This window comes from Rosa chinensis, chromosome 6 (genome assembly GCF_002994745.2).
Source record: "Rosa chinensis cultivar Old Blush chromosome 6, RchiOBHm-V2, whole genome shotgun sequence".
In the NCBI taxonomy this organism is placed as follows: Eukaryota; Viridiplantae; Streptophyta; class Magnoliopsida; order Rosales; family Rosaceae; genus Rosa; species Rosa chinensis.
The window spans coordinates 46,447,601-46,556,772 of NC_037093.1; the positions used below are offsets into that span (position 1 = coordinate 46,447,601).

A 109,172-nucleotide genomic window follows, 5' to 3' on the forward strand; every position below is an offset into this window, starting at 1 on the left:
GCTTGTTGTTGAATTTGTTTCATATTATTAGTTAAAAGTAGGGAAACAGTAGTGAGCCAACAGTATTATCAATGCTTATGTAACAGTACGAATAATAATTGGCACTTCTCCCTTAATTAATTGTGAATTGGAGAAACTTATTGTGTTTGTTTCACTTCAAGAGATTAGAGGAACATTGGTCTTGTTATTTTTTTGATAAGAAAATAAAACTATTTAAAGAAGGAAGCCTCTTGTTATTGTTGAAAGGGATTTTGCATGGTTATAGGTGGTGAAAGACTCCAAGTCAAGTCTATTTGTGTTTATGTTTTGTCAGAAGACAAACTATTTGCAAAATTGGATTCTCCTGAGGCACCCCAATGTTATAACCTTCTATATATTGAATTGGCTAATTGAAGTTCTCGACCTTTTGTGTCTTATTTACTGCACAGTTTTCACCTTTGCATCTTTTATGCTTTCGAATTGCATTTGTTGGTTTTTTAATTGATACTTTAATCACTGTACTTCGTAGCATTGTAATTTTACTGTTGGTTCATAGCATCTTGCACATGTTGCTTACTGGTCTACTGTGCATCGTTTCAGTAAATGCCACCGTGACAAATACTCAAATCATGTTCCGTGTAGTCTTGGTTCATAGCATCTTGCACATGCTGCTTGTTCATGGGTTTTTGTGGTACTTGTTATAGTTATGCAGTTTCTTTAGTCAAGTTCAAGTCGAATGTAGCAGAAAATTTTAGGAATTGTGGGTTTTGTAGATGTTGAGTTCCAATGATGACCAGACTATTCGTATATGGAACAGGCAGTCGCGCACTTGTATTTCAGTTTTGACAGGCCACAATCATTATGTATCTGTGCCTCATTCCATCCTAAAGAAGACCTTGTTGTATCTACCTCCTTGGATCAAACTGTCCGTGTTTGGGATATTGGTTCTCTGAAAAAGAAGTCTGTGTCTCCTACGGATGATGTACTGTGACTAAGTCAGATGAACATAGATCTTCTTGGTGGTGTTGTTGCTGTTGTTAAGTATGTCTTGGAAGGGCATGACCGAGGTGTCAATTGGGCTTCATTCCACCACAACCTGCCTCTCATTGTCTCAGGAGCAGATGATTGCTAAGTTAAATTGTGGCCATCTAGGCAAGATCACCTGTTCTGGTGTAAGGTTCTTTTCAAATTTTGGATGGTTACTCTTTGGACAGTGTGGATATATTTTGAATTTCTCAACCAGATTCTTTTTTTTCCCCTTACTTTTTGTTTCTCAACCAGATTGTTAGAAGTTACCTCTTTGGTACATGAATATTTATATAATTTTTAATCTTAGATTTTTAATTGTATATATCTTCTAATGTACTTACCTAGCCAAATAATGTTTTACCTTAGCTATCTTTTTTTTTTAAATATTTTACCTTAGCTATCTTATTTGTATATGTTTCCTTCACAAGTCACTGTTATATCCGTGTAATTGGCCAGGTCACATTGCATTTCACTAATCATGTCACTATTATACACATTTTACTGACCAAATTACTTGCCAAGTCATATTGCATGTCACTAATCATGTCACTGACCAAGGCACTGGGCAGTGAAGCCATTGGTCAGGCCAGATCCATAGTCAGTGACATCACTGGCCATATCACTGATCATGTAACTGAAGTCATTGACCAAGTCACTATCAATCACATGTTATATCCATGTCACTGGTCATGTCATATTGCATGTCACTGACCATGTCATTGTTATACACATCACTGGCTAGTGAAGCCATTGGCCAGCCCAGGTCCCTAGTTAGTGAGGTCATTGGACAAGTCACTGTCAACCTCAAGTCACTGACCAAGTCACAGTCATTTCCATGTCATTGATCATTAACTGAACTCATTGTCATCACATGTCACTTGCCATGTCACTGGCCAGCCAGGTAGTTAGTGAGGTCACTGACCAAGTCACTGTTAACCTCAAGTCACTTTTTTTTTTCAACCACCTCAAGGCCAATATGGGTGAGGAGTAATCTCCTCGAGGTGAATCTAGGTGAGTAGAAATCTCTTCAAGAGGAATCTAGGTGAGGAGCAATCTCCCTCCCTAAGGGAAATCTGGGTGAGGAGATATCCCCTCAAAGAAGATTTGGGTGAGGAGTAAAGTAATTTCCTAAAGGCTAATATGTGTGAGAAGAAATCCTCTCAAGGCTAATATGGGTGAGGAGTAATCTCCTCAAGGAAAATCTGGGTAAGGAGTAAAGTAATTCCCTAAAGACGAATCTATGTGAAGAGAAATCACCTCAAGGCCAATATGGGTGAGGAGTAATCTCCTCGAGGTAAATCTAGGTGAGTAGAAATCTCCTCAAGAGGAATCTAGGTGAGGAGCAAGAATTAAACCAATGTATGTAACTGACCATGTAACTTACAATGTATGTAACTAATCATGTAATTGACATTGTCATTGACATGGCATGTGACTCACTAGAAATATCCAGACAAAAAGAAATGTTGAAGAGAGACAATTTATTATCTTCAAGCTCTATCCCTAAAGAACTACTCAACTCATATCCTATATACTATGACATGTCCACAACATCCTATATACTATATACGACTCAACCCATATCCTATGTACTATGACATAGTCAGTGACTTTACCGATGACTTGAGATTAACAGTGACTTAGCGAGATACATGATCATGTAACTTTACCGATGACATGTGTTTGTCAACATGGTCATGACTGTGACATGGCCAATAACATAACCAGTGACATAGAAATTTGAAATTTGAGTGTGCCAGTGACATGCAGTTTGACTTGATCAAGGACTTGACCAGTGACATTTCAGTCTGACAGTAACTTACCAGTATTATTAGAACGCAACCCCCTGTATTACCATATGAGCTGTTTGACTTCTTCTTTTTTAAAGTCTTTATAGACTTTTTAAAGAAGTTTCCAACTTCCTTTGCCCAGTCATAAGATCCAATCTTATCCAAATTTTCGTATGCTTTGACGTAGTCCCATGAAATTGTTCCCCCTGCTTTTGAACAAAAACTTGATTGACAAGTCCAACAAGATTAAGCTTGCCACATAACCAGTAACTTGGCCAGCTAGTGATCTGACCAGTGAAGTCACAGGCCATGTCAATGACAACGTCAGTGACATGATCAGTTACATGTTCAATTTCTTGGTCAGGTACATACATTGTAAGTGACATGGTCAGTTACATTATCAGTTACATACATTGTAAGTGACATGGTCAGTAACATGATCAATTACATAATCTCTGGCCATGTCATTGTTAACCACAAGTCATCGGCAAAGTCACTGCCAAGTTACTAGCCATGTCACTGTCAGTTCCTTGCCAAGTCACTGTTAACCTTAAGTCACCAGTAAAGTCACTAGCTAGTGAAGTCATTGGCCAAGCCAAGTCCCTAGTTAATGAGGTCATTGGCCAAGACAAGTCCCTAGTTAATGTTCAATTACTTGGTCATTTACATATATGGTAAGTTACATGGTCAGTTACATACATTGTAAGTTACATAATATGTGACATCAGGTTAACACACATTGCTAAGGAGTTGGCATTTTCCAGTGACTTCTCTGGCCAATGACTCGAGCTTATTGTATCAATTAGTTTTTATATCTCTTTATTGTGTCACTGTTATGACTTGTCTAGTGATCTGGCCAGTGACCTTACTGACCAGTTACATGATCAGTTACATGTTCAGTTACATGCATTGTAAGTTACATGGTTAGTTACATAATCTGTGACATGAGGTTAACACACATTGCCAAGGAGTTGGCCTTTTTAGTGACTTCTCTAGCCAATGACTCGAGCTTATTGTATCAATTAGTTTTTATATCTCTTTATTGTGTCACTGTTATGACTTTTCTAGCGACCTGGCTAGTGACCTTACTGACCAGTTACATACATGGTTAGTTACATGGTTAATTACATGATCAGTTATATGGTCAGTTACATGATCAATTACATAATCAGTGACTTTTTAAAGAAGTTTCGAACTTCCTTTGCCCAGTCATAAGATCCAATCTTATCCAAATTTTCGCTTGCTTTGACGTATTCCCATGAAATTGTTCCCCCTGCTTTTGGGAACAAAAACTTGATTGACAAGTCCAACAAGATTAACCTTGCCACATAACCAGTAACTTTGCCAGCTAGTGATCTGGCCAGTTAAGTCACAAGCCATGTCAATGACAACGTCAGTGACATGATTAGTTACATGTTCAATTACTTGGTCAGTTACATATATTGTTAGTGACATGGTCAGTTACATTATCAGTTACATGATTAGCTACATGATCAGTTATATAATCTTTGGCCATGTCATTGTTAACCACAAGTCACTGCAAGTTACTAGCCATGTCACTGTCAGTTCCTTGCCAAGTCACTGTTAACCTTAAGTCACCAGTAAAGTCACTGGCCAATGAAGTCATTGGCCAAGCCAAGTCTCTAGTTAATGAGGCCACTGGCCAAGTCATTGTTAAACGCAAGTCATTGGCCAAGTTATTAGCCATGTAACAGTTATGAACATGTCAATCCCTAGCCAAGTCACTGACAAAGTCATATCTATGTCACTGCCATGTCATAGTCATGAACATGTCACTGATCATGTTAATAGTAACCTAGCCAGTGATTTTGATTCTATCCTTGAAGACAATGACTTGAGATTAACAGTGACCTAGCTAGTGACTTGATATTTTTTTGTCCCAATTCTACCATTCAAACCACTGACTTAGCCAATGACTTTTTACTGACTTGTGATCAACATTGGACATGGGCTCAACATAGTAAATTAAACAGCATGAAATATACAGAAGCATAGATTAATCAGACATAAATAAATCGTTCCTAGATCGACACACAGACTTGAGTGATAAATGAGATTTATGAAGAAATTGGAAGAAGCTAGAAGAATAAAAAAAAAAAAAAAGGGTGAAATTCTCAGTCTTACAAAAACCATGTAAAAAATGTTTCACAATGCTGATGGATAACAAAGGTAAAAAAAACGAGAGTGGTTTTCAGCATTGAAAAGCATGGAGAGCTGGAGGAACTTTGCGGTGAAAGTGGGGATGTACTACCAGCCTGAAACATGGAAGGTAGTGAGTTGATCCCAGCGGCATTTAAGAGAGTTCCCTTGGGCACCGATAGAAATGTCTGACGATGCATCATCAATCAGAGACTTGACCTGTCAAATCAAACAGTGACCGATCATAAGCTAAAACAAACTTGTATGATGACATGAATAAAAAATATAAATTAACTGTGAACATATAGGAGTATTATGAGGGTCTTGACTCTACAAGTAACAGAGCTGCATCTGTTATTGAACAAAGGGAATACAACAAGAGGCAGAAGGACTGCAAATGATATAAATATTGCACGTATGCAGCTAGGTTGGAGTAAACATCTTTTCATTCTCCAGCTTAGTCAGCCACAGTAGCAAAACTATGAAGAACCAGCAAGAGCTACAAAGCTGGGGTATAATGCCCTTCCTAAAACTACAGTGTCTATTAGAGCAAGTTCACTAGGCAACCTTATGCCCGAGCACCACGTCAAAAAGAGGCTTGGGGGCAAGGATTTTCCACTATTCATCCTTCCAGCGGATCTGGGGCAAGACCACAGTGGGAGGCCCAGGGCACCATGGTGACTGAGGCCGTGACCCAGGTTGCCACGCTGGCCCAAGAAGAAGAGGAGAGGGGAGACGCGCGTAGCTGAAGAACTGAAGGCCAACCGCGTGTCTTCTAGCAGCGACAAGACAGCAGGCGCGTAGCCGCCAGGGTTTTGTCGTGTAGTGGCGTGGGGGTGCGACGTGGCGTGTAGCCGTTGGGCTACTTTGCAGTTTGAATGCAACGGTCCACAGATCTGGACGTTGATTTTGATAATTAAAGGGATCTGACGGCTATAAATCTTGTACAAGAGGTTAAAAACAAAAAATAACCGTTAGATTACAACAGTAACAAAAAAAATATAACCACAATTTCTTATAAATACCTCACCTCCTATTTTTTCACACTTTTCAAAAACTTTGTCGGTGGTGTACATGTGCTAAAAGTGTCGGTGGAGTTAAAAAAAAAAAAAAGTGTGTCGGTGGACATATAATTTGTCTACCAATGAAATTTTCTTTGGTTGCATTTTCAAATTGTTTATCAATACTATTTATTTACATTATACATTTCTCATTTTCCAAAAAAAAATAATAAAATATTCGATGAACAGTAACTGACTGATGACCCTGACCCAACAGGTGAAAGCAAAGATCCAGTGGCAGTGAATAATTTCTTGCCTGGCAACGGGTGAACTTGCTCTTATGATTATCAGCTTTTAATTTTCCAGACCTTGACCAACTTGTTTCTACGATGATTACAGCAGACTTTAGCCACAATAGCAAAGAAGGTGTATCAGATTAGGACAATATTACTTGACTTGATCAAGCACAAGGCTGGTCCGTACAAATTTACATTTCTATCACATAAATGTGGTAAAAGAGTCCCAGACCTTGATTTGAAACAAACAATTATTTGCATGTGTGTGACGGTCAATGAAACAAATTATACATTATACATATATAAAAGATGTATATATGGAACAAATTATACATTACTGTTCATTCATGGAAGAAAAGACTATTTTGCCCTCATTTGACATTTTTTTACGGCTCTGCCACTGACCTATTTTTTCCCCTCTTCCAGACTGAGGCTTTTTGCTCTCCTTTCTTCTTTCTGCATCCTAAACTGCCTTCTTTCACTCCCTCAGATAGTCACCTCCTCAGCACCCTCTTCAACCGCGTCTTCATCGGAGATTCCAATTCCGGGTCGGGTTTTGTCTCCACAGGCCGGTCTATTTCAGTCACCAACAACAAAAGCCCACCTCCAAACTCACCCTCTCCTTACAACACAGCAAGAGTTTTCACCACTGCTTCAAGGTATAGCTTCAGCATCAAGAAAATGGGAACTCACTTGGTACGTTTTCATTTCTCACCGTTTTCAGCTCAGGGTTTTGATTTGATTGAAAACCCTTTGTTTTCTTTGGAGAATAACGTTGTGGGTTTTAGTTTTCTTGGCTATTGCTTATGTATGTGTGTGAAAGTTTGAATCTTTGGTGGGTTTTGATAGAGATGAGCTCGAATTTTTATTGAGATTGAAAATGGGAAACTAATTCAAAAGAATCAATGATGATTGAAGTAGAAGACAGGATAAAGAGGAACATAAAGGTTTAGAACATTGTTATGTATCATTTTTATAGCAATGAATTTGAAACAATCCACATTCGAAGTTGATATGTCAATGTTTCTTGGTTTGAATGGCAAATATAATAAACTGAATTGATGAAATGAAAACAGAAAGCTAAAATGTTCAGATTCATTCATTAAATTGAAGGAAGAAGCACAAAAAGGGATGAGCTTTGTGATAACAGGAGAGAGAGAAAGAAGCAGAGGAAGAGGAGTAAGTTGGAGAGGTTCAAAGGTTATTCTAATATGCGCTGTAGTTCTTACAATGCAATAGGCTTCCCAAGAAAATTTACCAGACCGTCCAGCCAATTTTAAGACTTAAGAACCACTCAAACAAAAAAAATATGTTTGGTCCACAAGACTTTTCGATTATTATATAGAGATATCTGGACCTTCAGAAAGTTTTTCTGCGTTCTCCTATACATTTGAATTCTCTTTAGCTAAGACATATATAGAACAAGGTATTAGGTTCTCAATCTCAAGTGGAGTTCGGCTATTTCTAGGTAGTTCGCCCCACAAGTGGAAGTTTCCCCCATGTATAGAAAAATATGTTCTCGACTTCTCGCCTACCCATCTGAATGTACAAAATTTTGAGTTATTGAGATTTGGTCATTACAAAACATTTACAGAATATATCTTTTCTTTTGCAAAATAATTTTTTATGATTATTAGGCCAATTGTTCTGCCTTCTGTTTTTGTATCAGTCTGACCTCAAGAGTTTCATTTAAATTCTTCTTTTCCATTTGAGGCTGTACCCGAAAATGTGAAGACCAATCCTAACAGCTGGTTGTATTTTCAATTGCAGTCATCAAACATGATGACCACTTAGTCTATGCTTTCTTTCTAAAGACAAAAGACTGTTTAATATGAGTGCTAAACTGCTAATGTAAAGAAATGGCCAAATAGACACACTCACTTTTGTGCATAAAGAACTTATTGCTGAGTTACTCATTGTTTTGCCTGTATTTCGAGTTAGTGTGGCTGTGGAAAAGTGCAAACTTGAAGATTATAGGATGACATTATGTAATAATTTGTTTCTATTGATATTGCATGTCGGTGTCAAAGCCTCAGCATTGTGACATTTTTGGTATTTTACAATTGTTGTGATACTCTGTTTTTTTCGTCATTGTTTTATATAGTTGAAATAATTATAATACTGGATTAACAGTGGAGGCTTTATTGGGAAATGAAGGAAACAGTATTAGACATGGGTTTTTGCTTTTTAAGCTTCTTTTGCTTTGTTTTCTTGAGTTTTGGTTATGGGGGCTTAAATGTTGTTCTTTTCTTGGGCGGTTAAGAGAGAATTAAATTATCAATGAATATTTGTTTAGATTGACATGCTTAATTAGCACGTAGTATTGTGTAAACAAGAGTGATTAATTAATTTAGAAGCCTGCAGGCAAAGAAGTGGGTCTTCTCTTGCTGAAATGTTAAAAGCTTGAAGGTGTGGTGGGTCATGTGCTATCTCTCTAATCTTTCTTGCATCTTTTTGCAGTTTTTGTGCGCGTGAGGCATAAGCTCCTCCGCCGGTTGCTGCTTCGGATTGTGAGAGAGAATAATTACTCTGCTTTTTGTTTAGGTAAAGATGGTTGAGCCTAATTGTGTTAGAGAAAAGAACAAGAGCTACTAGGAATTCCTTGCCAAACTATTGGCATCAATTGGCAATAGCTCCAGAAGAGAACGTAGAGAACAATTAAGGAGATGTAATGCAGGCTAGGTCCAAGTCATGGTTTGGGTTAGCTAAGAGGTCCAATGCAAATTCATGTTTAATTCCGGCTTTGCAGGAAAAAAAAAAAAAAAAAAAAAAGGCTCCTTGCAATCACATGTCGGACTAGAAAATGGATGGTCATAGCTATATTACCAATCTCAACTTGCCTTTGAAGCTATTAATATGAAATCACCATAAAATTGAATTGAAAATAGATGATAGTCTCTGTTATAAATTTTTATTCAATCTTTTTCTATGGTTGCGTGTGGTATAAATTTTTTATCCAATCTTTATCCTATGGTTGTGGATGGTATAAAGTTAAAAGTTATGACCAACTGAATCTCAGCCTTATTCTGCTTTACATGTCTTTACAGTACCCTATGAGGTCTATACCTGTCTTTAAAGTACCCTTTGTGGTCAGCTGTAGCTTTTGAATTTTTTAGCTACATGATCGTGTTAATTGAATTTCTCCACCAGTAAATCGAACTATATTTGTACTTTTCAACGAAAACAATTTGTATTCAATATTTTTCTTAGTTGGTTTACGAAGAGATTCTACTATGTAAGGTTATAAGATCCATCGTCTTATCATCTATAAAAACGATTACTCTCTTGAACAACCTCTACCAATAATTTTATCAGAATAAACTTCAATTATCTAAATAACATATAACAATAATTTTCGCAGCAAAGCGAGGGTAAACTTTCTAGTTATACTATATATAAAAGATGAGTTCACTGTTCATTCCGCGTTACTATTCATTCGGAGGAGAAAAGACTATTATGCCCTCAGTTGGATTTTTTTTACGCCTCTGCCACTGGCCTATTTTTTGCTCTCTTCCTCGGTTCCTCCAGAAGCCTCCAGATCGACTTTTTTGTTCTCTCTTTTCTTCCTCCTGCTTCCTAAACCGCCTCCTTCACTTATTCTCAAAAAAAAAAAAAAAAAAAAAAACCGCCTCCTTCACTCTCTCAGACGACTGGCTCCTCAACTGCGGCTCTTCCTCCAACGCCACCTTCTTCAGCCGTTTCTTCATCGGAGATTTCAATTTCAGGTCGGGTGTTGTCTCCACAGGCCGGCCTATTTCAGTCACGAACAACAAAATCCCACCTTCAAACTCACTCTTCTTACCACACAGCAAGAGTGTTCACAACTGCTTCAACCCTTCAAGCTATAGTTTAAGCATCAAGAAAATCGGAACTCACTTGGTAAGTTTTCATTCGTCACCGTTTTCGGTTAAGGGTTTTGATTCGGTTGAAAACCCTTTGTTTTCTTTGCTGAAAAGCGTTGTGGGTTTTAGTTTTCTTGGCTATTGCTTATGTATGTGTGTGAAAGTTTGAATCGTTGGGGGTCTTTGATTGAGATGAGCTCGAATTTTGATTGAGATTGGAGATGGATGGGGGTTTTAGTTGGTAAATCTGAAGTTTTTCTTTCAAGTAGGTGTTCTATTTGATTTACATATATGTGATTTTGTATGATTACATGCTTGACTTTGCGATTGATTTCAGAATTTCATTGTTGTTCTGTTTGCTTTTTGCAGGTTTGATGCGAATAAGTGTGCAACTGATTGTTTTGGCGCTGTTCCTTTGTCGGTTGAAGGTGGGTATTTTAATTAGCGGTTTCTGTTGTGGTTAGGTTTTAAGTTATCTAAGTTTCTATGTTTTAGAGGTGTTTGTGCTTAAAAGAAAGATCAAAGTCAGTAAATCTTGCGTTCTTGGTTAGTTGAATTGATGGTTTTTGATGTGGATAAGTTTTTATTTATTTGGGTTTCTATGTTTTACGTGTGTTTTTTCTGTGTTTTATGGTAAGAGGTATCTAGATTGTTCATCCATTGTGATGTAATAGTTTACGTTTCATAATCAAGTTGTTTGGGTTCTGTTTACTGAGTTTCTATTGTTTGTGTAAATAACTGTTTGTTTTTCTTTTCTATGAATAGTGGTATGCTCTTCCGGAATGGGTAGATTTTTCAATTTAAAATCATCAAATGCACCTTCTTTGGGAATAGAAGTACAAACAATTTAGGATATAGTAATGTTAAGGGAATTTTGTTTCAAACTTGGGGAAAGGTTTAGTATTATCAACGCAGTTGATAATAGTAATTGGGATGTAAGCTATCATATTGAATTTGGAGATTAAAGGTTTGTAGTGATCAACATGACTATTAAGGTTCTATCGTTTCAGATTAAAGGTTTTTAATGCTTTAAACATTTTGCGAAATTTTTTTTTTTAACACTTAATTAAATCATATGGTCTCTTTCTTTCTGAATACTCTCTATCCCTTTGTCATCTAATTGAACTACTTTGGTGCGAACAGAGGGTACCTTTTCAGTGATTGACAAAACACAGAAAAAAAGAACTTCCTTTCTTTGGTTGTCAATAAGGTAATTAAATTTGTCTTTTCCTAGAATTTAAATTCTCCCTCCTCAATTCATTTGAATTCCTTTTGTTGGGATATCAACATTACTGTTATATTCGAACTGCTAGATTCACCTACTCTTATTTAGTTTTTCTTCCAGTACTGATTAGTTGACTCCTATACAGTACTGATTAGTTGTTCCGTCTTTGCCCTCTACCTTTGTTGTATTTTATTCTAAAGTTTGAAGCCTAACGGTTTGGTTTTAAAGATTAAAAATTACTAATAAAAACTAATAAAAACCATATTAACGGTTTCAAGTCTAACAGTTTGGTTTTCGTTTTAGTAGTTTTCACACTTTAATAATATTGTATACCTTCAATATGAACTTTCAGACTCCCATGTTATGTTTTTCCCATCTTTGTAAAAAAGGCCTACTTACAGATCAACCAAAGGATTCATTTTCGAACATGAACTACTTTAAAAAGTACCTTAGATTTCATTAGAATAAAATTCGTAACAACATATTGTGCACTAATTTTATTCAATTAGCTATCACTTTTCAATTATGTCGCTAAGCTTTGCTTTTCATCAAATCTGCATTCCTGTCAACACCATTGTTTAGTTGTGCTGCTGTGTAAATTAACCAACTAACCTTATCATGGTATTCCCATTTATCCACTGCTGCAGGTGAACTGTGGGAAATCAGAACAAAATGGTAAATTCTTTTCAACCCCATATATCCCCTTTTGATTACACAACTAAATTCTTTTGAATATTCTCAACAATGTTGCCAACAGATTTATAATCTTTTCCTTCTTTATCACAACTTTGCTATGATTGACAGTGTCTTAACTTACTCCAAGTAAGATGTCTAAATTTTAAATACAATTTAATGTGTATTCCTTCTCATTTCCAGCTTGAAGAAAACGTTCAACCTACATTGGTTCGTGAGATAAAGGGTTATCAGGCCGTCGTCAAAGTGAGGGTTCGTGTATCCAGAATATGGAGGCCAAAGAGATTTAAAGTGAGATATATGATGGCCTTCACTACATCTTAATTGACGAGGAGGCAAGCTCTTTACAAATTATTTATGATTATTCTAAATAATTTCAAAACTCATATATAACTTTCTTCTTTCCTAAACATGTGCAGGGAGATGCAATTCATGCTGTAATTGAAGAATCTGATTATCTCTACGTCTGCAAAAAAATGCAAGGACAGATATATGAGATTACCGACTTCTATACGCGAAAACCACGGCTGGTGTCGAAATATAAAATAGTTGATCATAAGGCAGAACTCCGTTTTGATGAATCAACAAAATTTAAAGTTGTTAAGGTTACCTTCCCTCCGATACCAGAGCATTCGTTTCATGTTCTTGAATTCGATCAGTTGGGAGCACAAGTCCACTCAAGAAGTACTTATAGGTATCTTTATTAACTCTGAATAAACCAGTTCTGCATTCATACATTAAATTAAAAATTAAATCATATTAACAATGCTTTGTTTTTTTCCCTCCTTTTTTTTTTTTTTCCAATGCAAGATGTTTATGGCTGCATAAAATCAATTCTACCAGAGCATCAAGTTAATGTGAAGGATGGTACAAAACTGGAGTCAAAATGCGAAGTCTTCATAGAAAACTTGAGGTACCTTATCTCCAAATTATTTTATGCATTACATATATTGGAGTCTGTCAAAAAATTAAAAAACGAGTTTTTTCAAAAAATACAGGAGAGAGGATTTAAGAATCACCTTTTGGGGTCATGCTGCTAGACAGTTTGATATAGAAAGTGTGAAGAGAAAATCTCCACCAGTGCTCGCTGTATTCACAAGTTTAATAATAGGCAAGTATCTGGGTAAGCCTCAATTACAAAAAAAAAAAACATGATTCATCATTAAAATTAACACAATTATGTGTACCTAGCTACTTTTACAATTTACAGAGCGAGTCACAGCAACAGCAACAAATCATACTTGCATGATCATCGATCCACACAATTCAGCAGCAAGTGAATACATAGTTGAGTAAGTCATTTTATTATAATATTGCTGTATTCTTCTCTTCAAATTATTGATCTATACTTTTATTATCTTTTGTAATAGTTACTAATGATTTTGAAAAATATTAACACAACAACCTAAAAAAATTGCAGATTTTCGTGACCTGGCGATAAAGTCAAGATACTTCCTGTACCATTCAAACGACTAACAGCAGAAGAATTGAAGAACCAAACGACAAAATCGGTCTTTGATCTGAATAGACTGGACCCAGATTCATACGTGGTATCAAAAAAACCACCTTGCTTTACATTTTCATGTGATTGCATATATCTATTTCACTAAAAAAAATTTATTTCTAAATCTGCATTTTACATCACAGAATCATTCTGTGTATTGCACTACTTCCATTCTCCGGTTCCCAACATATGATGGCTGGTGGTACTGTTGGCTCCAATTTTGTTGTAGCTGGTCAACAGTCTCTTTTCTGAGCGGGCGTGCCAGCACCGTTCTGGTGCGGTCGTCGGGGGTGTCCCTTGACCTGACTTCTTTCAAGCAATTGTGGACGAGGAGAGCACCAACCTCGTCGTGGGATTCTTTGTGCCTCGTGGCGAGGACTTTTGCTGAGCTTCTTGAAAATCACAATCGATACTCGATGTTGTAGATCGAGCAGAGCGAGAACCACTGGGAAGTGAGGAGAACTTGCTAAAGCGTGACTTTAGCTTGGCTGGGTTGCTAGGGCGTTACCCTTGCTTGGCTGGTTCTGTAACCGTTGTGGTCGCGGCACTACGATCGGCTCCCGAGGAGACTAGGACCGAAGTATGTTGACAGAGGATTTGATGGCACTGAAAGTCGGCTTCTGGGAAGACTAGGACTAGGAGTGTGATCACTGGTAAGAGAAAGAGAAGGAGAGGAGTTGCTCTAGAGAGAACTTAGATCATCTTAGAGATGTTGTTGTTGTGAATGTGTGTTTTGGTGTTTCAATGTAATCTCTATTTATAGGCTACCATGCCAACTACTTTGGCATTAAACAAATGAAAGTGGAGCACTAATTGGAGATAAGGGAGGTGGAGATGGAGCATTAATGGAGATAGAAATGATGAATTTCGGAGATAAGGAGATAAGGAATGATGAATTTGGGAGATAAGGAGATAAGGAATGATGAATTTTGGAGATAAGGAAGCACTTTCGGCTCCTTTATTCCTTCATGTATATCTCCATCAGGAATTCATATTTTGGCCGTGACGTCTTCATAAAAAATGTTCCACTATGAGTGTAGATCATGTTGGTAAAATTTCAGAGCTTTTAGTATAGTGGTTGAGCCGGAAATGCTGTTGGACCCCTTACAGGTCCAGTTTTCCAATTTTGCTTCTGCAGAACATTGGACTGATCTTTTGAAGGCCTTCCACTTCTATCTGGATCTTGCACTCTTCATAAGAAATGTTTCTTAGGATTTCTAGAATGGATCTGCAGAGTTTCAGCCCATTTCGAGTTCATTTGGTCAGGCGGCCGCTCCTTCTGTTTAGCTCGGTTTCTCCTAGCCGAAGTAGGAAAATGTGCTAAAGTTGACTTTCCATTTCCATGCTTCCACAGTAGGCTTTATTTAGCCTCTAAATATATATTTTGAACTTGTCGACAATATATAGCTTGAGCCACTGACATTGGCTCAATTTCTCCAAGACGTGCCTTGTCAGGCCAAAATGCTCATTTTGGGTCCAAACATTGCCCCCCAGACCTCGAAGTCAAAGGTCTTCGTCTTGACTGAAGAGGTCTTGAATCAGCACTACTCTTATAATGTTGTTGCTCCAAAGCCACTTGTATTGGCTTGACTGTTTTCATGTAGGCCTCTAAATAGGCCATAAAGCTTGAATGCCGTAATCTGAATTGCCTTGGTTATGAACTGACGCTTTCTTTGCCAACTTTATTGCCCCCCCCCCATGGATCTGATGTCTGGTATGCAGTAAATTGATGAAACTTGGACAGGTTGTAGGAGATCAGAACTTTAGTGTGCCCCCCTATGCGAAGGAGACTGCTTTTGATCGCGAATGAGGATCCTTCTCTTCCTTGGTGGTTGCTTCGCCATGTGTATAGCAACAAGTATCTGCCTTGTTCGCTGGCTCTCTGTTGATTTTCTCAAATGTAGGGGTTGGAGCCGCTTTCCTGGCTTGATCAAGGCCTATAGTACTTGGCGAAATAAGATGCAGAATATCAAACTGTTTGCTATCATTTAATCCTTCGCGAGTCTTATGCTGAAGAGGATGATTGGATCATGGCTATCGACATCATGACATATGACCAAGCGAAATCACCATACTTGCTGCAACTTTAGCATCTAAAACCGCATCGGTTTTAATCATGTTTTAATTAAAAAACATCAGGCCACTATGCTGGCCCTGCGGTGGTAAGAAAAGGTGGAATATCTTCACTGTCGCCTTAGATGCGATCCTCAAGATGGAATAATGATTCATTAATTATCAACCAGGGCCACTCACTGGCCCAACTAATAAATTAATCTCCAAAATATCTGAGCTATAAATCGAGGTGTAATGGAGAAGTATCTTCACTATCGCCTTAGATGCGATTCTCAAGATGGAATAATGATTCATTAATTATCAACCAGGGCCACTCACTGGCCCAACTAATAATTAATCTCTAAAATATCTGAGCTATAAATCGAGGTGTAATGGAGAAGTAATCCTTGCGACCTAGAAATGGCATCCAAGAAACCATTCGTTATCGATCAGGCAGATGAAATCACTGAGAAAGCCGCATTCAACTGGCGGACTAACATGAGTATTCGATGTAGACGTCAGACCGGAGAGGAGAGAAGCCGACTGATGGGCTTTGGTGGCGGTGATAGTCAAGCGAGTCTGGGTCCCACACCTCGCGATCGTTTGCCAGATGATGTTATGGCCTATTATGGGCTTCCCATCCGCCGTCCCATAGCGGCTCTTCGGCAGGTGCCTGGTGATTTTAGCAGTTGGGGACCAAGGAGGAAAGTGGGCTTCTGGCCTACTGTCACTCCCGAGGAAAAGGTTTGGTATCAGGAGGTCCGAGCGAGAGATTTGGCCCGATGGGACGCGGTGGGTATCACCCAAACCATCGATCTATGCTTCTGTCTTCCCCATAATACTAGCCCTGCACCGCTAGCCGCCGCTCTTTGCTTCTGGAACACCTACAGCAATACATTCGATTTCCGGTTTGGGCAGATGAGCATAACTCTGCTGGATGTTCTTACCATCACGGGGTTGCCCATTGACTTTGACCCCTATGTGCATGGTCAATTTGATGGCATTCAATTTTCTTTGAGAATGGATATGGCTGGTCGAGGGCATCACAGCAAATCCTACCCATTCTGGCGCGACTATTACTGCACCCAACGAGACCATACAGGAGGTATCGCATTCCTGGAATTCTGGCTTTGCAAATTTATCTTTTGCACTTCTTCCAACAAACCTACTGGGCCCTGGAATTCTCTGGCCACTGCTCTCTACAATGGTATTTGAGTTGGCCTTGGGCAACCTGTATTGGGTGCATTATATCGCTCCCTTTATAGAGCCGTAATGCGCCTATTTGATACCGACATTAGTGGCCCCTTCTGGATCCTTGCCTTTTGGCTGCAGATTTATTTCACCCTCTTTCATCGCGGCGATATTCCAAAGGAACCTCCAGTTGATTCCCTTTTGGGGAACTGGCTTTGCCGCAACGTAAGGTATCGAGCTCCACCCTACTCCGAGTGTTTTATTTACTTGTACTTGCTGGGAGAGATGCCAGTCCCAAAAATAGTCCTTTCTAGGCGATTCCCTCCTCCCCTTGATGATGGATTTCTGCCCAGTGGACGGGATCATAGTGAAAGAGCCCTCATGGCCTTTTGTCGCACCATCTCCTGCTTGGATATTCGTCTTGCCACTGATCGTGTAAGTTACGAGCTCTACGCCCCTAACCACTTTGCCCGCCAATTTGGGTTGGCCCAGTTGGTACCCTGGCCTCTGGTTGATTCTGCCAATTACTACACCTCTTGGCGGAGATTAGCCCCGCTTGGGTCTGCCCCCTTTCAGAGTCAATTTACTTTGATAGTGATTCCCCCTTGGGTCAGAGCGCTATACCCCCTCAACGATGTCGATGATGACTATGCTGATTGGTGGAAAGAAGTGTCAGTGAACTGTTGGGACCTACCACATGACGAACTCTTCGTCCTGATCTTTCGTGGCATGAGTAGCCCTGGTCTGGAGGACCTCGAGATTCTTGAGCGCTTCTCCAAACCTGCAGAACAACCCCCTGCGGTCTATTCTACCTTCTCGCTCATTGCGTCCAGGGATACAAATCCACGAGCCTAGGGCAATAGTAAGTTTTTGTCTTTCTTCACCATTCCATTTCCTTGTGTTGATTTTCCCGCTCTTATTCCTGAGTGTGTTTTGCAGCAAACTACCAAGAGCAGGACAGCCTCTGTTCAGGCCGGGAAACAAAAGGCAATAGCAGAGGAGACTTCTGAGGGAGAGTCTTCGCATGATGAAGATCCTGCTGAGGTAATTTGGTTAAGAACGATCCCAAACTTGTATTTTTGGTGCTTCCCCCCTTTTTAAGTTATGACTCTTTTCTCGTACAGGCCACTGCTGTCTTTGCTTGCAAACGGGATCGAGCTCAATTAGTCGAAGAGAGTTTTGAAGATGATGAACCTCTGGGAATGCGACTGGTAAACTCCGACCCCGTCTTATCCTATTTAAATTTTAAAATCTGGGCAGGATTTTCACTATGTATCTTTTGACAGGTCCGTCAAAGGACCACTGATCCTTCTCGCCTGAGCGAGGCTGGACCCTCAGCCACTGCAGAAGAGCCAATTCTCTCGCTAGTTCAAGCATCAACTAACCCTGTGGCAACTCTCCCATCTCCCACTACAGAGCATCTGCAAGGTCCTCCCATTCTAATAACGATCTCTGATGACGACTCCTCGGAGGATGAAAGTGTGGAAAGCCACTCTGAGACTTCTGCCGCTTTTGAGGAACTGATGACGACAGAGATTCTCGCGACACTAGAGGTTCAAGAGGTGAATGAGGCGGGGCCTCTTCCTCTTGGTGACCACGTACCAGATATTGACCCGACAGCTCGAGAGGTAAGCCACTGTTTGGCCAATACTTTCCATTTCCCTTTAGATCTAACCCTGCTCTCTGACTTTCTAAATCTGATCAGGATTCTGTTTGTATCAAGGAGGTGGCAACAAACACTGAGGGTCCTATCGGCGGGACAGTCGCCCCAGAGATGGAAAATGATACTGACGGTGGTGGTTCCCCCCAAGTCTGGTGAATAAATGAGACAACCGTCGAAGCCGAGGGCCCTGTGCTTGAATCTGCTCCACATGCCCATGGTGAACCGTGAGTTGAGTTTCCAGATTCTCCTGTGAATGAAGGGATAGACCAACCTATTGAAGATGAAGAAACTGAAGAGGTTGTCCACCCTTTTGCATTGGTGGTTCGTGATCCTGTGGCGCATCCACCACCTCCTCCTCCTACCAGATTCGAGAGATTGATGAGGGTGTTGGAGGTAACTCCTCCTTCTGCTGTGGATGAGGCTAAGATGGTGCTTCACGAACATCTGGGTCCTCGGGTATTGGAGACTGACATCCTCCCGCGAGTCTTAGAAGCCCTAAGGTATCTTTGCCAGGAGAAGGTATTGACCCTGCAACAATTTAGTGCTATTGACGATCTGCTAAATGAACTTGGTAGGGCTCGCCGCCATCAATCAGCTGCGACACTCAGGCTTACGACGCTCGAGAGGCTTTGAATAACCTTTCCCGAGAAATGGACATCCCCCGCAGTATTTTAAATGAGCGAGCCATCCGCCTGCGGGAACTACAAATCCAAAGGTCCGACTTCAAACTTCGGATCGAGGATTTCCAAGCCCGTTTAGCCTTTGTTGAGAAGGCGATTGTTGCAGAAGAAGCTCAACTTGATGAACCTTTGGCTGCTTCTGAAGAAATGGGCCGCAACCTGGCCCGTATCAGAGATCGGGCCACTCAGGCCGAAGTTGGTGCCATTGCGGCGAAATGCCACGTGGAGGAACTTTGTTTGAAATTGAGCTTTGCGGGCCAATCTCTGTAGGCCCCCTTGAAAACCGTTCAGTCTCCTCACATGCTGTTAATCCCTTCTTTTCCGAGATTTAAGGCATTAATCACTCGTTGAAAAACAATGGTCGTGAAAAAATAATCTTGTGAAAAGAACAGTTACCTCCTCGAAAACAGTTCGGTCTCCTCACATGCTATTAGTCCCTTTTTTCCCGAGATTTGGAATCACTAATCTCGATTTACTGACATCAGTTTTGACTTTTTAACCATCCATCCAAGGGTGGGGATTTTCCTGAAGTCCCTTTAAATAGTTGTATTTTGGGCAAGGAATACTCACAACAAATTTTCTGAAACATTCAAGAAATGGCCTTTCAGTCCTTGCTTCTCTTTCTCCTTCTTCACAAATCTTCCCTTCATGAAATGACCTTTAGCCTCTAAATTTTAGGCTTTATGGCGTAATCTTAAGCCTGGGTTAGGCCTTATGGCGTAATCTTAGGCAACCCCTTGTTTCGCCTTTCTGGAATTTTGCAACAACAATGCCAGGCTTCAGATTGGTTTAGAAACACGAGGGGGCTCCGAGTGTGAGATCCACGATCATGCGAGATCATCTTTATTAGGATCCCCCACTTGGAGCAAATCGGGGAAAGGAGGGAAGCCAAATTGAGGTTCGTCTTTCCTCCTCTGTTTCCTTCCTTCTGGACCCTGCCCATGTTGTGCCCTCCAGATGGAAAGGGGCTTTCGTTCTCACCTCCTTCTCCCCCTTTCTCTTCTTGATAGAATCTTGGAGGGATGAGAAGGGATGGACTCTTTGAAGGAATGGGTTTAAGCTACAGAACGGTTGTTCCTATACTTCACGTCCAACTAATGGTGGTTACCAAGGCTAGAGGGGGTCCAGAGACTCAAGCTGATATTCAGTTCCTTCACTCTCTGCCTCTCCTTGAGATAATGGCGCGGCTCAACCCGGCGTTGGATTTCATACCTGCTTCCAATTTAGGGGGCTTGGAGGCTCTATTTTCTTTTACTGGAGTCTCCCCTTCTCATGGATACTGGCGTTGGCCAAGCCTATGTTGTATTCCTCTGCCATTTCCACGTAAAGGGGGCGCAGGGGGCTCCATTACTCCTCTTTTTCCTTCTCTGAAGTCTGCCCTTCCTTGAGATAATGGCGCGGCTCAACTCGACGTTGGATTCCATAGCTACTTCCACTTGAGAAAAGATTCAGAAGATACCCGAAGATTCCTGTTTTGTATTCTAGCCACTTTTGCTTTGTAATGAATGTACCGCTTTTGGCCGCAAAGCCACTTTATGAATATAATAATATTTTTTTATCCTGATATTCAAATATCCGTGAGAAGCCAATAATTGTGTCTCGCAAGGCCCCAAATATAGGCCCCCCTAGTTGCATATGAAAAATAATATGAACTTTTAAAATATGCTCCGCGTCAAAAAGAGCCTTGCGACGAGGGTTTTGAGAAAATCTTTATCTTTTGGAGCCACTTGCTGGTCCCAACTCAATTCGCATTAATTAGCTGTTGAAAACTCCACCGTGAGAAGATAATATTGAAAATGGAACAGTTACATCCTCGAAAACCTTTCGGTCTCCTCACATGCTATTAATCCTCTAATAATAGCTAACTCCTCAAAAAACAGCTCCTCACATGCTGCTAGTCCCTTTTTTCCCGAGATTTGGAATCACTAATCTCGATTTACTGACATCGGTTTTGAAATTGAGCTTCATCCAAGGGTGGATATTTGCATGCCTATATCTTCCTCCACATTATAAACCCAAATTTCCAATCCCAAAATCATTTCATCAACTCGAATATTTCTAACAGCAATCTTTCTTAAATACTCATCATCATCACTCTTCAATCCTCGCATTCTCTCAATCCATCACCAATGGAACCACAAAACCGGCATCCAACCGAGGATGGAGGAAGTAACAAAGCAGCCGGGAGTAGTGCTAACATGCTTCGCAGGGAGAGCCGTACTAGGTGGATTCCCACTACAGATCATATAAGAATCCTCAAGGAGCTTTTCTACAACAAGGGAGTTAGGTCCCCAACTACAGAGCAGACTCAGAGGATCTGTCTCCAGCTGAAATGGTACGGCAAGATCTAGTTCAAGAACGTCTATTTTTGGTTCGTGAACCAAAGGGCTCGGGAGAAGAAGAAGAAGAAGTCCACTTCGGATGTTCATGTTCCCATGCAAAGATCAGGGCTTGTTGGTGATGACAATGTTACCAATTGGAAACATGAGGATCAGTATATTAACTTTGGATCTTCTGCACCTGCTTCTGCTTCTTCCGCTGGTGTGATTATTGCTTTTAACGGGCAGATAGGGAACTATGGCGGTTATGGATCTATGAACATGGAGAATAGTGCTAGGGATTGTTCAATCTCAGCTAGAGGGGGAACTAGTTCTACTTTCTTTGACATGAATGTAGAACAAACTTTTATGGAACAAAGAGGAGAAGATCACCAGGAGATTGAAACCCTTTCACTGTTTCCCGTGCATGGTGAGGACATCTTTGGTAACATGAAGACTACTTCCGATGGAGGTGGCAGTCACGGTGGTGGCTCTCACACTTCCCTTGAGCTCAGCCTTTCCTGCGAGGGCAAAGCTGAAAAAAGTTTCCGGAGCCGCTGACTCGGCTTAGTAGCTTCGCGAGTATATGAACACTTAGAATTGCCCCTTAAGAGTTGTATTAATGATTTTTTTTTTTTTAGGCTAAATGGGCTTAGTATTGTATAGTGTTGCCCCCCTAGTGTTACTAGGCATAGCGAAGAAATGATTATGGGCCTCAAAAACAGGCCTTCATGAATGGGCTTTGCAAGTGTAGGAACACTAGAATTGTCTCCCACGTCTTATGCGAATAAAATGTCTACGACTCCTCCGAGTCCCAGACATTGAGAAAGTATTTCTTCAAGTATCTCCCATTGATAGGGTTATGATGGACATCTCCATCCAGGTCCTTGAGATGAAAAGCTCCTTTCCCTAAGATTTTATAAATGATGTATGGGCCTTCCCATCTTGGAGTCCATTTGCCGCAACCATCTAATTTTTCGCCAAGCGGGAGAACTGCTTTCCAAACCAACTCTCCTTCGCTGTAATTCCTTCCCCTTGTTCGCTTGTCATAGGCTCGAGCGACTCGTTGCTTTTCCATGACCAAATTATCTAAAGCCTCCAAGCGCTTTTCGCTAAGGTCTTCATGTTCCTGCCACATAGCCTGAACGTAGTCTTCTCTAATGAGATGGTGTTGTTCTTGGACTCGTAATGATTGGACGTTGACTTCTAAAGGCAGGACTGCGTCATGGCCAAACATTAAAGCATAAGGTGTAGTCGCGGTGGGATTTCGCTTTGATGTGCGGTAGGCCCAAAAAGTCTCATAAAGGGTCTCATGCCATTGTCGCGGATTAGCTTCCAACATTTTCTTCAGCAAAGTGATGATGATTTTGTTGCTGGCCTCCGCTTGACCGTTAGACTGAGCATAATAAGGACTGGAATGGACGAACTGTATTCCCCATTCCTTTGCCAGTTTATCAACTTCACCACCCATGAAAGCTGCCCCCCGGTCTGAAACAAAAACTTCTGGGATACCAAATCTGCATATGATGTTCCTAAATAGGAATTGTCGCAACGTACCACCAGATGCTTCTTTCAAAGGTTCTGCTTCGACCCATTTTGTAAAGAAATCGGTTGCGACGATGATGAACTTGTGCTGAAGTGATGAATGTGGGTGAATCATCCCAATTAAATCTAGCGCCCATCCTCTTGCGGGCCAAGGCTTAATAATGGGTTGCATTGGAACATTAGGGACATGCTGGACCGGCCCATGAGCTTGGCAGTCCAAACAACCTTTAGCGAATGCGATGCAATCCTTCAAGATACTGGGCCAAAAATATCCATGTCGTCTGAGAAACCATCGCATCTTTGGACCTGCTTGGTGAACACCGCAAATGCCGGAATGAACTTCGCGCATGAGTTGTTTCGCTTCGCAGCCATAAACACATCTGAAGTCTGTGCCATCTTGGCCGCGTTGTCGCAGCTCGTCACCTCTAAGAAAGTAATTTAGTGCAAGAAAACGAATCTTCCTTTCGGCAGTGGGATCTGGCTGCTTGAGATAAGCGATCAAAGGGATGCGCCAATCTACGTCAATGGGTTCCAGGGTCGCGACTGAGGTATCATCTGGAGGATCTCTTCTCGCCATCCATGAAGGAAGCGTGCGACGCTCGACTTTAAGGATTCTCTCCCGCACGCCATATCTCAATGTTACCCCTGTTGCCAGCTGGGCCAACTCGTTTGCTGCAAAATTTCGCTCACGAGGAATGTGCTCAAGATGCATGTTATCAAACTGGTCCAACAAGTCTAATGCCCTGTTCCAATAAGGAACCAAAGTGAAGCTATTGCATCTGAACTCGTTGCACAACTGATTGATAACCAAGAGAGAATCGCCAAGTATTTGTACATCTCTGATTCCCATTTCCAGTAGTACCTCTAGGCCTATAATGAGGGCCTCATACTCTGCTTGGTTATTGGTACACCGGAACTCCAACTGGAAAGAGTAGGAAAATTGATCGCCGGCCGGGTTTTCCAAGACAACCCCTGCTCCTGCTAGCGTATCTGTTCTTGACCCGTCAAAATATAACACCCAAGGCTGGAGTGAGACTGTGGCTTGATAAAGCGTGGCGTACTCTGGCAAGCACGCTAAATCCGGGCGATCTAAAGTTGTGGCAGCGACCTCTAAATCTCTAACTGCGGGGACATCCAGCATAGGGTGATGTGCCAGAAAGTCTGCGATGGCCTGCCCCTTTACTGCTTTCTGTGGCACATACTGTAGTGAGAATTCTGATAGGGCGAGCACCCACTTGCCAATACGGCCTCTCAAGATAGGTTGCGATAGCATATATTTGACTAGATCGGTTTGAGCAATGATGCAAGTAGTAAAGGACAACATGTAATGCCGCAACTTGCATGCTAAGAAGTATAATGTAAGACACAGCTTTTCCATTGGAGTGTACCTTGTTTCGCAATCTGTGAGTGTCCTACTGAGGTAAAAGATGGCATGTTTAACACCATTTTCATCATCCTGAGCGAGGAGGCTGCCAATGGAAGCCTCAGCTGCTGAAACATACAACTTTAATGGAAATCCTGCTCTAGGAGGAACAAGCACTGGCGGGCTTGCCAGATAGGCCTTGATTTTGTTGAAAGCCTCTTGGTGTTTAGGTTCCCACACAAACTCGTTCTGTCCTTGCAACTTCAACAGTGGGGAAAACGGATGGATTTTGCCTGAAGAGTTAGAAATGAATCGTCGCAAAAAGTTGATCCTACCCAATAGTCGCTGTAATTCTTTCTTCGTTCGCGGGGGAGATGCATTGATGACCGCATTTGCTTTATCCTCAGGGACCTCAATGCCTCTTTGATGGACAATGAATCCCAGGAAATCTCCTGCCTGAACTCCAAAAACGCACTTGGCAGGATTCATCTTAAGCTTGTGTAGCTGCATGCGCTCGAAAACTTTTCTGAGATCCGTGAAATGATCTCCACTCTTCTTAGACTTCACGACGACGTCATCAATGTAAACCTCTAAGATCTTCCTAAGTATGTCGTGGAAGATCAAGTTCATGGCTCTCTGATATGTTGCTCCGGCATTCTTCAGCCCAAAAGGCATGACCACATATTCGAAAACTCCTGCAAACCCAGGGCAGTGGAATGCGGTCTTGTGTCTATCTTCCTCCGCGACCGGAATCTGGTGATATCCCGCTGTGCCATCCATGAAAGACAACAATTCGTGCCCTGCAACTGCGTCTACCAACATGTCCGCAACCGGCATGGGGTAGACGTCTTTAGGTGTAGCCAAATTAAGGTCTCTGTAATCTACACAAACCCTCATCTTGCCATTCTTCTTGCGAACAGGCACTATATTGGATAGCCAATGATTGTACTTGGCTACTTTTATAATGCCTGACTTGTGCATCTTTTCAACTTCCTCTTTGATCAGAACTTGGGTTTCCGAGTTCATTCTTCGCGGTTCTTGCTTCACAGGCCTCTTATCATGAAACATTGGTAGTTGGTGGCATACCAAGTCTGATGATAGGCCTGGCATGTCCTCATATTTTTCCGCAAAGCAGTCCTTGAATTCCAACAATAATTCGACGAGCCTCTGTTTCTCTCTAGGCTCTAAGTAACTCTAAGTAAGTGCTGATAGCGACTTCATAGGCTCATCAGTTGTTCCCAGATTAACCTTTTCAGTAGGGTCCCTAACCTTCGGAGGTGTGTCATCCAATGCTGCTGGAGCAAGCTGAATCTCTTCTTCCTCCTCTTCTTGGTCCGTGAACTCTTCATTAACAATTTCTAAGGTCGCGACTCGATCATAGGCCTCTTTTTCCACCAAGTATGAGGATAGCCTCTCGTACAAGGAATGGATGGCCTCTACCTCTTCCTCCATGAGTTCGTGATCCATTAATTAGCACTTGGAGATGACACTGAATATCCAGGCCTTTCGAGGTCGTTTTTTGCGACCGCGAGCCCCCATTGTGCCAATTCAGAGGTCGTCACCCCTGTGGGGCGGCCCTAATCATCAATACCAACGACTTGTAAAGGAGAGATTGGTTCTAGGTAATACCTTGCGTCCAAGTAGTTGGCAGACACTGAAAAAGGTCGGGGATCTGCTTTAATAATTTCTGCCTTGTCCGCGACTCTGTCCCATATGATTAGCTCCTGATGAAGGGTGGATGGGACACAATAACTCCTGTGGATCCAGTCGCGGCCCATAATTGCACTATATGCCGCATAGCAAACTGTAACAAAGAAAGTGTAAACCCCTTCTGCCGGACCCACCTTGACTCATAAGAAAATCAAACCCAATGTTTTGGTCACAGTCCCCGCGAAGTTCTTTAGCGTAAGGGAAGTGGATTGGATCTTCTCTTTCTTGATCCCTAATAGATGCATGGTTCTGGTAGTAATGACATTCACAGCCGCGCCGGTATCAACCATTATCTTGTTGACCTTAGTCCTATTAATTTCTGCTGTGATATATAAAGGTCGCATGTGTTGCACCATGGCGGGTGTGGGTCTTGTGAAGCTCATGAAGAAACCCTTATTGTTAGCATCTTTAGTCTCAAGGAACACTGTTTCTTTCACCTGCGTTGTTGCGGCTGAAGTGATCTGTAACTGCTGTTCTCCAATCGCGTCAGTTTCTACACATTCCTGCGCAGCGACTGGTAAGGCATACTTAGTAGGGAGCACATAAACCATATTGCAAGAGGTATCCACCATTTCTGTTTCGTCCATGTCATCATCAAGATTGAGCTTGGGTTCATCTGCTTGGATATCGGCGTTGAACCGTTTAACCATGAAAGAAACCAATGATTCCTCTGCGGGGATCACCACCTTGGCTTGTTCGTGCTCCTGTACCATGGAAACCTGGTTCAGTGATTCAAAAATTTGTTTTGCCGCTGGCACTTCCTCTGGGAGAGCGACCACCAAGCTTTGAACTTTCTTCACAATTGCGGACCGATTGTCTTTGCCCCCCAGCCTGTCAAAGATGGAAGGCTCGCTATTTCTTTCTTCGCGAGATACTCTCCGCCAAATATTGACTTTACGAGCTGGCGGCGGTTCTGGCCTCTCGGGAACTAGGGACTTCTCCTGAGCGCTGCTCTTGGGGGCACGTGGCTTTTGCTCTTTGTGCCATACTTTAGGCTGCTGTTTCTGAAGTTGCGGGGAAACGAATCTCTTGGAAGCCAGTACCTCCAATTGTCTCTGATACTCTTCTGGAGATTTCAGTAATTGCGATGGTTTGATCAGTCCTTGATCTAGTGCTTCCAAGGTTCGCTTTGCTTCTCCAAACCTCCGCTGGAGTTTTCTCTTCCTTGAAGAGCTCATCTCCACCGCCTTGCCCTTCTTCTGTGTATACCATCTCCCTTCTTTGATGGAGGATGTTGACACTGGTGGAATGTAAGGTCTAGTCAAAACCCCTTGCTGCTTATCTACTTGCTCTTCTTCCCTCGCGGTCTTCAACTTTTTGAATAAGTTTGAGTCCCTTGGAGAAAGAGTTTCTGAACCACTGTATACTCTTGGGCTGCATGGTTGGAAGTTTCTAGAGGATGATGCTAACCGTATTGGCGGCAGAGATCCAAAGCGAACAGTTTGGTATGTTTCTTCATCTAGGGCTTGAGTGTCACACTCTTCCTTGCACCGCGAGCATAGGACGATGGGTAAACGAGTCTTGGATTTTAAATCCTTAGCCGCATGGTCTGGACTTTGATTCTGCTGATCTTTTTCACCCCATGCCACATCCACCATGTTGATGCCGGTATCTGGGAAGGGATCTAGGTCCACCAACGCTGTCGCTGTTGTCGGTGCCTCTACTTGCAAACTACCATTATTTAACCAGATTTGGATCTGATCCTTCAGCTTAACACAATCGGCTGTATTATGATTCCACATATTATGGAGTTTGCAGTATTTCTTCCCCCTTAGCTGCTCTGGTTTGGGAAATGGGCCGAAGTCGGTTTTCACCATCTTCGCGGCAATATTTCATCCAAGATTTCATGCGCTTTGTTCGCATCGTAAGTATAACTTGCGAATTCTGGTTTGGTGAAAACCACCGACTTGAGCTTCACCGGCTCTTTGCACAACTTCAGTTGCTTTAACGTTGAAGCCTTTTTCCCGGTGAGCTCCAGGGCAGCTATTTCATCTTCTTCAGACTCATCAGCCTCTGTTGTACTAGATTCCTCACTCTTGTAGTAAGGATCAAAGGAACTGGATTGATGGCTGAGTGCAGCCACTATTCGGCGTTTCCCTGGGATGTATGTCCCCTTCGAGGCATTTTTCAAAGCGTTCATCTCTCTGAGCAAGTGCTCGAAACTTCCTACTTCTGTGATCAGTTCCCCCATGGAATTGAACATGCTTCCATGCTGTTTTTTGAGTTGGCGTGGTTCTAAGCCTTTGATTGCCAATTTCACTAGTTCTTTCTCTGGCAGAATCACGTTCAACTTTCTTTTCTGGATCTGAAAGCGCTGAAGGTACATGACAGCGGATTCAGTTGGCTGTTGAGCCATCTGAGTGAGTGAAGCCAGATCTACTTCTGGCTCGATAGTCCCAAAGGTTTCCTTGAACAGCTTCTCCATCGCGGGCCAACTCGCAATTGATCCCGGTTGCAGCTTAGTGAACCAGGTGAAGGCAGACCCCGATAAAGAAGTAGCGAAGATGTTACACTTCAGATTGTCATCGTTCTGGTACTGGCCACACTGTACTCGAAACCTAACCAAATGGGCCGCGACATTTTCGACTTCCTCTCCCGAGAAAGTAGAGAACGTAATGTTCTTATATCCCCTAGGATAAGGTGTCTGTGTAATATGCGGTGGGAAGGGCCCTTGGTAGGCCTCCTCCAGGTTAGACCTCTGGTTCGCGGCCCTGATCATTGCTTCTACCTCCTCTCTTCTTATATATCTTGGATCAGGAGGAGGTGGGTGAACCACTGTATCATCAACTGGCCAGATCAGCGGTGGCGCCTATGAAGCCTGATTAACCAAAGATATGCCGTCTCCATGGGTCGTTTTGTGTCGGGTTGACGTCTGCGACGTAAAACCCACTGCTAGCTGACCCTTTGTGGCTGCGGTGACCTTTGCTGGACTTTCAACCCCGTCGATACCATAATGACTTGCTGGAGGTGGATCGTGGTGCACGTATTCATCTCCGTCGTTGTCATATTGGGGAAACAGGCTATGATCAACAGAGGCCCCTTCATTGATTTTCAAAGTCCTGGTCCCTTGCGTGACTGATGACGCGGCATTGTTCTTCCCACCCGTTGCCACAGTAGTCTCTTTATCTCTGACTGATACAGCAGGAACGGATGTGGCTGTATTACCGCCGCTTGCTTTTTCTCGAGCATTTGGTGGTATGTACTTGCCAAATATGGGGGACTGACCTAGAGAGCCTAGAATGGCACTAGGATCTCCCAGTGTTTTATGTAGAACCTCTCTAGCCTGATCAAGGTCAGCCTTCTGCATGGCCACATGGGTCACGACATTGGATCCTTCTTTGCGAATCGTCGCGACTTCTGAAGCGATGTGTTTGCTTGCAATCAACAGCTCTTCATGGTTCTTCTGCATTTTTTGGTTCATGCCATCCAATTGACCTTGTGTTTGTTGTGCCCCTATCTCAAGCCTCTTGACCGAGATCGTGAACTCATCAAGCCGTCGACGGTCCTCCGCAAGGGCTTTTTTCATCTTCTCATGGTATGCAGCAGAATTCTGTTGAAGGATATTAAGCCGCTCTTCTATGGTCACATTTTCTGGAACGAGAATAGGCACCAAGTCAATAGTTGTAACTGCGCTCGTGGCTACCTGGGTGATGCTAGATGTATCGCCAGCCTGATTAGGCTGGGCGGCAGGAACTTTCTCGCCTTTAGTAGTAGGATGTTGATTTCCTCCTCGTTCAGTTGACATCCCTGTCGATGGAGGGTGGGGAGAAAATCTTTGGATTACTTCTTCTTCAGAAAGACCACGACAATCTGCACGCAAGTGCAGTTTGTAACTGGAGGTCTTATGTTTTGGGCAGTTAACGTAAACCTTTTGATAAGGATTTGCGCTTGACTTCCCAATGGCTTCTGGAAGTCTGAATTAAAAGTAGCTAAATTCAATAAGACACTGTGAATCAAGGTTTAGACTTGCGGCCCAAGTATAGTCGCCTAGACACAAACTTTCTTTCAAATCCTTTGGGCAACCTTACTGAAATGGCCAGATGGGGGAGGGCGAACAAAAGAGGCAGAATCCATTTTGGCATGAACTACTTTCACATAGTGGTTTTAGGCCCATTTGCACGCACTTCTGGATTCAATAACCTGTTATGAACGTTGTCCCCTTTCTAGACACCATTTCACATAGGCTATACTTACTAAGATGAGAAAGATCATAAGTGTGAAGACAGTTCAACAAGTGTTAATAAAAACCGCCCTTAACCTTAAGGGACCTGAACTAGGCACCAATAAGGAGTTTAGGTCAATATTAACAAAAGAGACTTCTGATAGGAGCATTTTAATGCGACGTTTTAACTGTTATTTCCCTATATTTTCTGCGTTATTTCCTTAATAAAACTCTGTTTAGGAAAGTTTCCATTCTTCGAATGGGAAAGTTCCTAATTGTAGAAAGTTTCCGTTTTGTAGTTTCTCTTTTCCATTTTAGTTTAAGAAAGTTTCCATTTCTTATTTTAGAAAGCTTCTATTTTCAGGTTTTTGGAATAAATAAGCTGAATTGAGTTCATAAATGGAACGAGAAGCTTCATGAAGATGACATGGAAAAACAAGGTGACAATGTGGGAATTAAAGATGATTGATTGAGGATTTCAAGGAGAGATTTTCTTGGGAGACTTTTATGGAAAGAAATATTGTTGGAGGAATAATTTGGTGTGATTGCCAACATGAAAATCAGAAATAATCAAGGAGATGACGCCAAGAGAGATTCAAGGGAGATATTTATGGAAGGAAAATATGTGTGCACCAAGGAAAAGCTAAAAAGGCGTCTAGATTCATCCATAAATTCCCTAAAGGAATGTTAGCAGAAATTCATGAAGAAAATCAGAATAATTTCAAGGAAATTCGGCAATTAAATATTAGGGAGTTATTTTAGAGAATTTTGATTGGTTGGAACACATCACAAGGCTTACTTGGCATTCTATGATTGGTTGGACCACATGACAAGCTTACTTGGCGAATTATCATTGGTTGAAGCTATGTGGAAAATTCTGATTGCTTTGTGAACCCTAGCCGTGCTCCTATATATACCCATCTCTTTGACGTTGAGAAGGGGTCCTCTCCCCCATACAATTTACACTTTAGAAAAAAAATCAGAAAATCTTCTTAGCATAGCCGTGAGTTTCTCCATCCTCTAGTCATCTCCACGAGTTCAAGCAAGGCCAAGAGAGAAGAAGCATAGCCGTGAGCATCCATCATCCATCTCCAACCTTGAAGCTTGCTTTCGAGATTCAAGAGACCACCACATCAATCGTTCATCACCATCCCCATCTCACGGTGTAATCTGATTTTCCTTTGTAACCTTTGCTTTGAATTTCGTTGGTTATGAACTAGTTGACATATGTGTTTGAACAATATTAGGGTTTGAGTCAATTTTAATCATATGTTTCGGTTTTGATCTTTGTTCTCTCATTCCATTTGTTTTTTTATGTTTTTGCATTTTAATTGTTTTGTTAACTTAGTTTTATTTTCGAAAAACCAAAAACAAAATCCCCCCTTTTCGTAAATATGTATATATTTTGTTATATCTTTGTAAATATTATACTTTGTTTTAATTTTAATTTTTTAATTGTTTGATAATTACAGGTGTACCCTCAATCCCCGGAATAGAACGATCCCTATTTACTATATACTAACGATAACATTTCAGGGTTAAATTATGCGCTTGCTCAAAGCGTATCAATTTTTGGCGCCGTTGCCGGGGATTGAAAAATCACTTGTTTTTGTTTATAATTATTGTATATAAATTGTTGAAATTTAGTTTAAATTAATTAAGATGTTTTTTATATTGTTGAACACGAATTTTAATTGTAAGTTGTAAATTGAGAGGAATAGGTGAAGTCTCTTTTGTTAATATTGGCCTAAACCCCTTATTGGTACCTAGTTCAGGTCCCTTAAGGTTGAGGGCAGCCTTTATTAACACTTGTTGAACTGTCTTCACACTTAGGACCTTTTTCATCTTAGTAAGTATAGCCTATGTGGAATGGTGTCTTGGAAGGGGACAACGTTCATGATGGGTTTTTGAATCCAGAAGTGCTTACAAATGGGCCTAAACCACTATGTGGGAGTAGCTCATGCCAAAATGGATTTTTCCTCTCGTGTTCGCCCTCCCCCACCTGGCCATTTCAGTAAGGTTGCCCAAAGGATGTAAGAGGGACTTTGTGTCTAGACGACTATACTTGGGCCGCATGTCCAACTTGATTTACCGCTTGGAATTAGATTCGATATCAATAATATTTATAACAAAATAAAATGTTGTGATACACTAAGGTAAAAAAAAAAAAACATTTGTGTAAATATTTTTCGTGTTTTTTTTTTTTTTTTTCTCACTTGTGTACCTAACTTGTGTCGTATGTACAATGTACTTGTTAATTATTCTTGTATTTTGTAATTCATAGTTACTTGTTTATATATTTTGTAAATCTTTGTTAATTATAGTTACTAACTTTTTAATTTCTATTCCGTCTGGCTGAAAGACGTTAAATACAAGCGCTGCTTGGGAGGCAACCCAATTCAGAAGCAGCTGTGAATGAGTCAACAACACAGATTTGCTTTCACTTTCCCAATTTCTTTTTATTTTTATTTTTATTTTTCTTCTTTGTTTTTATTTTAGAATTTTTCTTCGTAAATATCTTCTATCTATGCTTATTTGTTTCATTGCATGTTTATAATTGATTACATTGAGGACAATGCAATATTTAAGTGTGGGGGAAGAGATTTATACTTTTGTTCTTTTATTTTGAGTCATATATATTGAAAAATACAAAAAAATCGAAAAATGTCAAAAATAAAAAAAAATTTCGTTGCTTTTATTTTTGTTTTTGAGTCATAGGATGCCCTTTCAACTATCTAGGATGATTCTATATCTCTGAAATTATACCTAAAAGAGGATCACAATATTGAGATGATTTTAAATGGTATTCTTTGGTTAATTGAGATATATGAAAAGCATGTGCATGTGTAGTTGATATGGATTTCGTGACCTTGGTACAGAATGTGAGCATGTTAAGATGAGTTTTGATTCATAAAAACCCATGTGAGATATTTGAGCCATGTCCCTTTTTCTTGGAGTGATAGATGAAAAAAATATATATATTCTTAATTTCTTGGCGATGTTTTGATGATCTCATTATTCTTTCATGTTGATTGACTGCTTGCCATAGATTAAGTTTGATGGACTAGAGAATGCTAGAATTCGCTCTTGTGCTTGTTGAGACTTTTATCAATACATGTCCCTGATTCTGGAAAGGATAGAGGCACCCTAGGAATTACCACCATTACCATATAAGCTTGTGTCCCCATTTGTGCCCGTCGTGGGACTCCCCTAGTTTAACCCCTTTGAGCCTACGTTAAGCCTTTTCTTTCATCACCCTTAAAATCCTTAACCCTGAACCTTAGTATAGCTACACTCCTACCCTTTGTTCTAAAAACTTAGTGGAGCTATCTTTTGGGACATTACTTAAGGATTTGGCATTGAGAATGAAGATTGAGAAGAGGTGAAAGTTCAAGTGTGGGGGTAGACTTGTCCATACAGAGAAAAATATGTGAAAGCCGTGAAAAAAAGAAATGAAAAAAAGAAAAAGAAAAAAAATGTGTACGGCTAGAAAAGAAAAAGAAAAATATATCTATGGATTTTAGTCCCCCATACTTGGTGAGTTTGGAGTTTGTTTTGAATTGAATGCCCACTACAGAAAAATTTGGCCTTTGTCCAATTCACTAGAGTTCAAAGGAAGTTTAGAGTGAAGTTAGGGCCCAACATGAAGACATTAGGCCCTCTTTACATTACCTCTATGGGATGGGACGTTTTGATATATCTTTGTGGATTTCTAGAAGTCTCTACAGTTACATGAGCTCTGCTAGGTTTTTAGGACACTTTGTTAAAATCCTTACCTTTCATTTCTTAAAACCTTGAGCCTTAGCTCCATTACAACCTTTGAGAAGACCTTCTTGATCCTTAAGATGGGACAGCCTTTGATGTGGAGATGAGTTACAAGAGTTGAACCTATGGCTTGGGTCCATCCGTGCAAGTAGTTGGTATCTTTCATGAGATCTTTTGAAAAAAAAAAAAATTATATTCACAAAGTGCTTTTCGTTTCTTATATATGTGAGCTATTTGATTGCCTCAAAATATTTTCTCTCACATATAATTGAGTGATTATAAGCTTTTAAGCATTGCCTTGAATTCTAAGAGAAGAAAGAGTGATATACCTTGTGAGGATTTGTATCATACTCTGAAACATGCTTAACATAACCCATCACCATTGTTACAACCAAGTCCTACTTGTGTATGTGAAGAATATGTGTTTCAATTAACTCTTGAATGCTTAAACATTGATTCTTGGTTGAGTGCTAATCTTGGTGTTATGAAAGTAAGAGATTGCTGAGACAAAAAGTTGAAAGGCAATAGAGTCATTGTTTGTGTAGTCTTTAAATTTTCGTTGAGTCTTTGTGTGATTTTGCTAAGGGACTAGCAAAAGCTAAGTGTGGGGGAATTTGATAGGAGCATTTTAATGCGACGTTTTAACTGTTATTTCCCTATATTTTCTGCGTTATTTCCTTAATAAAACTCTGTTTAGGAAAGTTTCCATTCTTCGAATGGGAAAGTTCCTAATTGTAGAAAGTTTCCGTTTTGTAGTTTCTATTTTCCATTTTTAGAAAGTTTCCATTTTAGTTTAAGAAAGTTTCCATTTCTTATTTTAGAAAGCTTCTATTTTCAGGTTTTTGGAATAAATAAGCTGAATTGAGTTCATAAATGGAACAAGAAGCTTCATGAAGATGACATGGAAAAACAAGGTGACAATGTGGGAATTAAAGATGATTGATTGAGGATTTCAAGGAGAGATTTTCTTGGGAGACTTTTATGGAAAGAAATATTGTTGGAGGAATAATTTGGTGTGATTGCCAACATGAAAATCAGAAATAATCAAGGAGATGACGCCAAGAGAGATTCAAGGGAGATATTTATGGAAGGAAAGTATGTGTGCACCAAGGAAAAGCTAAAAAGGCGTCTAGATTCATCCCTAAATTCCCTAAAGGAATGTTAGCAGAAATTCACGAAGAAAATCAGAATAATTTCAAGGAAATTCGGTAATTAAATATTAGGGAGTTATTTTAGAGAATTTTGATTGGTTGGAACACATCACAAGGCTTACTTGGCATTCTATGATTGGTTGGACCACATGACAAGCTTACTTGGCGAATTATCATTGGTTGAAGCTATGTGGAAAATTTTGATTGCTTTGTGAACCCTAGCCGTGCTCCTATATATACCCACCTCTTTGACGTTGAGAAGGGGTCCTCTCCCCCATACAATTTACACTTTAGAAAAAAAATCAGAAAATCTTCTTAGCATAGCCGTGAGTTTCTCCATCCTCTAGTCATCTCCACGAGTTCAAGCAAGGCCAAGTGAGAAGAAGCATAGCCGTGAGCATCCATCATCCATCTCCAACCTTGAAGCTTACTTTCGAGATTCAAGAGACCACCACATCAATCGTTCATCACCATCCCCATCTCACGGTGTAATCTGATTCTCCTTTGTAACCTTTGCTCTGAATTTCGTTGGTTATGAACTAGTTGACATATGTGTTTGAACAATATTAGGGTTTGAGTCAATTTTAATCATATGTTTCGGTTTTGATCTTTGTTCTCTCATTCCATTTGTATTTTTATGTTTTTGCATTTTAATTGTTTTGTTAACTTAGTTTTATTTTCGAAAAACCAAAAACAAAATCCCCCCTTTTCGTAAATATGTATATATTTTGTTATATCTTTGTAAATATTATACTTTGTTTTAATTTTAATTGTTTAATTGTTTGATAATTACAGGTGTACCCTCAATCCCCGGAATAGAACGATCCCTATTTACTATATACTAACGATGACATTTCAGGGTTAAATTATGCGCTTGCTCAAAGCGTATCAACTTCACCTATTCCGTTATGATTCACAACTCCTTACTAACCTCAATTTCTTAATAGTGGTGTGATTTACAGCTCACGGTATGTCCCACTGGGCGTGCCAAAATGTTTGGCTCCAATTTTGTTGTAGCTGGTCAACAGTCTCTTTTCTGAGCGGGCGTGCCAGCACCGTTCTGGTGCTGTCGTCGGGGGTGTCCCTTGACCTGACTTCTTTCAAGCAATTGTGGACAGAAGAGCACCAACCTCGTCGTGGGATTCTTTGTGCCTCGTGGCGAGGACTTTTGCTGAGCTTCTTGAAAATCACAATCGATACTCGATGTTGTAGATCAAGCAGAGCGAGAACCACTGGGAAGTGAGGAGAACTTGCTAAAGCGTGACTTTAGCTTGGCTGGGTTGCTAGGGCGTTGCCCTTACTTGGCTGGTTCTGTAACCGTTGTGGTCGCGGCACTACCGTCGGCTCCCGAGGAGACTAGGACCGAAGTACGTTGACAGAGGATTTGATGGCACTGAAAGTCGGCTTCTGGGAAGACTAGGACTAGGAGTGTGATCACTGGTAAGAGAAAGAGAAGGAGAGGAGTTGCTCTTAGAGAGGTTGCTCTAGAGAGAACTTAGATCATCTTAGAGATGTTGTTGTTGTGAATGTGTGTTTTGGTGTTTCAATGTAACCTCTATTTATAGGCTACCATGCCAACTACTTTGGCATTAAACAAATGAAAGTGGAGCACTAATTGGAGATAAGGGAGGTGGAGATGGAGCATTAATGGAGATAGAAATGATGAATTTCGGAGATAAGGAGATAAGGAATGATGAATTTGGGAGATAAGGAGATAAGGAATGATGAATTTTGGAGATAAGGAAGCACTTTCGGCTCCTTTATTCCTTCATATATATCTCCATCAGGAATTCATATTTTGGCCGTGACGTCTTCATAACAAATGTTCCACTATGAGTGTAGATCATGTTGGTAAAATTTCAGAGCTTTTAGTATAGTGGTTGGGCCGGAAATGCTGTTGGACCCCTTACAGGTCCAGTTTTCCAATTTTGCTTCTGCAGAACATTGGACTGATCTTTTGAAGGCCTTCCACTTCTATCTGGATCTTGCACTCTTCATAAGAAATGTTTCTTAGGATGTCTAGAATGGATCTACAGAGTTTCAGCCCATTTCGAGTTCATTTGGTCAGGCGGCCGCTCCTTCTGTTTAGCTCGGTTTCTCCTAGCCGAAGTAGGAAAATGTGCAAAAGTTGACTTTCCATTTCCATGCTTCCACAGTAGGCTTTATTTAGCCTCTAAATATATATTTTGAACTTGTCGACAATATATAGCTTGAGCCACTGACATTGGCTCAATTTCTCCAAGACGTGCCTTGTCAGGCCAAAATGCTCATTTTGGGTCCAAACAGGTACAGAGGCTGTCCGAGCTGTTCTAAAGTGCTCAAAGTAAAAGAAGACAGTGGGGAATTTTTTTGTCCTAAACACCATGCACAAATGGCTCTACCATGGTAAACCTACCACTGTATTCGTTAATATTAATTCTATAGCTAATGAAAATATTACAACTTTAGGCGAAATTAACTTCACTGCAAATTAACCCTTTTTTGTTTTTTAAATACAGTTACAAAGTTTATGTGACAATTCATGATGATCATTATCAAGCAACAGTGATTCTGATGGGGAAGCAAGGACAACAGTTGTTCGGCATCAGTTGTCAGGATTTGGTCAATAAAAGACTATATCCAACAGAGCAGACGTTACCAGAAGAGATTAAGAAAATGGTTGGCCAAACCTATCTATTTCAGATCCAAATCAATCAATATGGTGAACTAGTGGTTGAAAATGTTTTCCCAAGTCAACAATCATCTGCGTCAATGGTAGAACAAAACCCAAGCACTGCAAAACCAGAGCGCCTTTCATCTGAAAAAAAGAGAGGCATTGAAACAAGTGGAAAAACATTGTTCATCACAGAGACTGAGAAAAAAGCCAAGACGTAAATATCAATCAGAAGTTGAGGTACTTTCTTATTGTTCCTTATAAACAACTTTGTGACAAATTTTATAAATCTGTCGTAATTTATAGTTTAACTTATCTCGCTACTGTTGTAATAATATTTTTTTTCATTTGAAGTGACAAACAAATCAAACAAGGAGAAACAGTGTGACCATCGTCAGCATCATCATCAACAAGCAAGGAACTATCTCAGCAAGAGAAAGCCAACTGAATCCAACTCACTCTTTTGTATAGCTATGGTTCATTTTCTTCCATCATACCTGTGTTGACTACATTTTGTGTACAAGCACAGTCAGCGAAACAACTGGAGAACGCTGTACAGTTGGGACTGCTAGGATTTTGCTTTTTGAACAAAGTGTTTTGACAACCAACTCCAGTTGTTCCAACAGGATGTTAACTCATGTTTAATTTTCTTTTTGTAAGTTTGTAACTAAGACAATCAACCTGACTATGCAGCTGTCCCTTTTTTGTAGAGCTGCAATTAACACAGCTAGCAATACTGTGCAGCTAGCATTTTTGAACTGTGTCAAATAGAATGCAGTGCAGCTGAAATGTAAATGTAATGTAATAATTTTCTCTCCCTATATAATGTAACCTAATGTAATAGGTGGACTGTGATTCCAGCTGAGATATAATATAATGTAATAGCTAGACTGTTATTGTGCAGAATTTCAAATCGTATATTGTATTAATGTGTATCACTATATAAATGCAAACCATATACTCCTAAACTCTGCTAAACTAATCAGCAGCTTTGGATTTGGGTGAAAAAAAAAGAAAAAGAGGAATTCCCGCAGCAAAGCGCGGGTACATTTTACTAGTACATATATAAAAGATGAGTTAACTGTTCATTCGGGGGTTACTGTTCATTATGGGGTGAAAAGACGATTTTGCCCTCATTTGAAATTTTGTTACGGATCTGCCACTGACCAATTTTTTTTCCTGTATCTTCCTCCCTTCTGCCTCCCAGAGCACCCAGACCGAGTTTTTCCTCTCTTCCTTATATTGTTTGGGGAATCTTCAAGAAGCGAAGAGACTTAGTTTTGCAAATTTCAGGTCTTCCTTTCTCCTCATTGTTTTGAATTTTCTGTGCTTGTTCTATTTTGCTCAGATGTTGTGGGATTTTTATCTCTTCATTGGTTATTGTTGTGGTTAGTATTTATCTTTCTTTATCTGTCTTTAGGCTTTGAATGTCTGATATGTGGTTTTCTCTGTAATTTGTGCTTGGGGGTTGCTTAGATTCAAGAAGTTGGGAAAGCTAGGCTCTTTTGACACACTTACAGGGAGGTGTTTGGACAGGAAGCAAAGAGAAAAGGTTTGGTTTTGAATTTGATTCACCTTTTTTTGTTGTTCAGTAATTGGTAATGTGGTTGTTCATGGCTGTTTTTTTTCTTTTTGGTTTACTGAATTTTCGGGTTCATTTCATCAGCTTGAATGAAAGGAAGTTTGGTGTCAAAGTTTAATTTATGGAATTGGTTGAGGTTGATAAAATTTAATGCCTTTTATGATTTGTTTTTTGTTTTTGATTTTTTTTGCTGTCTTTTATGCTTTTGGGTTCGCAAATCTATTTTGTATCTAGCAGCACCATATGAGAAACAAAGAATTCTTTTGATTCTAGGATCCTTGGTGCTATTGTTTGTCTTCTAAAATACAATAAACTTTTGAACCTCTGAAAGCTGAGGGTAGATTTAGTAACAGAAAAGTCTAAGCCATGAATGTAAGTTCTTGATATGTTGCGAGCATATTGTTTTGTTTGCCTAAAACTGTAGGGGTATTCATTGTTGATCTAGCTGTTTAGAGTCAATATATATATATATATATATATATATATGCAATCTGTTTAGGGTCCAATAGACAGTTACTACTTATCTAGAAATGGCCTTGAAGTTGCAAAATTGGGTTAATAATTTGTCTCTAAAAACACCATTATGTGGTTTTAACCTTCAATGATTTTAACAACATTGGTCATGTGACAAACAAAGAATTCTTCGCTAAGTTGATATGTCGTGGTTGTTGATTTTTGGATAGGCAGAATCCTTAGTTCCTGATGCTACAGTTTATCTTATAAAAAATAATGAAGTTTTGAACTAGGTATTAGTAAAAGCTATGCCATGAATCTAAATTCATGCTATGTTCAATTGAAATTGTTAAAACTAATGATTGCCAAATTACTAATTTGCTTTCTGTAAAACCATCTGTAACAACAGTCCGATCATAGTAAAAACTAAAATAAAAACCAGAGAGATATCTCATGTTTACATTCAACAGATGAGGTTGAGGCATTTAAGATATTATGTCACAGTTCCAAATTCTCAAATGCTGCAAATGAGAACAAAAATATTGATGGCTGATGATAACATTATGGAGAAATTAGGAATCAATATGTTGTTAACTGTTTATGATACCATGATATCATCATATCTAGAATCAATGTTTAGTTATTTGGTAAAAAAGGTTGATATTGTGGTGGCTTTTGAAATTTAAAACGATCAAATTATTACACTGATCTAATGGCTACTTTAGCAATGTTGACATATTAATGTTGCTGCCCATTTATTATGATGTATATCTCTTCTAGCTCTTTCCTTTCTGTTTGATGATGTTTTCAATTTTACAATATCTAGGTTTCTAAAGACAATGTGAAGGAAGGGAAGCTGCTAGAAAAGTAACACTGTTTTCCTGTCCTTCCGGTTCGAGTTTTTGCTGCTTCTTCTTCTTCTTCAGAAGGAACATAAGTTATAACCTCCTCATTGGTTTTGATAATTGTTAATCTTTCTAATTCCAGGTCAGGAATTGAAACTTAGTCTCTGTCTTTGTGATTTTATTGCTTTAATTCTACATCTGTGCCTGTTACATATAATCATTGTGTTATCTTGCCATTTTTTAATCCCCCTACAGACTGCACATCTTTGCTGTACTTAGATTTTCTTGAAGGCATCAAACCAACTTTGGATTTTTATAGATCACTGCAGAAGAATCTTTGTTATGGATAGGAAATTTCTTTTTTTATTTTTTATTTTAGGATACATAGGAGGTTTCCATTTACACAAAGACTGATGGGCATCAATTAAAATTTCAGCCAGAAAATTCCTGTGAGCTTCATAGTTATTCCTTAACTTGCATGGTTGTTATCAGCTTTGTAGTTGTTGCTTAACCTTCATGGTTTTGCATTGGATTATCATCTGAACAGAAAATGCAGCTCCATTCAACTTTTTCTTATCTGACTACCTAATTTTTCAATGGCAGCCCACCGGAATCAGGAACAAATGAGCTTCTCATCAATACGGATGAAGCACTAACAACAGACAAATACCTCCAAAGAACTCATGTAAAGTAACTGGTTCGAAGTATAAATGTATATTATTTTGATGACAACTAACCACCTTTGCAATTTTTTTGAACAAATGTTGGTTAAAATACCCCAGCTTCTGCCCAAAACATCAATTTTTTTTGGAATATGTGAATGCAAGTCCAGCTTTTGTAATGTGTAAAATGATGACATTTTAAGTTAAGTTAGTGTTTCTTACCTTATGAATGCGACTGGACTATATACAAAATTTGGGGAAAAATGCAAACCCGCAGCATCGCGCGGGGGTGGTATCTAGTTATATATATATGTAAAGAATAGGTTTCTATATGTATTTCTAGTGCAGTGCAACTTAAAGAAATCTCTATGTCTGTTTGCATTCTTGCTTTTAAGGCTGGTAAATGTAATAGATATGAGACGTATGTTGTCAGTTAAGAAAACATGTCAACAGACATAATCCACAACAATCACCCCACCGACTGAAACTCTCTCTCTCCATAGAAAACCCCCGAAAGAAGGTTTCCTCTTTCCTCCCCTTCTCTTGCCAGATCTTGATCAATGTTTTGATCAGGATTCTTGGCTTGAGATTGGGGGAGGCTTTCCCTTCCGTTTTTCCTTTTGCTTCAGTTAGTTTCGGTTTTCTTTTTGGTTTTCCCTCTCTCGTTTTGTCCATGCCCACCGTGTTGGGTGGTTTTGCTCGGAGCACGTCTCCGTTTTGGATCTGTTCGATATTTCTTGGTTTCGATCTTCCACTTTTCAGTTTCATCGGTACTCACCCTTTTCATTCCACTGTTATTGTCTTCTGCTGTGGTTCGTTTAAGTGGGGTTTGCCCACTAGTGCTCTTGGTGAAGCAACAAGGGTTTGTGTATCTTCGGATGCCAATCTCTTAGATCTCATCTGTTCTTTTCATCCGGTTTACCCGGACTCCTTTCATCCGGTTTATCCGGTTGTTGTTCCTCTGGTTTCTTGGCGGAAGAATTTCGGTGTGGTGACGATGATGATTTCGGTGATTTCTGGATCTCTGGAGGCTGGTAACCCTGAATTCGATATGGGTCTTCCCCGATCTTTTGTGTTGGAAGATTTCTGCTGCTGTTTCCCTCGCCGTGGAGTAGTGGTGGTGCTTCTTGCCGATTTGATTGCTGCTGGTGGTGTGGTGGTCTGACTTTGGGCCGATCTCTATTCTTGTTTCTTTTATGTTGGGCTTTTGGGCCTGTGTATCCATGCTAGGAGGCCTGTTGGCCTCCTATGTACTCGTACTGTTTACTAAATGAAAGTTCTGTTGACCAAAAAAAAAAAAAAACACAACACCTGCAGTTTCTTGAAACTCCATGATACCATCATTTAACAAAAGCTCCAAACGATAAGTTACCATATGACAGCTAATATTTATTCTTACATCCACCAATTCCCTATCACAAGGCTACTCCAAGAATGATATTAATGAAAAATTTATCAAAACAACCTATCTAAAGTGATAACAAAATAAGCCTTCTTTTAAATGATAAAATCACCATTATGCATACTACCTTATTGCTTCCATGAATTTAGTACACACAAGACTAATCTTGAACAGACATAACATTACAACAATCTTTTTCACATTAACAGATGCAACTATTTTCTCCATTTATCATATAATACAGCTCTTCATATTCTGGCCTTTGGAACCTAGGAGTAACTAATTGCTCACTCTACCTGGAATATCAGTTAAGCGGTCTCATGATTTAAGCTCTTCCATAGCTTAGAACAATTGGTTTTCCAGAAACCAATCTTATTGTCTGCTCGATCGTAAGTCACAAGGGTATTACGTACAAGAATTCCTCTCCAATCCAACAAGCTACCACAGCACAGTTCCACAACTGGACAACAAGTACTTTTATAGTACTTCGAGAGGTAATTAACACAACTACTTAGCATATGATTTCAGTTAAATAATTCATGAACTAATTAATATCAAATTCACCATCAAAATTAAGCACAGATTGAAACGGTGGATAGATAAACCTAGAATGTATATTTGAGAAATTCATAAGGATTAAATTAATATTACTAACAATTCATTATGGACCTTTTTTTCAAGTGGTAAACTAGGTGACATTTTTATCATTTCACACTCTAATGTGACATTTTCCATAATTTCCCTTACTTATAATCTTAAATCGCCATTTTGAATGCCTTAACGATAATCAATTAGGCTGAAAATTTGCAGAAGTAATCTACACATTAGGACTTGAAAACTGAACGGTTGAGATGCAAAAATATAATCGAAAAGTTGGTCTAATGCCCTATCCCTAGAAAAGACCAAAAAAATGAATCTCTTATTAGAAGTGCCCTATATATAGTCAGGATCACAGAATGGAATTTCATACTTATTACCACAAATGGAGAAAAAGATACATGTGCATACTTATTAAAATAGATCGACCGTAATGGAGTAGCTTATTTTGAACAACCAGCACACTGATTACATATTCTATGGATTAACTAGAGTCATTTTAGTCTCATCAGCCACAACATTCATACTACTGTTGGAACCAACAGGGTAGAAAATTGGATAGAGCTCATATCTGACATAGCAACTACCATACAGAACTCGACATCCCCTTCGATTGCCACCAATGGTTTCATAGTTTCCCACTGCAATGGCCAAGCACTGAGAACAATCTAGCTTAGCTAAGTCCCTTGTGCATTGCCCAAAGGCGTAGAGCGTCGTCAATGGTGACAGCTTGGTCTCACCTTTCCCAAATCCCAGATTCTTTGGCACCACAGCTTGTGCTTTAATATTATCCACCAGAGCTCCTAGTTCTTTGACAAACTTCTCAGGGTCAGTCACATTCTGAACATTATAGAAGATTATACCATAAGACGTATCAACTTCTCCAATGAAACTCTTGTTGCTGTACCTCAAGAAGCAAAAGTCATACCAAATCGTTGCAGCTGCTTGGTCTGGACAACGCTGGCGGATTTCTTTTGCAGCATCTTGAATACAACTTGAGCAGTCTTTGCTTCCCACAACATCACCTCTGCATTGAGCCAAGCCATAGACTTGAGCTTGGCCTTTGCCATAGGAAGTAGCAAAATAGCCAGTTGAGTCAGTTTTGGAAACCAACTCAGCCAGGAGAGCATCAATATTTGCTGAGATTTGACTACTTTTACTTATATTCGTGTCTTTGTTGCAGAAATCTGCCATAGGATCTGCAGCTTCTATGCTGCAAATGCCTAGAACTAGTAGGATAAGAATACAAATCTGCCCCATAATCTTCATTCTAGGCTAGCTACTAAACTCACATGCATGAGTTGTGGAATGAGGCTTCCTTTTATTGGGTTTCTTTAGTGACCTGGTCCAAGTGGAAATGCAAGTGGTGGATGAGGGGAAGTGACCATTCCATATTAGCAGATATTGTTGACTTATTGTCTTATTGCTGGCTTCTAGAATGAGATGAAATGATTGATTCCTTACTTCCTATTTCTTTGTTACAGTCAATACCTACTACTGCAAATAAGTGAGAGCTTAATTTACCTTAATATGGTTTTCTTGCTTTCTGGGGCAATCATAACCAAGTTTCTTATCTTAATTCTTAAACTCGAGCATGCAGATATTTGATACTCTGCAATAGAAAAGTCGGGGGAATATGTTAATATGGTCACCTTTTTGGGCATGCATCCCTTCATTCTCGACATCGCAATTGATTTATGAGTCTGTTGACTCTTCTCCTTGGCTTTTTATTTGACTCCTGTTTCCAGAAACCGACATAGAGAACAGTCTACCTTGCAAAATCATTAGTCATTCCATTTCAGAGTTTTTAAAATACAAACATGTAATTCTCCTTGGCTTTTTTTGTTTGACTCTTGTTTCCAGAAACCGACAGAGAGAACCGTCTACTTTGCAAAATCATTAGTCATTCCATTTCAAAGTTTGTATAATACAACCAGGTAATTCACTGATCCGGCCCCCTTAGCTTTCTGATACATTAGTAGAAAATGTTGCCGAGTAGGAGTTTTTTTTTTTTTTTTGATTACATTGCTGAGTAGGAGCTTGATAAAACTGATTTGTGGAATTTGTGAAAGATCCTAGAGGGTGCTTATGTACTAATATATTCCTTGTACTGTAAGGAAACTATAAATCTTAATTACACAAGCGTTAATAAAGTTTACTTGACATCGTTATCCAAAATAAATAGAAGCAAATAAGAAATACAGTATCTGAATCATTATCTTGGCTTTCTGGGGAAATCATAACCAAGTCTCTTATCTGAATTATTAAACTCAAGCATAGATTTGCAGCTCTGCATATTAGGAAAATCAATGAAGCTGTAAAAATATATTGTCAACTTTTTGGGCATGCATGCTTCATTAATTATTGACATAATGACATCCCACGCCATATGCTTTTGATTCTTCTGACTCTGCTGCTTGGCATTTTATTGACTACTGTTGCTAGAAAGGTATAGAGACAAATAGAACGTCAACTTAAGCTTTGCAAAATCATTATTTTTTTATTTTTTGGATGAGAAAGAAAATACAAGGCTACAGAGTAGCCCCTCTATTACGTCCAACCTATGCCAGAAAGATGCAAGTAAAGAGCATGAGCAGCTGTGGTCGATAGTCTTCTTGGCCAGCTAGCATGTGTATAGAATACTGACCAAGATGAGCATTAATAGTCCGCCAAAAAATTAGCTTCTTTTCATATATGGTTGAATTTGATGTATTGAAAGAACCGGTTAGAGATGAAAAATCTCACTTTAGAAAAGTAATAAAAGATAATATAATTTATAAGTGGGTGACTCACGGCCAATTGTATCGAGGCTTTTTGAGTTAAAATCCAACAACTACCAAGTGATTAAGTTGGTATAATATCGGTACAATGATTGGGCACGGGCCACGCTTATCGCTGTTTAACATGGTATTAAAGCATGTCATTTTCCAATCACATCGTCATTATGAACAGGCACGGAACTAGGAATTAAATTTGAGGTGGGCTAAATTTTTAGGGATCAATAGATTTAATTACTTACATCAAGAAATCGATAAATACTCAAATTCTAACATGAATTACTCAAATTCTAACATACATTACATTCTAAATTCGTCAAAAATTTCATTATAAAATAGAAGTTAAAGTGTAATACCTTCGCAAGGTTGAGAGAATGAGTGCAGGAAAGAAGAGAGATTGACCCCTATAATAATGATGTGCAAAGAGAATTAGAGAGGTGAGAGTTGAGTATGAGAAATGCAAAACCGGGAAGAGAGGAGGAGGAGACAGAAAACTGAAAAAAAGGAGAGAAAGGGGAGAAAAGTTTTCTTTGTCTAGTTGTCTACTTGTTATTTGCAGACTACAACATATCTTAATCATACATGTATATAAGGATTAAATACTTGTTACTTCTCAAACTTTTGCCTGAAAAACAGTTTAGTCCCTCGCCTTTCAAATTAAACTGGATAGTCCTTATTCTCTCTAATTCTCATATAACAAGTCCAAAATGATTCGAAATGACTATTATGCCTCTCATTTTCTATTTTTATTATTTTTTTCCTCTATTTTTTTAATTTTTATCCCCTTTTTTTATACTCTCTCTCTCTCTCTCTCTCTCTCTCTCTCTCTCTCTCCCTCTCCCTCTCCCTCTCTTCTGGCCGCACGGTCTCTCTCTCTCCCTCGACCTCTTCTTCTTCTCTTCATCTGCCATCACCGGAGACCACCAATTCCGGCCACCATCTCACCAAAAACCTAAACTCTCCCTTTCTCTCTTCTCAGCCACGCGTCCTTCTCTCTCTCCCCTGACCTCTCGCTCCCTCTCTCTTCTTCTTCCCTTTGCAACCACCGGAGAACACCATCTCCGGCCACCATTTCATCACCCTCTCACAATCCAAAATTAAACAACACAATTAGGGATTCCATTTCTCGTCAACCCAGAAGCTCCAATCAAAGGAAAAACACGAAGATTACCTAATAGAGGCGGTCTGAAGCTCCAGCAGCCATGAGCGGCAGAGCTAGCTTCTCCCACGCACCAGTGAGGGCGCGTGAAGCGCGTGCGGCGGCTCTGGTCAGAATAAGAGGTCGGGAGTTTGGGGTTTCGAAAGATAGTGTAGCTCCGACTTCGTTTATGGAGGTGTTGAAGCTCGATTCGAGCTGGAGACTAGAAATCGAAGGCATACAGAGCCGAGAGCTCCGGTGATGCTCGAACGGCGTCGTCAAGCATCGGCGGGCAGAGGGGTTTCTGGGATTTGGGTGTTGGATCGATTGGAGGTGGCGGCGTGATGAAATGGTGGCCGGAGATGGTGTTCTCCGGTGGTTGCAGAGGGAAGAAGAAGAGAGAGGGAGTGAGAGGTCAAGGGAGAAAGAGAAGGACGCGCGGCTGAGAAGAGAGAAATGGAGAGTTTAGGTTTCTGGTGAGATGGTGGCCGGAAGTGGTGGTCTCCGGTGATGGCAGAGGAAGAGAAGAAGAAGAGAGGTCGAGGGAGAGAGAGACTGTGCGGCCAGGAGAGAGGGAGAGAGAGAGTAAAAAAAGGGGAGACAAATTAAAAAAAATAGAGAAAAAAATTAAAATAATAATAAAAATAGAAAATTGGGGGTAGAATAGTCATTTTGGACCTGTTGTGTGAGAATTAGAAAAAATAAGGACTATCCAGTTTAATTTGAAAGGCGAGGGACTAAACTGTTTTTTAGGCAAAAGTTTGAGGAGTAACAAGTATTTAATCCTATTAATTTCTCCCCCCCCCCCCCCCCCCCCAAAAATGTTGGGGTGTACTGTAGCACACCTCAGTCCACCCCTACATCTGTGCCTGATTATGGACTCAGATTTGGATTCTCATATTGTCATTGGAAAATTCTGATTGGATTATTACTTAATTTGACCAATCTCCAATAAGGAACTTATTTCCTATGTCGGAATTGAATCTGTTAAAAATTTATGAAGAAATATGTTCTAGATTCTTATGTTCTGAAATTTTCTCTTTTGAATGACTATTGTTAATAGAATTGAGCTAGTCTATATAAGAAAAAATTCAACGCAAAGGCTGCAGATGATCAACCAAGTCTCCAGTATGGCCCAATTTCCTATGTGGGAATTGAATTTGTTAAAAAATAAAGTTGTTTCTTGCTTACCAAAGATTATAATTTATGAAGAAAAATCTGTTCTAGATTGAATGAATATTGTTATTAGAATTAGCCAATATATGTAAGAAAGATTCTAATGTAAAGATTGCAGATGATCAGGGAGGAAAGACCATATTTCCTGAGAGTAAGGACAATGTAAAAATAGATGATACTTAGTTTCTAGTTGGCTATGGCAGTAGTTTCTAGTTGGCTATGGCAATAGGGACAAGCAGTGCCGGCCCTGAGCCTAGGCGAAGCAGGCCTAGGCCTAGGGCCTCAGATTTCAGGGGCCTAAAAAAAATTAATATGTATGTTGGCCTGCAATTAAAAAAAAAAAACTAAAGAAACAAAAGACACAGAGTGAGGACGCTTTATTTCAAGTTGGGTTGTTCTTCTCCTCTACTCGATTCCAAGAGGTCTCCTCCTCCCTCTTGACAGCCCTAAATCTCTCTCTCTTCTCTACTTCCCTCTCTCTCATCTCCTCCACCCATGACCCACCCCTGCTCACTGCTCTCGCCCAACACCTCCAAGCTCTGCTTTGCACGTCTCTCTCTTCTCCGCCTCCCTCTCTCTCATCTCTTCCCTCTTGTTTTGGTTTAAAGGAGGACAGAGAAACTAGATCTATGTTTCTCTCTCTCTCCTCCGACACCCACTTCCTGTCACCACCGTGACTCACCTTCACCACCACGGACGTCACCGACCTCCGACAAGTTCAACGCAGCCTCCTTGACATCCGGCAGCAACCCACTCGCCGACGCCTGGTAGGACAAGATCTGATTTGGGCACCCATAGCGCCCTCTCATCATCTCCGCCTCCCTCCCCGACCTCAAATCCACCGTCCATTTCCTCACATCCATGGGCTTCTCCGCCCCCAAGTTTCACCGCCCCGTTGGCCCAGAGTGCTCGCCTCCAGCGTCAAGCACCGCTTCCTCCCAACCCACACCGCCTTCCCTCTTCTCTGTGCCGCCGAGCTCTTCCTCCGCCTCTACAGCCGCCCTGGAAATTGGCCAACGACGACACGCTTCTTCTGTTCTTTTACTTTTTGTTTATCACATACTGTTTTGTTTTTGTTTAATTTTGCTTGTCAAGTTTGTGATACTGACTCTGTTTTGCAGGATCTCTTTCCTTTTGCTTTGTGTTTTACTTGTCTTCATTTATATAACTGTTGTGGGTTTTCATTTTGATGGCTGCAGGAGCTTTCAAATCTTTGCAAGCAATAAGATTTGCTATTTTACTTGTTCCAAAACATCGTATTAGCAGCACTCCTCCGGTCCTCCAAAACCGCCAACCGCCGTCGTCCACCACCCACATCACCACATTTTTAGGGATTCAATTGTTGAATTTGTTGGACCTCGAATTTTTTTTCGCCTTGAGCCTCCAAACTCACAGGGCCGGCCCTGGAGACAAGATACACCCGGTTAAAGAGCCCGAAATTAATTTGAGAACCATTACATACGATCCATCTCATTCCATTGCAAAATCATTAGTAATTCCATTTCAGAGCTTATAATGTTTGTGTGTGTTTATTTTTTCCTTCAAATTCCCACTTTCATGCAATAACACATGTTCAGTGCCCTTCACTTCTTGGTATGTATGCAAGTTAATTCAGCATAAAGGTGTGGCCAAAAAACGTATAGCATCAACATTGGTTACAGTCCACATATCTTCCTAGCAGCTGGATCTTAGAAATATAAGCTGATTGATTACTTAAGATTTGTCCTTGGGATACGTCTCAATATGCCTTTCTAAGCATCCTAAACCCTAAACCTCATACCTTTCCAACATGCGATATGAAGTAAACTTTTACATGTTATCTATAATATTGTTAAGAAAAGAGAATTTGTTATCTGAAACTGAAATTTTTTTTATCAATTTAACCTTTATATATTAAAAAAAACTATGAAATATAATTAATCAATAAGGATAATATGGTAATATGTAAAACAGAATAAAAAAAAATTAAAAGTAGAAAATGTGGTAGTTGTACGGGAAGTTTTTTCACTACTTTTAACTTCTCTAGTTCTAAATTACTATGGATTGATCCTGCGTTTTTATTTTTATTTTTATTATATTCAGTATTACAGGTGATTCTATTGCATTCGCGCGAAGCAAATTTTAACAAAGAATACACAAACCCTGCAAGCCAAGCTAGTAGCTCTGTAATGAAAACCCCCATCTTCACTAAAAGTCTATAGTCGAATGCTCAAGGCTTAAAACGTTCTTGAATTTTTTTTTTTTTTTAACTAGCCACTTTTCACAGGAAGAAAAAATTGTCGCTATTTTGTAAGAGAAAATATAAGATGCTCTAATACCTTCAAGTATCCCACCTTCTTATTCAAATGTAATGCTTAAAAACCCACCTAGAGTGGTTGAAGTTAGATTGTTTCACAGTGAAATGTCATCATAGAGGTGTATTAAATTATCAACAACAAAAGTAATCTCTCCTAACACACGGCCAAAACAATTAGAGTAAAAAGAAACCAAAGAATTTATTTTCCCCTAATTTCATGTATTTCTGCCACCATCAAGCGAAGACACATGATGGTGTCTTAAAATCCTGACTTTTAAAGCGGGTAAGCGACCCACTGAACCGCGTAACCGCCACAACCATCCCCATAAACAAACCTTTAAACCTTCATTTCCGTCTGTAATAAAACCCACTTTAACTCCCCAAATTAAACCCCGCCAATTACGCTGCTTGTCCTCTATACTCAAAAGTCTCAACCTTTTCTCCACTACAAAGCTAAACCACATTCTCATTCCCCCCCCCCCCCCCCCCCCCCACCAAATTCCAAAACCCCTCCAGTACCTCTCCCAGACCCAAATGGCGGACGACGAAGCCGGAGGCGAGGAGTACTTGTTCAAGGTGGTCCTCATCGGCGACTCCGCCGTCGGCAAGTCCAACCTGCTGTCTCGGTTCGCTAGGAACGAGTTCGATCAAAACTCCAAGGCCACAATTGGGGTCGAGTTTCAGACCCAGGCTGTGGAAATCGACGGCAAAGAGGTCAAAGCCCAGATCTGGGACACGGCGGGACAAGAGCGCTTCCGGGCTGTGACGTCTGCTTACTACAGAGGCGCGGTGGGCGCGCTTGTGGTGTATGATATCAGTAGGAAGACTACTTTTGAGAGTGTGGAGCGCTGGCTTAATGAGCTTACCAGTAAGTTTTTTGGGTACCCTTTTTGTTGTTGTTGCTTGTTTGAACGGTTTGTGAGAAAATGGAGCAAAGTTTAGTGATTCTGAGTTCTATCCTTTGCTTTTGTTGTCTTATTCAATAGTGTGTGTGTGTGTTGTTTCAGTTGTTTGTGTAAGTGGGAAGGTTGTGATAAGATAATTGGGAAAATGATATGTGCTTCCTGAAAAGGATGTACCGAGAATTAATGAAGCCAGACTTTCATGTTCGAGATGAAGATAAGGGGTGGTTAAGTTGGATATAAACTGCTGCAACAATAGGTTGCAGGAATGCCGAGTGAGAAATGCTACTTATTTTGTGGGTGATATTTATTGCCAATGTTGATAAGGAAGGTAGGCTAGATGTGGTCTTCCCCTAGGGAGTGAAAGTAGAGGGGGCTTGTTTGTACTGTTGATGATTTAGAAGTTAGGTGAAGAATTTAAGGTCTAGTTGTGGGTATTATGAGTGGAAGATTGCATAACGTGAAGGTTGTTTAATCGTATTGAAAGGCTATCGCCTATTTCCAATATCGTTGGCATCTATAACTAGTGGGATAATGTTCTTGCGTGTATTTAGATTAAATAATTTCCTTGCATGTCCCCTCAATAGAGTTTTTCTCATGGTCCCAAATCCTTTAGATTGTACAATGTACTCAACATGAACATGGACAGCTTAAGGAATTAATTGGATGCTATACTGTACTGTTCCTCATGCTAAGTTTTTTTACAGAAATATATGCTTTGTAAACCAAATACTCTTTTTGTTGTGTGTGCATAATAGATGAACTTGTGCTCTTTTAGTGGGTAATGATTGAATCCATTAAAGTTTCTTAGAAAGCATGTTGTATTTACTACTTGGTTAATCCATTTAGGTAGGCAATACTTCTTAAGCAAGTGACTTGCATTTGGAGAAACCAAATATTCACTTGAGTGCAATTTAACAAGTATGATGTGTACGTGGATATAAAAAGTAATTTCAAATATGATTTAGTGTGACCTTTGAAACTAAGATGTTCGCAAGGGATTAACTGATAAATTCATAGCTGCCCACTTAAATCCTAATATTTCTATCATTTGATATCTTATTTCTTGATGAGAACATGCTCATGGTTACTCTTGACATATAGAATCACCAGGGAATGTATGTACTGCTGTTTTATTAATGTATTATATTTTAGGTACTCTTCTGCTTGCTTAGTTCTGGAGTGATACATGACATGTTTCATAAGATTATAATGCTTACAGATCTTACGAGTTTCATTACTTCTCTCCTAATGTCTATGATTTGGAGTAGCTCATGTTTCCGTATGTTAATCCCTATCTTATAGTTATCAACTACAGAATTGATGAGAATGGATGTCCCATTTGAATTTCTTTAGGCCAGAGAGTTAATCCTTACTTGACTGATTATGCAGTGCATTGTGATACTGCGGTGGCAAAGATGTTGGTAGGGAATAAGTGTGATTTGGAGGATATTAGAGATGTGTCCATTGAAGACGGTAAAAGCCTTGCAGAAGAAAAGGGACTATTCTTCATGGAGACTTCTGCACTTGATGCTACAAATGTTCAAGAGGCCTTTGAGGTTGTTATCCGGGAGATTTACAACAATGTCAGCAGGAAAGTCCTAAATTCTGATTCTTACAAGGCTGAGCTGTCTGTTAACCGAGTAACCCTGGTGAAAAATGGGGCAGATTCGACGAAATATCGGTGTTGTAGCGGATGATCTCTAGTCCTTCAGTTTTACATTTGTCTTTAGAATGTTCTCTTTTTCCCATCCCTAAAGGAGAAAAGGAAATGTTATTGCTTGATTGTTTGACAGGTGATTACACCGGTGGTCATTAATCTGTCGTTGGGGATTAGCTATCAATAAGACTATTTTTCATAGTGTTCATAACTTTGAAGTTCCTCGTTGTGTTCTGCTTCTATATCATGCAGTCAATTTACGCTCTGTTCAATGGAAGTGGAGTGGGTATTGTGACAGGAATAGAAACAAGCATGCATCATAGATGCTTTTATTTCTTATGGTACTGTGGAAACACACAAAAATTGTTCAACAAAATGATTAGTTTTGGATTTGCACGTCCTGTTACACTGAATTCCTTCACTGCCGGATTTGTAAACAATATCCAAATGAAGGATCATATTCAGAAATTTTAGTTTGAAAGTAGTTGCTTTTTTCAATATAGTTATGGATTCATACCACTACTGATTCTAATATCTCGAGCAATATCACAAAATTAACTGGATAGCTGAACAGGACTCAACAATGTAATTTAACTTTTCATACAAAGTGACGGAATTTTACACACTACTGATTCTAATATCTCGAGCAACATTACAAAATTAACTGGATAGCTGAACAGGACTCAACAATGTAGATTCAATGTGATGGAATTGTACACAGATTGCCTGAAATAAATACCTATTTCCTCAACAGATAAATAAAGAATTTGCTATACATTATGAACCAGAATGCAATAATAAATTCTTTTTCCCGTCTACAAAAACTATTTTCTACCTTCTAATAAATTTAACGGTAACAAAATGAACAAATGGCCTAGAATCCACTAGCAGTAGCTTAAAACAAGGTGAGATCCCTATAAACAACTCCTCTAGCACAGATCTCTTTTACTATTTTTTTCTCCAAAGGGGAGTTTCTAAGGCTTCCTCAAGGCAGACGCTGCTCCCATGACAACAGCTAAAACAATGCCAAGACCAGCTCCAAGGGAAGCTCCTACAGTTGCAGCTGAAAGTGAATTTTCCTTGGCTTTAGAATCACGACTTGCATTCATAGCCAATGCACGATCTCGTGATAATTCAACCAAAAGCCTGTCTCTCGCAAGTTCCTTCAAAATGGAAAATATTGAGCAAGGAGAATGAGTTGACACATAATCAGGATGTTCAACCACATAAAATGAACGAATTAATAGGAAACACATAACTGGTCTTTAGGATATGTCCCCCGGAAAAGATGCAATTCTGAGAGGGAAGCAACATAGGATTGGTTATATGTGGCTTACCTGTAAGGATTCTTCCTCACGGCTACGAAGCACGTGATGAACTATTTGACGAAGAGAATTGACACCCTCGACTGGGAGTACAATTTCTTTCTTCTGAAAAGGCCTTTTAACAAAATTGATGGGAGCAAAGAGAAGCTTTTGTGCACCTGACCTCCCATCGGCATCTTCAACGCTTGCACCCCATATACTTGCAGCACTGGGCATCACATACGGACAGGAATTGATAACTCCAGTGGTATTTGGAGATGCTTGATAGGACTGGACAACAGCATCAATCGATGCTTTCTGTTGATGAGCACTGACAGAAAATTTATTTGTAATAGCAAGAACCCAAGGAATTCCAACAGATTTTGCCTCATCCAATAGAAGTGAAATGGCCGGCTTTTGCTGTGATCCATTTGAGTCATTACAGCGAGGTATTCTATGAGACAGATTATGAACAAGAACAATCAAGTCTGTCTTTCGACTAAGATCACGAATTCCTGTCCAGAGTTCATCTCTGAGACGAGTGGACTCCAAATTCAGCTCCTGTAATACGAAATCCAGAAATATGACAATAACTCGTGGGAAAGGAGGATAACATAAATAATACACATGAAACAGAAACGAAATAAGACATTCCTTGACAAGGAGGAAATACCTGCAAATTTATCCCTGCTGAATCGCAGAAGCACAAGCCACCAGAAATACCTTCTTGGACATCAGCCTCTGGAAGCAGATTTTCAATGTTGGGAATGTTGGTTATCCTGCCTTGAGATAATATTGCCTTGAAAAGAGAAGTCTTACCGGCACCCTACAGTCACATCATGTGAGTCACAACATTGAAAATAAAATATAGAGACCAATTCTTTTGACCATGAATTAAAATCATCAATACCTCAAGGCCAAGTAACCGCACCCTACGGGTTCTCACATGAACCTCTTTAGAAACTGTGGTAAAATCACTGGTACAAAATATGGAAAAGTCGCTTAAACCTTCAGGACGGATGGACTTTTCTTCAATAAATGGTCCTGATATGTGCTCCCTATTAAGAGTAGTTGTGTTGGGATCAATAGAAGGAAACACATGCAACAAAGAATCTGCTACCATTTGATGCTTAGGTGGCTGTCTCAAAGGAGCTCCAATTAACACTCGCATTTTTTGTAGTTCTGGCTTCTCTCCATAATCTGAAGAGTAAGTTGGGGTTGAAGGAAAGGATTCTACAGTAGTTGAACACCTAAATGAAGATATAATATCTGATGAGTATAATATTGCATGCATAGAGATATCCAAGAAGGTTGTGATAAAGTTGTAAAGACCATTACCAGTTACCATTCACTTGGGCGTGAACAAGCGTACAAAGATGCAATCCAAAACCAGTGATATCCACTTTTAGTGGATCTCCATTTTTCTCACCAGGTATGCCATTCCATCCAAGAGGAGCAACTGAAGTAGCTGTCCGAATCACTGGAGACTCAACAATATGCCCAAGCTCCACATTTCCTGCAACTGCAAGACCAAGCCATTGTTGTAGATGCGGAAACTGTTGTTGCTCTATTCCCGAAAAAAGTGAGGTATCATCTCTCATGCAAAGGTCATAGATTCTGCAGCGGCAACCGTATTACGTCAAGCAAAATACTAACAAATTAACTACATGATAATGATGTCAAAATGGCAAACATTGGATTGCCTTTTCAAAGCATCATTTGCAGAAATTTCAAATTGGAAGTAGACCTTCTTAAAACTTAGGCAATTGCCCACAATTAAAAAATTTGAACATCATTTGGTATATGTTATGGCTGATCTAAGGAGAAGGTCTAAGAATGTCAGACAAGAAAAAAATTATGGAGACTTCATAGTCTAGTGGAGTAGTGACTTCTTGGATGCGAAAGCAACTCTATGTATAGTAAATTTCAAGGCAAGGGACTGAAGATTTCAAACTAGATATGCTGCTCCCATACTACATTACAACTTGTAATGCAGATATAGAGATTAACGTTTATTAATAATCACACTCTACCTTATATTATTATATTTTAAGTGCTTGGTCAATGACCAAGGTCCAAATGTGGTCTGAGAGAATTTTAGAAATTAAGATAACATAATGAAAAGAGGATGCCAGGAAATGAAGAAAAAAACAAAACTGATAAAGTTGAAAGGCAGACAAAATCTAGAAGTTGTTAAATAGTCAAGTATGCCAACAAAAGTCCAGCAACCAAAATAATACCAATTTGCAAAGGAATGAAAAAAAAAAAAAAAACACAGGCACAAATCCAAATCAGATTAATTTAGAGGAACTTTGAAATGTTGAATCATCTGTTACCTCTGGAATCGAGACCTATATGATTTCATTGAATGTGACTGAAATCTTTCCCTCAGTTCCGCAATCACAGATTTGACCTGAAAATGCCTTTGCCAGAAGAAAGCTAATAGAATGAGAAATTCCAGAATCTACTAAAACTGACAACTACTTGTGAACAATCAGAACCGTAAAATGAAAAACTCAATGCAGGAGAAAAACTTGTAATCTCCAAAAAAAGAAAAATACAGATGATGGTCAAGCAAAGGAAGCTCATACCGATGTCGTCAACTTTGAGTACTCTGCATCTGATAGTGACTTCACTGATGAATCTTCCAAGAGATAAAGCTGGCAGAAAATAAACAATTCTGATGAGCTCACAACCAAAAGAAATAATTAAAATGATAAGGATACACAATGAAGATCCCAATTACAAAGTTAATTGGCAAAACAGAACATAATGAAAAAGTTATGAGGGACAACTATGATAATTACCACCTTGAAGTTGTATTTCTCCCCGTGGGATAACTATGGAATTAAAACATTTCACTGGCTGTACAAGACCAGACGGCAAACCTGGTGTCCCCTTCTTTCTTTCTTTTTATTTTTCTTTTTCCGTGGGAATTTTTTTTTTTTTTTTTTGGGGAGGGGGATGAGGGATTACAGTGAGCACAATAGTTCATGAAACACCTATTACGTGTTTCCTATTCAAGCATACAAGTTAGCTTAGAATAGAGCACTAATGACGGAACCATAAAAAAGATGCTATTGAGAACTCTTAATTAACTACTTTCGCAGCCTTGTTTTCAATCTCTGATGCAAACACCTAAGTTCAGAAAACTATTAGGGAAACAGTTATCACAGTTTATCATATACCTCTCCAAATGGTATGTATGAAGGTAAAGAGGGCACTCTACGCCATCTCCTGTCATCCCCGCTACTAGTGGTGCTTTTACTAGCTAAGTTTCCATTTGACGCCACATCTGGCATGTCTTTATCAATGTCAGAGATGGGCTTAAGAGATATACCATCAGAACCCTCTTGGATTTCTAGAGACTCTGGTTCAACTATGTCATCATCTACTATAGTTGTTGCAACAGAATCCGACTGAGAAGATGTTTCGACAGATGCAACTTTCCTTCCTCTGTATTTATTAAACTGTCTTCTTACACCTTCTAAAGGAACAAGTCTTGAAAGTCTCCACATAGAACTCTGTACAGGTCCCAAACCCAGAACCAACTGCTCCCCATCATTCACTTTACATTTTCCTACTGCTTCCTCACTTCTTAACATGGATTTCTTAGTAGTTTCATTTCCAGCAGGCATTGAAAGAGGTTGTGCATTATAATGGTGAAAATAGGCAGGAGACAAGATGCGGGGCACCAGATCTTCTGGAATGCAGTAACTTTTGAAGTAATGCTCCCACCCCTCTCTATTAACATAACTGTAAAAGATATGAATAAACACATAGAGATGTGTTAAGTCATAAAAAGAGGATTCAGAGGAAAAGAATAAGCTTGAATAATTAGATCCGAAACCTACTCTCTTAAAGCGGCATTGCCAACAGGGGGCTGGGAAAATGTAATACATTTGACTCGAACAGTTCCGTTCTCCTTAGATGAAGAAGAAGCAGCAACAACCCTCAAAATAGCAAGGGTAGCTAATACTGCTACCTAGATAAGCAAGGGCACATGGATGGTAAGAAATTGAAGTAACAACAAGCAAAGCAGTCACTAATGCTTAAGCAGTGAAGCTAATCACACTTACTGCTCCACCAAGTGAGTGTCCACACAATACAAGGTTTCGTTTTTTCTTTTGAGCAAGCCTGTACAACTCCAGAGCAGGTATACCTTTAGCACGAGCCAAGAACCCCTAAAGATAACAATTTGAATAACTGTAGGTTAGGAAATCATTCTGTATAGGCAGAAAGTGATCCAAAGTTCAAACCAATAGACTGCGTTATACCCGATGAGCAGCAGGTTTAGCTTTATTATTTACTTGCTTCGTTTTTGATTCAAGCGGATTAAACGAATTCTCCCCATTTCCCTTACAACTTCCAGGTGGATTAGTCCCATCAGTATCCTCCACAGGATCCTCATGAAATATAGCACCTTGCAGTATGTTTGCATCGGTCATCACATCCCTTCACGATATTCAATAACAAACCATCAATGAACTCATAAGTATCAATGTAACAGTGCTGAATGAACTTTCACAAACCAAATCTCACTTACTTGTACTGCTTAGTTCCAATGAAGGAAGCAAACAATGTATCACCTGCTTCCGCCAACAAGTAACTGCAAACAGCAAAATACATACTCAACTGAACAATATGCCGCAGAACTCGAATCTTTTTCAATTGAACAGAGCAACAAAATCATCAAATATACCTGTGAGGAACGTGATCAGAAGAAGGCTGCACACGCTCCAGCGCAACAATCTGTCCTCCAAAGTCAGCCTTGAATTTGTTCACCGCGCGAACCAAGTCCGAAGCAGGTCTCTATGAAACGAAGCACATTACAGGTTTCAATAACAATCACATGCAAATTGCAGACTTAGTTAGGTTATTCGAAATCAATGCTACAGAATCAGATTGTGGACTTATTCAAAATCAATGCGAGGGGGGCTAGTTTAGGTTTCACCTTATACACGCACTCTGAGAGCACCATGCAGCAGAAAATGTCCTGCAAGTCGGAGACGGAGTCAGCCTTGACGGCGGCGCAGAGATCGTGGAGCTGCTTCCGGCGACGCTCGTACTCCTCGTGGATCCTCTTCCGCTGCTCCCTGTCGCCGTCGTTGAGAATCCAAGGCCACCTCATCCTCCACTGGAGTGGGCCCCAGGACACCTTCCAGAGCTTGGCTCGCTTCTCCCAATCCCTCAGCCATGACTCCACTCGGCTTTGTAGCGATTCCATTCGGGACAGGACGGGAGGGGACGAAGAAGATCACGAAGAGGCGCCGTGATACGGACTCTGCATTTGGCTGCGGTTTTTTTTTTTTTTTTTCAATTTAATTACCAAAAAATACATAAAGGATTGTGATAGGGGGTATATTAAGGGAATCGGGTTCGGTCTGTCGACGCATATGCCATGCCAGGAATCGGATAGACGATTTTTGGTGGCGTGACCCGGGGGTTTTGTTTCCATTCCTAATTTTCGTCTAACTTTATTTTTTCATGGAAAAACAAATTATAAAAGCAAAAAAGTTTCGACACAACTCAATCTTTATTGGTACAAAGTGAAAGTGAAAGTTCTTGAATGATGTCGATGAAAATTTGAGTCACTTCCAAGTAGTTGTCTAATGTTTTTCCAAGAGTTACGATATTCATATATGATGAAGTACTATAATTTGGTCTATAAATAAATTGACTTTCTAAGTTTTTAATTTAGTAAACTACATATACCCCCTTGATAGGATTTTAAAACACAAAAAACTCCACAACATTTGGTTTTGAACATTTAAAGACAAAAGTTTACACTTAAGGACAATATGTTCTCCACTTGCCACATGTCATATGTTAATTTACTTTTTTACCTTTAACTACATATTTTGACTTGTAATCCCTTTATAAGGATTAAATCTTACAAGTCACATGTCATGAGTTAATTTACTTTTTTACCCTTAACTACTAATTTTGACTTCTAATCCCTTTATATTACTCTTTTTTTTTCTGAAAATAATCCCTTTATGTTACTTTTTTTCCCCTGAGAATAATCCGTTTATGTTACTTTTTTTTACCCCTTAACTACTCATTTTGACTTCTAATCCCTTTATATTACTTTTTTTTCTTTTTCTGAGAATAATCCATTTATGTTACTTTTTTTTTTTTCTGAGAATAATCTGTTTATATTACTTTTTTTTTCTTCTGAGAATAATCCATTTATGTTACTTCTCAAAAGCAAAAAAAAAAAAAAATCTTCCTTTTACACGTTGCTAAGAGAAAGAATCTCAGACCTCACTCTCCTACTACTCTCATCTCATCGCCTAATCCTACTATTACACTCGTCCAATCCTGCTACTGCACTCGTAGCACTCATACTCGTCAAGTTCTGCTACTGCACTTGTATTCGTGTCCAGTTCTGCTACTGCACTCATCACTGAAAATCCTGCTACTGCACTCGTCCAATCCTGCTACTGCTCTCGCTGCACTCATACTCCGTCTAGTTCTGCTACTGCCCTCATACTCGTGTTCTGCTACTGCACTCGTCATCGCCTAATGTCTAGTTCTGCTACTGCCCTCGTACTCGTGTTCTGCTACTGCACTCCTCATTGCCTAATCCTACTACTGCACTCGCTGCACTCATACTCCGTCTAGTTCTGCTACTGCCCTCATACTCGTGTTCTGCTACTACACTCGTCATCGCCTAACGTCTAGTTCTGCTACCGCCCTCATACTCGTGTTCTGCTACTGTACTCGTACTCGTTCAATTCTGCTACTATACTCGTCTTCGTCTAGTTTTGCTAATGCACTCGTCCTCGTCCAATTCTTTTGCTACTACACTCGTGCTAGTCCAATTCTGCTACTGCACTCGTTCAATTCTGCTACTGTACTTGTCTTCGTCCAGTTCTACTGCTACTGCACTCTTGCACGTCCAATTCTTCTGCTATTGCACTCGTGCTTGTCCAATTCTGCTACTGCACTCGTGCTCGTCCAATTCTTTTGCTACTGCACTCGTGCTCGTCCAGTTCTGCTACTGCTTGAAGATTGAGACAATATTGAAGGTTAGCTCTGCTACTGCTTTTAGGGATGGAGAAAAAATGACAAATCCTTGTTGATAACAACCTAATTAAGTTCCAAAAGTTGATCTATGGAACACTAACTTAGTGAGATGGAAAGAAATTCCATCACCAACACCAACTTAGTAACAATGGAAGCAAAATATAGTAAATGAGCATAAAACTCATTGACCATGAACTGAACCTATGATGCTGCAGCAGGCCCTTCCTTCAATGGTACCCATCATCTCTAAGCTTGATGAGAGAGCAATTGCTTGTAAATTAGATATCCCTATGCCCATTCTTTGCACAAACTTCAATTAAAAATCACATATGTGGATATATATAACACCTACGTACCAAGGAGGTCAGCAGCTTTATTGTCAATAAAATTAATCAACATGGTTCGTTTACTACCATGCACGTTGAGATATAAGAGCCACTAGCCTGCACTCTGCACGACGGACCCAAATAGGTCCCAGCTAAAAAAAAAAAAAAAAAACAGTAGCTAATAAGAGAATCTGCAGCAGAAAACCCAAAAAGTTAAGCTGGTCATTGATGTGAAAAACTGATGGCCTCCAAGTACAAAAGAGAAAGAACTGTAAGTGGTGGAGTAGCATACCAACAATCGATCTAGCTCAGAGAAAATCAAGCAAATACACCATCAAATCCTTCAAATCAATTTTCAAGAACACACTACATCCTGTTGCACCAGTTATGTTGAACCGCACCATGTTCATGCCGCCGATGGCGAGGGCCTCGACCACGGTGGTGTTGACCGAAAACCAGCGATTGGGAATGGAGAAGGGCTTAAGGAGCAAGGAGGAAGAATGGGGTTTGGGGTGAAGAGTGAATAGACTGAGAGATTGTGACCAGACATGGTTGGATCAGAGAGAGAGAAAAGCTTGGGTCTCAGTCAATGAACAGAGGGAGCTGAGAAAAAAGTCATAACCTTTTGACAATGGCATCACAGTAATTTTAACAAAAAATTGTATTAATTCGTAAATACACATGAAATTTCAGATGTTAGGTCTACTTCATTTTCCTTGGGCCTGGGCTTTGTGTCCTTATTTGTATAAATCTAATACATGATGGGTTTTTTGTTTTTTTTTTAATTTGGTCTGTTACCTGTATGTAATTTTCTATTTTTAATTCTCCTTAATTTATAATTAATCTTTTTTTTTTTTTTGAGAAATCTAGATAGTTACATCATAAATAAGTACACAGAAGAGTCATTGTAACTCCTCCTCAACCCAAACTTGAAATGCAAGAAACAAAAGCGCATTTTTAGCTAAAGTATGCGCGGTCTGATTACATCTCCTAAGACTATATGTACATATAACTGAAGAGAAGAAGTGGAACAGATATCGCACTTCCTCAACCAAAGCACCTTCAACCAACCAATCAATATCTGTTGCATTCAAATCATTAAACACTCACAAAGCATCCATTTTTAGAATGATTTGTGTCGATTGAAAACCTGTTTGGAAAATAGTCTGAACATTCAAGATTGCTACGTATAGTTATGTAGCTTTTATAGGAAAAACCACCCTTCATCCCTTTTGAAACCGCAATCATTAAATCACCATTTTCATTGCAGAGGACTACTCCTAATCCTCGTAAACCAAGTACATCATTTACAGCATCATCCACATTCAATTTTAGAAAAAGAAACGAAGGTCATGTCCATCTAACCTGAGTAGTAGGTCTATTAGCAGCAAGATTGTAGATGTTGCTCTAGAAATTGTTGCTGCAAATGTAGAGTTTGAGCATAAAGAAAGTGAGGACTGACTAGTTTGTGGTTGAAAATTGCAACATTTTGAGCCTACCAAATCCTTCTACATATTAGAATCACCAAACCCAATTCATTTAAATTAAGAACTGATGTTGCAAATCTAAACAAGTCTGTGAAGGTCCCAAAGTGTCCACTGCCCGCTGCACTCTTTAAAGGAGTAAGCTTCCAAACCTCATTAAGCTTTGGCTAAGACCAAAGGGCATGTAGAATAGTCTCCTCCTTTTCCTAGCACCTAGAAAAAACTGAAGAAACAAGAAGATGCCCACGGTGTAGCAAAATGGCTATTGGCAAGATTTCATGAATCACTCTCAAAAGAAAAGCTTTTGCTCCTTCAGGAATTTTTAATTTCCACATAACCTGCCAAACCAAATCTACATGATTAGAAGAGCTTCCCTCTTGTCCTTCACCTCGAACCCTCAAAGTCTAAGCAAGCTGGTAACCACACTTCACAATATAAGCTCCTTTTTTTGTATAGTGCCAGATTAGTTTATCTGAACAAGAAGTAATAGGCAATGGAATGGAACATATAGCTGCCACCTTCGACTCCCCAAAAGATCCTGAAATTAGTCCAAAGTGCCAAGAACCATTTGAAATTAAATAAGAGACATGGCGATTAAAGAGCAGATTTGGAGGAGACATGATTTTGAAAGAGTATGGCATTGACACCTGTGATGACAGGACCCGACCCAGGAATCACCCCAATTACCTGGATACGAGCCTGCGGGGCCCACATTAAGCGAAATCCTACCGAAAATTCGGCAGAACCTCCCCTAAATATGGGCTACCCAAAAATTTCACAAACCTGGATATGATTACAACATTAACTTCTACTCAACCTACAATATCATATTTACAATCCAAGCACATATATTACATCCGGAAAGTTCAAAGCCCAATACAACCTCCGTAAGCAACCACAATCCGAACAACAACATCCATCAAAATCAAAAGAAAAGGCTTATCAGAGCAACACTAAAACTAAGCCGATATCATACAAGGTAGGTTAAGTAATAACCTACGGACAAAAACGGAAGCGCTGATTCCCAAAGTCCTTGAGCCTGGACGCAATCTCGGCTAATCTGAAATCTGGGCATTTGAAAACGAAGGGCCCAGGGGAAAACATATAAAATCCATTAGAGTGAGTGGACAAAACCGAAACTAGAATCAAAACAATTTATGGTATGCTTCCCCATTTCTCTTTTTAACAAAACCATCATGCAGCGAGTCTTTTTTTTTTCCAAGAAACTCATTTGATTACGAGGAAGGACTGCTTCCTAGGCATCTCATGCCATCGGGGAGGGACTGCCACCCGATGACGCATCGGAAGGGACTGCCAACCGGAGTAGGAGGCGGTGATTAGTTGGGACTGCCAACTAGCCACAGGTAGTAGAAGGGACTGCCGACTAACTACCTCAAGTCATCTGGAAGGGACTGCCGACCAGATGATGCATCGGATGGGACTGCCAACCGAGCTGTAGTCTGGAAGGGACTGCCGACCAGACTATTACCTAGAAGGGTCTGCCAACTAGGTAAGATACGCATGCGCCAAACTGGCCTCCTTGTCAACTGTTTCCTTTTTAAATCCTTTACTTTCCATAGAGTCACATTTCCTCAAATAACAATCCATTTCAAAATTTAATACCATGCTGCATGCATTATTTAAATAAAATAAAGGTCCACTCACAAGTGAATCCCGCAGCTAACCCTGCTGCCTGTCTGTGTCCTCCTCGCTCGAGGGCTCAGTACGTCCTGTCACAATAAAATAGGATATAATTAACCATATAATGAGATACTCTCAAAAACAACTCATTCCCCTCGGAATAAGCATCCGTTATTCACAAATGGTTATAAAACGCCCATCCATTAATTTGAGATTAAATTCTATCATTTCTTTACAATCTCAATGCCCTCTAACTCAAACTACTCAACCGATTTTTAATTCGATTCTCAATCGATCAAGGACTTCACTTAATTTAAATCTTCACAAGAACCTTTCGATAACTAAACAAATTTTTAATTCACTTCCTTCATCAAAAATTACCACCAAATTATAATATAAATCCTTTCCAAAAATTTCCAAATTCATTCTTAACCTTCCTTATTTCCACTCACATTCCCATCTCTAAATTTCAACTCCTCTCTAAATTCTCTTTTCCAAAACACAATCTCCACTCCAAACTCCTCCACAAAATAGAACAATTCCACATTCTTTCTTAATTTTTCTCTCCTTTGCAAAATCACAATTTCAACTCTAACAATCTCAAATTCTCTCTACTTCCTAACAAATAATTCATAATAGCCCTTTACCAAGAGTTTTCACCCAACACTACAAACATGACAAATCCATCAACCATGTTCAACATCACAACCAAAGAAAACTCAATATCAAACAAACTTCAAGTTTAACACAAACTCAAAGATTAAATTCAATTCCAATCAACCTATTTATTCCAAAATCAACTTCATAACCCACACAACTATCTCTAAACCTGCAGCAGCCACCAAAAACAAGCAAAAATATCCAGAAAAATCAAACAAGAACCCAAGAATTCGAGAGTTACTGTTCACAGTACTGTTCACAGTCTCAAACACCTTCAAATCTTCCTCCACAGCCCAAAACAAGCTGCAACAAGGTTAGGAACTCATTCAGCAACTCACCAACAACCAAAACCCAAAGAAATTTGACCGGAAATCGCCGGAAAACTGAGATCAAAGCAAAAATCCATTTTTTTCCATTTCTGCAATTTTCCTCATATCTCCAAAACCAAAGCTACCCAAGGTGAAATACTTACATTAGATGCAAGAGGAGGAAGAGAAGATCCTCTAATGGCCGGTGGTGCGGCCGGTGGCGGTGGTTTCACCGGAAAAAGTGGCTCCGGTTTGCAGAAAGAGAAAGAAAAGAAAGAAGAGAAAAGAAAGAAGGAAGAAAGGAAGGGGGGGGGCTGGAATCGGGAAACCGATTTCTCTCTCTTCCATTTCTGTTTTTATTCCCTCTTTTCCACAATAATAAACTCATCTAAAAAAAAATAACCATGCTATGAATAGTACTTTCTATTTTTGATCATAACTTTTCCGTAAAAACTCCGATTTAAACAAACTTCGTGTCCACGAACTCGATTTTGCGTATTCTACGACAATCTCAAATAAATTTCCTAATTTACCGGACTAAAGAAAAAGTCACTCCTCGGTCAACCACGGTAAAAAGTAATTAATAGGTACGGGGCATTACATGTGATGCCCCGGAAATTCGTATTTATTTTCCAAGGATTTTCCGGAATTAATTTTATGGTTATTGGACGGTTTTGTGGCTTGTGGACGAAGCGGAAGTGTTTCGGACAAATTTTTATTCGAAAAGTATGGTTTTAGGGGGGTTGCAAAGGTTGACTTTTTATACGTTGGTTTTCTCTAAAAACTTCCTTCACAAAAGTTGTAGAGCGCGTCGATACGAGTCCGTGAACATGTGGAATATGGAAATCGGAGTTCGTATGAGGAAGTTGTGAGCGATTGAAATTTGGGGAAATTTCTATAAATAGGAGAAAATTCCGGATTTTTCATTAAATCCCAAATTTTTTCCTTTTTTATATTTTCCTCCCCAAACTCTCGGTTCTCTCTCCTCCGTGCAACCCTCAGACCCGACGGGTCTCGTCTGACCCGACCCGAGCGAAACGCTCTCCTCCGTCGTCCTTCAGCCCCGGACCCGGCTCCTCCCGAGGTCGTCTCACCAAGCTCAGCCGACCCCTAAGGTTGCCTTGCCCAACCGTTGCCCCTGTCATGAGATCGAAACCACCCAGCCACCGATCGGCTGACCCGGACGGATTTCCAACTTCCGGCTACCTGCCGGCGGATTTCTTCCAGTTTTTGGGATCTTCTCTTTCTCCTGATCATCCCTATATAAGCCTTGAAGGACGATTCAAAGTGCGGAGCGAAAGATCAAGGTTTGAAGCTTTCGACGGCTCTGGTTGAATCTGGAAATGTGATCAGACGACCGAGATTGATCTAACTTCCAAGCTTGATCTAGGACGATCTAGACCGAATCTCACTTAACTCCAGGTATGAAGGTGGCTCATCTCTTCATTTTGAACAAGTTTGTAATTGACGACTTTTGCATCGGAGGTGGTTGACTCGGCGTTGACCGCCGCCGTTGACCGCCTGCTGACCCGACGCTTGCGGCAGCGCGTGGTGGAGTGTCGGTCATCCAAAATGTGTTTTGTTTTAAGTTTATCCATCTACACATCGATACGGTCGTTTTGATATATTATAAGGTTAATTTGGAGAAAGTTGATGTATGCTAGGGTTTCGGTTTTACATGTTATATTCGGTTTGCAATCCGCGAGGATCCGACCGTTGGATCTTCATATAATTTTGATAGGATGATCCCAATGGTGAATTGTGAGGATCCGACCGCTGGATCTTTGTTTAAGTGTGTTTTATGATTCGTTTGCTAAGTTGCGATCATATGTGATTAGGTGATTGACGGAATTGTGTGAGCGGAGTATGGATGATTTTGTGCTTGTCTTGGTTTGTGCGAAGACACAGAAGGATATGGAGGTGAGTAAATCTCACGTGGTTCATTTACGAACGGATTTATTTATTACTCGGAATTACTTGTTTAATTGTTAAATCATTTTCGAAACAAATTAATTGTTTTAAAATATATGAACTTGATCGACAACGGTTCATGGGTAAGTGAAAACGATGTTTTAATATAAAATGATTTTCGAGAAGTATAATTTATAAAACTATAGTTGGTATTAGTGGCATCCCTGAGTGGATGACTACGTATATATATATTTACGTGAAATATATATCTTGGTGGAATTGAATGTGTAGTTTACTATTGTTGTGCAATGTGATGTTGAGGAAAATATATGATTTTGGAAATAAAAGATGATTTTGTGATATGAGTGAATTGTGATTTATTCAGAATATCGTTTTGAACTGTTGCTTATTGTGTTGAATGAGTAGTCGAGTTCGGTAAAGTTTTGAGTCACGTGGGATTTTAGATGTTTTCGGGTCTACGGATCCGGGTCACAAGTAGTGACAGAGGCAATCATTATCGTAGGTTTGAACCTCGACCGAGGTGACAGGTTACGATTCAGTTAGAGCTCTAGTCTGTCTGCCATTGTATATTCAGGGGAGTAACACGAGGGTTACATGAAGCCTTTGAATACATGTTTTTAATTGAGAGTGTCGTGTGGGTTCTTTCTTTTATTGTCCAAGAGGGACTTGATTTTCATATTATGGGTGAGTTGGGATAGTATGATTTTTTATCACTTTTGTGCTGTATGTTACCTTAAGGGGTAAGGATGTCGAGTTTTGAAAACGAGTCATGTTGTGAGATGATTTATTTGGAGTTGATGGGTGATCATCGACTCTGGTGTGAGTTGTTTGACTTCTTTATCTATTTCCGTGTCATTCTAATTGTTTGATTTTAAATGTAATCTCTTGAACTAAGTCATATGTAGGGATTACTGTCTTTTGAATTGCTTGTTTTAATGTAATCTCCTGAACTAAGTTATATGTATGGATTATTGCCTTTTGTATTATTTGTTTTACTTGTAATCTCCTGAACTAAACCATATGCAGGGATTACTATGAATTCTTTTGTTTGTTTTCATGTGATCTCCTAAACTAAATTTCTATGCAGGGATTATTATGAATTCTTTTGTTTGTTTTCATGTGATCTCCTTAACTAAGTTTCTATGCAGGAATTATTGATTTTGCTTAATTCTTATTGTGGGTACAGTTGTGGCTTGTGATCTATAGTGATTGGAAAATGAGTTGGGATGACATGATTTTGGCAACCGCGTTATGTTGAGGGAAATGAGTATGATTTCCTGGTTGTGCTGTTGAGGTAAAGGAATAGTGATCTAATAGATTGTGGGACGTAAAATGAATTGAGAGACAGAGCATGTGGGTTTTTAGTTGGGTTGAAATTGTTGAGCATGTTATTGATTAATTTGAACTTGACGTTTTGTTGTGATAATTGCATATTGTTTTTGTTAAGCTAAGATGGTGAAAGCATGTATTTTGTGGAATTAAATGTTGTTGCTTTAATTATCTCACGAGCTGAGAAATTATAAGCATGAGTAACGTGAGTCACTTTAATTGGGTTTACTCATATGGGCTGAAAAGCTTATCGGGTTTGTTTTGTTCATTCCCGGTGCATTATTCTATGGTGTAGGGGTTTTGGTGCAGGTTTGATTATCGAGTGATCATTATCAAAGCTGAGGTGTACGTTCGATGGCGTGGACGTGGAAGGGTGCTCTTAGTTTTAAGTCTTCCGCTGGGTAGTGAGTTGTGGTGGGTGTGTTTACTTATTGAATTGTCATTTAGTTTGATTTGTAAACTATCTGTAATGTAATATGTGACTCTAAAGAACGAGTTGGTATTGACATTGTAAGCTCAGTTTGTTTGTTGCTTAGTTTAAATGAAAATTTTTCTATATGTGTTGTGTTTGTTCTCGCGTTTCGGATTTGAATTTCTTTATTTAAAATTCGGGGCGTGACAACACCCATGCATCATAGTAGATCATAATAAATGTACTATCACCAACCCCTCTACCTCAAACCAGAAAGCAGCAATTGTCTCCCCCATAGTAGTGGTATCTAAATCAATGAACAAGATCTCCCAACCCTTGCCTCTATAAAAGAAGATTGAGGATAATATATGCACTTGTAAATCGGAGAAACCAGTAAATCCGGTGAAGAAAGCAATTCCAACACTTATTGGCAAGCAAAGCCTGATTAAATTCCACAAAGTCTCTAAAACCTTAGACCTCCAATCTTTTTATTTCAACAAAGAGAACTCCACTTCAACCAGTGCATACATTTTTTATCTCTCTTGCGGCCCCACCAAAATCGAGCTGACAAGCCCGATAGATCATGACATAAATACAATGGCAATCTGAAAACACTCATAGTGTATGAGGGTATTGCTCGAACAAGTGATTTCAAAAGAATCATCTTTTATGCCTGTGACAACTTTTTCTCTTCCCAACCATTCAACTTGTGTCGTATTTTGTCTCTAGCAGATTTGAAAAGAGATCTTTTGCCTCTGCTTGTCATAGTAGGAAGTCCCAAATATTGTTCATGACAGTCAACAATCGGTATTTCCAAGAAAGAAATGATGAAATCCTGATAGATCAAATCAACATTTAGACTAAAAGAAATAGCAAACTTCTGGTAGTTGATATGTTGTCCTGAAACTTCCTCATATATATGAAATGAGTCCAACAGAACTTGCGGTGTAGTTTGATCAGCAGCCAGAAAAAGCAAACTATCATCTGTATATAGGAGATGAGAAATAGGAGGAGCAGTAGGTGAAATTTTAATACCATATAACATACCTGAAATTTTTGCTTACTGCAGTAAGCTTGAAAAACCCTCTTCAACGAGCAAGAAGAGATAGGGAGACAGTGGATAACCTTATCTTATTCCCCTACTTGGAGTGATATGGCCAAGAGGGTTCTCATTCCACAACATCGAGAAGGAGACTGTTGAGACACAATCCATAATCTTCCTGACCCATTCCACATGAAACCCCAACTTCAGCATCATTGCCTCCAAGAAACACCACTCCACAAATCATAAGCCTTTGCTATATCCAACTTAATTGTCATTGCACCACAATCTTCTGTCTTTAATCTTTTCACAACAGGAGTAACTTCAAATCTAATATATTCTTGTAAGGAACAAAAGCTCCCTGAGTTGAAGAGATGATTGATGGCAGAACCTTCTTTAGGCGGTTTGCAAGAGTCTTGGCCACTAACTTGAAGATCACATTACAAAGACTGATTGCACGGAAATGAGAAACCATAGAAGGAGACAGTACTTTTGGAATAGGAGCCAATAGAGTGTGATTAATAGGCCTTATGGAGTTTAAACTATTCAAAACCCGTAAACAGAGAGCAACAATTTCATCTCCAACAATAGTCCAAAACCGTTGATAAAAGTTATAAAGCAATACTGACATCCCATCTACACCAGGGGATTTTGAGGGCCATCCAAAATGAAGTGTATTCCAACGCAGTACAATCAAGAGGCTGCAATAAACTCCTGTTTTGAGTAGGTGTAACCACGGGTTGGATGTTGGCCAAGACTCTCTCCATTCCAATTCCACCCGATTTGGTAAATAGGTCAGAAAAATAAGCACAGAACAACTTCCCAATAATGTCTAAATTTGTTTGCCAAACTCTTTGAGAATCAAATAAACCATACACAGTATTATTTCGTTGTCTGCCTGAAGCTCTTTCATGGAAGTATTTAGTATTTCTGTCTCCAAGTCTTGATCTTTGTCTCCAGCGTTCATGCCTCCAAGGTAGAAGGCATACTGGAAGAGTGAGAACCGGTCAAGGGACTATAGTTCTCTTCTTGCGGCCGATTTTGGTATTTTCCGGCCTGTTCTGGGGGTGGCGTTGTCTGTTTTGGACTCCTGGGATTGAGGACTTCAATATATGCTACGGTGGTTGCTAGGATTTGAAGGCTAAGATTTTAGGGTTTCAAGATTAGGGCTTCGTGCTGATAACGTATTTAAGGAAAACTGAAATTGGGAGAGAATTGGGTCGTGCTTTCATTGATAATAGGGCCCTCTTTATACAGAGAATTACAAGACATAAAATCAGAGTTGTATAAGGAAAGATAATCGTATAATTAATCAGATATCTATGAATATCTCTGAGAATATCTCTAATTCTAAACCCTATTACAACTAGGTCAAGTAACCTAGAGTTTGGGCCAGACACATATTCTGGATTTACTTGAACAAAAATCAAATTTTTTTTTTTTGGATGACAGTGTAACTCCCAACCCTACTCCTGATGTCAGTGAGATTTGAACCGATAATCTTCACAGTATTAATTAGACTAACTAACAAATAGGCTACGGTTCACTAGCTTTGGCTAACTTGTTAATACTACACAAATAATGAACAGGGCAACGCAACATTCTATTGACCTTGAAACCTGATTCATATATTGGGCCTCAAAAATACTCGTATTTGGGCCTTAAAAAATTGTTACCTCAAAGATAGTTGTACTTTTCAATAAGATATTTGGGATTATTAGGTCATGGAGCAAGCTAGTGATCTTTAGGTTGTTGTTGATCACAAGAGCTAAAATACTTCTGACTTCAATATGTCAAGTGTGATCAAAACTGAAAGATAACCATTTACCAGATACCGGCCAAAAAACACATATTAGAAGGGCCTTCAGATCAATTTTATAGCACTTGTGTTGTTCGCAATATAATTATGAAAATAATTATTTTAAAATTTGATATGTTTTATTTTTCATTATTGCATCTAGATCTAAGAGTGATTTAGCATAACTTTTTTGCTCATTTACTGAGGAGGTGAACATTATTGTCTTTTAAATAAGGACTACTTTAGACTTCAAATTCCCTCGAGTAAGTTATCTGCTCTGGACAGAAAAAACCAAAAATAATTTAATTACTAGGTTGATGATAACAGTTACAAAGTTTAATACATACAAACTCGAGGTTCAAGCGTCTAACTCCAATTCAACAATTGCATCTAACTCGAGGTTCAAGCGTCTTAAGGCTGGCAGACTTGCATTTGTTCTCGTAGAATTTGTAGAGCCAAAAGGATTAGGCGGCATGGTTAAGTTCTCTCTTCCTTCTAACATTTGAACTACTACTTTCATGGATGGACGATCCACCGGGTGCCATTGAATGCACCAAAGCCCTACAATTGCTAGTTGCTTTGCAATTCCAGCACCTGATCCTTCTTCCCCAATACGTACTCGTAGGTCTTCTCCTTCTTCTAGAAGATTATAGATCCACTCTGGGTAATAAACATCACTAGCGTTGTCGTCCATGGTTGGACCAATATTCTTCCTCCCTCCTACGATCTCCAACAACAACATTCCGAAACCATAGACATCTGACTTGTAAGACACATTTCCAAAATTCCTCGAAAATACTTCAGGTGCAATGTAGCCCATTGTGCCCCTAGCTGTAGTCATTGACACAATACTTTGATCCTTAGAACATAACTTGGCCAGACCAAAATCAGAAATTTTGGGAGTGAAGTTCTGGTCTAACAAAACATTACGAGGTTTGATATCAAAATGGAGGATTCTTTGATCGCATCCTTCATGGAGATATTCAATTCCTTTGGCTATTCCCAGAGAAATATTTTGCAGCTTATCCCAACCAAGAAAATTGTTCTTGTTATCTGCTGATGAAATGAAATCTTGTAGGGAACCATTGGGGAAGTACTCATAAACAAGAGCTCTTTTAAACCCATCGGCGCAAAAGCCAACCAAGCGAACCACGTTAACATGGTGGATACGACCCATTGCTCCAACTTCATTGATGAATTCTTCTCCATTTCCTTTAGAATTGTTGAGGACTTTGACAGCCACAAAAAATTCAGTGGAAAGATTTCCTTTAAAGACAGTTCCATAGGCTCCTTCACCCAACATGTCCCTGAATTCATTTGTAATTCTCTTAATATCTGCATAAGAATATCTACTTGGTTTCAAAGTTTTGTAATCCTCTAGAAACTTTTCAACTTTCAATTGATGTTCCTTTTCATTTCTATCCCATGTATAGAAACGATAGGCTTTAAACGCCAGCAGTAGGATAAGAAATGAACCCAGAGTCGAACCTGCAAGGAATATTGCAAGCTAGTTAAAAAATATTTTATCTGCACCCGAGCTTCTATATCTATACTATTATTAAGAGAAGAGGTTTTGTTAGCCAAAACTGAAAATTTTGACAGATTTAACCCTGAAATATTAAAAAACTTTGACAACAAATTAAATCACAAGGGTAAATAGGATAATTATAAAATAGATTTTATTAAGAAAATTGAAAAGCTATACTATTATTAAGAGAAGAGGTTTTGTTAGCCAAAACTGAAAATTTTGACAGATTTAACCCTGAAAGATTAAAAAACTTTGACAACAAATTAAATCACAAGGGTAAATAGGATAATTATAAAATAGATTTTATTAAGAAAATTGAAAAGAAATTATCCCACAACCTCCCATTTTCTCTCCCACTATTTTCTCTCTGCAATAACTACCCACTAAATCTATTTTCTTTTGCAGATAACTTTTTTTTTTACAATTAAAATTTTTCTTACACATGCAAAGCATGTGATTGCAGACTAGTTTACGTGGAATAAACTAAATACAAGTACCTGATGCGACTAATTTCGGTGTTGCACCTGCAAAGGATAACGAGACTGTTATTTGTGAAATACTTGGGAGTCTTGGACTACTTTCATGCAAACTGATAAGTAAATAACATAGTAAAATACGGGACGAGTATTAAACGGGAACAATACGTATGTGCTTTACTCAGTTAATCTAATTAAATCATACAGTTAAAAATTTCAGTAAAAAAAAAAATTATACGGCAAATTAATACATTCATATAATACATGTATATTACGACAAGTCACCAAATATACAGATATAAATATACGGACATAAACTTTTGGTCTATTTATAACAAATTTATCAAAATTTTAGTTAATTGATAAAGTTTGATTCTGATAAGGTCATAGGAGTTTTGTTTATTACAAGACTGCCACGCGATTCTAAAGACCTCTACAGCCTATCAAACCAACACATCTCTCTCTTTCATTCATCATCGAGACATCGAAAGCTGTGTCAATGAAAAAGGCTAAAAAACTTCATCAACAAACAAAGAAACCTCTTTCCTTCTCCTTATCTCTCCACACCAGCTCTGCCAACTTCATCGGTCGTCGACTCCTCATCTACATCAGTCGTCATTGTCTTCTTCATCTATCTTTTTCTTACTAAAGTAATATGGATCTAAACATCAACGATGAGAAAACACGATAAAAAAATTGAAAGAAATCTGAGTTTATGATTAATTAGTGAAATTGCAAATGTGAACTTAAGATTACAAATCAAAAGGTGCAGAAGATTGATTAATGGGATAATATTCGCTACTTTTTTTCTAATTCAGTGGCCGTTTTTTTTTTTTCCTTCTTATTATACAGATTACCATATCATCCGTATATACAACGATTAAATAACTAAAACGTTCTTTATATTTTAATTTCACTCAGAGTGTGAATTGTAAATAAGAAAGATGTATGTTTGCCTTACTTGGTTTCCTGGGGTGAACGCATTCAATTTCACTTTGAATGCCATTGTTCTTCAATCTACACTTGTTTCCCATTGCTTTGCACTCTGAACAGTTTGGTTTATACCATCTAAGACGAGGCTCTGAGGAAGCTGTGTAGTCATTGCCGTGTAGAAGTGATAAATCATACATCTTTGTACACGACTCTAGGGCAGGGTAATCCCCAGGGGATGTGAAAGATTCAACGGCATAAGCTGCGTAGTTACCAAGGCAGGGGACTAGTCTTGCATTATCTACAACTCTTTGAACAGGACAACGGAATAGGGTAAGGTTAACAGTTTCGTCTGCGTAGAACGGAGAGCTTGGCAAGTCCATGTAGGAGTTGTCTAAAGAAGTTAGTAGAAGGCAGTCTGGGGTACTTAGTTGGATTTCCTGACGGATATAATCTATGTGTTTGACAAGGAATTTTCCTAGAACAATTCGGTGCTCATCATCTCCCCTGCGGAATGGGAGATGAATAGCCAGGCCATTATACCCACAGCTGAATTCTGTACACGCTACAGTTACTTTGAAGAAAGTCATTATTAATGAGAATAAGCAAAAGGAAGATATGAATATTTGCTGCATTTCGATGATCTGCTAGAGGTAAAATATGAAGCCCACGGAGCTAGCTATCTATCTTTTATACCGGATCGATATAGAGTGAAATGGTCTGAGTTAATTAATTAATGCAAGCAATGGCATGGACTGACTGCATTGGCCGTCCATGTAGCGTCCGATCAGCCCACCGAGTATGACTGGTCACCGTCCGCCCACCGATTATGACTGGTCAAGCTCGAGAACCACAAGCTGAAAGTTTATGGAAATTCTACCCTTTTTTTTTTTTCCGATGACATTATGGAAATTCTACCTGCCGGCCTGCAGTTTAACTAATTATGTATTTATATAGTTTTAGTTGGACTTCTAAATTTGCTATTTGGACCTCCCATACTCAGTACACCTCTAATTTACTTTTTAGAATACTTGAAAAGCTAAGTAAACCTCTTTATTTTTACCAAAACACCATTGAACATGAGATACAATAATCTGTTACGTACTCTACTTTTTATCTCTATCTTCAACCACGAAAAGAAAAATGAATCAAAATCACATGATATTACTCTCTCATGAGTAGGTCTCTCCTCCACCAAAATTAATCAGAGGGTTCGTTATCGATCTTGATATGTTGTTCGAATCCCTTTGAATTTGCTAAAAGAATGATTTGGGTTGAAAGATCGAGTAATAACTTATCATAATATTCAATTAATTTCGTTTAAGAAAATTCCAAATCAGATTATTTTGAATAATGATAGGTCATGCATAGAAATTATTATTTTTACTCAATTGTTTTAGGTAAATTATAAAACTATATAGGCAGTATAAGAAAATTTTAGAAAAAAAAAATTTTAATTGAATGTTATTGTTATATTTGGTTGGAGGAGGTAAGAAGAGTATTTATTTATTTATTTATTTTTTCATTTCTCTCTCTTTGTCCTTATTTGGCTTCTCATATTATCTGACAAAGTCTATTAATAATTGAAAAAATTTAGAGGTCTAAATATCAAATTTGGAGATCCAACTATAACCACCCATTATGTATTAATATATATGAAGCATCTATGATTACGTAGTCCCATGAAGTTTCACAGTAAATTAATGGTAGGTTCTCGCGCTTGACCGGCGGTCATCCATATCGAGGTCGTAAATATATAATTATGTGCAGTTGGATCCTCCTCGATCTATCTCTATTCATTTCTCTCTAGATATCAATGGAAATTATTCTATGCACCGACGGTGTAAGTGACCTAGCCCTTATAAAATAATCTCAACCCTTGATATTTATTATCAACTTTATTTTTAATAAACAAAAAGTGTATTTAATGCAATCTAACCATTCATTTATGTTGGTGCAAGTGCACGGCGGTGCTCTGAATAATCTCTCAGATATCAATCAGCTTGACTTCTCATACAATCCAATGGCAGTAGGTGGATCGATTAGGTAATTATGTATTTATATATATGAAGCATCTATGATTACGTAGTCCCATGAAGCTTCAGCTGTAAATTAATGGTAGGTTCTCGCGCTTGACCGGCGGTCATCCATATCGAGGACGTAAATATATAATTATGTGCAGTTGGATCCTCCTCGATCTCTCTCTCTATTCTTTTCTCTCTAGATATCAATCAGCTTGACTTCTCATACAATCCAGTGGCAATAGGTGGATCGATTAGGTAATTATGTATTTATATATATGAAGCATTTATGATTACGTAGTCCCATGAAGCTTCAGTTGTAAATTAATGGTAGGTTCTCGCGCTTGACCGGCGGTCATCCATATCGAGGTCCTAAATATATAATTAGGTGCAGTTGGATCCTCCTCGATCTCTCTCTCTATTCATTTCTCTCTAGATATCAATTAGCTTGACTTCTCATACATTCAATGGCAATAGGTGGATCGACTAGGTGTTTCACCTTGTGGTTGTGGGTGTTGGTGGTGTCGGCCTTTGATCTTGTTGACGCGAAGCCGGGGAAGCGTGGGTGTGTTTCTTCTTCCTGTGGCCATATCCACAACATAAGCTACCCTTTTCGACTGAAAGATGATCCACAGTGTTAGAAATCCTAAATCATAGTCATGAATAAATCACCGCAGTGAAAACACAAACGTGAACAAATCACTACAGCAAATTTTAATCGCAAACAAAATATCGCAATGAATTCCCCACAGTGAATATTGTAAATTATCTTAAATTGAATACATGAAATTAAACTATCTGTGTAATACATTCTAGGAAAGTAAATAACAATCTTACTGAACCACTCGAGTTGTCCATTTGGTTCTTCTCCTGATTCCACCTTTATTTTACTCTTTTAGTTGATGAGACTATTTCAGAATGAGAAAACAACATGTGTATCAGCAGGGACCAAATGTGACATATATACAGTTATCCATTCACATCAGTTTCTTCCATCAAGAAACTGTCATCATATTTTAGCTGTATTTTCAAACTAAACATCAGATAATACCTCATAATTGCATTTATTTGAATTTCATAATTCTAACAGATTATAAGTAGGACCAAATATGATTTAATATAGTCTCTATACTTATTTCAATGCTTGAACTCAAAAACCAGTCAGACATATATCTACATTCAGCTTTATACAATGTCTTGTTCATTAGGATATCTAACAATCTCCCACTGAACTTGGTATTGTTTAGAATCTAGGTATCTATATAACACAGTTTACTGAAGTGTGCACCTTGAGTTCAATTCACATTAACAATATGTTTCAAAATTCTGTCAACTATATTTAACAACAATGAACCTAAGGATGTCTTGGTGAATTAGCAAATCACCAGCATTCCAAGATCACATTGCAATAAATAAAACCACATGAATTCCCTCAAAACACAGTAGTAATATACGCCTAAACTTAAGTAATCATCTTCATATAGGCATATATACGGTCCTACCAAAATTTCAATATAATATTGAAGACTGAAATCTATTTCATACTCAATATCGTCTGTCTGCAAATTTGTTGTGTCATTAATAGCACTATAGTTTGTACAACTTGATTATGCAGCAAACAATAAATAAAATATATGAACATGAATGAACTACACTGCTTTATTCATTCTGAAAGAATAAAATCACAGTACATTAAGTTTTAAGTACAAATGCTGTTAATTCACTTCACCATCTAGACTTTTCAAAACTCCCATAGTTTTGACATGTTCAACAAAGTTGGACACTGGCAAAGCTTTTGTTAAAGGATCTGCCAATTGATCCTTTTTACCAATATTAACTACTTCTATTTCACCATCTCTGACACTTTCTCTAACAGCAAAATACTTCACATCAATATTCTTGGATCTTGATGACCTTTTGTTGTTCTTTGAAAAGAACACTGCTGATGCATTATCGTAGTAAATAGTCACAGGTCTTTCAACAGATTCAACCAATTTCAATTGAGACACAAAATTCTTCAACCATAATGCATGTCCAGTTGCCTCAAAGATTGCTACATATTATGCTTGGAATGTTGAAGTTGCTGTCAAACTTTGCTTTGCTTTTTTCCATGAGACTGCTCCTCCAACTAAAACAAAAATGTAACCTGAAGTGGATTTCAGGTCATCCATATCAAATTTATATGATGCATCTGCATATGCTTTTATCTCAGATTCTTGACCCTCAATCTTCCTGTAAACCAGCATATAATCTCTGGTCCTCTTCAAATATCTCAACACTTTTTTCCCCGCAATCCAGTGTTCATGCTCTGGATTTGATTGATACCTTGACAATACATTTACAGCAAATGATATGTCAGGTCTAGTGCATACCTGAGCATACATTAAGCTCCCTACTAATCTTGCATAGGGCACATTTTCCATATTTTTCTTTTGCAATGCATTACTTAGAGATTGACCTTTATGCAATTTTTCTCCCTTAGACACAGGTGCCTCTCCTTGTTTACAACTTTGCAGGCCAAATCTGTGAAGCACTTTATCAATATAATTTTTCTGAGACAATCCCAAAACATAGTTTATTCTGTCCCTTGTAATCTCTATACCAAGCACATAGTGAGCTTCTCCCATATCCTTCATATCAAACTGATTTGAAAGAAAAATCTTTGTTTCTTTCAGCAAACACATATTATTGCTAGCGACTATAACGTTTTGCAACCAGCCTTGCCTTATATCTTTCAACATTCCCATCTGCATCCCTTTTGGTCTTGAAAACCCATTTACAGCCTATAGGATTGCAAGTATCGGTTCTATACACCAAAAACCATACCTCATTCTTTGCCATGCACTACACCAATTTTTCAATCAGACGACAGTTTTTCACTGTCGTCTGATTATAGGGTCTGCTGTTGTCTATCTCAATGCCGTCTGATACATGAATCAGACAATACCACAAAACTGTCGTCGGATAAAGTTTAGTACAACAGCAGCTACTATCTTGTCTGTTGTCTGAATACCAAGAAGAACAACATCAATTGGTACCTTAACTCTTGTGGAAAGTAATCTCAGTTGGCAGATCCTGGAAGAATGTTGACGTGTAAAGAACATTTAGAGAACATTGTTTTGTAAAAAAACTATTGTCTGAAGGAAGCTTGTAGATCAGCAAAGTAATTGAATACTATTGACTGACTTCGAACAAGACAACAAGAAAACTATTAAAGCTATTGTGTGTCATTGCTTCATACAACAGTTTTTTCTTTCCTTTTTCTTTATGTTCATTTGTTAGACAATAGTTTTTGATTGTATTGAATTGTTTGCGATAGGAGAGAAGACATACATTATGTACAATTAAACAACACATCCTTGATTCCAAAAACCATTTCATTCCAATAGATTTATGTTCATTCATAGACCGGAGTAAGACATGCCCAATAGATCCATGAAAAATTAGGTTTTTAGTCTAGTTGATGTCAAATGCAGCATGCAAATGTATCTTACATCATCCTATAAAAAGTATGACTTTCTTTAGAAGGATAAAACCAATAACCAACCTTTGGAAGATAATTATCAATTATACGGTGGAGGAAAACACTATGCCAGCACAGAAAACTGTACTTGCATGTGCCAAAACGAGCATAATTAGCTATAATGAGCCACGCTCATGGTACCACCTGGGGTGTCGACTCCCACCAAGGGGGTAACCTGTGGAGGCACGGCTAGGCGGGCTACCGTTCGAACCCTGAATTGCCCCCAGATCACCCCTGACGCACCGCCACGCGCCGCGTCAAGATGGCATCAGAAGCTCCAGACGCTGGGAATCGAAGCACATCAGTCCCACATCGGAAACAAGAAGAAGATCAACCTCTTTCTCACCTATAAAATGTTCTCTCCTCCCTCCTCATTAATTACGCAATTACTACTCATTTATTGTTGTGTTGCCCGTATACAGTGACTGACTTAGGCATCGGAGAAGTGAAGACCGCCCAGCGCTGTCTCCCTCTGACACTGTCTCTCGTGTTGCAGTTAACGGAAAGCATCCAACCCTCGGAGTAGCGGTCCGCCCACCGGACCCGCGTTAAACAAGGGGCTGGCCATCGCCGAACCCGAGCATTAACATTGGCCCCTGGCGGGCCTGGAAGGGGCCCACCCGAAAGGGTATAAAGCGTTTGCTCAGTAAATCCATGGTTGACAACGCACTGACGCTAATTATGCCGATTGGAAGTATAGCGAAGTAATGCTTCACACCGCCGATCAACTCCCCAACCAAGATTACCCTCCTTGACTGGGGACTTGGGGGACTTGTACCTGCATGTGCCAGAACGAGCATAATTAGCTATAATGAGCCACGCTCATGGTACCGCCTGGGGTATCGACTCCCACCAAGGGGGTAACCTGTGGAGGCACGGCCAGGCGAGCTACCGTTTGAACCCTGGACCGCCCCCAGATCACCGCTGACGCGCCGCCACGCGCCGCGTCAAGATGGTATCAGAAGCTCCAGACGCTGGGAATCGAAGCACATCAGTCCCACATCGGAAACAAGAAGATCAACCTCTTTCTCACCTATAAAAGGTTCTCTCCTCCCTCCTCATTAATTACGCAATTACTACTCATTTATTGTTGTGTTGCCCGTATACAGTGACTGACTTAGGCATCGGAGAAGTGAAGACCGCCCAGCGCGGTCTCCCTCTGACACTGTCTCTCGTGTTGCAGTTAACGGAAAGCATCCAACCCTCGGAGTAGCGGTCCGCCCACCGGACCCGCGTTAAACAAGGGGCCGGCCATCGCCGAACCCGAGCATTAACAAAAACATATCCAAAGCATGATGGAAACAAACAACTGCATACATGGTTCTATTACCTGTCAAAAGTTGCAAGGACTTGCAGCAGCTGGCAACTTGAATATATTTGAGCTACCAGAGCTTCCAGTTTGAAACAATGGGGCAACACCTTCAGAAGAAAGAATGACTCCTACATCTCATGGCACCAACAAATCTCTACAACCCTTAATGGTATCTTATGGTGCAAATAAAAGAAGCACATAATCACCAAACACTAAAAGCCTGAAAATTTTCAACCTCCTAATGCAAATCAGGCAGTGCATCCAAAATAAAACTCTAGTGCTCCAAAAGAGAATGAATAAATGTACCTTGCAGATAGGGGAAGGCCTCTTCAGGCAAATATAACAGGTCCGGACAAGACAACTAGTGCTTCTTTAGTTGCATTTTAATCTGAGAATGCATTGCCACATAAAACAAGTGAAGAACGCTCAATATCCATTGCCACATAAGACAGATACAAGCTTCTGCCTCTCTTTGGATTGCAGGAAGATGCCTAGAGAAGGCGCCCTTCAAGCCCCCTGAATGAAGCTATGTGATTAAATAGAAGTACTAAGTAGAAGTGGTTGCTTCTCTTTCTTACAATGCCACTTGAGCTTGTGAATGGTAGTCCAGATTGGTGCTAGCTATTGAATATGTGCTGCTGAATTTATGTAAATAATTAATGCTTATTTGCATGAATCTACAACAGAGGCAAACTCCAAGAAAGAGTAACTTCTCACAGTATAAATTCCATCCTTAGAAACAATGAAAAACAATTCTTCTTCCTCACGAAGGTCAGCACACATATGCCGCATCACCTTGAAGCAAGATACTTAGCCAAAGCCAGGCTAGAACTTCTGATACCAAAGCTAAAGCCAAATTCTTGTGTCTTTATGGCCCCTCTACATATTCAGTTGATATAATACGTCAAAATCAATTCAAAAAGGATGACAATAAGTAGCTGCTAAATATGGCCAATGAAAAAGGGAAACGCATATAGCATTTCCCTAATGAAGTCGAGACCTGATTCCTTATCAACAATAGGAGCAAACTGATCCTACAATGAAAACAAAAACAAAAAGAAACAAAGTTACTTTGCCTCAAAATGTAATCTCCAATTGACAGAAAATCATTGTAGTATCAGAAGGTCAATGGTGCTAAATATATAGACAAAGGGCCTGGGAGCATGAAACATTAAGGACACATGATTGTTAGACAATTAGTGGACACCTTGTCCCCTATTTTATAAATAAATTTAAGAACACGTGAGGTCATTCATTAACAGCACTAAATTTAACAAATGACAACATTCCTAATACCAAACTTAGAATGGTTCACTATAGCTTGAGGCTACAGCTTGGTAAAAAATGGGTGATATTACAAAAGACATAAGAGCAACTCCAACAAATTCCCTATAATTTAATTTTTCTCTACTTTAGGGAAAAATAAGCATTTTTTGCTCCAACAGATTCCCTATAACTATCTCTATTTTAGGAAAAGTGAGGAAAGAGAAAACCAAATTCCCTATATTTACAGCAAACTCCAAATTTTTAAGGAAGAATATGGAGATTTTAGAGATTGTTGTAAAATAGGGAATATGTTGGAGTTGGAGAAGAAAAGAGGCTAAAGCTTTGACTTTTGCTTCTCTATAATACAGAAATTATAGGGAAGCTATTGGAATTACTCTAAATATTCAGAACAGAGTAACAAATTACTCACATTAAAGATGGCAAGAGCCTTGGAAAGCAACTGTAAACTTTTATCATCACTTCATCAGTAGACGTTTTCCCACTAAGCACCCTCCATTTTATATCTGCTTGACCTTTTTCATTGTTTTTCTTCCTTAGAACATTCAGGAGGACTCTGGAAGCTTCTGTTGCCCATGAACTACCAACTTCTGCAAAGCTGAATGAATCCTGAGACAATCTGGATGACATAACCTTTCTCTTTCGGAACTTCCTGGAAAGGAAATGTTTGTACATTTACAAATAGATAAACTGACCAGCCAAAAAGAGAGCGTTTTAAGAAACAAAAATTTCAAAGTCAATATTTAGGAAGGTCAAGATCAGTAGGCAATCATAGTACCTGATCACATAAAATAACTGTGCCAGGACCAAAACGAACACATGGCCTCTGTAGATGTCAAAATCAATCATATATGTTAGTGTAAACGCAAGAAATCTAAGCAAATCATGATAAAATCCTTGGCGATCAACCCATATCAGAAACAATCAAAACTTGGTAATCCAACTATACTAAGCAATAGAAAACAAATCAAAAAATGAAACCTGAACCCAAAAACGACACAAGATAACGACAGACATAAACCCAGAACAAGAACAATCATATAGAAATCACACCTAACAAAGAGCACACAAGCAATCATAAGGTTAGCCCAAATTATGAGGTTAACAAACTATAAAGCATAAATCTTTAATACCCAGAAAGCGATTTCAGTTTGAAACCGAATCCGATCAAGAACCCAGAACAGCAACAGGTCGAGAATTCAAGAATCAATAATGGGTATTGAGAAGAATCGGAGACCAAAGCATCTGAAACAAGAACTAGCTTTTTCTCCTCTGTTGGCACATTAAAAGTAAATTTAGGTAGGCAAGCACCAGATTGAGGTGATAATATAAGAGAGATAGGAAAAAAGAAAAAATGAAATAGCAGATTGCAAATTTACAATCAATGCCCACTAACTAGAACCCAAAATTCAGTGACAAAATCAATGACCCTTTCAAATTTTATCAAATGAGCAATTGGAATCAAGAACCATATCGAGTGAGTGATCTGGTGGATGATGAGAGAAGGTGAGCTCGAAAGAGAGAAGGGTGAGAGCGCCGTTATTCGGCGACGGTGAGCTGGTTTTTGTTCGGCTACAGTGGGCTAGGGTTTGTTCTTCAACACCTGCGGTACGGTTTGGTGGTGGTGGTGACGAACGCCAATGGCCGGAGGCTGGCGTTGGAGTTGCAGCGACGGAAGCGATACATGGAATGAGGCTCGGGCCTGAGGAAGAGTGCTCGGGCCTGAGGAAGAGTGAGAGAGGGAAAAAAAATTAGGAAGGCTGCTGCTGAGAAAGAAAGAAAGAAAGAAAGAGAGAGAGATGGCTGACAATATTGAGGGATGAGAGAGAGAGAGAGAGAGAGAGAGAGAGAGAGAGAGAGAGAGAGAGAGAGAGAGATGGCTGAGAGCGGGATTGAATATTTGAGCTGGAGGCGGGAGGTGGGTGTTTTGCTCGATCGAATGGAGAGGGAAAAAGTTGAAAGTGTTAAAGTATATGTCAAACCCTAACTCTAAAAGTCAGCTATTGTATCGGAAAAAAAATTACTCTAAAACTCAAACGACATCAAATAAGGTATATTGTCTGAAACTAATCTGACAACAGACAAATTAAAAAGCATTGTATGAACTACTCAAATCATACAACATCTTTCAGCAGGCATTGACTTAAAAAATATCAGACAACAGACACCTAATAACAGTTGTGTGACTGAAAATAATCAGACAACAGCAAAAATCAAACATTGTATAAATGAACCTTGGACAACATCACATAATAACTGTTGTCTGAATGAATTAATTTAGACAACATCAAAAAAATAAACCATTGTCTGAAATGCTATTGCACAAGAGCCAAGAAAAAACTGTTATTGGATTCGAAAACTTAGACGACATAATATTTCTTGCTGTCGTCTGATTAACTCAGACGACAGTTAAAATGTTTGCTGTCTTCTTATATGTGTTGTCTGATTCCGAAATTGGTGTAGTGATCTTTGCAACTCATCTTCCATAGCCTGCTTCCATTTGGCACTTTTCACAAATTACATTGCTTGTTTAACTAAAATAGGATCACTTTCTTCTTCTAAGTCAGGTTCTGCATTTATCTGATATATGTGATAATCATTAGGAATTGTTGACCTTCTTGTTCTACCAGACTTTCTCAAAGCTATAGGTTGTGCAATTTCAGGTTCTGCAACCACCGCAGCAGCTTCTGCAACTTCTACATTTTCAACTTGAACTACACCACTTACTTCACCATTTTGTGCTTCTTGTCCTGCAATATCTATAACTTGATCATTGTGATCATGTTGTGCTTCATGTCCATTTTGTTCATGCAACGGGAATAATTCCATTTCAGCAGCAACACTATTATTTTCAGTTTCTCCGCAGTAACCAGTTTCATCGCAGTAACCAGGATAAACAAACCAGTCTTCAAAATTGTTATCTGATGAGTTTGCATCCATGTCATCATCCACACTTTCTTGCTGATCAAGCATTTCATCAAAAAATGTGGCCCTATGACATTCCACAATTCTAGTCCCTCTACTTGGACAATAAAACTTGAACCCTTTTGATTTTTCAGAATAACCAATGAAGTAGGAACTCACTGTTTTAGAGTCAAGTTTACCAGCTTCTACATTATGTACTCTAGCTTCTGCTTTGCATCCCCACACATGAAAATGGTTCAAGCTTGGTTTATAGCCACACCATAACTCAAATGAAGTCTTTGAAATTGCTTTGCTTGGAGTTCTGTTACAAATGTAGTTTGCAGTCTTCAATGCTTCTCCCCACAGAAATTTTGGTAAACCAGACCTCATTCTTATGTGGGATTGTTATACTTGATAATCCCTTTCTTAGTCAACCAAGCCTTGAAACCCTCACAATCTTTCTTCAAGTGACCTGGTTTTTTACAGAAGAAACATTTTATCACACCAACAGGTTTTGAGGACTTACCCTTGTTGTTGTCAGTCTTAACAGCAAGTTTGAATGTGCTTCCTTTTTCATGCTTGTTCCCAAACTTCTTCTTGTGTTGGGGCTTATTAATTAGATTAACTGATACATCCTTTCCCTTTTTCAGAATTTTTCCTCAACCTCCACACAAAATGAGATTAGTTCATTCACACTCCACCTTTCTTTCTGAGTTTTGTAAAGTGTCTTCAAATGATCATATTCCTCTGGCAGAGAATACAGTATCATGTAAACCTGGAATGGATCCTCAACAGACATGTTCAGTGCCCTGAGTTTCCCCGCAGTATCAGAAGCCCTCATTATATATTCTCTGACACTCCCTTTGCCATTATATTGCATTCTGGTAAGAGACTTCATGAGATTCCCTATTTTTGCCTTGTCTGACACCTTGTATTTCTCAGCAACAGAGTTGAAGAACACTTTTGCATATTCTGAGTCTGGAATGCCTCCTCTCACACTCTCACTTATACTCTTCTTCATCATGATCAGTGTCATCTTATTGTGCTTATACCACTTTTCATAATTTTCCCCTGCTTTCCCTGCTTGCAGTTGGTGTTAATTCCTCAGGTGGATCCTCCTTCAGCACATGATCATAATCCAAAACTCCCAAATTTTGCTCAATGTCACCTTTCCACTTCTTGAAGTTTGAGCCATTCAGAAATTCAATCTGACTAATGCTCATAGGAAAGTGCATGGTTGCATATGAAGTAAATTCAGTAAAACATTCTAATTTATCTGAATACCAGAATTGTTTTCAAGTCCCAAAATAAATGAAAATTCATAATTTGAACATTCATTTAAACTGAAGCCATATGAACAAAAAAAAGAAACTCAATCATCTCTCTATCTCTCTGTATTTGTATAAGGCGTAAGATTTGTCTCTCTTTCCTTGTTCGGTTCTGATTGATATTAACTGTTTTGTAACTCGTGAAAACAGAGATGAATGTGATCGCTGCTTATTTGCTCGCTGTGTTGGGGGGCAAGACCAGAATCGAAGACATCAAGAGCATCCTTGGCGCCGGTACCTCTTTTTGCTCTCTTTGCTTCATTTAAGCATTGTGTTGTTAAACATATGCCCAAAATTTGTGTCTTTCTGATTGATTAGTGTTGTTGATTTCGAAATTCATGTTCTGTATTCCTACTTTACCATGTGGGTTTTCAATTTTGAGACTTAGCAATAGCATTTTCTATTATGTAACTCTACCGTAGCGTTTTGTTTGTTATTACTTAAGACTCAATCCAATGAAAATGATTTATTACTGACTACAATGGATTGGGGCTCGAGGAATTGGGTTTAAATGCTATGCGTTTTGAGTTGTTGAAATCTGTTTTAGGATTAACATGACTTGTATTTAGAAGCACTTTTGTTCGTATACATTTTTCACTCATTTTCCATTGTTATTACAACATATTGAACCTTGTGGTTTTTCTTTTTCCCAAGTGTTTCTAGTATTTGCATTATCCATCTGCAATGAATCTTAGAGCAATTAATATTGTAAATCGGGATTGTTATGTGTATTTTGATCAGTTGATTGAGTAGAACTGTGCATGTAGAGGGTCGGGTTTTAATGTTCATAGTGATAACACATTCATCTTTTTCACAGTTGGTGCTGAAGCAGATGATGACAGGCTTCAGTTTCTTCTCAAGGAAGTTCAGGGTAACGACATAACAGAGCTTATTGCCTCTGGAAGGGAGAAGTTGGCTTCTGTATTGAGATTATAGATATATTGCTTAATTTCTCCAGATATAGGATGTCATCTTGTTTAATTTTAAGTTCTTAATTTTATTAGGAACCGATATGTGATTTAATCTACATTTTTTCTTTTTGGCAGGAAGCTGCTCTTGATTTGGTAGCTATGATGTCAGTGGAGAATTATGTTTAATTTTTAACTTCTCTGTATATGTAGGGATATATGGTATATCTGCTTCTTTTAACTTTCTCACTGATAACTTACTAGAGTCAGTCCACTTTTTTAACGGTGATTGAATTTCAATGTTGTGTCAGGTTGCATAAGGACAAATTTTAGGATTAAGGACTGATGTCGAATTCAATTTGGGGCAAATCTCAGACACATGAGCCAAGCCTTGGGCATAGACATATCATAATCGTTTCTTCAATCGCATATCATTTGCCTTCGTACAGTCGTGATTCATGCTAAAGAGGTAAACTCCTCTTTTTCTGTGGAATTTTCTTTCATTACTTGGGTTCTGTAGTTCTGCTACTTTTTTCTTGTGTTACTTGGTTTGATACTTAGATACTTTGAATAATTGATAAGAAACTGCATTGGAGTTGGTATTGAGATTCGGATTGTTCAATATAAGGCTTTTCCTTTTTCTTCCTTAATTCTTCATATAGTGGTGATTTTTTTTTTGGTCGGCGATTATTCCTCTATCAGAAACGAAAAGTGAATTTTTTGTTTGCCGCTATGTTGTTTTTTTTATTAGAAGATGAGTGAGGCTTCGAGCTTAGTTAGTTGGTTTGATACTTTGATTAATTGATTATAGTTTGATTTATTAGATTAGAAGATGTCTGACCTTAGTTTGATTATGCTTGTTATTTCATAATGTACATTGTGCACTTGGAAAGCCTCAGGTTTTGTTCATTCTAGATAATTTCAAGGAAACTTATGTAGTGCATAATGTACATTGTGCACTTGGAAAGCCTCAGGTTTTGTTCATTCTAGATAATTTCAAGGAAACTTATGTAGTGCTAGCTAACTAAATCCAAGTAAACTAGAAAGTTCCTTTATTAGATAGCTACAGAGTTTAAATCAATGCCACTAAGGTAGTCTCTCTTGCTCTGTCCGTATTCTTTTAAGTGATGTGCCTATCTTGTTGATGTTTCTTGTCTATACTTTGTAGGTCTGCTACTCTGCCTTTGTATCTCATTCAAGGGACTAGACACTTTGTTTTATGCAGTTGAAGAAGGTACTTGCAGGGCTTGGGTTCTCTTTATAGTCTGAGATTAATTAATCTTATTGAACTAAGCACTTGATATTCATGTACAATGCAACTGCTTTTTGGTAAACATGATTTGATGACATCTAGTATCTGATATAACTCAGGTGCCAATTGTTTAATTTCTTATTTACTGTTGTTAATATTTGCAAACATGCGCAATGCATTTGCTGTTGTATATGTGCTTAAAATGTGTCTGACATGGTTAATATGAAGCTTATTTTTAGGCAAGCAATTGAAAACCACCACTTAAAAGTAATGCCTCGTTGTTTTTATGCATGCAGAACATCACTTGCAGATTAATTAGCAGATATGGTATGTGTCATCATTTCACCCCCTCTACTTTCAATTATGAATTTTTACCCCCTAAACTTTCCAATTTCAATCAGCCGTGTCCAATTTCTACTATTCCGTCAAAATTGGACTTTAAGTTTGACTTTTGAGGGCTAAAATGGTCATTTCAACATAAAAAATAAAAATAAAAAATAAATTTTTTTTCTTATGTTTTTTAGTTTTTAATTTTGTCTTCAACCTATACACCACAAGTTATAATAGGTTTATAAAAAAAAAAAAAAAAAAAAACTCTAGGTGGTTGAAAGCCGCTCGCTGGCTGTTGAGCAAAAAATTGCACAAAGTGAAAATGTCACCCAACATAAATTCACTCATATTCATTAACAGAATAGAGTTTTAATTATTTCGGATTCGACTCATTCAAGACAGAATGTGTCTCTTAATTATAATCTCTTGTTACAAAAGAACACCCTTTGATTCCATTTATAAAGAAACCAGTGTTTGTTTGTTTGTTTTTGCGGCTGCACCCGAATTTTGGAATGGGTTGCCTACGTACCCGGGAAGGGATCAAGCCACTCATAATTCAAGTATTTGGGATTTAAATGGGTAGATGACCCATTTATTTTTGGATTTGTGTTTGAGATATCTGTGAGGGTTTAATGCCCTTGAATTTGCTTTTGGGTTTGGGAATAATTTTATTTTTCTGGCGTTTGGATGAATTTGACTGGTAGAGTCAGAGATTCGGATTGGCTGAATTTGACTAGTGGAGTCAGGGATTCGATTTGAATTTGTGGTTGCATCTAATGAAGCCTATTTGAATACCAATTTCCAATATTCAAATTATTCTTCTCAATGTGAAGACGCTTCTTTTTTTTCGAGATTTTTGTTGAAATTGGCTAAATCTCGTCCTACATCACTAGTCGTGCATTATCTACAACTCTTTGAACAGGACAACGGAATAGGGTAAAGTTATCAGTTTCGTAATCTGAGTAGAATGGAGAGCTTGGCAAGTCCATGTAGGAGTTGTCTAAAGCAGTTAGTAGAAGGCAGTTATCTGGGGTACGTAGTTGGATTTCCTGACGGATATAATCTATGTGCTTGACAAAGAATTTTACTGGAACAATTCGGTGCTCATCATCTCCCCTGCGGAATGGGAGATGAATAGCCAGGCCATTATCCCCACGGATGGATTCTGTACACGCTACAGTTACTTTGAAGAAAGTCATTATTAATGAGAATAAGCAAAAGGAAGTTATGAATATTTGATGATCTGCAAGAGGTAAAATATGAAGCCCACGGAGCTAGCTATCTATCTTTTATACCGGATCGATATAGTGAAATGGTCCGAGTTAATTAATTAATGCAAGCAGACTGAATTAACTAATGGCATGGACTGACTGCATTGGCCGTCCATGGAGCGTAGGGAAACTACCTACGACTGGTCACCGATCAGCCCACCGAGTATGACTGGTCACCGATCAGCCCACCGAGTATGACTGGTCACCGGTCCGCCCACCGATTATGACTGGTCAAGCTCGACTGCTCGAGAACCACAAGCTGAAAGTTTATGGAATTTCTACCTTTTTTTTTTCGATGACAATATGGAAATTCTACCTGCCGGCCTGCAGTTTAACTAATTTTGTATTTATATATATGAAGCCTCTATGATTACGTAGTCCCATGAAGCTTCAATTATGTGCAGTTGGATCCTCCTCGATCTCGCTCTATTCATTTCTCTCTAGATATCAATCAGCTTGACTTCTCATACATTCAATGGCAGTAGGTGGATCGACTAGGTGTTTCACCTTGTGGTTATGGGTGTTGATGGTGTCGGCCTTTGATCTTGTTGACGCGAAGCCGGGGAAGCGTGGGTGTGTTCCTTCTTCCTGTGGCCATATCCACAACATAAGCTACCCTTTTCGACTGAAAGATGATCCACAGCACTGTGGCGAGTCTTTGTATACTCTATATTGTGAGAATAACGTTACAATATTACACCTGCAGAGGCTACACTTACCATCTGCTAAATTCTACGTTCAGGCAATCAACTACAATAACCGTACAATCCGGGCAGTAGATCCTGGCATTCAGAAAGACAATTGCTCCTCTATTCCTAGTTATCCTATTTCCGGTACTGTGATCAACGAAAATCCATATTTTGTACCCGAAGAAACATTTCCTCTATATTTTCTGAAGTGTAGGAATTCAGTCAATTCTTTTCTGTATGTGGACACTGCCCCGTGCTTTAATGATATGGAAGCTACGTCGTCTTCCCAGCCAAAAACGTATGGCTATGTCAAAGTTAAGGAGGTAGAAATGGGGGATTTGAAGGCGGGATGCAGCATAGAGCGAATGACTTTGGTCTTCTTGTCTGAAGATTGGGATGCTTCTTATAAATACATACACAATGCTCTGGTGTATGGTTTTGAGCTGAGGTTTTATTATGAAATTCCTTTCTTCTGCGGAGGCCAATGGAGCATTAGCTATATATGTTATCCACGCAACTTCCCAGGTGCATCATGTCTTAAACTTGTCATTACTTTGTCTCATACATCATGTATTAATATCTTCATCATCCATAAAGTCATAGTTAATAGTAATAGGTAAAGAATGAGCCAGAATAGTTGCAAATGAAGTGATGCATCATCGTCACATCATGTGTCCAAGATATATTTGGTGGTTTTACTCCTTCAATATGTTTCAACCAATTTGGTTGCTTCTAATTGTTCGTGTGGACTACAATCATTAACGTTCACATATGATCTCGAAGAGAGATTGATTATATCACAATCGAAGACGAGAGGAAAATTTAACCTATAAGAAAATATTTAATTAATATTTTGATATATAAAACATTTAATTCTTATTTTATTTTTGTGAAAACTTCTTTGATTTTATTTATTTATTAATGAGAATGTGAAAAGATGAAAGTTTGATAACAAAAAACTATAGGTGGAATTCCTAAACCCTACTTTTTTCCTCTCTCTCTAAACAAACCCACCCCCCCCCCCCCCGGAAACCAGTTTCCCCACTTCCTCCCCCTCTCTGGCCAGATCTCGATCAATTTGATTGGGATCTCCAGCTGGAGAGGAGGGAGGGTACTCGTTCTTGATCTTGTTTTCTTTTCCGTTTTGCTTGTTTGCTTTTCTTTGCCGTTTTGGCGATTTTCCTCGGAGTTCGTCTCCGATCCAACCTTGTTTGGTGACCCCGTGTGGGTCTGCAGTATGCTGGGTCCTCAGTCAATGTTCCTTCGGCGGATCGGGGAGTTGTGGTGGCGGCTTGGGTTGGTCCCGATCGGTTTGGGTCCAATCTGATGGGGTGGTTTGATATGGGATGGACCCGATTTGGGAAAGGCCTGGGGTGGTCTTGGTGGCAGAGGGTGGAGGGTGGTGGTCAGGCGATTCTGATGGCAGAGGGTTGTTGGTGGTCAATCGGCAATGGCGGGGAAGAGGATGGGTGGGCTCGGTTTTAATATGGTTTTGTTTTGTTGGTAATAAGTTATTTCCAAGGTTTGTCAGGTCTTTTGTAGGTTTTTTTAGTTTTAGTTGTTGGGTCGCACTACAATTTTTGGTATAGACAATCTTCTATTCGTCGGTCAAGAGGTCGTTCCCGTTTTGGAGTTGGGTCAGTCATAACGGTGGCGAAAATGTCTGGCTATAGACAATCATCTTTGGCCTCCTAGTGGGTCCTTCTTGTCTGAGATCGGGTCGAAGGCGATGGCGATTTGGAGCAATGGTGGATGGATGGTGTTGAGTTTTTTAGTCCCAGGTCTGATTGTCTGGCAACCTTTTTGGTCGGGTTTAGGTCACAATGAGTGTTGGCTTGGTCGATCAAACGCTGGTCAGGAGGACTCTGGTGGGTGAGTTTAGTGTCGACACAAGTAAGTTGTCTAGTTTAGAGTTCTTACTGGCTGGACGAGAGGTGAGATGTCATGGATTCACTGCTTCTGCGCTTTTGTCTGTCATACAGTTTTATCTTTGCCTTTTGTTGTAGTGCAAGTTAAGTCTGTAGTTGTGTCGGGGCCTTGTTGGCTCCGTTAGTCAGTCTTTTTGGAGTTCCAGTGTGAAGTCCAGTGGCCATTTCTGTGTATGAGATGATGTCAAAACTCATTGTATCCAGTTGATTATTAATAAAGTTTCTTCTTGATCAAAAAAAAAATTATAGGCGTGTGCATTAAGTAATTAGGGATGTGTATATAAAACTTATCATTTCAATATTTTAATGACTTTTTTAGACTAAAAAGAAAAGAAAAAATTATTTAAAGTTTTTTATGTCCGACAAATATTGGTAGATCGAGGTCCTTCGACTCTATCAATCTAAAGACACCAACTATTACGTTTTTTTAATATATTCAAAGAAATTTTGTAAATCTAAAGAAGACAGTTAATTTTTGCTTTCTCAAAAACCCTTTGGTTCTAATGTTGTGATTTTTCTTCTCCTTTGTGATCACTACAGGCACCTTTCGATTTCTATGGCGGCTGATTCACGGTACCCATCTTACTATACTTTGCTTTTCTTTTATAAGGATATTTTGTTGAGAGTTTTGAGTTCAATTTTTTTGCAATATCCAGATTTTTATTTTATGTTGGTTCTAATGCTATTACCAATTGAGTATGTGAAATTACTTAGTACTATATCCATATAACATGTCATTTTGGTTGGGTCACTGTATATATTTGTTTTAATTATATGAATAATTATGAACTTTACCGCAAAAGCAAAATGATATAACCTTTGACAAAGTGTGTCAACTAATAGTTATCGTAACAAAGGCCAAAATGTGCATATTTTAGGGGAAAAAAATGATATAATTTGTGGCTGATTTTTTTTGGGTGCGGCTATTGCCACCCTACCATTTTTTTTGTTCACCCTACTTGCTCATTGCACCCTACATTTTAATTTCAATTATTAGATTTACTTATTTAACCCATTTCTCTTTCCAAGAATATCCTTATATGACATATCCAATTAGAAAATAAATATTTTTAACGAAAATATCTCATTTAATTTATACTCATAAAAACAAAATTAAAATTTATTAAAGTTTCCTAATAAAATCATAATCTGATTTACTCCCATTTTTTTAATTTTTTTCTTTCAATTTCAATGTTCTTTTTTTTTTTTGATAAGGAATTTCAATGTTCTCTATTTCAATCTATGTAAAAAGATTAGTAAATTTACAACTATGATCATTGAAGAAGAGATTGATTTTTTTCTTCGTGTTTTAAATTTTTACTTTCGGTGTTCACAAAGATTTTGATGAAGTTATAGGTAATGTTTTTGTGAATTGAATAATGAATTAACGATGAGGAGGCAACAAAAAGACAAAAAAATAGTAATAAATTCAAATTTGGGTTGAGAAGATAAAGATTAATGTTATTCAATGAGAAATTAAGTAGTCTTTCTATTTAATTAATTACTTATATATTTATTTTTTCTTACATATTTGGATTTTAGAAAATTAGTGTACTTCTTAGTCATTTTACACTTGGGTAATATAGTCTTTCAATAATTCAAATGTTTGTAGGATGAACTAAGAAAATTGTAGGGTGGTAATAGCCGCACCCTTTTTTTTTTGTTTTTTTAGAAGAAATAGAATCCATTAATAACCAAAAAAATTACAAAGCATTGGAATAACCGGTTGTGGTATCAACACTACTACACATATTCCTACCAAGATCCCTAGTTATGGGTCCGTCACTAATAGTAACTTCCATGAACCGAAAAGGTCCAACCCCTAACCAATTTTTACGCCTATCACCCCAGGCTACAAAGAACGATAACCAATCCCGAGTGTCCCGATACGACCTCGTCACCAACATCCAGATGAACCACTCCAACCTCTTCCACACCGTGTCCATAAACCACCAGACCACGTGCAAGGGAAATCCATATTTCCGTTGATAACCAAACAACATCAAAATTGTAACATATTGTTCCCAAGAGTAACACCATATAGATGGCTCCCCACCACGACCAACACCTCCAAACCCTAGCTCAATTGAGTAGGGACGTTTTATTTGACCTAACCAAAAACCTGAAACTAAAACCCTAATAAAAAACTGAAACCTAATAAAACAAAGTACCAGGCTATGTTGAACCACTTCCATCTTCCTCGCCATTGACAACAGACTGCCGGAAAACCACCATGAGTGAATCCAAGTGATCACACCCCATCGAAGACACCTAAGCCAAGTACTCTGCCACAACCAGCTTAGGATCTCAGGCTACCACCATCCTCCTTGGCTGAACTCATTACTGACTCATTGTGCAAATCCATCCCAAATTGATCTGAAACCAATCCGGCCTCCCATCAATTCGAGAATCCCTTTCAAACACTCTATCCTCCACCCAGTAACACGCCTCAGAGAAAAGACCAGTGCCATACGATCTATGGCCTGCCGCCGCCACGATCTAGTCACTAAACACCTTCCCGTCGCCGATAGCCGAGCACCCTTCACCAATGTCTACGCCACTGCTTGAGATAGATGAAAAAGCATACACAGCCAAGAGAAACTAAACCTAGAGAAAAAAAAGAATCCTAGAGCCCCAGGAACCCGTCCGGCAACACCCACCACTCGTCGACGAGGCAGGAAGCCGCCATCAAAGCGGGAGCGCTGCCGGACAGGCCTCAACGCCAACCTCTGTCTTTCCAACCCTAGACCTCTCTCGCCTGTTTTCTCGGAGCAGAAACTTTCGTCTAAACCCCAGCTATTGATCATATAATTTGTGGCTGATTAAGAATAGTATGTATCAAAATTATCTTGATTTGATAATTTAAGGGGTTATCTCATTGTATAAGTAATCCAGATCTTTCTACATCTATCAGTTGTAATTTTTCTTAATTAATAAGCTTGTTTCAAAAATAACAATAAAAATACTAATTTTTTTTTTTGTGACTACAGGTTTTTTTTCTTTTAAAAAACCGGCGAATGTGGGTAAGAAATCTAATCTCAATAATTCTACTTCAAACTTACATAAATATGATTGCATTCTCATTTGCATCATTCCTTTTTTTTTGTCCCCTTTTCTGCATAGTACGCCATTCCTTTTCTACGAAATTCAATATTCATCTTACATGTAATTGGAAAGATAGTTTTTTCTTTTGAGTGTTTTTTTTTTTTTGGAAGGATTAATGATATACACTTGATCAATAGCCAAGGGCAATAGTCTACAAACACTTACATAAGATATCCAGCACACAAATCATAGATACATATCTAAGCAAATGCAAACCATTAAGTTTTAAGGGACGTATACAAGAAAGAAAAATCTCGCCCTCTAAGGAAATGAAATCATTCAACTAGCAAGCTGTCACATGTTAGGCACACAATTGTGGTACAGACAAGTGACTAGAAATGTCTTAGAAGACTCACAAAAACTTTCCAAACTCACACAGGCTTAATACCCTAGGAAAATAAAATTAAACAACAACAAGCTCCTTCCCTTGGGCCATCTCCAGTAATAGAGTGCTATATTGGGTCTGGAGCTAAGTTTTAGCCCAAAAGATATATTATTTAATGAATGGTCTCCAATAATGCGGGGCCAAATTTTTTCATTTTTCAACACTTTATTATTATTTAATTAATTTTTTTCAAATTTATGATCTTCTTAGTGCAATAATATATCTTTTTTGTCTAATCAACTACTTTGATGGACAATTTCTTTCCATTGAGAATAGATTATGAAGATAGAAGAAGTCTGTTGAGATGAATTATAGACGAGAAGTTTTAAATACACACCCCTAATTACTTAATACACACTCCTTACTCAATACACCAACCATTTAATTACTCATTCTAATATTTTACTAAATACACAACCCAAATTACCTAAAATATCCTTAACCTAAAAAATCATGAAATACACTATTATTTAACTACATTAAGGCTACTATTTAATTTGATTAGTATATATTAACATATTAGTATTTTATAATTGACCAAATTAATTACTTGTGTTAGTTATTGAGAAATCCATAAGGAATTATTATTGTTCCCTTCAAATAGATGCTTAGAAATAGGTTTTGTATTATTTAAGTTTTCATCCACCAAACACCATATTGATCAAGTATAAAATTTTGAGTCAAACATTCAACCAAGACTGTATAAGTAGTTTCTCCACAATGGTGGAACTACGAAATTGTCATTGGATGGTCAAACAAATTAACAATTACAAAATTTTATACTTGTGATTTTTTTATATTAGATAATAAATTGACTAATCATAACTTTTAGGAAAAAAAAAAAAAAAACTAAAAGTGGGAGTAAAGCGATTTGTTTTAAAAACATTTAATGTCATTGATTTTGTAAATGATATGGTTTCTCACCCCATTTAATTACAATTTATTTAAGGAAAATTTAAATTAGATGGTTTCTAACTTTATTCTTGTTTATAATTATAGGATCATATAAGGAAGATATGATTATTATTATTATTTTTCTTCTAATATATAAATGTCTATTTTGGTCATTTAATCTCCCTATAAAATCTGATTTGAAATATAAAATAATAGAGATGTTTATTAAGTTGTTTGGGGTGTGTATTTAAAATTTCTCATTATAGACGGAAAATAGAAGGTGTGACAAAAAAAAATCAGCTAGCCGTTACTTTTAACAGTCATGAAATCCTAGCCACCCAAAGTTTAGATAATTATTGATGGGGAAAAATTCACCAACGGTGTCTGGACACTTAGGGGACTTTCAGAATGATACCTGAACTTACAAAGTTATCAATGTGATACCTGGACTCATTTTTTCGTATCAACATCGTACCTATGACCAATTTCCGTAACGGCTCCGTGACGGAAATTGGCCGTAGGTATCACATTGATACGAAAAAATGAGTCCAGGTATCACATTGATAACTTTGTAAGTTCAGGTATCATTCTGAAAGTCCCTAAGTGTCCAGACACCGTTGGTGAATTTTTCCCAATTTTGCACGTGAGTCACTTAATGAAGACAAAATGACCGATTTACCCTCATATTCTTTCTTTCTTTTCTTTTCTTTTTTTCTTTATTTTTCTTTCTTTCTTTCTTTCTTTCTTTCTTCTTCTTCTTCTTTTCTGGTTTCTTCTTCCCCTGATTTGAATCATCAAGATTCAAATCATCTTGCTCGTCCGATTCCCACCGCCGCTGCGTCTCAATCCACCTTCATGCACCACAGATGTTTCTAGTTCCCCCAACTTCAAATCCTATAGCAAATTGAAATTGTGGATTGAGGCTTCACCGTTCACTCCAAGTTCATCCCCGCCGCCGCTGCCAATGACTTGACCACCACCACTCTCGTTCTCTCCTCCGACCCCCTTTTATACACCATTGATCAGAAACTCAGACCCCGCCAGCCCTGCACTCTCAAATCACAGCTCCAATCACACCCCTCCATCCTCTCCTTCTTCCCGACATGCAACACCACCTCCACACCATCCTCACCTGCAACTTCATCGGTTTAGCCGACAACTTCGGCCTCTAGCCCAACTTCGATCAGAGGCAATTTTAGGTAGACAAAGATTAACAACTTCGGCCTCAACACCATCCTCACCTGCAGAAAATTCGAGCTGTTCTTATTCACCAGCTTCGCCACTCCGCTACTACCCACCATTGTGCCTCGCCGATTAGTAAACAAAGGACTCGGAGCCTCCACCATCGAGAAATTGAGGCTCACGTTCTGCGTGTCCTGCGCGGCCAATCGACGACCTTGCTAGGCTGGTCGTATCCAAGCCAGTCCTGCATGTCGTAGAATTGAATGGCAGTGTGGGCGAGGAGCCTGATACTGCGATCCCTGGGGCCTTTGGTGGTGCAAACCTTGCTGTGGCTGTCCTTCCGGCCGGTGGCCCTTAGAATGTGGCCTTGACCCTCCACGATTTCGCTAGCGGTGGAGGAAGAAGCAGTCCTTATCCCCAAACCCAATCGAGAAGCAGCGGAGGATGACGTTGTTGTGCGGTGGTGGAGGTTGTTGTGGTCAAGTCATTGGCGACGGCGGCGGGGATGAACTCGGAGTGTGCGGTGAAGCCTTAATGCACAATTTCAATTTGCTATAGGATTTGAAGTTGGGGGAACCAGAAACATCTGTGGTGCATGAAGGTGGATTGAGACGCAGCGGCGGTGGGAATCGGACGATCAAGATGATTTGAATCTTGATGATTCAAATCAGGGGAAGAAGAAACCAGAAAAGAAGAAGAAGAAAGAAAGAAAGAAAGAAAGAAAGAAAGAAGAATAAAGAAAAAAAGAAAAGAAAAGAAAAGAAAAGAAAGAAAGAATTTGAGGGTAAATCGGTCATTTTGTCTTCATTAAGTGACTCACGTGCAAAATTGGGAAAAATTCACCAACGGTGTCTGGACACTTGAGGGACTTTCAGAATGATACCTGAACTTACAAAGTTATCAATGTGATACCTGGACTCATTTTTTCGTATCAATGTGATACCTACGGCCAATTTCCGTCACGGAGCCGTTACGGAAATTGGTCATAGATACGACATTGATACGAAAAAATGAGTCCAGGTATCACATTGATAACTTTGTAAGTTCAGGTATCATTCTGAAAGTCCCTTAAGTGTCCAGACACCGTTGGTGAATTTTTCCCTTATTGATGATAATTGTTAGGAAAATTCTTGAATTTTTAGTCAACCAACGGCAGCTTGCCACTTATCCACCATCTTGGTTAATTACCAACCAATTTCATCGTCATCCATTATTCATCAGCCACATTCCCATAAACTTGTGTTTTTCTCTCCGTGTAGTGGTCCTAATAATTTGGACCTGGGCTATCTAAAGGGCTACATTTGGCCTTTCTCCAAGCCCCTTGGCCCTCTTATTGGCTCTTTAGCCCTCTTGTGGGCCCTTGCTGGAGATGAAATTAGGGCCAATAGTGGGAATTGGCCCTATAGACTCTATTACTGGAGATGTCCTTGGGTTAGAGCGTGATCCTTCTTTAGCAGCTTCCAACTTTGACAGCAAAAGCTTCTCAAGCCTTTTTCTTCTTCAAACTAGAAATCAAAGCCCAAGCTCTATTACAAGGCCCCTGGCCCAAAAGCACCATCACAGACCCTAGGAGCAGCAACCAAAATTTGGGCCCTAAAGCCCAAAGGACAAGGGATCTGAAACAGACCCGCTTTTGATAATCAGGTCCTTGGAGTAAGTCGCATTTCCAGTTGCTGTCACTTCACGACCCGAAACCACCACCATTTTGAGATGCCGACTGAAGTAATCCAAGTCCGCCCTCTTCTGGATGATCCGTGTAGAGATGAGAGCCTTCCTCTTGACTTGATCATGTAAAGTCGTCGGCACTGCCACTGTCACTGCTGTCGCCTTTCCTCACCACTATCACCCCATTGCAGCCACCCCACCACCAAGGCCATTGCCATCATAGGTCGTGCCACTATCATTAGCCCAATAGGGTAGGCGCACATCGGTAGAAGCCCAAGTCTCCCTCAAGGGAAAATATGCAGCAATAGATTGGAAAGATCTGATCCCGATTGAAGCCAAGGTCTGGAAAAACAACCATACTAAAAGTAGAGAGGAAAACTAGCTCCGAGACGAACCTGGCATTTCTCATGCTGGCGGTGAAGATCGTCGTTGTCAAGCTCCGCTGCATGGGTGATCGTGTGGCACCGCTATGGTTTTCCTGTATTTTCAAGTTGGGATCGGAGGATTTACAGCCTCAATAGTGGTGTCATCTCCAAGTCTTGAAATTAATGTATCAAAAGTGATTCAAATCGTAAACCTTGCAATGACATAACTGAATTCAAGACTTTATAGCAAAGAAGTCGGATCCCTGCATCTAATAGTCTAATACTATTTTGAGTTGGATTTTTTTTTAATAAAGAGAATGAATTTAATAGATGATTGTCAGGGGTTACAATCTTGTTGTAATATATCATATATAGTTATATACACTCCAGAGCTTATGAAACCATAACTCCAGCAGATCTGTTTGATCAGCTTCAAACAGATCTAGCAACTAGTCTATGTGCGACTGTGTTACATGTTCGAGGTGCATGCTAAATCTACACCCCTTTAATGTTGAGCATTATGACTTCTATGTCGTCCAACAAAACTCCATTCTCATCTAGTTCATGATCTTTGCTAGAATCTGCTATACTTTTAATTAATATATTTTGCCTTACTTCTAAAACTAATTTTTCACTTCTCCCTATTTCTTGCAGATATTCTAGGCCGTTATATTGGTAAGAACATTATTATTTCATTCATACAGTATTTTGTGTCTCTTTCTTTACTTTTTCCAATCCAACGACTAACGTGCTTGTATCTAATTGTTGATTTTCTTTCACTTATGTTATTTGCAGATGTTCGAACCGTCATACTATTCTGCGGTGGTAAGAGCTTTTCTTACATTAATATATTAGATTGAGTTCAAAATTTACAAGAGCTGATACACAGTGATTATCGAAGTACATGACATTACTATTAGAAGCATGTGATTGATATCTACTTTGGATCAACAATTTACTATATATGTTTGCTCATCTTTCCCTTGGACTTATCACACAGGACTATTACTTCTAGGAAGATTTATGTTTGGGGCCCCAACTTTAATGGTGTTTTTGATCCATAAATGGCGACGAAGACATTTATCTATGTACAACACAATAGAAGAGTTTCTACATGCTGAAAACAACCTTGTGCCCATAAGGTATTCTTATTCAGATATCAAGAAGATGTCCAACAAGTTCAAAGACAAGCTAGGTGAGGGGGGTTATGGTTGTGTATTTAAGGGAAAATTACGAAGTGGTCGCTCTGGAGCAATCAAGATGTTGGGCAAATCCAAAGCTAATGGAGAAGAGTTCATTAGTGAAGTAGCTACCATTGGGAGAATTCACCATGTCAATGTGGTGAAACTTATTGGTTATTGTGTTGAGGGAACAAAAAGAGCTTTAGTATACGAGTTCATGCCTAATGGGTCTCTTGATAAATATATTTTTTCTAAAGAAGGGAGTATCTCATTAACCTTTAAGCAGATATATGAGATTTCTCTAGGAGTGGCACGAGGTATCGAGTATCTACACCAAGGGTGTGAAATGCAAATTTTGCATTTTGATATAAAGCCTCACAACATTCTTCTTGATCAGAATTTTATTCCAAAAATTTCTGATTTTGGACTTGCAAAATTATATCCAACGGATAATAGTATTGTCTCTTTGACAGCAGCAAGGGGAACATTGGGATACATTGCTCCCGAGTTGTTCTATAAAAATATTGGAGGCGTCTCATACAAGGCTGATGTTTATAGTTTTGGAATGTTGCTAATGGAAATGGCAAGCAAGCGGAAGAATTTAAATGCAGTGGTAGAGCACCCAAGCCAAATTTACTTTCCATCATGGGTGTACGATCAATTCAGTGTAGGAAAAGATCATTTAGAGATGGTTGATGTAACAGAAGAGGAAAGAATGATAATCAAGAAGATGGTCATAACAGCCTTATGGTGTATACAACTGAAACCAAGTCAGCGGCCATCAATGGACAAAGTTATAGAGATGCTCGTCGGAGACATTGAATGCCTTCAAATGCCTGCCAAGCCGTCTCTAAACCCACATGAAAACTCCTAGGAGTGATGTGCAAGATACTAACTTATCCAACATGATCCGGTGTGCAGCTAACATCAAAGTTGTCAGCTAGGTGATAGTCAAGGTTCTGTCGATTTCAATGTCAAGTTTAACGGTTGTTCTTCTGTTCTTTTACAATTTGGCCCTAATTTACTATTTTCACACTGAAACATTATAGTTTTACTTTCTCATTGAAAGCCAAAATATTGTGTTTGAGTAACTATAGTGTTCTTATGATTAGAAATTTCATGAATAAAAATATTATCTGCTTGCAAGTGTTATGACATTTTGATATGCTATGATATTTTGAGTTCATCGTGGAACTCTGGTTGAGTTGGTGAAGCCGGGAAAGAAAGCAAGTTTGATAGAAATACTTAAAACTTTTGTCCATTGGAAATGGTGGAGGATTTTGTTTTACCAATGTCTCATCGTAAGAAGAAGAGAGCTAGGTAGATCTAAGGGAAAGAAGAATAAGGTAAAGGTTGCAGGTGGTCAGCTGAAACCTCTACTTAAAATCTAAGGCTCGCATGATGCGAGTTCCTCATAAGTTGGAGCTAACTGAAGCAACTTAGGAAACAAGGACTCCTAATTTTGCTGGAAATGAAGACTGAAAAAATCCAAGGATCCTCTCCTTCTATAGTTGGAGCATGCATCTACTCAAACTTGAGGTACTCGACAAGAGCACCCACATTTTCTGTGCTTCCTTTCTCATAGGTTGTGTATGATAGTTTTAAATGTGCTTCAGGGCAAAATAAAAATGTTACTATTGCTATGGTTGTTGGAGCTGGTTGTGGGCTTCGGGCTTTTAGTGTTTCTGGGGTGTAGGGAAGTCCCTGAAGCTTTATGAATAAATTGAAATTTGAACTTGACCTAATCCGGTTTATTTCATGTTGGTGTCAAGATTAATTGATTACTTACCTGTCCAAGACGCCCTTACTTAGGGTTCTAGGTTTCTAGGTCTCTAAGTAGTAACTCGATTATACCCTAGAAGGATGGGTTACTGTAAGTTGTATGCCTCTTTTTTATTTTTAATGGATGGACACCCCCATTTGATAAAATATATATATATATATATATATATATATATTAATAATAGCAAATTACCAAAATCTACAAAACCATCTCTATTTTTTCCATGCGCAAAGCCCAAGGTGCCTATTTCCCATGCGATAGGCATGAAGGCCCAAGCGAACAATTAGAGTCCATGCAGGTATTCTTTTTATTATTTTTTTTTTGAATAAATTCTTTTTATTTTTATATTAGATAAGAATTGACGAAAATATCCTAACTAATATCTAACATGAAGATAGACATAACAGAGACTGAGTCGACGCGAGATAGAGAACTAAAGGCCAAGATCCAGATTCAAACCCAAATAAAGAGAGAGATTGAAATCTAGATAAATCAAGACCAAACAAACTTAAAATTTGTTAGTAGAACATGGAATTTGGTCTGAAATTTCAATTGGTGGAGGTATGTGGTTTTGTATTTCAATTTCTCAGTTCCATTTGTATCTCATGGATTGTACTGCATGTAAATACTTTTGTACTTGTATTATTCAAATTTATTTTGGAATTTTGAAGATCTTAATTCCCTTCATTGATTAGGCCTTAATAGCTATTACTACTATTATTGAGGAAAGGAGTCCCATACAATTTGGAGTCTTCGTTATTGGGATTTTCTGTATCATCACAAGTTAATTAAGAGATTTGTATTAATATAGTTAGTCCTATAGTTATGGATAGAATTAGCATCCTCGTTATATAAAATGTTGTAAACCATTCTGAATGAATAGAAGATATCACATATTATTCACACTATCAAATCTCTTTATGGTATCAGAGCGAGTTACCCACGTCTGCAAGCCTAACAGCTATACGGGCTCCATGTCACCCAAGTTGTCCATGTGTATGGCTTGAAAATTCGCCACACGTGCGGAGGAGTGTTGAGAATATATACATCCCACATGGGAAAAATGGGACCTTGCCTATGGGTTTATAAAGGTTTGGGTCACTCCATCCATTGCCAATTGGTTTTGGATGTGAACCTCAGATCACTTTATCATGGTATCGCGATCGCTCTTGAGAACCTAGAAATCTACACAAACAAAATACCTAATGGCTAGTGACGAAGAACAACAGATCATTGAACACAAGAAAGACCAGAGCTCTTCCAAGACCTCAGAACCATGGGAGAATGCCAATGATAACCACCAGCAACTGGAGAAGTTGAATTCGACCAAACAGCCTTTAGTAAATCTTGTTGGTAACATTCCTAAATATGAGGAGCTCTCAAGAAAATCATTTGCCCTCTCACAAGATAATAAAGATGTAACATGGATCCTAGACAGTGGGGCTAGTGACCACATAGTTTGTAATTCAGCTTTCCTCACATCTTTTCAACCTGTGCACAATCGTACAATGAAGTTGCCCAATGGTATCACATTAAATGTTTCTCACATTGGCACAGTGTCATTTTCTTCACACTTTGTCATTCACAATGTTCTATGTGTCCCATTGTTTTACCTAAATCTCATCTCCATCAGCAAACTTGCATTTGATTCCTTTTATATCACCATATTTCTTAAACAAGTTTGTTTCATACAGGACCTTCAATCGGAGAGGACGATTGGGACCATAGCTGAAAGTGAGAGACTCTACTAGGGCTGGCATTTTGGGCCGAAGCAACCGAACAGGCCGAATTTAGAACCGACCCGAACAGACATGGGCCGAAAAATCGGCCTAGTGACTTTCGGCGCTGCTGAGCCGTACCGTATGGCTGCCTTCTGCTCGGCTACGGTTCGAGTTCTCCATACCATCGGTATACCGTACCGACCGTATGTATGTGTATTACCGAATAAATCCCAAAATATAGCAAGAGGCAAGGTTTGAAACCCTAACCTCTTGCAGGAAAGTTCCATTCCCAACCACTGGAGCACGAGCTGCCCTCAATAATATATGTACAAATATTATATTTATTACATCTTCAACTCCAACATACCAAATAATTACGAAAATAGATAAAATGTAAGAGGGCTGATTCGAACAATTGAACCACTGACCCTTTGTAAAGAGGCTGCGCTCTCAAACCACTCAATCACGAGCTACTCTTGGCTCATAGTGTACGAACACTATATTTATTACATCTCCAACTTAAAGAGGCCCACAAGGACTATAGCCTAGTTTTTTCCTCCCACTCTCCTCTTCGTCTTTTCTCTTTCCTCTCTGTTTTGTTCTTTCTCTCTCTTCTTCCAGAAAATTCTCGTCCCCTTTTTAGCTTAGCCTAGGCTTTCTCTTCTTCTTGTTTCTGGGCTTAATATCTACTTTTATTCTTTGGTGTTGTGTGCTGCTGAGTCTCAACCTGTGAAGATCTTCTTGCTATATTCTTCCTGCAACCAGTAAGGTATATATGAATCTGTAGCTTCTTCAACCCAGATCGCCGATCTCGTTTATGCAAGCCAAGCAAAATTGAAAAAGATGAACATGCATGTCCAAATACCCAGGATCATAAGAACATGACAGAGAATGATCTGCATCTTCATTTCTATACTAAAATTTCAACCAAATCAAACAGCCATTTCGGTATGCCGACTAGTCGGTAACCGACGGCCGCGGTACGGTAACTGTCTGAATTTTAGAAAACAGAACAGATTCGGTCGTAGCCGCTAATCAGAAATTTGACTCGGTTTTCTACCGAATCCACTCCTAGACTCTACTGTCTCAATCTGCCAAAGAAAGGAACGTGCAATGTGGTGAACACTAAAACACATGACCTATGGCATCAAAGGCTCGGACATCCATCTAGCAAAGTGTCTTTATTATTTCCCTTTTTGCAAAATAAATCTTGCAGTGCAAGTCATTGTTCCATTTGCCCTTTAGCTAAACAAACTAGAAGACCTTTTCCATTGAGTGTTTCTTCTAGTAATTCTTGTTTTGATTTGATTCATGTGGACATATGGGGTGGCTACCACGTCCCATCTCTTTTTGGAGCACAATATTTCTTAACCATAATTGAAGATCACTCTAAAAGCACTTGGGTTTATCTCATGCATCACAAGCCAGAAATATGAGCCCTACTCATTCACTTTGTCAACTTAGTTGAAAATCAATTTGGCAAAAGAGTAAAAATTGTTAAGAGTGACAATGGTACAGAATTTAAATGCACACAAATTTACTCTTCCAAGGGTATTTTACATCAGACCAGTTGCATCAACACGCCCCAACAGAATGGTGTCGCTGAGCGCAAACATAGGCACTTGTTGAACGTTGCTCGTGCATTTCTCTTTCAATCAAACTTACCTAAACCATTTTGGGGGGATATCATACTCATTGCTGCCTATCTAATAAATAGGACACCGACACCACTTTTGCAAGGTAAAACACATTTTGAAACGTTATTTCACAAATCACCAAACTACTCTCATTTGCGTGTTTTTGGTTGTCGTTGCTTTGTGTCTACTCATCCACTCCGGCCTAGCAAGTTTGATCCACGCTCTACTAAGTGTATCTTCCTTGGTTACCCTCATGGTCAAAAGGGATATAAAGTCTATAGCCTGAAAGATAAGAAAATGTTAGTCTCACGAGATGTCATCTTCTTTGAAACCGAGTTTCCTTATCAATCCAAACTCTCCACATCTTCGCCCCCTGTCAGTTCTCCAACACCTCCTCAACTCTTTCCTTCTTTATCTACCTCACCTCACATTGATGATGATCAAATCTTCTCAAATCCCTTGGAATCAAATCTTGATTCTAATCCCACAACTTCCGCTGATATCAATCCCACAAATCACTCGGATTTAAATATTGCACCATCTCCTTCTCCAAATACGTCACCACCAGACTTATCCGTATCCCAAGATGCAATACCTCATTGTTCATTGCCACAACCACGAAGATCATCCCGGCCAACCAGAACTCCGACCACATTGTAAGGCTTTCATATTGAGCAGCCCTTCCTTCACGTACTGCACCATCATCTCCTACAGGTACCCCTTATTCTATTGCTCATGTTTTATCCTATGATAGACTCTCTCCTACATATAAAGTTTTCACTGTTAATATTACACTCGAAAAGGAACCTAGATCTTTCTCTCAGGTTGTCCTTGAACCACGATGGAGAGAAGCTATGGAAAAAGAGATTCAAGCTCTTCAAGAAAACAAGACATGGAGTTTGGTGTCTCTTCCCCCTGACAAGAAACCAATCGGTTGCAAGTAGGTTTACAAGATACAACACAACCCAGATGGCACAGTAGAGAGGTATAAAGCTAGTTTAGTTGCAAAAGGTTATAGTCAAGTTACAGGGATTAACTAC

The 109,172-nt window shown here is 39.0% G+C and overlaps 5 protein-coding genes, 6 long non-coding RNA genes and 1 pseudogene across 14 annotated transcripts in view; 9 read left to right on the plus strand and 3 right to left on the minus strand.

The window, feature by feature from the left end:
- Positions 1-1,328, plus strand: part of LOC121049672 — a 2,009-nt gene extending 681 nt beyond the window's left edge. The window contains exons 1-2 of the long non-coding RNA XR_005801022.1: positions 1-670; positions 797-1,328. The exon at positions 1-670 is cut by the window's left edge and continues 681 nt beyond it. This is a non-coding gene — a long non-coding RNA (uncharacterized LOC121049672). The remainder of the gene's footprint in view (positions 671-796) is intronic.
- A 5,364-nt stretch (positions 1,329-6,692) lies between these two features.
- LOC112168963 lies at positions 6,693-9,142 on the plus strand. Its single transcript, XR_002924474.2, has 2 exons — positions 6,693-6,951; positions 8,716-9,142. It is a non-coding gene; the product is annotated as an uncharacterized LOC112168963 (long non-coding RNA).
- A 742-nt stretch (positions 9,143-9,884) lies between these two features.
- LOC112173691 lies at positions 9,885-12,345 on the plus strand. Its single transcript, XR_002925661.2, has 5 exons — positions 9,885-10,134; positions 10,467-10,525; positions 11,241-11,307; positions 11,970-11,997; positions 12,199-12,345. It is a non-coding gene; the product is annotated as an uncharacterized LOC112173691 (long non-coding RNA).
- Positions 12,346-20,986: 8,641 nt separating this feature from the next.
- On the plus strand, positions 20,987-21,984 carry LOC121050030 (annotated as a pseudogene).
- Positions 21,985-39,017: 17,033 nt separating this feature from the next.
- On the plus strand, positions 39,018-41,642 carry LOC112173195. Its single transcript, XR_002925476.2, has 3 exons — positions 39,018-39,065; positions 39,249-39,324; positions 41,256-41,642. It is a non-coding gene; the product is annotated as an uncharacterized LOC112173195 (long non-coding RNA).
- A 2,023-nt stretch (positions 41,643-43,665) lies between these two features.
- Positions 43,666-44,622, minus strand: LOC112173196 (cysteine-rich repeat secretory protein 55). The gene has a single exon (XM_024310778.2). The coding sequence runs from the start codon at positions 44,580-44,582 to the stop codon at positions 43,791-43,793; it is 792 nt and encodes a 263-aa protein (XP_024166546.1). The 5' UTR covers positions 44,583-44,622; the 3' UTR covers positions 43,666-43,790.
- A 6,551-nt stretch (positions 44,623-51,173) lies between these two features.
- On the plus strand, positions 51,174-53,654 carry LOC112173198 (ras-related protein RABA5b). Its single transcript, XM_024310780.2, has 2 exons — positions 51,174-51,568; positions 52,995-53,654. Exons 1-2 carry the CDS (start codon positions 51,235-51,237, stop codon positions 53,300-53,302), a joined length of 642 nt encoding a protein of 213 aa, XP_024166548.1. The 5' UTR covers positions 51,174-51,234; the 3' UTR covers positions 53,303-53,654.
- A 330-nt stretch (positions 53,655-53,984) lies between these two features.
- Positions 53,985-59,934, minus strand: LOC112173197. Its single transcript, XM_024310779.2, has 14 exons — positions 59,521-59,934; positions 59,269-59,378; positions 59,113-59,175; positions 58,844-59,021; positions 58,646-58,750; positions 58,421-58,551; positions 57,755-58,322; positions 57,158-57,226; positions 56,903-56,979; positions 55,905-56,183; positions 55,477-55,816; positions 55,240-55,392; positions 54,600-55,127; positions 53,985-54,425 (listed from the first exon to the last, which is right to left on the minus strand). The coding sequence occupies exons 1-14, from the start codon at positions 59,791-59,793 to the stop codon at positions 54,237-54,239; spliced, it is 3,063 nt and encodes a 1,020-aa protein (XP_024166547.1). The 5' UTR covers positions 59,794-59,934; the 3' UTR covers positions 53,985-54,236.
- Positions 59,935-66,960: 7,026 nt separating this feature from the next.
- Positions 66,961-69,301, plus strand: LOC112173873. Its single transcript, XR_002925753.2, has 3 exons — positions 66,961-67,439; positions 67,856-67,937; positions 69,136-69,301. It is a non-coding gene; the product is annotated as an uncharacterized LOC112173873 (long non-coding RNA).
- Positions 69,302-72,798: 3,497 nt separating this feature from the next.
- On the minus strand, positions 72,799-76,146 carry LOC112172902 (rust resistance kinase Lr10). Its single transcript, XM_024310405.2, has 3 exons — positions 75,496-76,146; positions 74,556-74,582; positions 72,799-74,018 (listed from the first exon to the last, which is right to left on the minus strand). The coding sequence occupies exons 1-3, from the start codon at positions 76,097-76,099 to the stop codon at positions 72,889-72,891; spliced, it is 1,761 nt and encodes a 586-aa protein (XP_024166173.1). The 5' UTR covers positions 76,100-76,146; the 3' UTR covers positions 72,799-72,888.
- Positions 76,147-87,917: 11,771 nt separating this feature from the next.
- Positions 87,918-89,215, plus strand: LOC112169040. The gene is made up of 3 exons (XR_002924506.2): positions 87,918-88,707; positions 88,883-88,953; positions 89,056-89,215. It is a non-coding gene; the product is annotated as an uncharacterized LOC112169040 (long non-coding RNA).
- A 2,739-nt stretch (positions 89,216-91,954) lies between these two features.
- LOC112168898 (rust resistance kinase Lr10) lies at positions 91,955-104,676 on the plus strand. Of its 4 annotated transcripts, none has more exons than XM_024305836.2 (7): positions 92,014-92,170; positions 92,340-92,811; positions 94,755-94,787; positions 97,205-97,237; positions 102,465-102,485; positions 102,606-102,635; positions 102,811-104,676. In XM_024305836.2, exons 2-7 carry the CDS (start codon positions 92,553-92,555, stop codon positions 103,863-103,865), a joined length of 1,431 nt encoding a protein of 476 aa, XP_024161604.1. In that variant the 5' UTR covers positions 92,014-92,170; positions 92,340-92,552; the 3' UTR covers positions 103,866-104,676. The 4 variants fall into 4 exon arrangements, with proteins under 4 accessions (XP_024161603.1, XP_040363850.1, XP_024161604.1 ...); XM_040507917.1 differs by having other exon boundaries at positions 92,018-92,170; positions 92,304-92,811; XM_024305835.2 differs by having other exon boundaries at positions 91,955-92,811.
- Positions 104,677-109,172: the final 4,496 nt, after the last annotated feature.

Coding starts and splice junctions, on each gene's coding strand:
- LOC112173196 (XM_024310778.2), bottom strand. CDS start 44,582: ATGAAGATTATGGGGCAGATTTGTATTCTTATCCTACTAGTTCTAGGC.
- LOC112173198 (XM_024310780.2), top strand. CDS start 51,235: ATGGCGGACGACGAAGCCGGAGGCGAGGAGTACTTGTTCAAGGTGGTC. Junction 51,569..52,994: donor CTGGCTTAATGAGCTTACCA/GTAAGTTTTTTG, acceptor CTGATTATGCAG/TGCATTGTGATACTGCGGTG.
- LOC112173197 (XM_024310779.2), bottom strand. CDS start 59,793: ATGGAATCGCTACAAAGCCGAGTGGAGTCATGGCTGAGGGATTGGGAG. Junction 59,022..59,112: donor ATTGGAACTAAGCAGTACAA/GTAAGTGAGATT, acceptor AATATCGTGAAG/GGATGTGATGACCGATGCAA. Junction 58,323..58,420: donor GGCAATGCCGCTTTAAGAGA/GTAGGTTTCGGA, acceptor TATCTTTTACAG/TTATGTTAATAGAGAGGGGT.
- LOC112172902 (XM_024310405.2), bottom strand. CDS start 76,099: ATGCAGCAAATATTCATATCTTCCTTTTGCTTATTCTCATTAATAATG. Junction 74,583..75,495: donor CGTTCACCCCAGGAAACCAA/GTAAGGCAAACA, acceptor TATCCTTTGCAG/GTGCAACACCGAAATTAGTC. Junction 74,019..74,555: donor ACCGAAATTAGTCGCATCAG/GTACTTGTATTT, acceptor TATTCCTTGCAG/GTTCGACTCTGGGTTCATTT.
- LOC112168898 (XM_024305835.2), top strand. CDS start 92,073: ATGGCAGTAGGTGGATCGACTAGGTGTTTCACCTTGTGGTTATGGGTG. Junction 94,788..97,204: donor TCTATGGCGGCTGATTCACG/GTACCCATCTTA, acceptor TTGTGACTACAG/GTTTTTTTTCTTTTAAAAAA. Junction 97,238..102,464: donor TAAAAAACCGGCGAATGTGG/GTAAGAAATCTA, acceptor TATTTCTTGCAG/ATATTCTAGGCCGTTATATT.